Source organism: Gorilla gorilla, chromosome 9 (genome assembly GCF_029281585.2).
Source record: "Gorilla gorilla gorilla isolate KB3781 chromosome 9, NHGRI_mGorGor1-v2.1_pri, whole genome shotgun sequence".
In the NCBI taxonomy this organism is placed as follows: Eukaryota; Metazoa; Chordata; class Mammalia; order Primates; family Hominidae; genus Gorilla; species Gorilla gorilla.
This window is the reverse complement of record NC_073233.2, coordinates 103,647,812-103,791,990: the sequence shown is the minus strand read 5'-3', so window position 1 is coordinate 103,791,990 and position 144,179 is coordinate 103,647,812. Positions and strand designations below refer to the sequence as shown.

At 37.0% G+C, this 144,179-nt stretch overlaps 3 protein-coding genes across 17 annotated transcripts in view; 2 read left to right on the top strand and 1 right to left on the bottom strand.

Moving 5' to 3' along the window:
* Window positions 1–45,800, top strand: part of MTMR2 (myotubularin related protein 2) — a 90,626-nt gene extending 44,826 nt beyond the window's left edge. For all 5 annotated transcript variants that reach the window (XM_019036880.4, XM_019036884.4, XM_055356116.2 and 2 more), the window contains 13 exons: window positions 14,195–14,270; window positions 17,508–17,602; window positions 17,772–17,882; window positions 21,228–21,329; window positions 22,226–22,309; window positions 29,136–29,285; window positions 30,030–30,218; window positions 31,988–32,173; window positions 34,726–34,932; window positions 38,184–38,276; window positions 41,684–41,797; window positions 43,553–43,729; window positions 44,429–45,800. In XM_019036880.4, the coding sequence (XP_018892425.1) occupies window positions 14,195–14,270; window positions 17,508–17,602; window positions 17,772–17,882; window positions 21,228–21,329; window positions 22,226–22,309; window positions 29,136–29,285; window positions 30,030–30,218; window positions 31,988–32,173; window positions 34,726–34,932; window positions 38,184–38,276; window positions 41,684–41,797; window positions 43,553–43,729; window positions 44,429–44,590 (1,746 nt within the window). In that variant the 3' untranslated portion in view covers window positions 44,591–45,800. The remainder of the gene's footprint in view (window positions 1–14,194; window positions 14,271–17,507; window positions 17,603–17,771; window positions 17,883–21,227; window positions 21,330–22,225; window positions 22,310–29,135; window positions 29,286–30,029; window positions 30,219–31,987; window positions 32,174–34,725; window positions 34,933–38,183; window positions 38,277–41,683; window positions 41,798–43,552; window positions 43,730–44,428) is intronic.
* A 1,409-nt stretch (window positions 45,801–47,209) lies between these two features.
* CEP57 (centrosomal protein 57) lies at window positions 47,210–90,185 on the bottom strand. Of its 9 annotated transcripts, none has more exons than XM_019036886.4 (12): window positions 90,058–90,185; window positions 80,544–80,700; window positions 66,814–66,993; window positions 66,334–66,455; window positions 62,026–62,142; window positions 61,013–61,090; window positions 57,964–58,071; window positions 57,366–57,443; window positions 51,894–52,135; window positions 50,582–50,726; window positions 48,644–48,885; window positions 47,210–47,238 (listed from the first exon to the last, which is right to left on the bottom strand). In XM_019036886.4, exons 1-11 carry the CDS (start codon window positions 90,112–90,114, stop codon window positions 48,655–48,657), a joined length of 1,515 nt encoding a protein of 504 aa, XP_018892431.1. In that variant the 5' UTR covers window positions 90,115–90,185; the 3' UTR covers window positions 47,210–47,238; window positions 48,644–48,654. The 9 variants fall into 9 exon arrangements, with proteins under 9 accessions (XP_018892431.1, XP_055212093.1, XP_018892432.1 ...); XM_055356118.2 differs by lacking the exon at window positions 90,058–90,185 and adding an exon at window positions 89,284–89,856; XM_019036887.4 differs by lacking the exon at window positions 90,058–90,185 and adding an exon at window positions 89,885–90,007 and having other exon boundaries at window positions 47,210–48,885.
* A 337-nt stretch (window positions 90,186–90,522) lies between these two features.
* Window positions 90,523–111,107, top strand: FAM76B (family with sequence similarity 76 member B). Of its 3 annotated transcripts, none has more exons than XM_055356122.2 (10): window positions 90,523–90,637; window positions 91,471–91,535; window positions 92,357–92,411; window positions 93,762–93,917; window positions 96,801–97,000; window positions 100,158–100,205; window positions 100,397–100,477; window positions 101,130–101,262; window positions 104,036–104,137; window positions 108,411–111,107. In XM_055356122.2, the coding sequence occupies exons 1-10, from the start codon at window positions 90,551–90,553 to the stop codon at window positions 108,498–108,500; spliced, it is 1,017 nt and encodes a 338-aa protein (XP_055212097.1). In that variant the 5' UTR covers window positions 90,523–90,550; the 3' UTR covers window positions 108,501–111,107. The 3 variants fall into 3 exon arrangements, with proteins under 3 accessions (XP_055212097.1, XP_004052048.1, XP_018892435.3); XM_004052000.5 differs by having other exon boundaries at window positions 101,127–101,262; XM_019036890.4 differs by lacking the exon at window positions 90,523–90,637 and adding an exon at window positions 91,046–91,164 and having other exon boundaries at window positions 101,127–101,262.
* The last annotated feature ends 33,072 nt before the right edge of the window (window positions 111,108–144,179 follow it).

Below are 144,179 nucleotides of genomic sequence, written 5' to 3'. Positions count from 1 at the left end.
TGATTTGAACAGAAAAGCTCAGTATTTTTAAGATTTTAATTTTTGCTTATTCTATAAATAATATGGTTAAAATTTGACAAGATAATCCTGAAGTTTGTAATGACAAGTGTGGAGACAATATAAATGCCTTTCAGTGGGGAGGATGATTTTAAGATTATTTATATGTTTACTATTGAATATGTGCAGTCTGAAATGAATGGTGCATCTCCATTTGTTTTTCAAGATAGATTAAAAATCCAAGGACAGAAGAACATTGTGAATAATATGCTCCCATTTGTTGGCGATAGTAGGTGGAGTGATAGAAGAGGCTGTGGGTACATAAACAGGTGATACTAGTCAAGAGCAGGTCGAATGGAAAGAATGAAGACATGTTTGGAGGCTACTGGAATAATTCCAAGTAAAAGTTGCTAAAGGACATGTACTAGGATAATGACATAATACTTTGTAAAAAACAAATCTGAAAAAATTATAGGTGAATGTAATGTACACAAAGCTACCTGAACATTGCAGATTATGGGAAGAGAGGAGTCAAAGATGATGATTCCAGGTTTCAAATCTGGTGACAATATGTGGTTCATTTCTCATCTGCCCTCCCCTCCTATGTGTACTTTGCTGTTCCTTCTCTTATAAGTGGGGTAATGCTAAAGTTTTCTTCATCCCTTGCTTTCCCCACTCTCTTTCTTCCACATTCTCTTTCTTCTTCATGGTTTCAGCTGTCATCTCTTTTTGGATGACTCCCACATTTTTACCTCTGGTTCTGATCTCTTTCTCACCCTCTGGTCCTTCATATCCCTTGCTTGCTTGGGATGTTATCATGTTATGATCATGGTCTTAGTGTAATCAGACATCTGTTCAATTCCAGCCACTGTTGGGAGATATATGTCACCTTGGAAAAGTTCCTTAACTTCTATAAGGGTCAATGACCCCATTTATAAATGGGCATATGAATACTACTTATCTTTCAAGGGTGTTAAGAGCACTGAATGAATAATGATCTTCTAAAAACAGTACATAAACTGGGCTCATTCTCCTTGGTATGAGGTGAAATGAAAGAAATTTTGATAATATATCTATTCACCTATATTCTATCTTTCTTGTTTTTGGCATATAATCTATTATGAACCATCATTTATTGGAAAGGACTGTCTGAAGTATAGCTCAGAAGGACACATCAGAAGGTGTGCGGCTAGTCCTTATGGATGGAGAAGTGGGGCTATATTGGTGTGGGGAATGAAAGGATGAGACAGGACAAAATGTAGAAATAGATTAAATATGAGAGTCAAGGAAGCATTAAATTATGACTTAGCTGATGTATAGAATAATATGTTACCCTTTAGAGATACAGGATTTTTTGTAGAAGTTTTTGCAGAAAAGTGAAGGAATTGATATTTATTCCGTTGACTGTACCTTATGTGGTGCATTTGTTGCAACTGATGAAACGATACTGATACATTTTTATATTAATACTAAAATACATAGTTTGCATTAGGGTTCATACTTTATGGTGTACATTCTGTGGGTTTTGACGAAGGTATGGTGGCATATATTCATTGTTACTGTATCGTGTAGAATAGTTTTAGTGCCCTAAAAATCCCCTTTGCGTCACCTCTTTCATTTTCCCCTCTCCCTGAACACCAGGCAATCACTAATCTTTTTCTGTGTCCACATTTTTGCCTTTTCCAGAATGTCATGTAGTTAGAATCATCTAGTGTGCGGTCTTTTCAGAGTGGCTTCTTTCACTTAGTAATACCCTTTTAAGATTCCTCAAGTCTTTCCATGGCTTGATAGCTAATTTCTTTTTATTACTGAATGATATTCCTTTGTATGATGTACCACAATTCATTTATCCATTCTCCTACTGAAGGTCAGATTGCTTCTAAGTTTTCATAGTTATGAAAACTTGTATTTTAAGATTAAAATCTGGAAGTTTTTATTGATATTAGGCATTCGTTTCTTAGGGCTGCTATAATAACAGAGTACCACAAACTGGGTGGCTTAAAACAACAGAAATTTATTCTTCCATAGTTCTGGAGCCTAGACATCAGAAATCAAGGTGTTAGCAGGGTTGGCACCTGCCAACCAAGAGAGCTTTGAGGGAGAATCTATTCCATACCTTTCTCCTAGCTGCTCATGAGGGTTAGCCATCTTTGATGTTCCTTGGATTGTAAATGCATCAGTCCAATCTCTGCTTCCCTCTTCATGGGGCATTCTCCCTGTTTCTTCACATTGCTGTCTTCTTGTGAGGATACCAGTCATATTGAATTAGGGGCCCACCCTACACCAGTATGACCTCATCTTAACTAATTATATCTGCAACAACCCTATTTCCAAATTAGGTCACATTCTAAGGCACTGGTGGTTAGACTTCAACAATGTTATTAGAGGGCACAGTTCAACCCATAGCATGAAGTGATGCTTTCTAGACCATTCTTCTTTAGATAGTCATCCTTTTTGTTATTGTTGAATCATGGATGGTGATGTAACGTTTTCCAGCTTTGGCTAGTTGTGGTTTCAGCTGAAAAACCAAAATGTCCCTGACTGTGTTATTAAAAAAAAAAAAAAAAAAAAAAAAAAGGCTTCCCTGTGCTTGATCTTGAATGTACTTTGAAATGTGTAACCGGTAAGATCTATCCCAGATGCCAGTCTGTGGCTCTACCTTGTTAGAATTTTTGTTTGCATGGTTCATTTGGCCACTTCGTGGCTTGTCAGTCAAGTTGTAGAGAAAATAGAATAAAGTATAATTGATATAAACAGTTTTCTTTAGAAGGATTATCCAACAAAAAATAAGTTACTAAGAAAATCCTTTTTTTCTCTTCTGGGTTTTAGTACAGTATGTAAAAAGACTGTGGAGGATAGTTTATAACTGTATAGACTCATTTTTCCCTTTCAGGTGATTATTATTTAGTGTTTTGCAGATTTCAGACAAATTCTTTCCTATTTTTCTACCATCTAACCATTCCATGTGAAAACTGACTTAAACTTGCCAACTTCTAGATCCAGTTTATAGTAATTTTCTAATTGTGTGTGTGTGAGAGAGTGCGTTTTTGTGTTTGTGTGCCTGTGTGTGTGAGAAAGAGAGAGGGAGAGAAGAGAAAGGGAGGGAGTGAAAAAAGAAGTTAAAGTCACATGGAAAATTACTGGGCAGTTTGAAAATAATTTGATGAAGTGGGCATGGAAGAAAATCAGGGCTGGGAAGGGAGGAATACTAAACTGATTATGTAGTAGGAATAAAAAAATTATAAATTTGAATCTTGTGTGTTTTGAAGTAAGAGTTTTAATAAGATTATCAGACTTTTCTTGATAATAAAAGGATTAAATATTGTACTAAATGCTATCAAATAGCACATTTTATGGAATCTTACCTATTGATGTGGCCAGAGCTCCAGAGTCAGGCAGGGTTCTGATGCATCTCATAGAAAAGAGGTTGGCTAGCCAGTTAGTAACATTATTTTGACCCAATAAGAGAAAGTGCTTGATGTATTCTAGAGGATTTCTCCAGGAGTGAATTTTCTTCCCTCATATCTGAGGGTTATGTAACTTATTCTCCACTAAAGATATTTACATGTGAAGGCAGAAAAACCTAATGGACCAGAGTGGCTTTGCTCTCTTGGTTCCCAACCACCATTTTAAGAAGATAGGTTCGGAAGCTCAAACTGGGTGGAGCCCACCGCAGCTCAAGGAGGCCTGCCTGCCTCTGTAGACTCCACCTCTGGCGGCAGGGCATAGCCAAACAAAAGGCAGCAGAAACCTCTGCAGACTTAAATGTCCCTGTCTGACAGCTTTGAAGAGAGTAGTGGTTCTCCGAGCACGCAGCTGGAGATCTGAGAATGGACAGACTGCCTCCTCAAGTGGGTCTCTGACCCCAGAGTAGCCTAACTGGGAGGCATCCCCCAGTAGGGGCAGACTGACACCTCACATGGCCGGGTACTTCTCTGAGACAAAACTTCCAGAGGAACGATCAGGCAGCAACATTTGCTGTTCACCAATATCCACTGTTCTGCAGACTCTGCTGCTGATACCCAGGCAAAGAGGGTCTAGAGTGGACCTCCAACAAACTCCAACAGACCTGCAGCTGAGGGTCCTGACTGTTAGAAGGAAAACTAACAAACAGAAAGGACATCCACACCAAAACCCCATCTGTATGTCACCATCATCAAAGACCAAAGGTAGATAAAACCACAAAGATGGGGAAAAAACAGAGCAGAAAAACTGGAAACTCTAAAAGTCAGAGCACCTCTCCTCCTCCAGAGGAATGCAGCTCCTCACCAGCAACGGAACAAAGCTGGACAGAGAATGACTTTGACGAGTTGAGAGAAGAAGGCTTCAGACGATCAAACTACTCCAAGCTAAAGGAGGAAGTTCAAACCCATGGCAAAGAAGTTAAAAACCTTGAAAAAAAAATTAGACGAATGGCTAACTAGAATAACCATGCAGTGAAGTCCTGAAAGGACCTGATGGAGCTGAAAACCATGCCACGAGAACTACGTGACGAATGCACAAGCCTCAGTAGCTGATTCGATCAACTGGAATAAAGGGTATCAGCGATGGAAGATCAAATGAATGAAATGAAGCGAGAAGAGAAGTTTAGAGAAAAAAGAATAAAAAGAAATGAACAAAGCCTCCAAGAAATATGGGACTATGTGAAAAGACGAAATCTATGTCTGATTGGTGTACCTGAAAGTGACGGGGAGAATGGAACCAAGTTGGAAAACATTCTGCAGGATATTATCCAGGAGAACTTCCCCAATCTAGCAAGGCAGGCCAACATTTAAATTCAGGAAATACAGAGAATGCCACAAAGATACTCCTCGAGAAGAGCAACTCCAAGACACATAATTGTCAGATTCACCAAAGTTGAAATGAAGGAAAAAATGTTAAGGGCAGCCAGAGAGAAAGGTCAGGTTACCCACAAAGGGAAGCCCATCAGACTAACAGCTGATCTCTCAGCAGAAACTCTACAAGCCAGAAGAGAGTGGGGGCCAATATTCAACATTCTTAAAGAAAAGAATTTTCAACCCAGAATTTCATATCCAGCCAAACTAAGCTCCATAAGTGAAGGAGAAATAAAATCCTTTACAGACAAGCAAATGCTGAGAGATTTTGTCACCGCCAGGCCTGCCCTACAAGCACTCCTGAAGGAAACACTAAACAGGGAAAGGAACAACTGGTACCAGCCACTGCAAAAACATGCCAAATTGTAAAGACCATTGAGGCTAGGAAGAAACTGCATCAACTAACGAGCAAAATAACAAGCTAACATCATAATGACAGGATCAAATTCACACATAACAATATTAAGCTTAAATGTAAACAGGCTAAATGCTCCAGTTAAAAGACACAGACTGGCAAATTGGATAAAGAGTCAAGACCCATCAGTGTGCTGTATTCAGGAAACCCATCTCACGTGCAGAGACACACATAGGCTCAAAATAAAGGGATGGAGGAAGATCTTCCAAGCAAATGGAAAACAAAAAAAGGCAGGGGTTGCAATCCTAGTCTCTGATAAAACACACTTTAAACCAACAAAGATCAAAAGAGACAAAGAGGCCATTACATAATGGTAAAGGGATCAATTCAACAAGAAAGCTAACTATCCTAAATGTATATGCACCTAATACAGGAGCACCCAGATTCATAAAGCAAGTCCTTAGAGACCTACAAAGAGACTCAGACTCCCACACAATAATAATGGGAGACTTTAACACCCCACTGTCAATATTAGACAGATCAGTGAGACAGAAAGTTAACAAGGATATCCAGGAATTGAACTCAGCTCTGCACCAAGCAGACCTAATAGACATCTACAGAACTCTCCACCCCAAATCAACAGAATATACATTCTTTTCAGCACCACACCACACTTGTTCCAAAACTGACCACATAATTGGAAGTAAAGCACTCCTCAGCAAATGTAAAACAAGAGAAATTATAACAAACTGTCTCTCAGACCACAGTGCAATCAAACTAGAACTCAGGATTAAGAAACTCACTCAAAACCGCTCAACTACATGGAAACTGAACAGCCTGCTCCTGAATGACTATTGGGTACATAACAAAATGAAGGCAGAAATAAAGATGTTCTTTGAAACCAATGAGAACAAAGACACAACATACCAGAATCTCTGGGACACATTCAAAGCAGTGTGTAGAGGGAAATTTATAGCACTAAATGCCCACAAGAGAAAGCGGAAAGATCTAAAATTGACACCCTAACATCACAATTAAAAGAACTAGAGAAGCAAGAGCAAACACATTCAAAAGCTAGCAGAAGGCAAGAAATAACTAAGGTCAGAGCAGAACTGAAGGAGATAGAGACACAAAAAACCCTTCAAAAAATCAATGAATCCAGGAGCTGGTTTTTTGAAAAGATCAAAATTGGTAGACCGCTAGCAAGACTAATAAAGAAGAAAAGAGAGAAGAATCAAATAGGTGCAATAAAAAATGATAAAGGGAAGATCACCACCGATCCCACAGAAATACAAACTACCATCAGATAATACTATAAACACCTCTATGCAAATAAACTAGAAAATCTAGAAGAAATGGATAAATTCCTCAACACATACACTCTCCCAAGGCTAAACCAGGAAGAAGTTGAATCCCTGAATAGACCAATAACAGGCTCTGAAATTGAGGCAATAATTAATAGCTTACCAACCAAAAAGAGTCCAGGACCAGATGGATTCACAGCCCAGAAGTACAAGGAGGAACTGGTACCATTCCTTCTGAAACTATTCCAATCAATAGAAAAAGAGGGACTCCTCCCTAACTCATTTGATGAGGCCAGCATCATCCTGATACCAAAGCCTGGCAGAGACACAACAAAAAAAGAGAATTTTAGACCAGTATTCCCGATGAACATTGATGCAAAAATCCTCAATAAAATACTGGCAAACCGAATCCAGCAGCACATCAAAAAGCTTATCCACCATGATCAAGTGGGCTTCATCCCTGGGATGTAAGGCTGGTTCAACATAAGCAAATCAATAAACGTAATCCAGCATATAAACAGAATCAGTGACAAAAACCACATGATTATCTCAATGGATGCAGAAAAGGCCTTTGACAAAATTCAACAACGCTTCATGCTAAAAACTCTCAATACATTAGGTATTGATGGGACGTATCTCAAAATAATAAGAGCTATCTATGACAAACCCACAGCCAGTATCATACTGAATGGGCAAAAACTGGAAGCATTCCCTTTGAAAACTGGCACAAGACAGGGATGCCCTCTCTCACCACTCCTATTCAACATAGTGTTGGAAGTTCTGGCCAGGGCAATCAGGCAGGAGAAGGAAATAAAGTGTATTCAATTAGGAAAAGAGGAAGTCAAATTGTCCCTGTTTGCAGATGACATGATTGTATATCTAGAAAACCCCATCGTCTCAGCCCAAAATCTCCTTAAGCTGATAAGCAACTTCAGCAAAGTCTCAGGATACAAAATCAATGTACAAAAATCACAAGCATTCTTATACACCAATAACAGACAAACAGCCAAATCATGAACTCCCATTCACAATTGCTTGAAAGAGAATAAAATACCTAGGAATCCAACTTACAAGGGACGTGAAGGACCTCTTCAAGGAGAACTACAAACCACTGCTCAATGAAATAAAAGAGGATACAAACAAATGGAAGAACATTCCATGCTCATGGGTAGGAAGAATCAATATCGTGAAAATGGCCATACTACCCAAGGTAATTTATACATTCAATGTCATCCCCATCAAGCTACCGATGACTTTCTTCACAGAATTGGAAAAAACTACTTTAAAGTTCATATGGAACCAAAAAAGAGCCCGCATTGCCAAGTCAATCCTAAGCCAAAAGAACAAAGCTGGAGGCATCACGCATATCTACAACTATCTGATCTTTGACGAACCTGACAAAAACAAGAAATGGGGAAAGGATTCCCTATTTAATAAACGGTGCTGGGAAAACTGGCTAGCCATATGTAGAAAGCTGAAACTGGATCCCTTCCTTACACCTTATACAAAAATTAATTCAAGATGGATTAAAGACTTAAATGTTAGGCCTAAAACCATAAAAACCCTAGAAGAAAACCTAGGCAATACCATTCAGGACATAGGCATGGTCAAGGACTTCATGTCTAAAACAGCAAAAGCAATGGCAACAAAAGCCAAAATTGACAAATTGGATCTAATTAAACTAAAGAGCTTCTGCACAGCAAAAGAAACTACCATCAGAGTGAACAGGCAACCTGCAGAATGGGAGAAAATTTTTGCAATCTATTCATCTGACAAAGGCCTAATATCCAGAATCTACAATGAACTCAAACAAATTTACAAGAAAAAACAACCCCATCAAAAAGTGGGTGAAAGATATAAACAGATACTTCTCAAAAGGAGACATTTATGCAGCCAAAAGACACATGAAAAAATGCTCATCATCACTGGCCATCAGAGAAATGCAAATGAAAACCACAATGAGATACCATCTCACACCAGTTAGAATGGCGATCATTAAAAAGTCAGGAAACAACAGGTGCTGGAGAGGATGTGGAGAAATAGGAACACTTTTACACTGTTGGTGGGGACTGTAAACTAGTTCAACCATTGTAGAAGTCAGTGTGGCGATTCCTCAGGGATCTAGAACTAGAAATAACATTTGACCCAGCCATCCCATTACTGGGTATATACCCAAGGGATTATAAATCACGCTGCTATAAACACACATGCACACGTTATGTTTATTGTGGCACTATTCACAATAGCAAAGACTTGGAACCAACCCAAATGTCCAACAATGATAGACTGGATTCAGAAAATGTGGCACATATACACCATGGAATACTATGCAGCCATAAAAAATGATGAGTTTGTGTCCTTTGTAGGGGCATGGATGAAGCTGGAAACCATCATTCTCAGCAAACTATCACAAGGACAAAACACCAAACACCGCATGTTCTCACTCATAGGTGGGAATTGAACAATGAGAACACATGGACACAGGAAGGGGAGCATCACACACCGGGGCCTGTTGTGGGGTGGGGGAAGGGGGGAGGGATAGCATTAGGAGATATACCTAATGTTAAGTGATGAGTTAATGGGTGCAACACACTAACATGGCACATGTATACATATGTAACAAACCTGCACATTGTGCACATGTACCCTGAAACTTAAAGTATAATAAAAAAAAAAAGAAAAAAGAACCTTAAAAAAAAAAAAAAGAAGATAGGTTCCTTGTGTTTTTGAGTTGCCTCTCTTGTTTTGACCTCACTTCATTTATTCATTGAATCTGCTTTCTCTCTTCTCCCATTGCTGACATATCTGAGATGCAATTCCTCTCAAGTAAAAATCATCAAGTATTATTCATATAATTGCTTCTATTTGTTTTATAAGCCTAGGGTCAGATTTGATCACTTTTCCAATGTATCATATTCCTCTTTATTTCTATTACCATAGACTAATCCAGGATTCTATTTCTTTCCTAGGTTATCATCATTTCATCTTCTTCCTTTTCATTTCTTTGCCCTCCTTGACCATGCCATCTGCCCCTATCAAAGGCCTGCAGTGATTTTTTTTTTTTTACATGACTGGTCAAGTTTAAAGTCCTTAACTTCTCCCCAGTATTTTATTATAAAAATTTCTGAACACAAAATAAAGTTTACAAAGGACCCTGCTGTATCCACCATCAGAATTTTTCCATTAACGTTTTACCCTACTTCCTTGTTTTTATCTGACATCCATCATCTGTGTGTCCCTCTATCCATGTATTTATCTAGCTTACTTTTTGATGCATTTCAAAGTAAATTGCAGACATTAGTAGTTTTCCAACTAAATATGTCAGCATGCAAATAAATATATGTAGGTTTTCTTTTGATATAAAATTTATATCTATTGAAATACAGAAATCTTAAGTGTACATTCTGTGAGTTTAGAAAAATGCATACACCTGTACAACCCAAATCCCTGTCAAGATATAGAACTTGTCACCCCAGATACTTTCATCATGCCCCTTTTCAGTCCACACTCTCATTCTCATCCCCATAGCAACAACTGTTTTGAAGTTTTTGTACTATAGTTTAGTCTGTTGCAGAATTTCATATAAATGGACCCATACGATATGGACTCTCTTGCTGAAGGCATCTTTGAAACCCTTCACTAGGATACCCTAAACTTTTACTCCATTTTTATTTCTCAAGCCATCTCCTTTATTCTCTGAGGTAGACATTATTCCATTAATTTTCCTAAGTTGTGTCAGACTCTTTGGAATATTGCAGCTGTCTTCAGTCCTCATAAGAAATGAAAGAAAGGGAAAAGATTTGCTGCTTTCCTTACAACAGTGAGATGCTTACTATTCTGTAGCTAAATCTAGAATATAGTAGTTAGGAGTCAGGGAGAGATTGATTTATGGTTCCCTATATGACATGCTTTCTCAAATGTTAATCCCTTTGATGAGTATTAGAGAAAGTGTGTCATATAGGGAATCTCTAGAGCAGAGAAAAAAGCACCATGTCAATAGGCCATTTTGGTAAAAGGCGGTGAAAACCTCTGTTGATGCTTCTATTACGTGAATAATAAGTACAGATGCTCCTCGACCTATGATGGGGTTACATCCAGATAAACCCATTGTAAGTTGAAAATACCATAAGTTGAACCATTGTAAGTCAGGGACTGTCTGTATTTTTTTTTTTTTCATTTTCATGGTGTTTTGCAAATCTCTTTATGGTGCAGTTATCTTGATTTCATAGTTGCTAACTTTTAAGGTGGGTATTAATATCATGTTAATAACATGAATGGTGAAACTAAGACTCAGAGCTTACTATGGTGGTAGTGAATGTGGAGTTTTTTTAGGGGTTCTTAGGATATGAAACATAAGGTTTTGCAATACACCACAAATCCCTTGTATATTTTAATTTTGATTTTCCCTTTTTAGCTGAATCACAGTTTAAGATTTTTTTTCTTTTTCTTTTTTTCTAAAAAGTATTTCTGGGTTGTATTTTCTGAGACCTGGCTATCTGAGAATGACTTCCTGCTGCCATTAAATACTTTATGGGAGCATTTTCCTTCACAGCTTTGATCACATTTTGTTATTGTCTTGTAGAATATGGTATTATAGATAACCTTGAAGCTAACTTGATTTTGCTTTCTTCAAAGGTAATTTTTTTCCACCTATATTCTTATAGTTTATATTTTAATTCTTTTAGTTCAAAAAAATTTGCCAAGATGCAACTAGGTATGTCTCTGTTCATTGATTTTGGGTGGAACATGGTAAACTCTTCTGATCAACATCAATTATATATTGGACTTTTTGCTCCTCTTGATTATTTTTTTTTCCTTTAGAAAATACAATTCTTTTCTTGATTATTTTCCATGATGATTTTATCTTTTTTTCCTTCAAATTCTTACAGCACTTTTCAAGTTTGTCCTCAACATTAAATCTGTTTTCTGAATGACCAATGCAATTTGTTGCTAATTGCATACAGATTTTATTTCTGCTATTACATTTTTAAATGTCCTTGCAGTCATTCTCATTCATTTCTCTTGTTTCATTGTGTCTCTCTCCTTACGACTTTCTGTTTCTACTCTATTTCTTTATTTTCTTTCTTTTTTTTTTTTTTTTTTTTTAGCACAGGGTCTCACTCCCATTGCCTAGGCTGGAGTGCAGTGGAGTGCATCACAGCTCACTGAAGCCTTGACTTCTGGGGCTCAAGGTAATCCTCTCATCACAGCCTCCCAAGTAGCTGAGACTGTAGACCCGCGATGCCATGCCTGCCCAGCTGATTTTTTGCATTTATAGTAGACACAGGGTTTTGCCGTGTTGTCCAGGCTGGTCTTGAATTCCTGGTTTCAAGCAGTCCACTCGCCTTGGCCTCCTAGGATGCTGAGAGCATAGGCTGAGCCACTGCCCCTGGCCTTCTCTTTGTGTTTATTAGAAAATATGGCTTATTTCCTTTTGAGTGTGCCAAGTACCTTATACATGCTTTTACAAATGCCTATAGAGAATTATTTTCAGAAGACTGCTTTCTTTTTTAAAGTTTCGGGTTGATATTCTCTTTTCTTTGTAAGTCTTTTTTTTTTTTTCCCTAGGCCTTTTTTTTCCTAGTCTCTTTTCTCCTGTTTGATTAAGGATAGATTTGTCTAGAATCAGTGTTTGTCAACAAACACAGGGTCTAGATTGCCCCATCCCTGTTCTGTTCACTTGAGTGCTAGTTGGAGTTCCTTTTCCTATCTCCAGTGTAGAATTAGTTGTTTGTATACAACCTTTAGCATAAGCCTATTGTTAAAAGTCTGTCATCTAGAGCAGCTCTGCTGGACAAAGATAGGATCTTGTATTGCTTCTTTTCATTGCCTCGCTCTTTGACATTCTGGTCAGAGAGAATATAAGAAAGCCTATGTGTGGTTCTCAAAGTGTGCTGCTTGCATGAGTTTTCCTGTCTCTTTTCTCACTTTATGAAGCTTTAGGAGGATTGTATCTCCCATGTTTCTGTGTGCCTTTGCCAGAACTACCCTCTTCTCTTCTGTACATAACATAAATATTTTCCGGGGGTTGCTGGTCCTTTCTGAATGTAGAAATGTAGAGAAAGAGGAAGTCATGTGGAGCAGTGCTGTAGCAGCCACAAGAAGCTATACATATGCAATATGGGAACTACTGCCCAGCGTTATAAGTGACATAAACGTTGTATTTCTGAGTGAGGTGGTAGACCGGGGGAAGAATAAAGCATCTTCCTTTCTATAATCTTTCACGTGGTTGATTTTTTTCGGTATACTCTGATATTTGTTTTGCTATCTTTGGGTCTAATTTTGTTGCTTTCATAATTAGTAGAATTATTAGCAGATTCTGGCAATTAGTTGTTAGTTTGAACTTTTATTAACAGTAGACAACACTTATTACATACATCTTATGTGTTAACACTGATAAAAGTACTTTAAATGTATTAACCCATTTAATTTTCATAACAACCTATGTGTGGTACTATAATAGTTACCATTTTATAGATGCGGAAAATGAGGCATAGAGAAGTTGAAAACCTTGCCTAAGAGTACCAAGTTAGTATGTGGTGCAGTCAGGATGTGAACCCAAGTCTATATTTTTGTATATGGCAAGTTTTTGCCTTTTTAACCCCATCTTCATAGGCTGGTCCTCCTTTCCTCTCTTCTTTCCTTCTTCTCTTCTTTTATGACTACATAATACTATTTAGGGACTGGCAACTAGATAGCGTGTTTAAAATATGACCTTTAAAGACGACTTTTCTGAAGTTTAGATGTGGCACATAAAAATATATATGTGTGTATATACTATTTCTTTAGGTATTGCATTAAAGTTACTTTATGAAACAAATTGTTAAACTTTCAAAAGAATGAATTTGTTTAGATTGCAACTTTATTGAAAATAAGTTAATTTGTTCTTTGTAGTTCTTAGTTATTGGCCGCAGGTGAGCCAGATTGCGGACGATGGAGGAATTAATGGGTTTGGAGACAGAAATTTACTGTTTGATGAGGAGAGAGGTGGGAGGAGGTGAGGAAGGCTTTTGGTAGTTAATGGGGGATATATCTAGCATATGACAATTTGGGTGTGTCTGTGTGTTCTCTGGATTGTAACTCCTTTAGAGAACTGTTTCTGTATCCACATTCTTGGAATATAGTGTAGCATCCTTCACAAGGTAACTACCTGTCATATTTGTTGATCATGATTTTATTTAAACTCTTTTTCAACAAGATGATTTATCAACATCATTTCTAAATTCTCTAAACATTAAATCTACATAAGAACTTAATTTTGTCTGAGTTTAAATATACTGTGGCCCTTCGGCATGGCTTTGGAATCCATTCAACTGTAGTTCACATCTACACACTGGCACTTTAACTATGTGATCTCGAACTAATTACCACTTTCGGCTGCTTTTTTCCTCATCTGAGAAATGAGGGTATAATACCTCTTTTATTGTTAGGCTGTCTTAGGATGCAGTGCAAAAACATATACAATTTTTTATGTAACAAATGTAGAGTGCTTTGATATGATTTAAGCACTCAGTAAATGCTTTCTAGAAAAACATTAACTTCATATATTATACATGCCAACACTACAGTTTAACAAATTTGATTTAAAATAGTGTATGTGATATGATGTTATAACTTCAAGAGCAAGTATACTCAGTTGAAATATGAGTGAAAAAGTAGCCTTTGAATAAAAAAAGTTTCTTTTTTTGTCTTTCCCACCCCAGGTCCTGAGGGAGTCTAACAAGTTAGCAGAAATGGAAGAACCACCCTTGCTTCCAGGAGAAAATATTAAAGACATGGGTCCGTAATGGTATTTTTTGCTTAATGTCCTTCTCCGTTCTGACTGTGCAGAATGTTCAGTACTCTCAGCATACAGAGAATAAACTGGCTGTCAGAGACACCTCCTGTCTGGCAGAACTCTTTACCTGCAGTCTTCCCAGCATCTTAGTGTGTTCTACAAACGTAAGCCTAGACCCGCTGCTAGTGTTTGTGTTTGAACTCCTGGGAAACATGCAAATTGAATTATACTTTGCCTCTTCTCTGGTTTGTTTTACTTTCTTTAAAAGTAGGTGGATTTTTGCTAAAACTGTTGCTGAAGCCTGTGAAGGAAAATTTTATTATTTTGAATTACTATATTCAGATATTGAGTTGCCTAGATAAAAACATTGAATTGTCACCTTATACAAGTAATTTTTCTTAAAATATCTTCTCTTCTGTTTGCTTCCTTCATGTCTTTCTTCTCTGAATAAACTCAGGTTAATTTTTGGATGAAATACATCATCTCCATTGCATCTGTTTGTATGTAGATGGCCTTCTCTGCCCAGCCTAATACTTATAATATGGACTGGAAACTGAAAATGAGCTTATAAGCTGTGTTTTTTTTCCTCATGCTTCTGTTTTGTTTCATCTGTGTGATAATCTACAGATATCTACTCATAAACTCTGAGAAATAAAGTAATATGTTAGAAGAATGAAGTAAATGATTTCTTAGTTAATTAACTACCATCTTTCATTTTGTTACCAATCATAATTTTTAAAAAGGATTTTAAAAATGCTGAATTTTACTTGGCTAGGTGTCATTTCTATGTGTAAAAACAAGCCAAAGGGAGGACCTGTATTCTAAATGGATTATTATTTACTGAATTTAGCTTCCTAGTCCTTAGCATGCTATTTGTCCTTTCTTGCTCTTGGCTCTTGATTGAATAAAACTCTCAGTCTTTTTCTTTTCCCCAGTTAGCCTTATATATACACCAAGCTCTTGATCTGAACTACCTACTTACATTTTTTCAGAATTGGCTATTATATAATGATAGTAGTTATTATTATTGAGTGCTTACTATCTCAGTCATTCTCAGAGAGTATATTCTTGAGAATAACATCAACCCCATTTTATAGGTGAGGAAGGAAACTAAGGCATAGGAAGATAACCTAGCTAATAAGGTTATATCTAGCATTGTGACAATTTCTTTTTCTTATTCTGAACTTAATGCCGTAATTGCAGCTCCCATTATGAAATATGGCTTTATTAAAGACCTTCAAGTTACCACTCAGTCTCATTTGTTGGCTCTTCTTCCTTTAATAGCAACACGCCCTAGGACTTCATCCTTGACCCATTTCCCTTTTCCCTCCTGTATACTCTTTTCGGTTGACCATATCCAAATTTGTAACATCACTTGCCATATATTGGCTGATGACTCCAAAATTTGTATCTCCAGTGTGAACCCCTGTCCTAATGTAAGTAAACAAATGCCTCTATCTTAAACACACATCCTTGAATATCCCATAGGAACCTTATACCCAGCATCTCCAAAATGTAAATCATCACGTTTAACTCCAAACTTACTCTTTTTCTTGCATTCTCTCTCTCAGTTGACATCAATACCAGCTGTCCATTTACTCAAGTCAGAAATCTGGTTGTCGTACTAGACTGCTCTTTTTTTCTTTTCTGGACTCTTAACATCCAGTCAGTGTCTAAGAATTTCTTGTATTTATCTTCTTTTCTCCATTGTCATGATCTCTTGAGGAATGATAGAGGGTACAGAACAAAGCAAAGACTAATGATGATAATAGTAACATAGGTATAAACCCTTGAATTTTTGTATTGTACTTAGAACTTTAGAAGCACCTTTATATGTATATTATCTCATGATTTTAGAATAAAGGGGAAGATGTAACAGAAAAGCACTGGCCCGAGAATGACATTCCTGTGGTGGGATATAGGATAATAAGGCTGAGTTTTCTTACATGAGTAAGAAAATTGACTCTGGAAGGAATCCAGAAATGTTTTAGTAACCTTGAATAAAGCTTTTCTAGTTGAGGTAAAAATTCATAAGGGAAAAATATTATTTGTGCAAAGCAAGTTTGTGTATTTTTATGTAATGATGGGTTCATTTAATTTTAAAAGCTTCCCTCTAAATGAAATATGCTTTCGAAACAATGATTTAAAAAAGTACTTTATACTTAAAATGTTCCTAAGGGAACTATTTTGAAGGTTAGAAATGATTGTGAAAAGATCAGTCTCATTTCAAATTCCATACAAAGCAGCCAGTCCTTCGAAGTGTTGAATGAGAAGCAAAGTCAGGAGGTTGTAATACCTTATTAAATATATTCCATGGCCCCAAGTTTTCCCAGAAGCCCTTTGAAAGGGTCTTAGAAAGTTGTTGCTCCACAGAATTGTCCCTTACTTCCTTGGAATGATGAAGATACTCCTTTATCTGCTGATTTGGTGTAATAATGACATACTAGGAATTTATGAATATTTTAAGATATAAAAACCATGTATTGGAAATTATGAACTGTGGCATTTTAAATAATATTTTGAGATACTGATTCCTAAGTTATCCTGCATAATCAGTTAATGCATATTTTACAAAACATAATGCCATGTAGATCCATCGTTTATTTGATAAAACATTACTTGTGATTATTTCTTTACAAAGTCTGGCATTGGTTGGTCAGCAGTACAATATCCTCTTCTTATACTGTTATTTTTCTAAGAAATTATATTTTAAATGTGTGTCATTTCACCTGTAAAATTTTCCCCATAAGTATTAATCAGATCAGGAGTTTGTGGAATAACATATGTTTTGGACATTGCGTTTTTAGAAGAATGTTGACAAACTGGACAGGAAATTGGTGAGGTTACATAGAAACTGCAATGAGATGATGGCGACTGTGCCTTGACATGCTTATTGTTGATACCACCATTACCAGTATTCTTTCACCCGTCTCTGCTGCAGCTACCCACACCTGTTTTATCTAGCCAGGATAGTAGCCCCTTTGTTTACTTCCATTCTGTCTCATGGGATGAGAAGTCCCTCCACCTTTTCAGCCTATCCCATTTAATTCTGTGTTTCTTCCCCAGATTAGTGCAGGGATGGAAGCTTGGGTTGTAGGATTCTGAGGTCTCTGGAAATTACTGGTTCTGTTATTTTTCAGCATAAATTAGTCTAGGAATCATAACAATTTTATAAGATGAGATAGCAGGTTTTAATAGCACATAATGTATAGTAAACTGTGGACTTCTTGCTTTTTCAGCCAAAGATGTAACTTATATATGTCCATTCACTGGTGCTGTACGAGGAACTCTGACTGTCACGAATTATAGGTTATATTTCAAAAGCATGGAACGGGTAAGAGTCAGATTAGATTTTTGTATGTACATGAGTGTGTTGTTTGTAGCTAGTTTTGTTCATTTCTGATCATTTCTAATTAAAGCATTTCTGATTAAGATTTTGATCAGCTCTATAATTGGACAGTATTAATTGCTCAGTTTTAATTATTTTTTCTTTCCTTCTTTAGGATCCCCCATTTGTTTTAGATGCTTCCCTTGGCGTGATAAATAGAGTAGAAAAAATTGGTGGTGCTTCTAGTCGAGGTGAAAATTCTTATGGACTAGAAACTGTGTGTAAGGTAAATGTTATAATATGTATGTGATTTTCTTTGGTTTGAAAAGCTTTGTATTAAATAGAACCTCTGTTTCGAAATTGGTTTCTAAAATATAAAATGGATTTCCAATTAGAAATGTTATTTTAGTATGACATTGATAGAAGAAAACAAAATTTAGCAGTAATAGAAAAGGTGATTCATGAATTAGACTTAATTCTTTTGGGCCCAGTTCAGTCTACATATTTTGATGTATTCACAAATTCATAACAATGATCATCTTGGCCGGACGTGGTGGCTCACGCCTATAATCCCAACACTTTCAGAGACTGAGGCAGGCGGATCACATCAGGTCAAGGGTTCGAGATCAGTCTGGCCAACATGATGAAAACCCATCTCTACTAAAAATACAAAAATTAACCAGGCGTGGTGGTGGGCACCTGTAATCTCAGCTATTGGGGAGGCTGAGGCAGGAGAATTGCTTGAACCTGGGAGGCGGATGTTGCAGTGAGCCAAGATAGTGCCACTGCACTCCAGCTTGGGCAACAGAGTAAGACTCTGTCTGAAATAATAATAATAATAATAATAATAATGACCATCTTTAATGCACATAGTACAGATAGGATACCACATAGTTCCACGTTGATGATTTCACTTTGAGCCTTAGAAAAATCCTGTGAGGTAGGCACAATAGACATTACTACCTTTAATTTACAAATTAGCAACATAAGGCTCTGAGCAGTTCCACTACTTTGTAGTGGAAGAACTAAATAACTAAATATGTTATATTCATCATCACCTATCTTTTCTGTTTCTAGTTCTCATAATTTTTCTTTTTTTTTTTTTTTTTTGAGACGGAGTCTCGCTCTGTTGCCCAGGCTGGCACAATCTCAGCTCACTGCAAGCTCTGCCTCCTGGGTTCACGGGATTCTCCTGCCTCAGCCTCTCGAGTAGCTGGGACTACAGGCGCCCACCACCAGGCCCAGCTAATTTTTTTTTGTATTTTTAGTAGAGATGGGGTTTCACCATGTTAGCCAGGATGGTCCCAATCTCCTGACCTCGTGATCTGCCCATCTCGGCCTCTCAAAGTGCTGGGATTACAGGCGTGAGCCACCGTGCCCGGCCAATTTTTCTACTTCTAAAACAATAGTGGGGAAAAGTTGATATTGTAGACTTTTCTTATGTTCTTATTTACTGGCATTCTTTAAATGCATTGATACTTGAATGAAACATAGATTGTTACATTTTTACCATTAAGTCATAGGTATTTAATACTACGTACCACTTCTCCAGGTCCCTGTTATTAAGGCCTAATTAACTAACACCCATGCACATTGAGATTCTACATCACATTGTTCCTTTCTTTTTATTCTGCCAGTGCCAAAAGAAACAGCATGTGTATAATTCAAGATACTTTGTTATGCTAATCTTAGTAGTTTTGTGACTCTGGTATTAAAGCTAATGACTTAGTAATTATTTTTGTAGTTTTCTTTCTTTTTGAGACAAGAGTCTGGCTCTGTCACTTAGGCTGGAGTGCAGTGGCGTGATCTCGGCTTACTGCAGCCTCTGCCTCCTGGGGTCAAGTGATTCTCCTACCTCAGCCTCCTGAGTAGCTGGGATTACAGGCATATGCCACCATGCCTGGCTAATTTTTGTATTTTTGGTAGAGATGGGTTTCACCACGTTGGCCAGGTTGGTATCGAACTCCTGGCCTCAAGTGATCTGCCCTCCTCGGCCTCCCAAAGTGTTGAGATTACAGACGTGAGCCACTGTGCCTGGCCTGTGGTTTTCCATTATAGTCAGAAGGGCTCTGTGAGTGTAATCGCTGGCAACCATGTGTCAAGCACACTGTTTCCTGATCACTTTTCTGTAGTTTAAGAGTAAGTAGTGCATAGAATATAAGAGGATGTGAAAGAAGATAATTTTGAATCTTAATCATTTTAAATATAATTTTTTTCCATGGAACAGGATCATTATCAATAAACATGAATATTTGTAGGGCCCCTGACATGGTACTTTCAGAGAACTCTGTGGTTAACAGAATGATTCTGAGTATCTCACCTAGTTATAAAGATATTTACTGAGGGAAAACAAGATATCAGCTTAGGTTCCTGCACATGTTTATTTTAAAAGATAGTAAAGCCAGCATTCTAGTTTTGGATCATATACTGTCTTACTTATGTATTGTGGGTACATTGTAGTGGAGTGGCTTTGTGTGTGATTCTACAAAATGAGGCATAATAAAGCTATTTTGAATTCTGCCTAGGTAAAAACATTTAAATAAAATGATCAGTCTTAAAATTATTCTTTTCTTATAAATTTTTTTTTAAAAATTTTTTGTAGAGACAAGGTCTTGCTATGTTGCCCAGGCTGGCCTTGAACTTGTAACAATTTATGTTTCTTTCAAGTATCAATCAATGCATTTAAAGAATGTCGGTAGATAAGAACATAGGAAAAGTCTACAATACCAATTTTTCCCCACCACTGTTTTAGAAGTAGAACACCTCAAGTGTCCCTCTTGCTTTGTCCACCCAAAGTGTTGGAATAACAGGCATGAGCCACTGTGCCTGGCCCTTGAAATTATCTTAATCCCCAGTTTTTTTCTAAGTGCTGTTAAGATACCAGTAAACCAGAACATGAATAACTGCATTCAGTCTGAGCATAGAAAACTGCTTAGGGACAAATGGAAGGGAACCTTGGTCTTTAGACCTTACTGTAGAGCCTGGATAATATAAACTAAACTATTCAGAGTTTATGTGTCAGTAGATGGTGGAAGAATGTGGTTATGGAGTGAAGGAAGGAACACTTTCAGGCAGGGTTTAGTTCTATCAAGTCTACTAGTAGCAGGGGACTTAGGAAGAGAAGGTCCAATGCAAATGAACCCTGGGAAGGGATAGTTAGTAGGAAAATAATCACCAGATATAATGAACTGAAGACACGTATGAAATGTAACAACTACTAATCAGGTTTTATTAATAAAGAAATTTATGACAGAAAATGGGCTTTCACAGGGAAAGCACATATGCTGATAGTTTGTATCAGTCATGATATTAATCTTCAGATGTAATATCGTTAATCTCCAGTGGTTACATCAAATATTACCTCTTTCACTGGCCTATTTTGAGTCCATAAGCATAGGTAAATTTCCTGCCTGCTGAATTCTGCTTCATAGTAGAGTACCTTGTGTTTCTTTCAGTTTTTCCCAATAAACCATTATAATTTCCCTGTCTCCAGGAGCTGATGTCTGATTTATTTTTGTATCCCACATTCACAGATCTTAACATTTTACAAGATAGTTCCAAGTAACCTTATTTATTCTAAATTTAAGTAAGTAGTGAACAATTATTAACTTGGTTCCTAAATCTTTTCTAGGATATTAGGAATTTACGATTTGCTCATAAACCTGAGGGGCGGACAAGAAGATCCATATTTGAGAATCTAATGAAATATGCATTTCCTGTCTCTAATAACCTGGTAAAATGTTTCCTGTCTTTGGAAAATTTGTGCTATAATTATTGATGTCGTATAAAGAAACTTGTCTAGGCTGTCTAGAATCTCTACATTTACATCCCTGCTTTGACATTTAACCAGATGTATAGTGTAAGTGTAACTTAGTCTCTTGGATCAATTTCTTTAGGTATGAAATAAAGGAAGCTGGACTAGCTGATTTCTGAGGTCCATTCCAGCACTAACATTTTATGATTATATGATCTTGCTATTCAGGGTGTTTCCATGATGAAAAGTTACCTGTTGTCTTCATTAGGATTTGTAATCTCCTTTTTAATTGGGAGCCAGTTAACACTAGCAATTTGGGAGGAAGGTAAGGGTAGGCAAACCCTGAGTTCCCACTATGTGCTTTAGACAGTGTTAGACTCCCATGTTTATATCATTTCACTTCTATGTAGCCTATGGTGGTAGATATTATTTATCCCTGTTTAGCGATGAAAGCAACATCAGGTAGGCAGTTAACTCAAGGGCACAGTTAGTAGGAGTACCATTTGGAATCAACGTTGGTCTTATGACTCCAGTTCAAATTTTTTTCACATCATAGTTGTTTTTAAATGTAATGTCTTTATTTGAAAGTAAACCTACAAAGGCTACCAAGGATAATCTGAAGGAAATACAATGATATGTTGGTATTTGATAAGTTTTGTTGGCAAGTGTCTTTGCTTTTTTGTATGCTTAAAAATATGTAAAAAAAATAGATTTTCAAAATGATAAAACAAAAACTATAATACAAAAAAGGATGCTAATACATAAAATGTTCTTGCAGATAAATAAATGAAAACTTTGGATATATGGATACATTTCTGATTCATTACCTTTGTGAATATCTTTTTTAGCTCTTACCATTGTTTACTTTTTTGTAGCCTCTTTTTGCTTTTGAATACAAAGAAGTATTCCCTGAAAATGGGTGGAAGCTATATGACCCTCTTTTAGAGTATAGAAGGCAGGTATGTACTTTCTTCTCTTTCAATTTTAGTATTTTGTATTCTTTTCATTCCAAAGAAAACTGGGTGGAACCATGTACAAAAACCAGCATATCTCATACCACAGTAATTCACCACATTAAGAGATTAAAGCAGAATTCAATCTTGAAATCTGTTTTAGTATATCATTCTTCCTATTCTTCCTTCAGTATACCACTTCCCAAAGAGTCCCTATACTGCATTACTTAAGCCCCACCTAAAATAGTCTTTTCTTTATTTTTAACTTTCCTCCTGTCCACTATGCTTTCTTGAGAATTTAAGACATATTGATTATTTCTTGGTAATCATTAGATTTGTTATCTAGAATATTCTAGAATTCAAATATGAAAATTCTTGAGCTTTTACTTTTGTATTTAAATTTCAAACATAGCATTTTAATTATAACATTTCTAATTTATTGTGGTTTTGTTTCACAAAGCCAGGTAGAGGTAAAGAACCACCACCAGAGAGCTAAAGATATCTAAATGACTTGAAGTGGGGTTTGTTACCACACTTACATGTGGAAAGTGAAGTTGAAATTTCCTCATTCAGTTATAAAGTTATTTGGCAAAATATGAAATAGAATACAAAATAAGTGGGAATCAACTAAAAGCCAAGAGTATACATGAAACAGGAGATGCATGCTAACTCAAAAATCCAGTGTCAGAAGAAGATGACTAAGCAACCAAAAAGTCTAGCAGGTGTCTTTAGAAATTATAAAAATGAGGACTACTCTTTGAGAATCTGGGAAGAAATTGCTGTCCCAGGAGCATTCAGTGTAGAACTTTGGAAAGCAGATGAGGTAACTGTGTCTAAAGAAAAGAGGTAAATTATTACTGAAAAAAAATAAGTTGAAGTGTAAATGAACAACTATACCCATACAGAAAGAGAATTATGAGATTAGGAATTGTGGCAGTAAGAATAGAGCATTAGATTCTACATAAAATGGTATGGATGCTTTATGGTCTTTGACTTACTAGATGAATTTGTTGGCTTTTTTTTTTTTGGCAGCATGAGAAACTGTCTCTGAGTCAACTAAAAGGTCTAATGGAGAGGACACTGTATTTGTAGTTAGAAGCTGTAGTTTTAAGATTTTTTTCTTGGATATATTTTAAGTTTATTACAGAAGAAAATGAAGATGATCTCTTAAAATTAAGGACTAATGATAAGGCATCAGATTATTCACTTCCCCCCCTTTAAATAAAAAAAAAAAAAAAAAGGAAGTGGTAATACTTGCATTCTGTACAAAATTCAAAACGTCCAGCAGGGTATACTGAAAGGTAGGTTTTCCTTCCAGGACAACCCTGTGTCCCCCTAGCCATTCCAGTTCCCCTCCCTTTAGGAAATGATATTATTGGTTTCCTGAGTATTTTTTTCAAAGGTTTCATGTCTACAAAGCTTGTGTATATAGGTGTGGGTATTGTTTTTTTAAGCATATGGTAGCATGCCATGCACACTCTTCTGTGCTTTTCTTTCTTCATTAATATATTTTGGAGATGGTACCATCTTCAAACATATAGACCTTTCTTTTTTTTAAATTGAGATGTAACTCACATACCATAAAATTTACTGTTTTAAAGTATACAGTCCACTGCTTTTTAACATATTCACGAAATTGTGCAATTACCACCACACTCTAATTCTAGCACATTTACAAGACTTAGTTTTGAATTTTAGCTCTAGTTCTTACTCTCACACTCAGATGTAGGTTCTTGAATGAATCATTTATGGCACAGTGCCTTCATTTTTTACTTGGTGATAGATACCACGTTATGGGATGTTTGAAGGATTAGTGACGTATAGAAAGGCACTTTGTAAACTGTAAAAATCTATCCAAATGATGATTATTATATTTATTACATTGTGAGGCTCTGAAAAACAGATATCATGACTGGCTTTATTATGTGCTGCCACTAAAAAAATGAAAGCTACATTCATTCAATAGATCTACACTTAATAGTGTTAAAAGAAATTAGACTATATCTCTTCAAAAATGGGCAAAGGCTGGGCGCAGTGGCTCACACCTGTAATCCCAGCACTTTGGGAGGCCGAGGCAGGCAGATCGCTTGAGCCCAGGAGTTTGAGACCAGCGTGGGCAACATAGTGAAACACCATCTATACAAAAAAAATAAAAATTAGCCAGGTGTGGCATGCACCTGTAGTCCCAGCTACTTGGGAGGCTGAGGTGGGAAGGCCACCTGAGCCCGGGAGATCAAGGCTGTGGTGAGCTGTGAATGTGCCACTGCACTCAAGCTTGGGTAATAGTGAGATGCCATGTCTCAAAAAATAAGTAAATAAATAAAAATGGACAAAGCTATTAATAACCATTTAGGTTTGTCATATAGGAGAATGTTTCTTTAATTTACTCTTGAAGGACATATACAGTATGTAGTGATTATAGACAGGACTACGGAGTTTGTGGATAAGGCCAAGAAAAATCAAGTCATCTGGGCACAGTGGCTCACACCTGTAATCCCAGCACTTTGGGAGGCCAAGGCGGGAGGATTGCTCGAGCCCAGGAGTTCAAGACAAGCCTGGGCAACATGGTGAAACCCTGTCTCTACCAAAAATACAAAAATTAGCCAGGTGTGGTGACACATGCTTGTAGTCACAGCTATCCAGGGGGGTTGAGGCAGGAGGATTGATGGAGCCCTGGAGCTCGAGGCTGCAGTTAGCCCTGAGCATGCCACTGCACTCCAGCCTGGATGACAGAGTGAGACCCTGTCTCAAAAAAAAACAAAAAGGAAAAATATCAAGTCATGGGTAAAAATCTGTATAAAGATAATGAGCAGTCCAGTGCAGTGGTTCACACCTGTGACCCCAGCACTTTGAGAAGCCAAGGTGGGAGGATTGCTTGAGCTCAGGAGTTCGACACCAGCCTGGGCAACATAGTGAAACCCTATCTCTACAAAAAATAGAAAAATTAGCCAGGCATGGTGGTGCATGCCTGAAGTCATAACTACTCTGGAGGCGGATGTGGGAGGATTGCTTGAGCCCTGGAGGTTGAGGCTGCAGTGAGCTGTGATTGTACCACTGCAGTCCAGCCTGGTGAAGAGTGCAGAGACCTTATCTCATGAAACGAACAAAAAAGATAACGAGCACGGTCTCCTGCAGAAATACCCAACATAAGTTACATGCATTACTTAACAAACTTGGAAAACAGTTACTTCAGTCAAGGGAAAGAGAACTTATCCTTAGAACTGGAATGTAAGTAACTAAGAAAGCCATAGTCCTTTCAGTTTGTTTGTATAATAAACTTGACCCTGACAAGTGGATACTGAAGGGCAGTGATTTTGCTTGGAGAGTAGATATATACCAAAGATCAATAATTGTCAGTATATTTTTAGTAGTCTACAAAGAGAGTGTCTGAGGGCTAGCCAATTCCAGTTTTCTGCTTGAAAGGCAGTTTTTAGTGAAGATAGGTGTGTCGGCTTATCTAAGAATGAGGAGGACAATAGCCATGAAGGTAATCTAAGTCAGTGGTTCTCATTCCTACCCCACCCTGCTACTTACATGAATAATGTGACATTCCCCATGAGAACAGTGGTTCTCCTGGTAGTGTTTTTACAAGGATATGGGAAGTGGGGTGGGAGAGAGACAGGAGTACCTTTCTGGGTTGGGGGATGGTACAATTAGGCCCTCTGATGCTTCTCAAGTGATCTGACCTTTAGCTCTGACTCCATGTCTTCTAAGAAAACTTCAGAAACTAATTTTGCTTCATATGGAAACTTGCTATGGTTCACTGATTTATTCATTCATGCATTTATCAAATTCATATAATACCTTCTAAATACTAGTGGCTAAAATATGAAACAAAATGATAAAGTCCAGGTTCCCAAAGAGTTTGTGTTCAATGGAGCATTCAAACAAATAGATTAACAATTACAATATAATGTAATGAATAGTCTGATAGAGCAAGTACTGTAGGGAGAGAACATGAGGCCATCTGGGAGCTGAAAGACGTTTGATATAGACTAGACCAGAGCATACAGTGGCAAGGGAGAGATCTGGAGAAAGCAGGATTGTAGAGGGCTTTGCTAAGTCTGGTAAAGGACTTCATATTTTATATGAAAAGCAATAGGTAGCCATTGATTTTAAGCAGAGGAATGACATAATCCCTTTTGCATCTTAAAAGATTACTGTGGAGGCAGTGTAGAGAATGGATTATAGAGGGACAGGAGAGAAGTGATAATGGCCTGAATTAGGGAAGTGGTGGTAAGTATTGAAAAAAGTGAGCAAACTTCTGGTATTTCTGGAGGAAAAATCATAGAAATTGGTCACTGACTGGATGTAAGGGATAAGGGAGGGGGAGGAGTTAAAGATGATAACCAGGTTTCTTGGTTGAATACCATCTCTTTAAACTTGCCAATTCACTGTACTTTTTAGTACAGCATGTGAAAAAAATATATAAGTATATATATGATATATACATATATAAAAATATGAAATATATATATTTCACGTGCTATAATAAAAAGTACAGTGAACTGTGTATATATATATATTATATATATAAATTTTTAGAATCTCACCGTGTCACCCAGGCTGGAGTGCAGTGGCATGATCTTAGCTCACTGCAACCTTCACCTCCTGGGTTCAAGCAGTTCTCCTGTCTCAGCTTCCCAAGTAGCTGGGATTACAGGCATGAGTCACCATTTCTGGCTAAGTTTTGTATAATAGAAACGGGGTTTCATCCATGTTGGCCAGGCTGGTCTTGAACTCCTGACTTCTAGTGATCTGCCCACCTCTGCCTCCCAAAGTGCTGGGATTACAGGCGTGAGCCACCGTGCCCGGCCAGCACGTGAATATTTTGTTAAAAACCTCTAATTAAGACTTTAGTTCTGGAAATAAGTCATGGGTAAAAATCTGTATAAAGTTAATGAGCAGCCTGGTGCAGGGTTTAACTTTCATCTTGAAGTTGTCCAGAATATCTGAAGTCAACGAAATCAGGAGGGAGGGAAAGATGTAGACCACAGGGAGCAAGATGGGACCAGGCTAATTATATGGAGTAAACAGGATGTAAGGTACTAATGAAAGAACAGTTAGGGATAAATAGAAGCGCTATTGAGAGTGTTTGCTGGAAGGGAATCTTCTTTCTTAACATCCTTCGGGGTGTTTGGCAACAGCTTGAGAAATACTTCTTTAAAGGAGAGTACATTCTGCTCTTTGAGATTTTTACAACAATTTAGTGAATACGATAGTAAATTTTTCTTGAGGAATGATGTACTTTTATATAAAAAGGATAGACTTGGAATGCTCATGGAATTCTCTACTTCCTCCTAATGTATAGCTTTGGCCAAATTACAAACTGTGCCATAGTTTCTTTATCTATGAAATGAAGTTAATGAAACCTGAGTACAGTAAAATATACCTGTGTGTTTGGGTGTAAAGAGGCTGGCAAAGTGCCTACACATAGTAGATGCTCAGTAAATGTATTTTTCACTTTCAATTCCGTCTTTTTCTGTTTGATAAGAATTTTCAGAGATCATAAAATTTAAGATAGATTTTCTTAAGTCCAACCATTTAATATAATAGCTTAATTTTGTATACAGTGAAGGATGGAAAATTTCAGTTGTCTTATTAAGTAATCCTATATGTGAAGTAGTACACTATTTATAAAATAGCAGATATTGAAGGAGCACGAGAGCTCAATAGTTCATGTTTTTTAAAAATTGTTTCAAGCACTTTTCTTGCCTGTTGCCTGTTGTCATTTTGCCTTGCATTCCTCCCTTACGTTTCTAATATATTTTAGATTAGCAACATCCATTAGTACTATAATACCTCAGTGAAAAATGTACTTTACATATGTAAGTGATAGCTGTGCATGTAGCACTCTGGTGGACACTTGGTGCCTGACTTCTGATATTTATTTGTATAGATGAATGGCAACAAAGTCAATCATCCAGTCAAACTGAATGAGACCCTGCACTTTGGGAGGCTGAGGCAGGCGGATCACCTGAGGTCAGGAGTTCGCAACCAGCCTGACCAACATGGTGAAACCTTGTCTCTACTAAAAATACAAAATTAGCCGGGCATGGTGGCGCATGCCTGTAATCCCAGCTACTTGGGAGGCTGAGGCAGGAGAATCGCTTGAACCCGGGAGGCAGACAGAGGTTGCAGTGAGCCGAGATCGTGCCATTGCACTCCAGCCTGGGCAACAAGAGCGAAACTCTGTCTCCAAATAAATAAATAAATAAATAAAGAATAGGAACATTTGGCCAGGTGTGGTGGCTCATGCCTATAATCACAGCACTTTGGGAGGCCAAGGTAGGTGGATCACGAGGTCAGGAGATTGAAACCATCCTGGCCAACCCCGTCTCTACTAAAAAATACAAAAATTAGCCCAGCATGGTGGCGTACGGCTGTAGTCCCAGCTACTCAGGAGGTTGAGGCAGGAGATTCACTTGAACCCAGGAGGCGGAGGTTGCAGTGCGCTGAGATCGCACCATTGCACTCCAGCCTGGGCGACAGAGCGAGACTCTGTCTCAAAAAAAAAAAAAAAAAAGGAACATTTGAAGTCTTACTGTTTCCTTCCACCTCCTGAATATGCTTAGCACAGGCCCACACTCAATATTTAGTGAATTAATGTCTGTTATATTAACATCAAATTGGGTTCCACAAATGAATACGTATCCCTACATTAGAATATCTAATCCTGAAAGCCTGATGCCACAGGCTGACAACAACTATCCCAACACTTTAGGAGATGGATAGTAGAGGTCAGAGAGATTGAACAGGATGGCTTCTGTCCTGGTGTCGTTTAATATTTTAGTTATATAGTAATTTGTCTTATGTTTCATTTCACATGTAGGGAATTCCAAATGAAAGCTGGAGAATAACAAAGATAAATGAACGATATGAACTTTGTGATACATACCCTGCCCTCCTGGTTGTGCCAGCAAATATTCCTGATGAAGAATTAAAGAGAGTGGCATCCTTCAGATCAAGAGGCCGTATCCCAGTAAGTAGGAAGTTTGGATGAGCCTTTGCAAGTGCTTTTTTACTCAACATAATGCTGAGATTAATGAGTAGGAGAATGGATTCAGGATATAAATAGCTACAGCAGCAGGTCTTTCATGGGGATATTGGAGATTGATTTATTTAGTAAAGTTAAAACTGGAAGAAAGACTTAAAGAGGCTTCCAGAGAGTGTGATAAGGGTATTAGATAACTGCACAGAGTTGCATGATTCTTCACTGAAAAACAAAGTTTGCTCTGTGTATTAGTCACTATTTATTTATCTTGTTGTATATTCTTTAGTCATGATGATAAATGTTCTTTTTTTTTTTTAAGTCCTAGAAAGAACACCTTACAGATTTATAACTGGATCTTAGAAAGATGAGCTTAAATAATTTTAGGTACAAAATTCGTAGATTCTAAAGGCTTTTAGAACTGAGCAGTTTTACTAATATATTAAGTGGGGTTTACTTAGCCCTGTTTCACAGTATTTTTTTCAGGAGATAACATTTCCCAATAATCAAATACTTTCCTAAATCAGTATCTGACTAAAGAATTAGACCAAGTTTTCCGCATGCCAGAATTGGCTTGAAAGAAAGGTGATGATTTTTCTTAGCAGCCTCAGATGTCCTTTCATGGCCAGGCTTTGGATCCAATTAGAAAGCAGAGCTTTACTGAGTACTGTTTTTGAGAATTATAAACAGAGAAGTATGTAAAAGGTGTGTTACCATTTTTTCCTCTTAATTAAGGTTTTATCATGGATTCATCCTGAAAGTCAAGCCACAATCACTCGGTGTAGCCAGCCCATGGTTGGAGTGAGTGGAAAGCGAAGCAAAGAAGATGAAAAATACCTTCAAGCTATCATGGATTCCAATGCCCAGTCTCACAAAATCTTTATATTTGATGCCCGGCCAAGTGTTAATGCTGTTGCCAACAAGGTCAGATGGTCTCTTAGTAATTATAATTATGGTTTCATGAATCAGCTGAGTTTGGCAGCGCCACAGTGTAGTAAAAAGAGCTCAGGCTCTACAGTGGTAAACATATAGGTTCTTGTCTTGGCTCTTCAACTTGATGGTGTGATTTTGAGTTATTTAACCTCTTTAGACCTCAATTTGTTTATTGGTAAAAATGAGAATAATAATAGTTAACAGTGTTGTTTTGGGAGCAAAAATCATTTAATAAAAAATAATGCATAAACTTTTACTTACTTACATAATAACTAGGTGTTCAGTTATTCTTAGCTTCCCACTTCTCCAAAGTTGACAACTAACTGAGCTTATGACTCACTGAAGTCCCTGTATAGTACTGCTCTAGGAATAGCGAACTAGTGTTCTCGGTGACTAGTGGTGCCCTCTTCTGACCATCCTCCACCTGAACAAGTTATTCAGACTGAAGAACTGGCAGTTAGCTGTAGCTGATTGTTCCCGCAGAATAAATATTAGCATTGTGGAAATTGAAATTTTGGTTCAGTTGACCAAATCTATAGAAGGAGGGAAGGAGAGAGAAGACATAACTACAGCAGCAGGTACCATTACTGAAAAGCGCTCATCTTTTCAAGTGTACATTTCAGTGCTTTTAGTATATTCACAAAGTTGTACAACCATGCCACTACCTGAATCCAGGGCATTTTCATTCTATGTGTTTCTGTGACAGGTTCTGTATAGTTGTTACCACTGCTGTCTTTCTAGAATGTTGCAACAAATTTGAATTGAAAGTTCCTGTCTTATTCCCACTCTTCAGAAGTAATCCTTAACAGGTATCCATTGAAATACTGTTAATTCTATAATTGTGCCAAACGATTTTCCAGACTCTCAGTGTCAGAAAGGAAGCTGAACTTCTGTTCTTTCAGTAATTTGTTGCTGGTTATGAGTTGGTGGTTTTGTTGTTTCAAAGGTGTGGGTCATATGATCACTTAATTTTATATAATTTACTGCTCCAGTATTTTCCTAATTTGTTTCTATTAGGGCTCTAAGAAGTATGATTTTACACGAGTTAGGTAGGAGATAGAATATTTTATTCATGAAATATAAAAAGATTAAGTCCAGAAAAATAAGGTTCTTCTTTATAGTCATAGCTTATTTTGAACACCAAATATTTTCTCATTCTATTTTGTAGATGTAGATTTAAGTCTTTGAGAACATTGATGATGATAGCATTCTGTGCTTTTATCCTTGTTCTGTCTTTTTATTTAAAGAGAATTATGTGGTTAAAAAAGAAGCAGGTCATTTTGATTGCAAAGAGTTTATTTCTTAGATATGAAGATTAAAATGAGGTGAAGAGGCAGGGAGGTGAAGCAGCATAGGTGAACCAGACATGTGGTCTCAGCACATGAACTTACAGTCTGGTAATTTCAGTATATATGAAAGGAAGTCTTCTGTAAGAACTTATGTTTGGGTAGGACTTGGCATATGGGCTGGGAAAATTTAGTGCTTTACAGTGTTTAAATACCTTCCTATGTGTTTCATATTTAATTTTAATAATGGCCACATGAGCAAGTCAGAGTACGTATATATTCATTTTGTAAAGAAGAATATAAGAAAGCGAGTGGTTGTGCTAAATAAGTTGTCCTGAGCCATCCACATTTTCTTGTGGAGTTTTCCTTGTCTCCAGTAATATGTATCATCTTTTATGCTATTGTATATTTTATGTCACTTGTTTACAGATGTGCATTCATTTATGAGTTTCCATGATGTGTGCTTTTTTCCAGGCAAAGGGTGGAGGTTATGAAAGTGAAGATGCCTATCAAAATGCTGAACTAGTTTTCCTGGATATCCACAATATTCATGTTATGAGAGAATCATTACGAAAACTTAAGGAGATTGTGTACCCCAACATTGAGGAAACTCACTGGTTGTCTAACTTGGAATCTACTCATTGGCTAGAACATATTAAGGTGGGTGTGTGTTACTATATCCCAAACAAAGACTCTCTCTACCCCTTTGTTTATATTAGCTTTTTACTTATAATTGAAATCAACATGGAGCTACCTTTCTAAACAATGAAAAATGGGTAAATGCTTTGATACTTGGAACTACTAGTGAATTTTAATGTTTGAATGAATTGGTTTTTTATATTGTGCATTTGGTTATGTTGTACTTCTTTTGTTCCCCCTCCCATCCTATCTGAATTCGAACCATCCTTCAGATTCCAGTTCATATTTCATTTCTTCCATAAAGTCTTCCCAGATTGCATCCTTTTCCATTTTCTCTGAACTCTTTACCCTGTCTTTCCATCTAATCAGGAACTAGCGTGTGCTTTGTTTGCTTTTGTGTGTCAACCAATGTATATTGCTAATTTATGGAGACCAAGACTGGATAAATCCTACATATTTTTTTTGTCCTCTCAGGAGCTAGGGCAGCACTATCCGTGTGAATAGGTACCCAATAAATATTAGTTGATTTGTGAAGTTAAAACCATTCTGATCAGGGAAATGAGGTGGAGTGGTTGCGTGAGCCACACTGAGTGCTAAGTCATTCGCAGAGCACATGTCAGTGCTAATTTACCTAACATGCTAATTTAATCTAGTTATATTTTCAGATATGGTCTGTCAGTAACATAACTCACCAAAATGTAGACTTATGTAACCACATATATAAATATTATGAGGTAATGGGAAATGCAGTCTTTCACGTTAAGAAGGAGGATACTTCTGCTCACATTAAAATCTCTGAAGTTCAGACAGAATTGAAGAGAAAACCAAACTGAATAAGAATTTTAAATAGACCATTTTTACTATTGTTTCCCTTTGAGAAGCTTAGAAGCTTGAAAATCACAAAGTATAAACACTACTCAGAGAGCATGTTCATGTGGCCCATTCATCAAATTATGTGATGTGTAAATATACAGCCTTAGGCTTGATTTGGAACTAACATAAATCGCTGTGTTTGATTCTGAAAACTCCAGATATTTAATTTGCAGTTTCAACATGGTCTCTAAAAGGCTGGCTATAACAGAATCAAATTTCCCTAGAGGTATAAGACATATAGTTGGGCTAAACTACTTTATTCTCCCCCAATCCTTATCACACAAAGAAAGTTTATTTACTCAAGCACTCTCTTCTGGTCTCTGCTCAAATATCACCTTTCTGAGAGAGGCCTTTCCCAGCCTCTTTACAAAATAAGAGTTCTACCAGCATTCCCTATAACTTCTATGGAGCGTTTTCACTTATTGCCATCTGGTATACTGTATATTTCCTTGTTTATTTGTGACTAGTGGGCCTCACCCAAATAGAATGTAAACTTCAGTAAGCAGGAACTTTGTTCCCTGCTGTATGGCCCGTGCCTAGAGCAGTATCTACCTTCTAGTAAGGGACTCCATAAATGTTGATTTAATGAATGAATGAACACTTACTACTTTGGATAACTCTTCCTGATCAATCTTAACTAAGCCTTTGGGTTAGTGATTCTTAACTTTGTATATGCACTAGAATTATAGGTGGAATTTATTTAAGATACTGAATTAGGATCATTGGACAATGAGGTCTAGGCACTTCAGGCTTACAAATGACTCTTGATATATAGTCAAGATCATCATAGTACCCCATTTCCAGAATATGCTTATAGCTGTGATCAAGGGGAGGTTATCATATTTCCAAGCTTAATAATCTGTTTTCTTTCATTCTCATCTGTGTATGTAGAACTATACTGTTTTTCAAGTATAATACAATATGGCCATTGCAGAGAAGAATAGGGCTGTATTGTCCTTTTTTTGTTTTTTTTTTAAGATACCATACTTTTGTGTTTCTTTTTTGGTTATATCTAATTATGTTTAGTTTTAACTCAAGATTGATTTCAGAAAAGGTAAGTTATTTTGCAAAGGATTTCTGCATATTTAAAAAATAAGAGCTGAAGTTATTTTAAGTAACAGATTGACATATTCTGTGAATTTTCATGCATAGTGTTATAGAAAAGTAGCTCACTCTGAAGTTTATACTGTGCTTGCTGTATGCTCTGTGACATAAAAATCTTTAGTCAAAACAATACAATAAATGCTATAGAGTATTTTAAAAGAGATCCAGTATTATTGCTTTCAGGTACTTATGCCAATTTGGTTTAAGCATTGTTTTAAATCATAAAAAGGCTTCAATTGCCATATCAATTATTTTTATTTAAATAGATGATGGAATATTTGATTCTTAGAAACAGATCTCTTTAGAACTTTTCTAAGAAGAATCTTACACCATGATTTATGTAGCACCCAAAGGTACTTTTGATTTGGCTATTTCATTGGGCAAATTAATAGGAGTCAGCAATTATGAGGTTTTTCTAGTTTTAAAAGCAAAATTTATATATCTTCTACCATTTAAAAAAATTCTTCTTAGGAAGGGACAAATGTTTTTCCTCATGTTATTGAAATAATGATCCCTGATAAGCTGTATTAGTAAATTTTGAAGAAGGAAGTATTTACCTTGTTTAAAAACAATTTATTAAAAAATCTGTTTTCCAGCTTATTCTTGCAGGGGCTCTTAGGATTGCTGACAAGGTAGAGTCAGGGAAGACGTCTGTGGTAGTGCATTGCAGTGATGGTTGGGATCGCACAGCTCAGCTCACTTCCCTTGCCATGCTCATGTTGGATGGATACTATCGAACCATCCGAGGATTTGAAGTCCTTGTGGAGAAAGAATGGCTAAGTTTTGGACATCGATTTCAACTAGTAAGTAAGGAACCTTGACTTTTGATATATCACATGCATTCATGCCAAGGCATGTGAAAAAAATGTGTTTTTTAAAATAAGATATTCATCTGAAATTGATCATTTATCTAGTGGGGTAAACGTTTTTGCTTGTTTTGGAAAGCATTAAGATATCCCTAACATGACTAGTCTGGAGTCAGAGCTAGCTATTTGTCAAGTGTCTGACCCGGTCTTTTCTGTGATCTCCACTGGGAAACATCCGATATCATTCAGTGATGTCCACGGGTGTTTCTGGACAGGCGTTTTCCTAAATAATTGAAAAACTTTTAGAAGGGTCTTTACCCAGATGCTGTCTGTAATGTTTACCTTTAGTATCCAGTAGTTACCAGAGTATACTAGCAGTGTTTATACAGTTGTCCCTTGGTATATGTGGGGGCTTGGTTCCCAGATCCCATGAACAGGCCAAAATCCACACATATTCAAGTTCTGAAGCTGGCCCTGCTGGGACCATGTAAAGTTGGCCCTCTGTGTATGTGGGTTCCGCATCCTGCATTTGGCTGAAACAAATTTGCATATAAGTGGACCTGTGCAGTTCTAACCGTGTTGTTCAAGGGTTAACTGTAACTTGAAAGGAACAGACATTTAAAGTTAGTCTGCTCTTTTGAACTTGAACTGTTAAATAAAATTGGGTACCTGGAGTGTTTATTCAGATGGCTCACATTTTGCCGTTCTCTGCACAATGTACTTGTCATGAAACGGCCATTTAAAACAAACTCGTACTTCAAAGAATCAAGTTTTAGTCAGCCAAAGCTGCACATGTTTATATAAATGTGTTCAAAATCAAACATTTTGGGGTGTTCGAAGTTGCTATGGATTCCTAAATTGCTAACTCTGGTTACCTACTCCCCCCATTTTTTTTACCTAGTTATATTCTGAAAATAGAATTTTGACAATTAAAGGGCACCCAGTCAAGAGGATTTGTTCACAAGGTTAATGTAGAGTAATGATTCTCAAACTTTTTGGTTTCAGGACCCCCTTTACATTGTTAACAATTATGGATAGAACTTTTTTTTCCTAACTCCCCAAACTTGTTACCCAGAGAACTTTATGTGAGTTATATCTATCAATATTTGCCATACTGAAAATTAAATTTGAAAAAATTTAAAAATATTTCTTAATTTAGAAAATAAGCTTATTATATATTAACAGAAATATTTAAACTAAAAAAAATATTTTCCAAAACAAAAAGTTTAATGAAAAGACTGGCATTGTTTTACTTTTGCAAATTTAATGAGTTTGGCTTAATAGAAGATAGCTGAATTTTATATCCATTTTTACCTTCAATCTGTTATGTTTTGTTGGTTTTAGTATGTGAAGAAAATCTAACCATATACAGATATGTAAGTGGAAAAGGAGAAAGTATTTTAATAGCTTTTTCAGGGAATTGTAGATATTCTTCTTTGATACTACGCCAGAACTTGATAAATGGCAGTTTCTTAGAGGTTAGTTGTTATATGGAATCCAAAATCAAGTTAATGAATTTTTTTATCATTAAATTCCATTGGTCTCACTTCCATTTTGAATAGATCTTTTACCCATGTGTGGTTTTGTAACATCACATATTGGTTATTTGGAAAATACTGGCTTATTGAGTTATACAGATCTTCCAAATGTAAATGCATTTCATCATATAATACCATAAAATCACACTTGTTAATCATCACCATTGGTTTTGTCAGAAAAGCCTTCAAGTATTTTTAAGCTCATTATGGTGGGCAAAAGTTCACCAAAAATTGAGTTTTCACTCAAAAGCTTGAATTTTTTCATTGACAACAAATATTGTCAGCTGTTTTCCTTTCAGTGATAATTCACATTGTACCTTTTCAAAAAAAAAAGTCTTTAAGTCTTTCTAACCACAATGCATACATTAATTTTTCTTTCAAGTAAAAATGATGAGAAAGTGCTATCTCCTACCATACTACATGCAGTAGCAAAGAGTTAACACATATTTCCCGTTTTGTCACACAGGCCATTAAAAAAAAGTGTACTTAAGGGATGAGATTTAATAAAATCAGTAATTTTTACTGCCTTGTTAAGTACACTGGCATAAGAGAAATGGACTTTTTTTCTTTCTTTAATTTAACTGTGAGTGTCTGGTAGGGTAGAATACAGTGGGTACGAATGCAGTTTTAATTATAAGCATTGCCCTGCTTGATGCCTGCAAAGGCACCAGAATTTTTATCCTTCATAACTTCTGCATCATTAGTGCAAATGCCAACACACTGAAAAAGGTAAATAATGTCTTAATATTATAGAAATAGTTTTGACCTCACAGCCCTTGGATGTTTGTGGACCACACTTTTAGAATTCCTGCTTTGGGGTAAGGAGCAGGATTCTGTTGTCAGTTATCTGAGTCAAAGGTCCTCAGAGGAAATAACTGAGAAACTAGGTAGATGACTGCATGCTTGGAGAGTGGATGTCAAGCATTTTTGACAGGTTTTCTAAGATGTGTGCTAATATGGTTCCTCCTGATGAAGACACATCAGTGCTAAGATAGGAGGGGGTACCCTTCACTCAGTGGTCAAGATATGAACAGAGAATGGTGCTTTCTGAGGCCAGTGTCCATGTAACTTATTTCTCAGAGAAATTAAAATCTCCAGGACAAAAATCTGGCCTCTGAGTTCTGACTGCTTCCATCTTTTATTAGCAACCTTTTAGGATCTGAGTTTATTAAACAGAGTAGTAATTCATATTATAAGCACTTGTGTCAGAAAATATCTGAGCAGTTTGCACATCAAAATGTTAGATTTCTGCTTGGCAGGATAATGGATGATTTTTTACTTACTTTTCAATGCTCTTTAAAAGACTTTCTGAAAATTTTTATGTATTTGAGACAGGGCCTTGCTGTCATGCAGGCTGGAGTGCAGTGGTGCGACCGTAGTTCACTGTAGTCCTGTACTTTTGGGCGCAAGCCAGCCTCCCACCTTAGCCTCCTGAATAGCTAGGACTACAGGTGCATGCCACCATGCCTGGCTTTTAAAAATTTTTTGTAGAGATGGGGTCTTGCTATGTTGCCCAGACCCATCTCGAATTCCTGGCTCCAAGTGATCCTTCCACCACAGCCTCCCAAAGTGTTGGGATTACAGGTGTAAACCACAGCACCTGACTTTGAAAATTTTTAGACTATTGACCAATTATTTTTTTAAAAAATTATTTCCATCAAAAGATGAAAAATCCCCCTAAGTTCATATATTTCACTCTTTTTGCTTCAGAGAGTTGGCCATGGAGATAAGAACCATGCAGATGCAGACAGATCGCCTGTTTTTCTTCAATTTATTGACTGTGTCTGGCAGATGACAAGACAGGTAATTTATCTGGCCTATGCATTCTTACACATCTCCTTTCAGTTTTCCTGTCAGAGTGGGGAGATTTGGTCACTGATTAGCCTATAGATCATTAAATGGAAATTCTTGTAACATCTCCATGTCCATGTGAGAGCTATTTATTGTCACTTTATGAATCAGGTTAAAGATTAACACTTGAAAATTTGATTCTATTAGTATTTCAATGAGTAGCATTGATAATAACTCCCGAGAGGTTTTATCCTTTGTTTTGAACAAATAGTGTTAAATAGGCTCACCTAGAAACACATTTATATATTGCTAAGAGTGGAGAAAAAATAAGCTAGGTACCGCAAGCAAAATAAAATCTTTTAAGTAACTTTAACTGTTAATTTTTTTTTGAATTTCAATCTGCTTCTTCTGAAAATTTTTATTTTAAGGGAAAAATGTTTATATAGAAAGCATAACAAGGGAGGCACATACTACATCCAGTTCTTTTTATTTTTTGGCATAGAGAGAGCTATTATGGCTTTTAGAACTTCTAACAAATTTATTTGAAATATTAATATAAATGAATTTAATCTTTTGGAAAGAGCAGAGGGGACTGAGAAAACACCTGGTTTATTGTGAGATCACTTTATTAATGAGGCAACGGGTCATTGTCTTAAAAATATGATTTAATTCTGACTCAAACCATCTCGAAACCCTGTTGAGCTCATTGGGAGATAATTATTTACCCAAGGGTCTATTAGACCCCAAAACAACTGGAAGTCTGAATTGTTTTTATTTAGATTGCCATATGAATTTAAAGTAGGGCAAGTGCTGGCTCTGCCTGGCTTTGGATCATATTTATTTAGGAGCACATTTTTAGCTTCAATAAAATACTGTTTATTTCAATACAAGAAAATTAATGGTAATTGGGTGAAATAATCATCAATTATATATTTAATAGTCCCTTGCCTCCATAAGCATTTCTACTTGGGTGAATTATTTAGAAATTGTTGGGTTAAATGAAGCATTTTCGTAGCTATGACTATGATATGATGAGACTAGTATTTTAGCATATATACTGAAAAGGTGTATACAATTCAGTTTTGGTTTATAAATCAGACCTTTGGTGTGTTGGGAGGTAAGAGGAAGGAGAGGTGCAATGTTTAATACTTTCTTGGATTAGGTTTGACTTTTTCCTTTGGAATTGGCTTTCAGGCAGTATATCAACTACCTAAGTCCCTACAATCCTTTTTTGGATGTTTGACCCAAAACATTAGGACCCCAATTTTGACTGTTACCATATTCAGTTTTAAATAACCTTTGACTCTTGGCAGAAATAAAATTCACCATCAAAGGAGTAGGAAAGCTCTTTGAAACTGTGGTATTGTTGATGGTTGTGTGTACTGCTTTCCAAGGTGAATACCTTGAAGGAAACGATGTGTTTGAATGTATCAGTTCTGATATGTTTGCTAGAAAAAAAGCACATTTACCAGTTTCTTGCAAAGAAGAGTACACGTTAATCTATAGCCAACCACCCTGAATGCACCCATCTCATCTGATTTTGGAAGCTAAGCAGGGTCGGGCCTTGTTAGCACTTGGATGGGAGAAGAATACATCATAATACATTTCTTCCTTAGTAATTTTAATTTTGTTAACTTTATATATGCTGTATATCTAAAAGTAGTTTAATCCTAATTTTGAGCCTGGCACTAAATAAAAGAAAATCAGTTTAAATCTGTATTTTTGATAGAACCTAAAATACTTTATAGCCATCTTTATTTTATACACCTAGTGTTTTTCTGTATATTTTCTTCCTGAATATAAAGCATATTAACTAGTCATAATGTTTGTTAGCAATTATCAGTTTTATAAATACTTGAATACTAGTACAGACTTGAATAGCACATTTGTCAAAACAGAACCAACTATATTATGACAGCCAGATTCTATACCTCTCCTCCTATTTCCATCCTCATCTCTGTCACCTCAGCCCTGAGATCAGGAAGCAATTGTTGAAGGGCCTTTTAGATTTTAAACATGTAAAGAAAACAAAATAGTTCTCTTCTGCTGAGGGTTTTAAAAGCAATAGCTGCAGTTAATGCCCTGCTATTTTAGTTTCTTTGTGAGGAAATGCCTACTGATTACGCTGTCTTCTCATAACTGAGCTAACAGTTTTGCCAAGAAGATGAAATAACTAATCGCAGGCTTAGATCCTTGGGATTGCTATTTAGTGATTCAGGATGCATTCATATTTCGCTAATAATAGGGCTGTTAAGAGTGTGAAAAATATAGGAGGTGGGATTTATTTTTTAAAGGAATAAATGGGACTTGACAAAGTTTTTTACAATTGGTTTTGTTGTGGAAATGCTTGGTCATCTTCTGCTTGATCATCTGCTTCATTCAGCTTCACAGCCACAAAAATCAAGGCCTAGTAAGTGCCCTTTCTTGTTTAGGAAATCTGTCATGTTACCCTGTCTATACTTGCTAAAATGTAGGAAACTTTAAGGCAAAGTTGTTTTCATCCATGTTCCATTTACATGCTGTTTATACTATTTTCCTCCACTATAAAGGAAGGGATCTAAGATGTAAAAGCTTGGAAGCAATGTGTATTTTCACAGTCTGCAATCTAAATATTTATAATTTCTTATCACGTACAGCCCTATAATTGGTAGAATCTTACATAGAAGCTTCCAAATAATTCTGAAATATTAGATAGGATGGATTAAACGAAACCTTCTAACTTTCAGGGGTTCATAATTTTTCATTTGATTAGTCCCCTAAAATTGTGTTGTGTAAAACTAAGACATCCAGTGAAGCCCCTGGCTTGGGTTAGAGAGTGAATTTTCTTTTTGTTAGATGCTGCCAAAATACTGGCTTACAAGGGACTCTGGTTTGATGGGATGGATGTTCCCTGAAAAGTTTACGTTGGTGCAAAAGTAATTGCCATTTCAATGGCAAAAGCCGCAATTACTTTTGCACCATCTAAATATTTAATAGGTTGGTTGACTTGTAAATTGGGCCTTAGATATTTACTTTTGTGTATTGCTGACATTTTCTGGAGACACTATTGGCATTTTGTGTGTAATCCTTAAAAAAGAAAAACAACTATGTTCTTCAAAATTTAAAGAGTCTTAATGTTGTTTGTGGTCATTTTTGGCAGAGAATGCCTAGAGTTGCCAGAATTGCCTAAGTCAAAATTCAGCCTGCAAATTTAGGGTTAGCAGATATAGCAGATACAGAAAACATCATGATCAGAAAAGTGATGATAACACGATTTTTGAAAAGAAAACCATACGAATAATGCCATAATAGCTTGGAATAATGTAGATTTGAATGTTTAACTTCATTTTAAATACTACCTCAAAAGGATCTACCCATGACAGGGATGAATATGCTTGAAGAATGTCTTAATTTATGTGTTTGTGATGTTTGATTTGCAGTTTCCTACCGCATTTGAATTCAATGAGTATTTTCTCATTACCATTTTGGACCACCTATACAGCTGCTTATTCGGAACATTCCTCTGTAATAGTGAACAACAGAGAGGAAAAGAGGTAAAATATGAAACATGACCTTCCCCATACTATCTCTACTGTATACTTTTCCCTAAAAGAATGTACTCTGTGACAGATTTCAACTGAAGTCATTCTTTTGGGTCATACTTTATCTTACATGCTATAATATTGAGTGCTTCCTTCCATATATCTGGACTTGATATATTCTGAAGTATCTTTGTCACAAGGCTGAAGGTGCTAGCTAGCTGTCTGCTGAGTTCATGAGTGGGAAGTGGTTTCTGCTAAAGAGAACTGAAGTACGTGAAATCTAAGGAGCAACAGTGTACCAATTTTTCTATGTAGAATGGAAATCCTTTACAGCAGGTGCAGAAAAATTTAATTAGCAGAAAATGTATATTCGAGTGAATAGGCAGCTCAGATTCCCAAGTATATCCTACTTATTGAGACATTTTAGGTTAAGTTTTTGAGTTTTTTAAGTTGTAAAGTAATACCATAAAAAAATTCAAATACTGAAAAGATAGTATGTAGAAAGTTAAAGTTTTTCGTTATCCCTTTTCCCCAAAGGTATCAGTTAAGTGGGGTTGGTATTAAGAAGAAGTGGTGTAAGGATTACATTTCAAGTTTTACTTCTTTATCAAAACTTGTCTATCCTATGTATCAACATCTTAATCATCTTGATTGGTATCTCCCTCTGCATCAACTTTTATTCTAAAAAATGTGGTTACAAAGTATTTATGTTTTATTTTATAAAGCACAGTAGGAATAAGTACTTGCACTGAAGCCCAGTTGCTGGGTTCAAATCTTGAATCTATCACTTACTGTAACAGTTTGCTTGGGGAAGTTAATGTCTGCTTTTGTAAAATTATGAAGATTATTAAATAAGCGATACAAAATACCACAAGAACTGCTATGTAGTATTTCCTAGACTTCCTTAAAGGCAGGTATTATGTCTTCAGTGTCTAGCATGCAGTAAATATTTCTATGCATAGCAGGCACTCAACAACTTAAGGAATGTTCATTAGAAATAGCATAGCTAAGTTTCAAAGATAGTTTTATTTTTTGAGAGCCTTGGGTAGGAATCATTATTTTAAAAAAAACTTTTTAAATTGATAATAATATGCATACCATGAAATTCACTTTGATAGTGTATAGTTGACTGATTTTTAGTATATCTGAGTTGTACAGCGATCACCACATTTTCATTTCAGAACATTTCATCACCTCAGAAAACCTGTTAATAGTCACTTCCCATTCACCCCTGCCAAACACTAATGTTTTTGTCTCTAGATTTGCCTCTTCTGGACATTTCATATAAATGGAATCATTTAATATGTAAACCTTGTGTCTAGCTCCTTTCCTTTAATATGCTTTCAAGGTTCATACATTTTATGTCATTTCTTTTTATGGCTGAATAATATTCCATTGTGTGGATATATTTTACTTATCCATTCGTCAGTTGATGGACTTTTAGGTTGTTCCCACTTCTTGGCTGTTAATGAATAATGCTGCTTTGAACATCTATAAAAAAGTTTTTGTACAGACATGTCTTCCGTTTGCTGGATATGTACAAGAGTGGAATTGTTGGGTCATATGGTATCTCTTTGAGGAACTGCAGACTGTTTTCCAGTACCCTCTGATCTTAATATAAGTTGGTTTATCACTGAAGTCTCCAAGTCCACTTCCTCTAAAGTCTAAAGAGATTTTAATGACAACAAAGTACTTCTTCACAAATTTCATCTAAAGTGTAAATGGCTTATGTGGTGGAGAATCTTTACCTATTTTTCCTGCCTACAGAATCTTCCTAAAAGGACTGTGTCACTGTGGTCTTACATAAACAGCCAGCTGGAAGACTTCACTAATCCTCTCTATGGGAGCTATTCCAATCATGTCCTTTATCCAGTAGCCAGCATGCGCCACCTAGAGCTCTGGGTGGGATATTACATAAGGTGGAATCCACGGATGAAACCACAGGTATGTGCCTTACAATATACAATGGGAGTTTTCATTCATGCAGTGCAACTTTGTCTCCTTAAAAGCAGCTGGAAAGATTATCTGTGCATATTTAAAACTTTACTCCTTACCCATTGATAGTTACAATTGTATAGTAGAAAAATACTACACTGGGGCGGGGTAATCAGTATACCTGGTTCTTAGGACTGCTTGTATGACATTGGACAAATCACTGCTCTCTTTTCTTTCTTGCATCTTCCCTCCTCTGTCTGGATAACCTCTAGGGGGTCTTGTTTTAATAAGCTGAAGAAAGTAGCTTTAGGAAAGTTAAAAGCTGAACAAAATTCTGGTCTACTGTGAATATGTTTACGGAATATTAACTACTTAGAACTGTTTAAGACTAAAAACCTATAAATAATAGGGAATCTTCTGACTACTGTCTTTTAATTGTCTTGTTAATTATTTGTTGTATTTGGAAAAGTACCAGTTTCAGGAGCACCTACACAGCAGGTTATTCTTTGGAAATACTCAGGGGCACTGGGAAAGCCAGTGAAAAGATTAGTGGTGTCCATAGTCCCTGTATTTAATTTCAATGATGGGTTGGAAAGGTGCCATTGGTTCCAACAGCTGAAAAAACATACACTGCAACATTTAGGGAATGATTTGACCTGGCTTTGGTCAGGATTGCCTAGTTGAATATTTTATGTTTTGCTCTTGCAGGAACCTATTCACAACAGATACAAAGAACTTCTTGCTAAACGAGCAGAGCTTCAGAAAAAAGTAGAGGAACTACAGAGAGAGATTTCTAACCGATCAACCTCATCCTCAGAGAGAGCCAGCTCTCCTGCACAGTGTGTCACTCCTGTCCAAACTGTTGTATAAAGGACTGTAAGATCAGGGGCATCATTGTTATACACTCTTGATTACACTGGCAGCTCTATGAGTAGAAAGTCTTCGGAATTTAGAACCCATCTATGAGAGAAAGTTCAGTCACTTTATTTATTTTAAATCTCTCTAGGATGAGTTTAGAACTGTAGCAGTGCAGGTGGCTTAAGTGAAGTAACTCCATATGTAATTACATGATTATGATACTAATCTTTTAAGTATCCAAAGAATATTAATCCTGGATTCACAGTGGGAACAAGTTTCTATTAAAAGGCAAATGCTGTTACAAATTTTTGGCATCTGGTAATATTAAAACCATTTTAGAAATACACTCTGTGCTCACTGTGCAGACTCACTGTGCAGAGGAACATCAGTTTTCAGAGGAACATCAGTTTTCAAACCAACACTGAAATTCTGTGGCATCACATACATTGGGCCTTGATGTCATGACAGATCAAAATCATTTGATATCCTTTCTCCATTCTAGGTTTTTCTTTTTTGCAGTAACTGATTTACCTTGATCACTTTTCAACTTCCATATTCTTCATATAGTAAAAGGCAAAGTGTTGAAGATACTATGGTGTGGTAGTAGTTGAAAATTATTGCCGTCATTATTTACATACTTAAGACATATTAGCAAGTTGATCCAAAATGGGAGACCTTATAGATGTGCTTGGGGGAAAATGAAGGGGAGAAAGTAGCCATACAGGAGTTCAAAGAATTCCATGCCCTTCAGATTAGCCCAATTACCAGAAACATCATGAAAGATATTTTAAAAACTAATTATTTACTACAGTGTATTTCACTTGTCTTGTGTGTCTGAACACACAGAAGCTAATTAGCAAGTTTTTAAGAAGTATTCAAAAATCTTACTAGGATTGACATTTTTTCTGAAGTCTGTATAAATAGCTTATAGTGAGAAGTACTGTGCTCAAATTTTACATTTTTTTCCTTTGCAAATTCTGTAATTTCACTCAACGATTAAGTGTACCAAAGAACACACTGCATGTAAAAGATGTATTACAATCTCAAAGCCAGTAAAAGAAATCTTGCTTCACTGTTCACCTGCTACAAGTAAGAGTTTGGTGCTGGTAGAAACATTTGACTCTGATGTCTATTTTATTCTACATAAGAGCCATATGTAATGTACTGTAACAAAGGAGCTTCTTGTCCCCTTGGTCTTTTAATTAAAAGAAATTCCAACTGACTTTTAAACTTTGTTCTTGTCCAAAGTTGCCATTTCTTTTTTTTCCCCAGAAATATTTGGAAATTATTGGAGGAATATGCACCCCAGATGAAAATGTTCAATTTGTACCCATTTTTCCTTAACCAACACCCAAATCAAACAATTAAAATATACAGTGTTTTTCCACTCACTAACTCACTATACAGAGAGTCTGAACCTTAGCCTCCCTCTTGGTCTTGCAGTGAGGACGTTTCTATTAGTATATCCAATTTAGCAAAATTGGTACCAAAATGATTTCTTTGGTAATTGTGTGAAATATAAGCTTTTTAACAGGGCATTTAAGTGGCTAGCAAATCAGTAATTAAAAATTAAGCTTTCTACTCCAAGTATTTCACAAACGCATCTGCCATTTTCCTCATTTAAACCTTGGTTATCTTGGCCTGATACCACATAAAAGAATGTAGAATGGCTGAAGAGATCAAGAATTTAAAGCTTCTAGTCTTAACATACTTGCATCCACTTCAAATTCAAATCAAAAGCCAGGGAAATCTAAGTGCAACCCTACCACTTCTCTGCTGAGAACCTTCCAGCAGTGGTTCCCCTCACCTTCTGCAGAAGTCTCCAACATGGAGTACATGCACTTGGGCATTTAATATATACCACTGGTGTGTGTGGGAGGGAGGGAGGAGGAATACTAGCCCTTTTTATATATTTACACAAGCAAAACTTTTAAATATTTGAATTGACAGTTACATGTTTCATAACTTTGTATGTCTATTGATTGTGCAGGTGTAATTTTTTCCCTTTTTGATTAGGGTTACAAAATTTAGAGACCAGTATGATTAAGTTGAAGCTCCTTAGCCTCCTTCGACCTAGTCTCTGCATACCTCAACTTCTACGTACCAATGCTACTCTGCTGTTCACAATTGCCTCATGTAATCTGCAGATTCCTGCCTCCCCACTTTGGTTCAGTCTGTCTTGTGCACCTGGAACAACTGTTCTCCCTTGTGACTAATTCCTATTTTCTAGAGTTTAGGCATCATCTCTTCCTTTGGGAAGTTATCTGATTCACAACTGCCTTCTCTAACATCCCCACCTTCCTCTGTGCCCCCATAGCACTGTGTATACCGCTACTACCACTGCAATTCACATTATATTGCAATGAACAATTCACATGTCTACCACAAGTCTGTAAACATAACCTTATTTGAAATGAATTGCAATAAAGCTCTGTTACAACATAAGTGGATGGATGACACATTCCTCTACTGTAAACTTGCAGATAAGAAAATGGAAGCAGTATTTTTTCACTTCTCACCTGACAGTACAAAAAGCTGGAGTAGTTCAGTTTGAATCCTAGCTGAGAAATGGGGTGGGATTTAGCATCATTCAATCACCATTCTCCTAATTAGGACTCAGAGCCACTACAATTCAAATGATGGTTATACAATTTAATGACCTGAAATTCAAACAAGGAGATAACAGGAGTTTTTAATAGTTGAAATGGTGGTTGACACATATATTTATCATGTCACCAGAGCACTGTTTCTCACTTCCCTTGTGTCTATGGGCTCACAATTATTAATTCGATCAAGCTACGAACCTACTCATTAGAAAACTGGACACAGAAGCACAAGTTTATAATTTTAGGAGAGTCACAAATAATACCCCAAAATCTATTTAAGGATCCTAAATTAAAGCCTGTTACTGTAGTATCTTGTATCATGAGGAAATCTAATATTCTTGGGCTCTCTTTCTATGTAAGCATGAGTGTGGCAACTAAGTACTAGTTTTTTCTCTTCATCAATACATTGATGTCCTCCTATTTAGAAATGCATTTTTTGAGAGCTTATCACAAAGCCTTTATTAACAGGCTGTTAAGGAAAGTTGCAGTGTTTCCTTTAAAAAGGTGCTTTATTGACTTTAAATTTATAAAAGGTTAACATGTCTTGATCTAGTTGAAATTATGATTTATATCAACATGATAATTATGTGTACAGTTCATATTCCACTCATACTGTACACCAGTAAAAGCAAATATTCAAAGGGTTCTCTAAGTTTCAAGATTAAAAACCATAATGCCTTGACTGAATATCATGATTACAAAACAGGTATTAAGAACTGTGAAGGTATATGCTCACAACATATCCCTTCTCCCATTCTCACTTTATTCCAAAATCTCATTTATTTCACTGACAATTTGTTTATACTTTCAAAAATCCTTTTATAATTTTTATAGATATAACTCAAAATGACTGCTTGGGTCTTTAAAAAATTAACAGATTAAAAAGCAATACAAGTGCACTTAATACTGATCAAAGTCTGAAATGCCAAAAAGCAAAATAAAAATCCTCTGAAATATATATGTTTTTTTAAATATAGAAAAACTCCACCAATAGTAGAAACAAAGTATGTTTAATGGTTGCTTTGGAAAGGGGAAGTGGGCACTTCATGCCAGGGAGATTTAAAAATGAGACTTTTCAAGCAAGCACTGCCTATAGCATAGTCTCATATTTTGAAAATTTAAACCTAATTTTAATTATATATAAAGAACTACTTTAAAAAATCACACCCACAAGTAAAAAACTGGTAATCTGTTTACAAAGTGCAGTGTATCAGTACAGCAAACTCATCTCAACAAAACAAGATTATGTGTGGTTTCTCGGGCTTTAAAACTCCCCTGGTTTCCATTTAAATGCTTTAACATTGAGTCATCCTGCCTACATGAAAAGCCTGTGTAATGAAGCCTGGGTCCTTTAACACCTGCTATTAATTAATTCCAACATAAGTGAGTATGAGACCTGGGAAGTAAATTGTCATCATCTGATTGATGAGGTACAGATTATCTGAATAAAATTTCTGACCTGGTTATGAGTCAGTAATCCCAACACAAACTACTGCTTTGTAATGAATTCTGTATGCTTTGCATGTCCTTCAATAACTGAAGATTTTTTCTCCTTTTTTCTCCAGGTCTCAGTTTCATAAAATCTTTCTTATTTGTGGTCCCTGTGATTCCAGAACGGCTGCTGCTGTTTCCTTCTTCATCAAGAGTCTTTTTGGTAGCTTTTAATTCCTTCTTCTGCTTCTCTAACTTCTGTTTCTCCAGCTATACCAAATAACCAAGGCAGGAAGGAAAAGGAGAATTTAATGAAAATATTTTTTTCTGACAACAAAAAGTACAAGAGTACCTTTTTTTGGTTAACTCTCATGCTAACTGAAACTCAAATAATACATTCTAGGCTTTCTTTTAAAGACTTCAAAATCTACTGCACTAGTCGTTTAACACTTAAATATTAATATAAATAAACATGCTTATATATATATAAAACAATACACAAACAAGTAAACATGAGTAAACAAATTCTGGTTGTCCTAAATTAAGGCAATATTGCCAAAGTACAGAACAGGGCGAGTGAGAAACAAGGGGAGTTGAAGGAAAGACTCATGAAGGAGGCAAAAAATCAGACACAGAGAAAAGAAGAATGGGAAGGATTTTCACAAATGGGAGAAGATGAGAAAGACATTCTAGAAACTAGTCTGAGGAGGCAAAGAAGCAATTTCCAGATGGATGAACAGATGTAATTGGTAATGTATTAATACTATGAAAAGAATTTTATTTTTGTTCAATTATTTTTAGAATAATTTTAAATAGGGGAGCTTTATTTTTACTTTAGCCAAACTGATGCTGGCATGTTGGTGTTCCAATAGAATAAGTCTAATTAGTATAAGCAACAAATTAGACCATTACTCCTTACTCCTACAGGAATAATTTGCTTGTATTTCTTTTTCATACATGAACTTTGAAAAAACAGCCGAAGTTTTAGAGTTGAAAAGGCTAGTTTCATCCCAGCTCTGCCATTTCCCAGTAAGCTGGTACTTGGGCAAGTTATTTAATTTCACTGAGGATATATGCATACTTCCCAGAAAATGTGGCTTAGCATCTACCTCATCTATAATATGAGAATATACCCACCTCAGAAGCCTTTTGTGAAAATTAAATGAGAAGATATACTCAGAGCACTTGGCACTGTGTGTCTATCATATGGCTACCAATCAACAGTCAACAAACCTGTTCTGCTCTCTGAACTTCTCAGCTTTCTCCATTTTAGTCAGTGGAATCACCATCCTAACTCCCTCTCCTTCTACATGATACCCAGCAGCAAGTAACCCCAATATTTTTTTTACTTCCAAAACATACCTCAAATCTGTTTACCTCTGCCCAAACCCAACTACTGTCTTGCTGACCACCTCCGATACATCTATACTGATCTCTCAGCCTCTCTGCCTTGATCCCATTACCCTACCCCTAGTCACTACAGTAATCTCTTAAATATATGAATCATGTTTCTCTCTGGTTGAAAACCCTTGAGTGTGATGTCACCACTGCATCTGGTAGTACTACATTGTTGGCTGATATAAAATGATTAGCAACATAAATATATTTCACATATTTAATGTATGACTTATTCCTTTGGAAACAGAATTTCGCAGGTGCTTTTAAAAAAAACTTACTTGGATAAACTCCGATTTAAATTCATCAAAGAAGTTAAAGCTTATTCATAAAGAATATTAAATATATTCAGTATTTGAAAGATGTTTCTTAGATGAATATGCTAAGTGACTAAAAGTGTCTTCTTTCTTAATCCACTTACCAATTCTCAATGAACAAATGTCTTCAGTAAAGAAGTATCTCCTGTAGATATTTATCTATGATACACTTAGTGTCATCATTTAATATTTGAATTAAAGTGTATTTTTTTTTCTTAATCATTAGAAACTTGAGTGAAGGAAAACTGAGTTACCTGGGCTTGGTATTTTCGAACTTTAGTTATTTGGTTGGCTTTTGCTTCCATCCTTCCCACTAATGCCTCCAATTCACACTCCAACTTGTCTTTCAGTTCAACGGTTGGCGACTCCTGGATAAGTTTTGCAAGCTGCTGGTGATCACTATATACAAAGCAGAAGTAGAACATGGTTAAGTTTTCTGTGTTTCATGGTTAGGTCTATTATACCTTACTCATTATGGGTTACTGCTCCATGTGTTTAAAAAATGACTCCATTTTTTGAACAGAGCAAGAATTTTTTTTTTTTTTTTTGAGACGGAGTCTTGCTCTGTCGCCCAGGCTGGAGTGCAGTGACATGATCTCGGCTCACAGCAAGCTCCACCTCCCGGGTTCACGCCATTCTCCTGCTTCAGCCTCCCGAGTAGCTGGGACTACAGGCGCCTGCCACCATGCCTGGCCAATTTTTTGTATTTTTAGTACAGACAGGTTTTCACCCTGCTAGCCAGGATGTGATATGCCCACTTCAGCCTCCCAAAGTGCTGGGATTACAGGTGTTGAGCCACCATGCCTAGCCTAGATCAAGAAATTTTTAATTCAAAATATGAATTTAAAAGTTCAAGAAAGGCACTAGAGGGAAATGCAAGAGTTCTTAATTTCAAGGTTAATTCTTTATATTCTTATTTTCCCCAAAAGAGTATTGTATATGTAAAGTCTACAGATGAATCTTGCTCTTCAAACACTCATGTCTTATCAGTTAAGTTTAGCTAAAATGAATGTAATGTCAGGTGCCAGATGATGATGTAGTAAACAACAGACCACATATACAACAGTGGTCCCGTAAGACTTTAGTATCATATTTTTACTGTACCTAGATATGTTTATATACACAAATACTTACCATTGTGTTACAACTGCATATAGTATTTAGTAGTAGAGTAACATGCTGTATAGGTTTGTAGCCTAGGAGCAGTAAGCTATAAGCTTAGCACACTCTTATGTTAGCACAAGGAAAAGAAAATCGCCTAATGATGTATTTCTCAGAGCACATCTTTGTCATTCAGTGATGCATGACTGTATATCGTAAGTTCTCAAAGAAATAAAACTTAAATATAAACCTTGGTCTTCAAAACATTTAACAGTATTTAAAAAGAGAGAGATTTTACCCTTATTAGTTGTATTTGTTAAAGTCCCAGTAACTTGGTTGGTATAAGGATTGTGCTCAACCATACTTGCTCAACAAAGGAAAGTAAGATTAATAAAGTCAACAAGTTTTAAAAAAATGAGGTTTTAGAGCTAAACTGAATTTAAAAAAAAAAAAACAAAAACTCACAAGCTCATTTGCCCAAATTCATCCTGTAAAGTCTGTAAGACTTCTGACAACTCCTCATTAATACCGTTGGAGGAGGGAGGTGTTACTGACAACTTCTTACTTTTACCACCTCGTGAAGATACTTGCTTTGCCAAAGGAATACTGTTGATGACTCGATCATTGCACAAAGCTTTACTGTGTTGCTTCATTAGATGCAAGACAAGCTGAACATTGGCTACCACGGCATGGCTAGGGCTTGTGGACTAAAGGAAGAAAAATGATCAAAGAAGTAATTGAAGTTATATTCTCTACACCACTTTCTATTCCCTAAGCCTAGGTAAAAAGAACTCTCCACCCCCCAAAGTAGAGTATATAAATCCTAAAATTATTCTGATCATGATGTTCTTCTATTTGAAATCCTTTGATATAAATCCACTAACTATGTTTCAGAATGGAAAATAAGGCCCTACATACACATTATCAAGCTGCAACCTACATTTCCTAGCCTCATGTCCTATCATTCTCCCCTTCTCTCCATTTTGTGAACAAACCATATTTGCAGATGACATTTTTTTGGTGTATTAGCAACATTTATATCATTCTTTAAAACCCAGTTCAAATATATTATTTTTAAAGGCTTCCTTAAAACTGCCAGGTAATCAATCAGTCCATTCTCAGATCACCTATAACACTTTTTACATCTCTCTCATAGCATTTATCATATTTTAATTGCTTTTACATATCTATTTCACCTGTTAAACAGTGTACATCCAGGTGGTAGACACTATTGTTCATTTCTGTATCCTGGAATAATAGGAAGCACTAAATACATGTCTATCACGTGTGTAAGAAAAACCTGATAGACTTCTCAAAGATATTTTGCTTTTGTTTTAAACACTAAACCAACAATCTCAATGTACTATTCCACTTTATAAATAGATGGCTGGGCTTACTTGGCTCCATAAATATTATTAGAAAGCATATTTAAAATGCAGGTTCCTAGGCAGCACACCAAACTCACTGCAGAGTTAGGGTTTGGAAATTTGTGTTTTCAAGTCCTCCAGTTGATTTTGATTAGCCAGATTTGGAACCACCATGCTAAGCTAAACATATGCTTTCCTTCTAATCTTAGTTTCTATTGTTAGCTAGCAAAGTGAATGCAGCACTATTATATATCACATCCAAGTGGGAGTTTATTACATCAATGCAAGGCTGGTCCACTATTCAAAAATCAATCGATGTAACCACTATTTTGCTTGTAACTTGTAATATATATTTAGCATACTAATTGCCTATGAGTACACTTTCAATATGCAATAATTTAAAAAATTCTCGTTCTGTTATTTGTCTGATTATATTAATATGCACTTGACCCTTGAACAATGGAGGGGTTGGGGGCACCGACCACCCATGTAGTCAAAACTCTGCCATAATGAAACTTTTTTTTTCCTTCAACTTTTAAGTTCTGGGGTACATGCGCAGGTTTGTTATATAGGTAAATGTGTGCCATGGTGGTTTGCTGCACAGATCAACCCATCACCTAGGTATTAACCCCAGCATCCATTAGGTACTCTTCCTGATGCTCTCCCTCCCCGTTGACCAACTCCCCCACCAAACAGGCTCCAGTATATGTTGTTCCCCACTATGTGTCCATGTGTTCTGATCATTCAGCTCCCACTTATGTAACTGAGAACTATAATAAATTTTGCCCTAAAATGTAATAGCCTGCTGTTGACTGGAAGCATTTATGTTTTATATATTATAAACAATATTCTAAACGTAAAGTTAGAAGAAAATATTAAGAAAATCCTAAGGAAGAGAAAGTATATTTACTATTCATTAACTGGATCACCATACAGGCCTTCATCCCCATTATCTTCACTGTTGAGTAGACAGAAGGGTAGGGTTGGTCTTGCTGTCTCAGGAGTGGCAGAGGCAGAAGAGGTGGAGGGGCAGGCAGGAGAGGCTAGCACATTCTGTGTAACTTTACAGAAATACACTATAATTTGTCTTGACTTTTCTGCTTTTTCATTTCTCTAAAAATGTTTCTATGAGATACCAATTCTTCTTCCACCATTTGTTTTAGTTTCAGTGATGTATCATAGAAGGGTCGATGTCATAAAAGTCAACAGCAGGCTGGGTGCAGTGGCTCAGCCACTGGGATTACAGTGGGATTACAGAATCCCAGCACTTTGGGAGGCTGAGGCGGGTGGATCACCTAAGGTCAGGATTTCGAGACCAGCCTGGCCAACATGGAGAAACCCTGTCTTTACTAAAAAAATATAAAAATTAGCCAGGCATGGTGGTGCGTGCCTGTTGTCCAGGTACTTGGGGAGGCTGAGGTGGGAGAACTGCTTGAACCCAGGAGGCAGAGGTTGCAGTGAGCCGAGATCGTGCCACTGCACTCCAGCCTGAGTGACAGAGTGAGACTCCGTCTCAAAAAAAAAAAAAAAAAAAAAAAAAAAGTCAAAAGCAGTCTTGAATAATTAGAACCCTTCTGTCAGATTATCTAATGTCAACTTGTTTTCTGACATTACTTCTGTGTTGTCTTCTTCATCTTGTGGCACTGGTTTGAAAGCACTCTTATCCATCCCAGTCGTCTTGTTAATTCCTCTATCATGGTGTCTACTGACTCTTTAATTTCTCCAAGATTCGTATCTTGAAATCCTTCACCTCCAACCTTTTTTGCCATATCTACAATCTCTTTCATGATTGGCTCTGTCATAAATCCTGTGAAATCATGCATATCACCTGGAGAGTTTTCTCCAACAGGAATTTATTATTTCAGACTTGATGGCTTTCATGACTTTTTCTATAAAAATGATGGCATCATCTTCAACTGTAATCCTTCCAGACCCTCATAATGTTCTCTCTGAAGTTCTCTTCCACAGCATTAAGAACCCTTTTTATAGTGTATGTAATGTGCCTTAGAAGTCCTTATGCTCCCTGATCCAGAGGGTGAATTAGACACACTGTGTTTAGGGGCAAGTAGACTACTTCCATGCCTTTGGTGTTGAACTTCCATGCTCCTGGGTAGCTAGGAGCAATGCCTAGTATTAAAAAGACTTTAAAAGGCAGTCTCTTACTGGCAAATTACTTCCTGACTTCAGGGACAAAGGATTGATGGATCAATGTTTTTTCTAAATCCAGTTTAGAAAAAGGGTTCTCAAAGGGTCATTCTTGTTGTAAACCCAAAGACTGGCAGTTGGGTATATTTCCCCTTGAAGGCTCAGGGATTAGCAGCTTTATAGATAAGGGCAGTCCTGATTGTAAATCGGATTGTGTTTTCACAAAATAGTAGATTTAGCCTATCTCCTCTTTCCTTAAATCCTGGTGCTGACTTGTCCTCCTTACTTATAAATATCCTTCGTGGCATCATGTTTTTCCAGAATAGGGTACTTCTGTCTGCATTAAAAGCCTGTTCAGGAAGATACCCTTTCTCCTCAATGATTTTCTTAATGGTATCTTGGGATTCATCTGCTGCCTCTTGGTCAGCAGAAGCTGCTTCTCCTATCTTGACATTTTTAAAGCCAAACCTCTAAAATTATCAAGCCATCCTTTGCTGGAATTAAATTCTCCAGCTTTAGATACCTCACCTTCCTTTTAAGTTGTCATATAATGACTTTCCTTTTTCTCAAATCATATTAGAGTCTACAAGTATGCCTTTCTTATAGCAATCCTGCATCCACATAAAAGCTGCATTTTCAATGAGATAAAAAGCTATTTTGCAAAAAGCACAAGGTTTTGGCACCTGCTAGAGTAGCTGCAGTGATAGATTCACAAATTTCCTTTTTTTTTTTTTTTTTTTAAATTTTTTTAAGAGGATCTTACTCTGTTGCCTATGCTGGAGTACAGTGGTGCCATCATCGCTTACTACAGTCTCGAACTCCTGGGCTACAGTGATCCTCCTCTGTCAGCCTCCTGAGTAGCTGGGACTACAGGTGCACGCCAACATGCCGGGATCTTTTTTTTTTTTTTTTTTTTTTTTTTTTTTACAATAGGCCTTCAGCTGGATTCATTTATTTTGAAATGGTGGACAACCGCAGCTGCAGACCTCAATCTATGGTACATATCAAGCAATGCAACTTTTTCTAGTCATGTCATGACTTTTGTCTGCTTCTTGGGAGCACTTCCACCATCATTAGTAGCACTTGATATGGGTCCTATGATATTATTCAAATTATTTACTGTATTGTGCTAAACATGATGGAAAATATGGAACTGCTAGAGAACACTTTTTGCTGTGATACACAATTGACTGGAGAGATGAACTGCTCATTTGAAGATGATTAGCGTCACGTGGCATTTTAAGTGAATACTCCCAACCCTTGAGCTCATCACAATGGCAACAGAAGGTGGCTACAAAATTATCAGTCGTACAGTATGTACTACAGTTAATTTTATACAGTTATGATTTCATACTGCATCTTTATCTCTGTTTACATTTCTCTGGACTGTGAATGGCGTCACGTAGTCTGTGTGCAAATCGTTTTGATAAATTACAATTAAAAAAACACTTGTGTATATTTTATGGTAGTAAATGATAAAATGCACTAGTATTGACATAGTCAATTTTATGCATCTATGACATACCAACTTTTTCTTAACTTCTGATATTTCTAAGCTATAGTTTGCAAGTTTTTGCAAATTGCCAAAAATCTCCAAAAAATTTTCCAAGATACTTACTGAAAAAAAAAATCTGCCTGTAAGTAGACCCACACAGAGTTCAGACTCATGTTGTTCAAGGGTCAACTGTACCTTTTGCAAATGCTTGTCACCACTAATTTATTATATTCCCCATGATTTCACTGCGAATTTACTAGGGGTTTAAAATAAATAAATATAAACAAATACAAAATTCAGAAGAACATTTACTTCCCAAGATGCCAGAATAACAATCTAGTTGGAATCTAAATATAAAACCACCAGCAACACAAACAGCTTATAAAGTAGTGTCAACTAGCACAGTTTTAGGCACTTCACTCAGTACTTGATATATGACAATACAGCTTTACATTCAAGTGCTGAAGAAACTTAAGATTCAAGTGTACATATGACTGCTTCTTGGAGAATTAGTCCTAGAAATGATCTGGATGTGAGGACAAGCAGAATGTGCTACGTGCTTATTCGAATATCTACCTATATCTAAATGTAACTCAACAGGATTGATACTAAAAATCCAATGCTACAAACATACTATTTCTTATTTCCTTGACCCCTATCTGAAACAACACCTTCTTCAACTTAGGGTCTCTGCTTTTATCACTTCCTTTCCACATATACTTTATCTACTTTAAGGTATCCTCCCCATCTCTTCCTTGCTTCCCTAATCCCCAAAAACCTCCCTACATCTCATTTTCACATCACTGTGATCCACACACTGGTAAAGGGACAGAAAAATGTTCCTTCCATTTGTAGACATACTTGCAGATGCAGGGACTTAATTCAGGGATCAACATTGTATAAAAAGAATCCAGAGTTTGACCAACTCACCTTCCCAGCTACAAATGGCATATCACCCAAGCATAATCTATAATGTGGTTGTGCACCAAAATAGTTCCTAGAACTTTTCTGAATGAAAAGAAAAGGAAAACAATTTTATTTTATTCACATGATAATAAAAACTGACTATACATGACTAACTTGAAACTTCAGTTAACTACTAGGCTACTACTTGCCTTATCTATAGCTGGCATTATGATCACAAGCCAGCTCCTAATAGTACTTGTTAGCATATATCCTAGCCTAGGAAAGGCTGGGGGGAAAAAAGCACTTGACAAAACAACAGTTACATTCTAAGTAGAAAATCAGTATACATATACACAAAACATTGTAAGAGCACAAGATAATGCAGTACTAATAATGCTAATTTTGTATGGTGTTCTGTAGTTCCAAAATGCTTATATATTTTCTCACTATCAGGATAAAAATTTAGGAGTAGGTATTACTTATCTCCACCTTCTGAATGAAGAAATTGAGAATGAAAGATTTACTCTCTCAAGGTTGTAGTACACCACACAGTTTATGGGTGTTCTGACATAAACTATACCAAGTAATCAGCATTTTGCCTGATTTGGTTCTGTCTTCACACCTTTTCTGGTGGTTTTGACTTCTTTTTTTTAATTCTTCTTGCATTGGGAACACACGGAGTTGCCTTATCTTCAAAGATATGTCTATTTGTTTCTAGACCAGTCTGCAACTAGGAAAAATGAAAGCCTAAAGTTAATGCTGTAGAAATAAAAGCTATGACTCAGATTTCAGATGTGTCATGTAAAAAATCTGTAAAAACCAATGGTAGTATCTAACTGAAAAACATATTACAGCTGTATAACTATGTCTTGAACCAATCTATCAACGTTTGTCAAATATTTTAAATAAATACCAGTCTCTCATTTTATCTTGACTTTCTGTTATAATTTGTCCCTTCTTCAGCGTGGAACACATTATCTCCAGTATTTGTAGTTACTCCATAAATTCTATCTAACGAGTTAAATGCAATGTATCTAACCCCAAACCATTGCTTAAATATATTCTTTTCAAAAATGGCATCTACTACATTACCAGACACAAAACAGCCGAAAAGCAGAATACATTTCTTCCCTTTCTAAAAAGCCATGCACTTACTATATAAGAAAAAGGAATTGAAAACTTATATCCAAAAAAAATACCAAAAAACAAAAAACACTGGACGCTATCAGGCAAATGTTACCAAGCCCTTTTCTCTAGAAGCTGAGTAACTATACTAATTTAAAAATATCCTATCTTCATGGTAGAAATTCCACAAGCACTAAGAATTTCAAAAAAGGACTGCTCTTTCCACTAAGCCAACTTTCAACTTTCCTTTTTAAAAAAAAAAAAAAAAAAAAAAAAAAAACCTGTCTGGAATAGTGGTTGTTTCAAATCTGCCTATATGTACCAAAACTGTCTGCAGTTTATGAGGACAATTTGGATTGCCAGGTGCCTGTCCAGATCTCATGATTTTGGCCTTTCCAGATTGGGGAAATTCATATTTTAAAGTATTTTAAGAGTTCCCCAGGAAATTATAATGGAGCTAGAACAAATATTCAGAACCACTGGATTCCATAAAAACAGATACTAAGATTATTACTAATACTTCCCACATGAGTGCAGCTTTGGGGTAAAAAATCTATTCCATGACAAAGGAATACAGGAATCTCTACCCTCAGGAAGCATCTATACACTCCAAACACACCTAACATTGCTTTATATATAGTAAATTGACTAGACACAATTCAATGAACAGGAAATTACTACACTAGAAGACTTATGATGCCAATGAGTGTAAACAGTATACAAGAACTTTTTAGTATTTTAACTTCCAGTTTGTTTATTCTTCCCAGCAGTTGTATATTTCTGTGCTACAGTTTTAAAACATTTTAAAGCACTTTCATTATTTTTTATTCTCATTTGATCACACCAACACCAAGATGCAAAATGCAGAACACTGGTTTTTTTTTTTTTGCTCTTGTTGCCCAGGATGGAATGCAGTGGTGTGATCTCAACTCAGTGCAACTTCCACCTCCCAGGTTCAAGCGATTCTCCTGCCTCACCCTCCCAAGTAGCTAGGATTACAGGCATGCACCACCATACCCGGCCAATTTTGTATTTTTAGTAGACAGGGTTTCACCATGTTGGTCAGGCTGGTCTCAAACTCCTGACCTCAGCAGACCACTCTTTAACAATGATAAAAATCCACACTCTGAATAGTTATATAACTTGCCCAACACTAGACTTGGAACCACACATCTATCCCTCATTGTTCTTTCAGTACAATAATATTCACCATCAACTCAAAATATTTACTGGTAACATATTACCAGCAACATCTAATTTGGTCCCTACGTGTTGCCTGCTAAATGAAGGAGAAAATAGAAGTACCATAAATAATTTTAAAAATTCATTAAATAAGGAACTTACTAAATTTTGTATTTCATATATAATGTACTCAACACCACAATGCATATAAAGCACAACCCACAAGTTTGTTTGTTACAAGTATGGAAATGGAAACACAGTGAAGTGGCCAACCCTAAAGAGAAAATGGGCAAAGAAATTTTGTTGGTCTAAAATTAAGCCATGTGGCTATATAACTCAGAAAGCACACTGAGGGAAAACAACAACAACAAATCTACAAATTGATCAGAAGGTAAATATTTGAGAAGGAACTGTATCAGATTTAATACAAAATAAGTCAATAAATTTAGAGATGCACTAGAAGAAATAGACAACATAACAAAGATAACTTTTATATTCTTGTAATCACATATATGAAGTGAGCCCAAGACATTGTAGGCCTTTGGTCACAGATTGAACTGCAGAGGCTCTACTCCTTGGAATCGAGACCTGATTCTTGTGTTCTTACGAAAAAACATATGTGCAAATGTCATAAAAATAAAAGACCCTGGAAGGGGCAGGGGAGTATCTGGGAGGAATTTGAGCAAATAAGCTCATAACGAACTCTCGTTAAAAACATGAAAATTTTATTTTACTGAGTCTGTAAGTCAGACTTACTTCAGTAGTCTTGCTATATATCTCCTAGAAATGCAGTTCTGGTTGGTACATATAAACTCAATGCTTTTGTGAATCCACACTGCCTCACCTATTCTATCTGGTGGCCACTTCATGGGATAAAATCCAAAACTAGGAGAGAGTAGAGCTCATTTTCCTCATGTGGTGGCTTCTGTTAACTGGTCTGGGTCAATAGCTATTGGGGCATCCCACTACCTCAACTTCTATCCTGGCATCTTGAGGCCACCAAAGAGAAGTACCTATAAGTACGATACTGAAAGATAGCTTTTAAATATTACTGATAGTGGCCGTAAGAAGTTTTACATGATTACATACCTTCTTATGTGTGTAGTCTCTGATGTTTTTTAGTCTGTTATTTTTTAAAATGCTGATTGAAACTCTACAATTACAAACATGCTAAAAAACTGTTCAAATTTTACTGTCTATAACAATACTTGTTCATAATTTTCTACATTAACCTATATCTGAAAATTTGTATGTTGGACTATTCTAAAATATAAATAATGTAAGATACCTAAATGTAATTGTTTACTTGTACACAAAAAGCGGTAAGAAATATGAAGAGCCCACTTTCTCACATTTTAACTTACCTCAGCTGCCTTAGCTTGCATGCGTTTCCTTTCCTGTTCTTCTTCATGGAGTTTTGCTTCTAACTCTTGCATTTTTTTCTAGTGATAAAAATGTCAAAAGGGATAAAGGTGAAAAATCTTAAGTGTCTGTAAAATTTTAATATAGCAGCACTGGAACATGTAAATTTTATCCTACTCAATATAAGGTGGTTAGATCACTGTATCTAACCACTGTATCTAACGGCTGTGAGCTGGATGGCATCCATGATGCTCTCCTTTTGTGTTCAATTATTTATCATCTGTGAGGCAGCTGGACAGAATTATGGGTAAAATCTATGGCCAAAGAACACAGCACTGCATGAATGTAAATAGGGATAGGGAGGCTAAATCTGGAACTTTATTATCAGTGGTATTAAATATCTCCCAAATGAAATAATTAAAACTAAAATTAGCTCAGAGAGCAACTTAAACCAAGTGATGCAAGCCTTAAGGATACTCAAAAACATTTAATTTTTTTTTTTTTTTTGAGATGGAGTTTCGCTCTTGTTGCCCTGACTGGAGTGAAATGGCGTGATCTCGGCTCACAACAACCTCCGCCTCCTGGTTTCAAGTGATTCTCCTGTCTCAGCCTCCAAGCAGCTGCGATTACAGGCATGTGCCACGATGCCCGGCTAATTTTTGTATTTTTAGTAGAGACGGGGTTTCACCATGTTGGTCAGGCTGGTCTTGAACTCCTGACCTCAGGTGATCCACCCACCTTGGCCCCCCAAAGTGCTGGGATTACAGGCGTGAGCCACCACGCCTGGCCAAAAACATTTAATTTTTAAACAAACATTTTCATAAGAAAAAATGCCCACCAAGATTGTAAAATGTGAACATTCTCTCCAAATTTATATTTTCTTTTTAAAACTCCAATATATTTCTTCATTATAAGATCACTTTTAATGCTATAAATATCCAATGATACAAAATAATTAACATTAAAAAAAAACCACCCTGATATATGTTAACAATAAAAAGACACATGCACTGACTTCTGCAAGGGCCTGCATTGTGGTAAGTTTGTTATACTCCTGTTCAAGAAGATCCAATTTTTCAAGTTGGCTCTGAACATGTGTTTGATCATGTTGTCGTTCTCTTTCTAGGGAAACCTGAAAAACAATATGCAATACGGCTTGATAATTTGACAATCAAAAAAGAGAAAAACACTGAGCAGTGTTTTTCTATGCTGTTATTTGGCCCTTCACATAACTACTTCTAGGAAAACAACATTAAGATGAAACCATAGGGGACATCAATAAATGACTGATATAAGTGGATACTGTTCTTAACTCAGTTGCCTTGGCTTATAGCTATTTACCTAATATGTAGTTTTACATAGTGACATTATCTTTATGCTCTGGGATAGCAGGGATTTATTGGACATATAGGCTTCACACACAAATACTTTTAGTTTGGTCCTGTCAAGTAGTTAATCTCTTAATTAGGGTAAAAATTATGGTTTTGGTATCTATCTTTTCATATTTCCCTTGAATTCTATGTATAATATCCTTTTATACTTTTTTTATTTTTGAGATAGAGTCTCGCTCTGTCGCCCAGGCCAGAGTGCAGTGGCTGATCTCGGCTCACTGCAAGCTCCGCCTCCCAGGTTCATGCCATTCTCCTGCCTCAGCCTCCCCAGTAGCTGGGACTATAGGCGCCCGCCACCACGCCCGGCTAATTTTTTGTATTTTTAGTAGTGACGTAGTTTCATCGTGTTAGCCAGGATGGTCTCGCTCTCCTGACCCCGTAAGCCACCCGCCTCAGCCTCCCAAAGTGCTGAGATTACAGGCGTGAGCCACCGTACCTGGCCCTAAACTTTTTTTTTTGAAGTTTAGAGTCAAAGATTTATAAAGACTGCCTCCTATATAGACTTTGTTTTTTTTTTTAAGATGGGATCTTGCTCTGTCACCCAGGCTGGAGTGCGGTGGCATCATCTCAGCTCACTGCAACCTCTGCCTCCTGGGTTCAAGTAATTCTCCTGCCTGAGCCTCCTGAGTAGCTGGGATTATAGGGGCCTGCCACCACGCCCAGCTAATTTTTGTATTTTTAGTAGAGATGGGGTTTCACCATGTTGGCCAGGCTGCTCTCAAACCCGACCTCAAGTAATCCACCCGTAAACCATTATACTAGGATAACTTCAAATATACTAACTCAAGGTCTATTATTGGTAAAAAGTGCCTGAACTTGTAAACTGTGTCTTCAAAATAAGGCTACAGCAATAGGTACCATATTAATAGAAATTTGAATATGACAAATTAATATAAAGCAATAATTTAGGAATTTGTGTGAACTAATTCCCTTCTAGCCACATCCTAGTGGATATTAACAGCTCTTGACATCTATTACATATGCCTAATAGTTGTCTCCAAGACATATATTAGTCAAAACATCTTAAAGTTGTCTTATTAAACTGACCCCTTTCTCCAGCCCAAAAATCACAGAAATGTTAGATAAACACAGCAGACATAATAATAATATATGATTATTGATGTGGTCTACCTCTGTGTCTCCAACCAAATCTCATCTTTAATTGTAATCCAAATTGTAATCCCCACATTTTGGGGGAGGGATCTCATGGGAGGTGATTAGATCATCATGGTGGTTCCGCATGCTGTTCTCATCATAGTGAATTCTCATGAGATCTGATGGTTTTAATAGGGGCTTTTCCCCACCTTGCTCTGCACTTCCCTCTCTTGCCACCATGTGAAGAAGGACATGTATGCTTCCCCTTCCGCCATAAGTGTTAAGTTTCCAGAAGTCCCTCCAACAGACATACAGAACTGTGAGTCAATTAAACCTCTTTCTTTCATTAATTACCTAGTCTTGGGTGCTCTTTATAGCAGCGTGAGAATGGACTAATACAATTACACAGCAATTTTGAAAGCAAGAAAGGAAAATCTTCAGATACAAAAAAAAGAGAAAGGAACTCAAAAGCAAATGAAAGGATACTGAAGTCAAATATCACACAAGGCAATATTGGAGCCAGGGTACATAAAATGTGCAGGAATATAAAACTTTAGGCAATGTATAATCCACAATGATCAACAATATCAAGCCAATATAGTAACATAAATCTGGAACAGAACCAGTGATTTTATTTATTTATTGTTTGTAGAGACTGGGTCTCGCTCTATTGCCCTGGCTGGTCTCGAACTCCTGCAGTCAAGTGATCTGTCTGGCTTGGCCTCCTAAGTGCTGGCATTACAGGTGTAAGCCACCCTGCCCAGCCAGAACCAGTGAAAACCATCAAGCCTAACCAAAGGCAAATTCACAACTGGCTTACAAGGCTGCCCGCACAACTGAGGAATTTATTGTGGAATTACCACAATAAATGAAAAAATGAGACCACCATATAACTTTTCTTTATTAAGTTCCCATAAAAAAACAAGATACCATAAGGGAGAATCAATAAATAAAGCCAAACAAACGAGGATTAACACTTTGAAAACATCAAATAATTAAAAAAAATTGAGAATTGTTTATAGTGTTCAAAGAGATAAAAGGAAGGTATAAAAACCACAGAGTAACAGTACATTCAAAGAACAAAACTAAGTGGATGGAAAAAGACCCAAATGAAAATGAAAAATTATAACCACTGAAATAAGAGACCTATCACACACAAGAATTAATTACTGAGACATCTTCTCAAATACTGTTGTATGATTGCTCAAATATTTAAGTCTAATTCTCTCCAATGAGAACTGAAAGCTGACTGAGGGTAGAAAGCATACACTGTAAGCCCTCTGTATCTGTGTGTTTTGCATCCATGGATTTGATCAACTGTGGATTGAAAATATACGAGAAAAAACAAAAAAGGATGGTTGAATCTGTACTAAACAAACAGATTCTTACTCTTGACATTATTCTCCAAACAATATAGTATAGCAACTATTTACATAACATTTACATTGCATTAGGTGTTATAAGTAATCTAGAGATAATTTATAGTATATGAGATTGGGTGTAGGTTATACGCAAATACCACACCATTTTATAGGAGACTTGAGCATCCATGGATTTTACTATCCACAGGGGTCTCAGAACCAATTCACTCATGGATACTGAGGGACAACTGCCTAGTATTTTTTTTTTCCACTGCAAGGCATCTAGCATAATGTTAAGCATATAAACATTCCGATTTTGCATAATAGAGTTAAGATGTCTACAAAACTAATGAATGCAAACTCTAGATTCATAACAGAAAAAGGAGTAAGTTTTAAAAAATATACACAAGGCTGGCCGGGCATGGTGGCTCATGCCTGTAATTCCAGCACTCTGGGAGGCCAAGGCAGGCGGATCACATGAGGTTGGCAGTTCAAGACCAGCCTGACCAACATGGTGAAACCCTGTCTCTACTAAAAATACAAAATTAGCCGGGTGTGGTGGCACATGCCTGTAATCCCAGCTACTTGGGAGGCCGAGGCAGGAGAATCACTTGAACCCGGGAGGTGGAGGTTGCGGTGAGCTGAGATCACGCCGTTGCTCTCCAGCCTGGGCAATAAAAGGGAAACTCCGTCTCAAAAAAAAAAAAAAAAAATACACACAAGGCCAGGGACAGTGGCTCATGCCCGTAATCCCAGAACTTTGGGAGGCCGAGGCGGCCTGATCACTTGAGGCCAGGAGTTTGAGACCAGCCTGGCCACATCTATACTAAAAATACACACACACACAAAAGTTAGCTGGGCATCGTGGCATGCGCCTGTAATCCCAGCTACTCGGGAGGATGAGGCATGAGAATCACCTGAGCCTAGGAGGTAGAGGTTGCAGTGAACCGAGATCATGCCACTACACTCCAGCCTGGGTGACAGAGTGAGACCCTATTTCCAATCAATTGATCAATCAATATATTTGAGACTGATGTTGAGATATGTTCTCACAAATGTGCAGGTCACCTAAATACGAAGATCTCTGGTGTAAGAAAGCACAAAAATGCTATGCTAAGAAACAATTCCGAAGAGTTTTACAAAGTCATCTACTATCTCACTGGAGTCATTAAACAAATTTCAGAGATACAGAGGTATATGGTTACTTACACTTTTTATAATGTAGACTCAAAGAAGCTAACATAACTTTCAAACATCTCATAACTGTATTTTTACCATTTAAGTAAAACTCTACGAAACAACAATAACAACAAGAAAAAGCCAATCACATATTTAGATTTCATAACTGATGCCAAGAAATTTCAGTCCTGGGCTATAACAGCACCATTAATCCTCACCGAAAGAAAAAAAGTCTTCATTCAATTAGTTTTCCCCATAACTGTTCTTGAGTATCAGTCTGTGAGGTGCTTTACTTACTTGTTTCTCTAAGACAGATGTCCTCTCCATTTCGGCATGCTTTATCATATTTCGCATGTATTCCAATTGTTTTTCTAATAGATTGCATTTATTTTCTGCAGCTAACAACTGAGATGTCAGTTCTAAAAAGAATACATAAGAAAAGCAGAAATCAACTCACCCATAAAATAGTTTTAACAAGCTGTTAACATGAATTGAATCTATTGTGTATACAATAAAAACACCTTCCACAGACCTGGACGCCTTTTCAGATTACCTAAATCATTCTCTTTCTACGTGCTAGTCAAACTGGCCTTGCATTCAGTAAATAAATGCCATGTATGACAACAGCATTTGCTCCTCAAAATGCACCAGAATACAATGCAGTTTTGTAGTACTTGAAGATACCGCTACAAAATACTAATGTACTATTTCTTTTAGAATACTTAATACTGCACAACACTTATTTTGATAGAATTTTAATTTTCTTCATCAACAAACCTTGATTGTGCTTTGATTCCTCATTCTTTGAATTCTCCCTTTCTTGTATCTGTTCATCCAGTACTTTCTTATATTCAATTGTTTCTCTAGACAAGGTTTTCACACTTTCTTCTGCCTTAATCCTCTCAAGTTCCAAGCGTCGAATCTTATCTTGAAGATTCTTAAGAGCAGAAAATATGGCTGCCAAATACAAACACAAACGTGGATGCTGTAACAGCATATGCGGAGAAAGTATATTAAGAAAGAATAAACTCATCTAAATAAAAAATAAAATTGATGGATGAGTCCAGTGGAGGATCACTCTTTGGGAACAATAAAATGTTAATTATCTCATATTTGTTTTTTAAAAAATCAATTTAAAGACATTGAGTGGGCCGGGTGCGGTGGCTCACACCTGTAATCCCAGCACTTTGGGAGGCTGAGGTGGGTGGATCACCTGAGGTTAGGAGTTCGAGACCAGCCTAACACAGTGAAACCCTGTCACTACTAAAAATAAAAAAAATTAGGCGAGCATAGTGGCGGGCGCCTGTAATCCCAGCTACTCGGGAGGCTGAGGCAGGAGAATCGCTTGAACCCGGGTGGGGTGGGGAGTGTGGAGGGGTGGAGGTTGCAGTGAGCTGAGATCGCACCATTGTACTCCAGCCTGGGCGACAGTGAGATTCTGTCTCACAAAAAATAATAATAAATTTAAAAAAAGACATTGAGTGTTTGAAATGTGCTCAAGTAAAAACCCCATTACTATGGTAAAAAAATTTCAAAGACTTTTATAAAGTGGTAAAAAATTTAGCCAATCATACAAAGTTCACATAACAGTCCTAAAGTACATTACTGTCTTATTAATATATTACTTATTAATTAAAATATTAGTAAATGTATTAGTAACTATTACTTATTAATAGGAGCACATGTAGAAACCAACTATAGAGTTACAGTCAAGCACACAAAAATAATACTTTTAAAATCCGCATTTTAAGTACTTTCTAAAGTCCGCTTCAAGTTTGATTATAAAATTATGTTGACTGCAGTAAATGTAGAAGACTGAGAAAAAAACACACTGAAAAATAACCAATAATCCTATTACCCAAAGATAATGACTGTCATTTGGTTATTTAAATTTTTTCCTATATGTGTAAAATAAATTGAGACAAAACACATGTAGGTTTTTCCACTTTAGCATTATTAAATAGTGAGAATTCCCTCAGGCAATCAGTCTTAAAAGATTTTCTAATGATCAATAATTAAAAACTAAAAAGTTACTGGGTCAAAGAAGAATCATAGCCATTCTAATGAGAAAAATATACTACTTCTAGTTATTTTCCATTTCCATCAAAGTATAAATCTTTTCATATATGTTATTGGCTAATTTTCTCCCTTTCATGAATTTCCTTTGCCCATTTTTCTATGGGAAAAAGTTTTCTTCATTTTATTATCTGCCTTTAATTCTAGTTTTGATGTACAGATGTTTTGATTTTTCACAGAGGTATACCTAATTCTTTCCCATCACTTTTTTTTTTGTTTGTTTTAATTATACTTTAAGCTCTAGGGTACATGTGCTCAACATGCAGGTTTGTTACATACGTATACATGTGCCATGTTGCTGTGCTGCACCCATTAACTCATAATTTACATTAGGTATATTTCCTAATGCTATCCCTACCCCCTCCCCTCCAACCCACGACAGGCCCCGGTGTGTGATGTTCCCTACCCTGTGTCCAAGTGTTCTCATTGTTCAATTCCCACCTATGAGTGAGAACATGTGGTGTCTGGTTTTCTGTCCTTGCGATAGTTTGTTCAGAATGATGGTTTCCAGCTTCATCCATGTCCCTACAAAGGACATGAACTCAATCTTTTTTACAGCTGCATAGTATTCCATGGTGTATATGTGCCACATTTTCTTAATCCAGTCTTGATGGACAGTTAGGTTGGTTCCAAGTCTTTGCTATTGTGAACCGTGCCTCAATAAACATTCATGTGTATGTGTCTTTATAGCAGCATGATTTATAATCCTTTGGGTATATGCCCAGTAATGGGATGGCTGGGTCAAATGGTATTTCTAGTTCTAGATACTTGAGGAATCGCCACACTGTCTTCCACAATGGTTGAACTAGTTTACGATCCCACCAACAGTGTAAAAGTATTCCTATTTCTCCACATCCTCTCAAGCACCTGTTGTTTCCTGACTTTTTAATGATCGCTTTAATGGCTCAGGATCGTCTTGGTAATGTGGGCTCTTTTTTTAGTGCTGTATGAACTTTAAAGTAGTTTTTTCCAATTCTGTGACAGAAGTCATTGGTAGCTTGATGGGTATGGCATTGAATCTATAAATTACCTTGGGCAGTATGGCTATTTCCACGATATTGATTCTTCCTATCCATGAGTATGGAATGTTCTTCCATTTGTTTGTATCCTCTTTTATTTCATTGAGCAGTGGTTTGTAGTTCTCCTTGAAGGGGTCCTTCACATCCCTTGTAAGTTGGATTCCTAGGGATTTTATTGTCTTTGAAGCAATTGTGAATGAGAGTTCACTCATGATTTGGCTGTGTGTCTGTTATTGGTGTATAAGAATGCTTGTGATTTTTGCACATTGATTTTGTATCCTGAGACTTTGCTGAAGTTGCTTATCAACTTGAAGAGATTTTGGGCTGAGACGATAGGGTTTTCTAAATATACAACCATGTCATCTGCAAACAGGGACAATTTGACTTCCTCTTTTCCTAACTGAATACCCTTTACTTCTTTCTCCTGCCTGATTGCCCTGGCCAGAACTTCCAACACTATGTTCAATAGGAATGGTGAGAGACGGCATCCCTGTCTTGTGCCAGTTTTCAAAGGGAATGCTTCCAGTTCTTGCTCATTCAGTATGATATTGGCTGTGGGTTTGTCATAAATAACTCATATTGTTTTGAGATACGTCCCATCAATACCTAGTTTATTGAGAGTTTTTAGCATGAAGGGCTGCTGAATTTTGTTGAAGGCCTTCTCTGCATCTACTGAGATAATCATGTGGTTTCTGTCTTTGGTTCTGTTTATATGATGAATTACGTTTATTGATTTGTGTACGTTGAACCAGCCTTGCATCCCAGAGATGAAGCCAACTTGATCTTGGTGGATAAGCTTTTTGATGTGCTGCTGGATTCGGTTTGCCAGTATTTTATTGAGGATTTTTGCATCAATGATCGTCAGGGATACTGGTGTAAAATTCGCTTTTTCTGTTGTGTCTCTGCCAGGCTTTGGTATCAGGATGATGCTGGCTTCATAAAATGAGTTTGGGAGGATTACCTCTTTTTCCACTGATTGGAATTGTTTCAGAAGGAATGGTACCAGCTCCTCTTTGTGCCTCTGGTAGAATTCGGCTGTGAATCCGTCTGGTCCTGGACTTTTTTTGGTTGGCAGGCTATTAATTATTGCCTCAATTTCAGAGCCTGTTATTGGTCTATTCAGGGATTCAACTTCTTCCTGGTTTTGTCTTGGGAGGGTGTATGTGTCCAGTAATTTACCCATGTCTTCTAAATTTTCTAGTTTATTTGCGTAGAGATGTTTGTAGTATTCGCTGATGGTAGTCTGTATTTCTGTGGGCTTGGTAGTGATATCTCCTTCATCATTTTTTATTGCATCTATTTGATTCTTCTCGCTTTACTTCTTTATTAGTCTTGCTAGTAGTCTATCAATTTTGATCTTTTCAAAAAACCAGCTCCTGGATTCACTGATTTTTTGAAGGGTTTTTTGTGTCTCTATCTCCTTCAGTTCTGCTCTGATCTTAGTTATTTCTTGCCTTCTGCTAGCTTTTGAATGTGTTTGCTGTTGCTTCTCTAGTTCTTTTAATTGTGATGTTAGGGTGCCAATTTTAGATCTTTCCTGCTTTCTCTTGTGGGCATTTAGTGCTATAAATTTCCCTCTACACACTGCTTTGAATGTGTCCCAAAGAATCTGGTATGTTGTGTCTTTGTTCTCATTGGTTTCAAAGAACATCTTTATTTCTGCCTTCATTTCATTATTTACCCAGTAGTCATTCAGGAGCAGGCTGTTCAGTTTCCATGTATTTGAGTGGTTTTGAGTGAGTTTCTTAATCCTGAGTTCTAGTTTGATTGCACTGTGGTCTGAGAGACAGTCTGTTATAATTTGTTCTTTTACATTTGCTGAGGAGTGCTTTACTTCCAACTATGTGGTCAGTTTTGGAATAAGTGTGATGTGGTACTGAGAAAATGTATATTCTGTTGATTTGGGGTGGAGAGTTCTGTAGATGTCTATTAGGTTAGCTTGGTGCAGAACCGAGTTCAATTCCTGGATATCCTTGTTAACTTTCTGTCTCGCTGATCTGTCTAATGTTGACAGTGGGGTGTTAAAGTCTCCCATTATTATTGTGTGGGAGTCTGAGTCTCTTTGTAGGTCTGTAAGGACTTGCTTTATGAATCTGGGTGCTCCTGTATTGGGCGCATATATATTTAGGTTAGCTCTTCTTGTTGAATTGATCCCTTTACCATTATGTAATGGCCTTCTTTGTCTCTTTTGATCTAGTCTGTTTTATCAGAGACTAGGATTGCAACCCCTGCCTTTTTTTGTTTTCCATTTGCTTGGCAGATCTTCCTCCATCCCTTTATTTTGAGCCTATGTGTGCCCCAGCACGTGAGGTGGGTCTCCTGAATATAGCACACTGATGGGTCTTGACTCTTGGTATCCAATTTGCCAGTCTGTGTCTTTTAATTGGAGCATTTAGCCTGTTTACATTTAAGGTTAATATTGCTATGTGTGAATTTGATCCTATCATTATGATGTTAGCTGGTTATTTTGCTCGTTAGTTGATGCAGTTTCTTCCTAGTCTCGATGGTCTTTACAATTTGGCATGTTTTTGCAGTGGCTGGTACCGGTTGTTCCTTTCCATGTTTAGTCGTTCCTTCAGGAAATCTTGTAAGGCAGGCCTGGTGGTGACAAAATCTCTCAGCATTTGCTTGTCTGTAAAGGATTTTATTTCTCCTTCACTTACGAAGCTTAGTTTGGCTCGATATGAAATTCTGGGTTGAAAATTCTTTTCTTTAAGAATGTTGAATATTGGCCCCCACTCTCTTCTGGCTTGTAGTTTCTGCCGAGAGATCTGCTGTTAGTCTGATGGGCTTCCCTTTGCGGGTAACCTGACCTTTCTCTCTGGCTGCCCTTAATATTTTTTCCTTCATTTTAACTTTGGTGAATCTGACAATTATGTGTCTTGGAGTTGCTCTCCTTGAGGAGTATCTTTGTGGCATTCTCTGTATTTCCTGAATTTGAATGTTGGCCTGCCTTCCTAGATTGGGGAAGTTATCCTGGATAATATCCTGAAGAGTGTTTTCCAACTTGGTTCCATTCTCCCCGTCAGTTTCAGGTACACCAATCAGAGGTAGACTTGGTCTTTTCTCATAGTCCCATATTTCTTGGAGGCTTTGTTCATTTCTTTTTACTCTTTTTTGTCTAAACTTCTCTTCTCACTTCATTTCATTCATTTGATCTTCAATCACAGATACCCTTTCTTCCACTTGATTGAATCGGCTACTGAGTCTTGTGCATGCGTCATGTAGTTCTCATGGCATGGTTTTCAGCTCCATCAGGTCATTTAAGGTCTTCTCTACGCTGTTTATTCTAGTTAGCCATTCGTCTAATCTCTTTTCAAGGTTTTTAGCTTCTTTGCAATGGGTTCAAACATCTTCCTTTAGCTCAGAGAGGTTTGTTATTACCGATCGTTTGAAGCCTTCTTCTCTCAACTTGTCAAAGTCATTCTCCATCAAGCTTTGTTCTGTTGCTGGCAAGGAGCTGTGTTCCTTTGGAGGAGAAGAGGTGCTCTGATTTTTGGAATTTTCAGCTTTTCTGCCTTGGTTTCTCCACATCTTTGTCGTTTTATCTACCTTTGGTCTGATGATGGTGACATGCAGATGGGGTTTTGGTGTGGATGTCCTTTCTGTTAGTTTTCCTCCTAACAGTCAGGACCCTCAGCTGCAGGTCTGTTGGAGATTGCTGGAGGTCCATTCCAGACCGTTTGCCTGGGTATCACCAACGGAGGCTGCAGAAAAGCAAATATTGCAGAATGGCAAACGTTGCTGCCTGGTCCTTCCTCTGGAGCCTTAGTCTCAGAAGGGCACCTGGCTGTATGAGGTGTCAGTCGGCCCATACTGGGAGGTATCTCCCAGTTAGGCTACTTGGGGGTCAGGGACCCACTTGAGGAGGCAGTCTGTCCGTTCTCAGATCTCAAACTCCGTGCTGGGAGAACCACTACTCTCTTCAAAGCTGTCAGACAGGAATGTTTAAGTCTGCAGAAGTTTCTGCTGCCTTTTGTTCAGCTATGGCCTACCCGGAGAGGTTAGTCTACAGAGGCAGGCAGGCCTCTTTGAGCTACGGTGGGCTCCACCCAGTTCAAGCTTCCAGACCGCTGTTTACCTACTCAAGCTTCAGCAATTGTGGATGCCCCTCCCCCAGCCTCGCTGCAGCCTTGCAGTTGGATCTCAGACTGCTGTGCTAGCAGTGAGTGAGGCTCCATGGGCGTGGGACCCTCAGAGCCAGGCACAGGATATAATCTCCTGGTGTGCCATTTGCTAAGACCATTGGAAAAGCACAGTATTAGGGTGGGAGTGTCCTGATTTTCCAGGTACTGTGTGTCAAGGCTTCCCTCGGCTAGGAAAGGGAATGCCCCAACCCCTTGCGCTTCCCGGGTGAGACAACACCCTGCCCTGCTTCGGCTCATACTCCATGGACTGCACTCACTGTCTGACAAGCCCCAGTGAGATGAACCTGGTATCTCAGTTGGAAATGCAGAAATCACCCGTCTTCTGTGTCACTCACTCTGGGAGCTGTAGACTGGAGCTGTTCCTATTTGGCCATCTTGGAACTGGACCAAGTTGTTCTTTATTTCTCTATTAATTATACCCAGCTTACTTCCAAAAAGCACTTAAAGAAAATGAACATTAAGACTAGGATTTTTTCTCAAATATCTTACAGATTACAGGATGGTTCTTTTGAACTCTGAAAAGCAAGCTGGCTTTGTGGTCACTTTTATGATTGGGTCAGAAGTCATCAGTGCTTTAACAACACAGTCTTGGGTGTGGTGTTTCCTCCCATCATGTTTTCTTTCTTTATATACTTGGACAGTTCTTCCCAACCTCGAGATCAGATAAACTTTGTATTTTTTAAATTATATTTACAGTTTCATATGTTTACATTTGTTAAGTCATAGAAAAAGTGTTTTTGTATTGAAAGAAAAACTTTAAATGTCAAATTGATCACACACTAAATTCACACATATATATATATTAGATACTGTAACTCTTTGTTACATACACACCCTAAGACAGTTTCAGATCTTTCTTCTATTCTGGATTCCTTAATATTAGGGAATTAGTGCCAGTGTTTCAATTACTAAAATTTCATAAACATTGATTCTAACAGTAACCTATATTATATAAATCTTAAAATATTTCCAACTAATTATTTAGAATCATTTTGTCTAAACACTAATTTAAACTATACACTAGGTAGGGAGAGCTGCCGTCTTTTAAGAATTGAGTCCTCTTACTCAACCCAAAGTATTCTTGTCCATTTATTAACATAATTTATTCCTTCACCAAATTTTTCAGTGCCTAGGATATTACAGGTCTCAAATAGGAGACTAATACATTTTATTGAAGTCAGCTTATTCTTGCTGGTATGCAATGAGACTACAATATAACTAGAAAAAATGCAGACATGAAACAGACACACACACAGGTAGAAACCTGAAAAATCAACTGAAAAGACACTCAGAACTAAACAGAAGCCTAAATATAAGATTAATAATAAAGGGAACAATTCTTTTATATACCTGCAATAATCAGATAAGTACAATAGAAAAATAAAATTTTAAACGTCCTTTAATATCCATTGAGTTTTCTTAACCTCTTCTGAACCAGAGGCAAATTTACTAAAGACTTTGTAATATCAAACATTTTTTGCACTCCTTCATTAAATTATACCCAACAGTACACAATTTTGCTGATATTTTATTTCTGCACTTATTATTGAAACTGGCTGAACATTTCATTTTTGTTCTTTATGTCAGCAACTGTAGTATCACAAGGATATGCTGGGGTGTGCACTTCGTTTTATGTATTCTTGAATGGCTTACATATCCCTGTTTAAATGTGTAACGTTTTATTGTTTTCTTTTTCAAAAAATTACTGAATAAATGCAGAGGATAATTTAGAAAACACATGATTGAAAAGGAAAAAAATCACACCCATAATCTTACCATCTAGATGTAGTAATTATAAACATTTTATGGAAATTCTATAGATTTTAAAAATGCTTTTATATGTGAGATTGCCCTTTACTATGTCATATTTATTTATATATGAGCACACTTTAAATGCAATTTATAATATTAAGCATTTTCATTAACAATGTATAGCTCTCATTATGTATTCAAGTCTTCATGTATGCACCTCAGTAAGCACATAAAATTGGCTTGAGTTGACTTACCAGAGGTGACTTTTTTTATCCACAGTCTCTTCCTGAGACCACGGGCTGCAGTGTTCCAGTTCTGCTTTGACAACTCTCATCACGCCCAGCTTTTCAAAGTATTCCAGAAGTTGCCTCAGGGGCGCCTAGAGCTTTGTTCTCCAGTCGCTACCCACATTTAAAATTCCATCATCTCTGCTACTATACCCCAACATTTAAGGCTTATACCTAATGCCAAGACTCCTAATACTGTCCCTAAGGTTTTAGGCTTTAGTTCCATCCTTACTGTCCTGGCTTGAAACTCATTTTATTTCTGTACTTGGGTATTTCTCCTTCTCACTTTTAAACTAGGTATTATTTGTTTTTATTTAGTATTACATGAAGCTGCTATTTGCCTATACTAACTGTTTGACAGTAGTACTGCCATCCATCGTTTTTATTTGTATGGTAGTAAACACCTTTGTCAGCTATTTATTTTTTGTTTCATTTTATTTCAGGTTTTACTTAAAAAGCATATATTGGCTTTTGAGTTGACGTAATCACATTTGTCATACCTGATAAATGTCATATTTTTCATTATATTTTCTATTTCCTAATTTTGTTTCCTGAAATTTTTCTTTTATTTTGCTATATGAAGTACAGCACACATCTTTGGAACTGTTTCCCTGACTTACATACCTCTTTTTCTGGGCGTTTCCCCTTACCTCAACATGGCTATACCTACAACTTTACTATCCTTTGACAAATCTGGCTAACTGATCCACAAGGGACACACGCTGAAACCCAGATAATGCTTGCTTGTCTTCTTGGGACTTTTGTCCGAAACGTCAAAGCCAGAACTGGTTCAACTTAAAACTCAGTAATTTTTAGTAATGTTTCCTGCTAGGCAAAAAAAAAGCTCTTTTGTAGCTAGAAAAAATGAAGCTAGTTACAAGCTGAAAAAAAAAAAAGATGGAAAGTGCTAGCCATGTTTGAGTCCCTAATGTTCTTCAAGTCCACCTGGGTCTATTTATTGCTTGGGACATTTCTGTCATTAACATAAACACAGGTTTATGTTGTTGTAGATTAAGGGGCGGGGGGGGGGGCCAAACCTGTAATATGCATCTTTGATTTCTCTAATATTGCTGTCTTGGTAGTTCTCCACCTTTCTGACTTTTCCTACTTTTTAGTTTACTGTTTAAATGGTGGTATTTTCCAAAGCCCTTTTCTCCCTCTACTTTCTTTTTCTGGAGAAACCCCTCTATACTCATAGGCTTCATCCACTACTGTATCCTTGATGATGTCTGAGTTCATTAGTAGTGTTCTCTATTATACTTGACTTTTTAATTTTCATTTGCTTAGTATTCATCTCCATCTAATTCACAGGCATCTCAAATTTGATACAGCCAAAATTATATCAATTCCTCTAAGTATGCTTTTTTTGTGTCATCTGTCCTAATCATACCCCTAATCATCTACACTAGAAATCTTAGACTCAAAGATTTCTCCATCTTCCTCATTCCCCACAACAAAATATGCATAAATCTTTCCTTAATCAGTCTCCTGTTCTGTCTTGTTGCTTCAGTTTAGACTTACTTCTGATGTAAACCTCAGTCCCTCAAGCATATAGACCACATACAATGTGTGAAGCACTCTGCAAGGCGTGAAGACCGTCTTTGGCCTCAAGGAGCTATCATCTAGATTCTGGAACAAATGCTACTATCTACATTCTCCTCACACCTGGTAAAAAAGTATTTATGTGAACAAAATACTACTCTGGACATACTCATATCCTTGATTACAGTGGTTCTCAAAATATGGGGCATAGGCACATTGAGGGCAGAGCTCATGAGGCCTTTCCCAGGGCCTGTGAGGTCAACACTATTTTCATAATACTATTAATAGTAAGACTTCGCTTTTTGCACTGTGTTGAAGTTTGCCAATGATCATGCAAAAGCAATGTTGGGTAAAATTCCTAATTTTAGCTCAAATCAAGGTAGTAACACTAAACTACTATTTTAGGCATTGTATTCTTCACTGTCATAAATTCCCAGTAAGAAAAAACTAAGCCACAATGTCCTTGATGAAGCAATAAAAATCATGTCAGGTTTGCCGGGCACGGTGGCTCACACCTGTAATCCCAGCACTTTGGGAGGCTGAGGTGGGCGGATCACGAGGTCAAGAGATAGAGACCATCCTGGCCAACATGGTGAAACCCTGTCTCTACTAAAAATACAAAAATTAGCCAGGTGTGGTGGCATGTGTCTGTAATCCCAGCTACTCGGGAGGCTGAGGCAGGAGAATTGCTTGAACCTGGGAGGCAAAGGTTGTAGTGAGCCAAGATCATGCCACCGCACTCCAGCCTGGGTGACAGAGTGAGACTGTCTCAAAAAAAAAAAAAAAAAAAAAAGTCACGTTTATAAACCTTTCACATGCTGTACTCTTGTTGAACTTTTCTTCTTATAGAACTGTGCTCATTCTTTAAAACTCAGATTATCTATTATTTCGTTTTTCCTCTGAGAGGTTTTCCTCTCCTTTAACCTCCCCAACACACTTATCCCTATCCCCAACAAATGTCTTTTCTGAACTCTCTTGGTCTTTGTTCGTATCTCACAGCCTTTATTTTTTTTCTGGGTGAGAAGGGGATAGTGATTTCTGTGTCTTTCCTTCCCATTTGGAAAGTAAGTATCGTTGGATTAAAACACTATAAAAGGATAATGGATTGTAATGATTATCCTGGGACATTGCTTAAACGGTTCACCGCATCATGCTCTAAAGGCATAAAAGCTTAAAGGTTACTTTTTTATCTTGTTTATTTCTCCTCTCCATCTCCTCCCTGCTTGTCTCACTTCTCTTTTATTCCTTAAAACCACTGATGTTGCACTCAAGCAGAATTTAGCTCTATTAGTAACGTGCTGTGCTAAAATTTTTCTGATTCTCGGTGAATAAATCTGCCTTAATATTTCTTATTCTTTGCTAGTAATTTGTCATTTTTTTGAACTTTTTAAAAGTTTCCTTTCATGGGTGTAAAGATCAGAACTAGATACAATATTATAGTTGAAGGATTAATATCTAATTCTTAGATTTTGTGTTCCTGTTAGAACTTTGTAAATGGATATTTTGTTTTGTGCTTATTTTTGAATAAGAAACTTACTGCAGCTGATTTTTGCTCTACTGTGGGCTTCACTTTTTCTCTTTTTTTTGCTTTTTAAAATCTATGTTGTTTGAATGTCATGCAACTTAATTTTCTTAAATTGCCAACCTGCTATACTCTGATGTGTAGAACCTTATCAGTTGCTTTAACCATTAATTAAATTAACCATTAATTAAATTAAATGGTTAAATTAATTTAACCATTAATTAAAAATTAAGACACAGTATCTTATAATAAAGAGGCTTCTAGGTTCGTGATTATAGAGTACTAAAATTCTTAAAAGACATCACACTATTTAGTTACATTTATTTCAGTAAACACTTTTCAGCACCCATTATAGGTTAGGATTTAAGCTGGTATTTGGATATCATTACCTACTTGGTATTTTACTGTACAATCAGTCCAGTTTACAAAACAGGTTCATTCTGAGATTTTTAGGATACTTACAACATATATCCCAACTGAAACAAAAAAAGTTCCTCAACTAATTTACAAATGCCTGTTTAGCCTACGATGTCAAAAATATTTCTTTTACCTAGAGAATCATTAACACATAGAATTGTTGCAATATTAGTGATTAAACACAACTTTCAAAAAAAGGAAATGCCACAGCATCCCAAATAAAGCAAAGACATTTCATTTAAACTTCACACAAAGTATGAGGTAGGTGTATTTTAAAAGATACAGATGAAGAAACATCTAAAAGACGATTAACAAATTCAATATCAAAACCATCTTTTCATTATCTGAGTGGGCCCAATCTGATAACATAACCAGAAAATTTTCTCCCGCTGTGGTTAGAGAAATGTAACAGCAGAACTCAGAGAGATTTGAAACATAAGAGACTTGGCCAGGCGCGGTAGCTCATGCCTGTAATCCCAGCACTTTGGGAGGCCAAGGCGGGATCATGAGGTCCAGAGATTGAGACCATCCGGGCCAACATGGTGAAACCTCGTCCCTACTAAAAATACAAAAACTAGCTGGGCGTGTCTGTAGTCCCAGCTACTCAGGAGGCTGAGGCAAGAGAATAGCAATACCTTGAATCCAGGAGGCGGAGGTTGCAGTGAGCCGAGATCCCGCCACTGCACTCCAGCCTGGTGACAGAGTGAGACTCTGTCTCCAAAAAAACAATAAAAAATAAAAAAAAAAGAGAAACATGAGAGACTACCTACTGTTACCGTAGGAGACCATAAGAAAAACATGAAGGAAGGAGGACAGTTTCTAGGAGCAAAGACTGTCCTCAAGTAAAAGTCTGCAAGGCAACAGAATCTCAGTACTGCAATGACAAGGAACTGAATTTGGCTAAGAATCTTAATGAGCTTGGAAGCAGATCTTCCCCAGAGCCTCTAGTAAAGAACAGGGCCCCAAGCAAAGCCTTGATTTCAGCCTTGTAAGGCTCTAAACAGAGGACCCAGATGAATCTACACAGATTTCCGACCTACAGAAAACTGAGATAACAAATATTTAAAGCTAAGTTCACGGCAATTTGTTAAGGCAACAAGAAAACTAATACAGATGGCAGGTTCCAGGAACAAATGTATTTCAAAGTAGCCAGAGCAAAGGATGGGAAAGGAACAAACAGAAGACAAGTTAGGGATGAAGCTGGTGAGGCATATAGGGTCTAGGTTATGAAAAATTAAGAATTTATTATGTAAGCTATGAAGAGATGCTAAAACTTTAATTTTGTGGGAGAGATGATGGATAATGACAAATGAGAGAAATGTTGTTAACTGGGGATGAGGAGGAGAAAACAGGCAGGGAGATTAATGAGGAATGTACTATGAACATCTGGGCTACAGATGATGAAAGCCTGAACCAAAGCAATGAGAACATAAAAAGGCAGAAAAAACAGTATGCTTTTGGTATATTTCAGAAGCAAAAAAAGGTCTTCATTCCGGACTAATAGTGGGGATTACAGAGCAGTCACTGATGACTCAAAGTGTTTTAGCATCAGTAATTTGGTGGATGATGATGTTCAACAATCAATATAAGGAATACAAGAAAAGCATAATATTTTCTGGGGGCTAAAACTGGAAGCAAAGGGGAAATATATTTTCCTCTAATGGCAAAATAATGGAGGACAAAGTTAAGAATTTTAAAGCAGCAAGAAAACACAAATAACATTTATTTCGTTAGGCTCGATTACCTCTGCTGTTGCTTTCTGGATAGGCAAGTGTAGGCTTACTTGGGGAGCGTCGTAGATCACTATTAAGGAAAGGCTTATCCGAAGGATATACTACATATGGAGATGAAGAATGCCGAACCATGCTTCCATTAGACCTTGATGGCTCAGCAAAGCTGTTCTAAAAAATAAAGACACAAATTACCTTTCAAAAGTGTGAACCACAAATAGCAGATTTAAATCACAAATATTTATGACTGAGATTGACTGTCCATACAGACAACAGAAAAAATCCACTGACTAGAAACAATACAATTCAATCATTAAAGAAATACAACTTTTAAAGTGTTTCATATTAGTCTGAATATAGCCATATGCCAGACACAAGAAGAAAATAATGTTCATACAACTTGAATACAAATGCTGTGCAGAAATACTTAAATGATACAATGAATGTAAATACCGCAGTTAAAAATATATACTGTGAAATATACGTTCAGAAAAATAAAAACATTATTTTTACAGGACCAGAAACTGCTACAAATGACTGAATTACTCTATTCCCCATCAACAAACTACTACTTGAATATATATAGTATTCAAAACTCCAGAAAGAAAATAAGGCACTGTCCTTGCCTCAAATACTTTACATTTAATTAACAAAAAAGAAAATAATTAGAAAACATTAAGGCCCATCAAACACTCAAACATAAAACTTTATTTCCACAGTACACCATTCTGTCATGAATGAGATTCTGTTAAATTTAGGATTCCACATAATAATTTCAACCCAGGAGATGCTAACTGTGGAGTTTTATTTGTTGTAGGCGACTTCCTACTGACAGATGGTCCTAGACTGGGGGAAGTAACTAAGAAGCTGAGGGCTAAGGTGGACTGCCAGCTATTCAAAATGTTCAGTCATCCACTTTCCTTCCTCAAACGGCCACAGCAAACTATGTTTTTCAATTCTTACCTTTGAAGATTTACATTTACCAGAATAATCCGTGTTCATAAAAGTACAAGAGCACAATGAATATTTAAAACAGTAAACAATCTCCTGAAACAAAGGCTATCGAAATACCTGCACTGTATTTAAATCTTATTTAAAATTAAAGATTTTACTTCCATGTTAAAAATCATGCAAATTTCCAGGTGATTTAAGAAAACAAATATAAAACATTTTCTATTTATATAAATATAAAACACACTATGGCTATGACAATCAAAAGTGGGGACAAAGAGCTTAGGAGGGTAGGGCCAAGTCTTAAAAGTGGTACTCAAATAAGTAAGTGCTAAATCTACTATAGTATGTTCATATATAACAAAGACTAGTATTTGTCATTTTCCAAACTTAATGGCAAATTGGCATCTGGTTTTACAGGTAACTGGAAAATAGGATGAGTTTTCAATTCTTTATAATATTGTCAAAGGTCTTGCAAAGCATCCTCAATTACTGCATAGCTTAATTTTAAATGTCACAGAGAACCTCAAGTTTTCATTGGTTATTTACAACCCACCAGAATCCTATCATTTAATATTCAAAAATATTAAGTGACTTGCCGACCACCCTCTGCCCAGTCAGGGGAATCCCATTAACTATGTGATTAACTAACAAACTAGTTCCCCAAATGGAACTACCTCTGTTCTACATTTTGTATGTTAGTGGGCTTGCCCTTTACTATTTTATATCACTCCTCATGACATATACATTTTTATTATCTGTATGCCCTGTGGTAGAATAAAAAATATATTTAGTCTTTTGTCCTTGGTTTCAGATACAGATTCAAAAACTCCTAGAATTTCTTAAGTGATAGGGTATCCTTGTTAGGCTGATGAAGGGACTCAAGGTAGGGCGCCTAGATAGCTTCAGGTTTGAAGGCATCTTCTGGAAGCTGGTTGCCAGAAAAACTAACCACTAGATTATAAAGAGCTACAGATTTCAGCCAGGCATGGTGGCTCATGCCTGTAATCCCAGCACTTTGGGAGGCCGAGCTGGGCGGATCACTTGAGGTCAGGAGTTCGAGACCAGCCTGGCCAACATGGTGCAACTCTGTCTCTATCTAAAATACAAAAAAATTAGTCAAGTGTGGGGGTGTGCCCTGTAATCCCAACTACTCAGGAAGCCAAGGCAGGAGAATCACTTGAACCCAGGAGGTGGAGGTTGTGGTGAGCCAAGATTGGGCCACTGCACTACAGCCTAGGCAACAGAGTGAGACTCCGTCTGTGTGTGTGTGTGTGTGTTGGGAGGGGGGTGGGGTGGGGGGGAAGAGTCACAAATTTCAGCCCTAGGCCCTGACCTTAGGGGAGGTAAGGGACTGAGATTGAGCCCAGTGACCAGCGGACGATAATTTACTCAATTATGTATTTATGTAATGAAAGCTCAATGAAAACTCTTGAATAATGAGGTTTGGGGAGCTTCTAGATTGTTGAACATACTGATATGCTGGGAAGGTGCTACACCAGAGGATACAGAAGCCCTTTCACACCTTGCCCTATGTCTCCTCCATTTGGCTGTTTCTGAGTTGTGTCCTTTATAAAACTGAAATTGCTTAAGAACAGTCTTTCCTGAGTACTGTGAGCTGTTCTTGGAAAGCTGCAGGAATCCCTTAATTTGTAGTCAGCTGAGCAGAAATGCAGATGCTCTGCGAACTCTGACTGACTTGGGGGCAGGCAGTCTTGTGAAACGGAGCCCCTTAATGTATGGGGGTCTGAGCAACATCTGGGCAGTGTCAGAATTAAAATAATTGTAGGACACCCAGTTGGTGTAGAATTTTTGCTGGAGAAGTTAAGTTCTAATAAAGGAGTTTTATTATGTTCAATAAATCTGTTGAATATTAACTATACATTTCCTCCGCAAAACAGGAAACTGCACATTACTTATAAAAGATTATCCTTTTCAACAAAATTACTACAACCCTTTAAGAGATCACCAAAAGCTTTTGGGCTTCTTTATATTTAACAAATAGCACAAATATCATAGGAAGGCTGCGTAGAAAGGAGCCCAATTCTAACTCCCAATCCACTAATCTTTCCATGACCCTAAGCATTCAGTAAAAATTATTCCAACCAAAATATGATTGTAGGAGAAACTTTCAGGATTAAAGGCAAAATGTTTAACCTGATCACTAGCTTTTCCTGCAGCCTTTAGTTGTTAGGGCAAATATCTCATTTAGGAACACATAATTCAAATATTTATTGAACATCTTTTATGACACTGTGTGAAGTATGAAGCATAATTTAAAAATGCATATTACTTGCTTTATAAGTGGCACATGCAACACAGCTGCAAGATATTACCTAGCTAAAACTCAAATACAAAAGAGTAGGTGGGAACTGGTAAATTGGATGTAATAGAGACTAAGTGCAAATTAAATTCAGATGCATTCAACAGAACACTGCTTCAAAACAGTATGGTAAAGGAAGGTCTTTATTAGTGCTGAAATCGATACTGGGTCTTGTAGATTGACATGTATTCTGATAGGCAAGCTAGAAATGGATATGAAAGGCAATTATTTCCAGGTTAATGAATACATCAGTTTAGCTGAAAAAAAGTTTGTGTACACATGTTGAGGAAATAAAATTGGAGAAGTCAAGGTCCAATGGTGGAGGAACATGATGTAGAGCTCTGAGCAGTGCAATCAATGCAACAGTTCCAAACTAAACATCAATATGATCGTCAACAAATGTAGAAAAGCATTCAATAAAATTCAACATCCAGTCATTATTTTTTAAAAAACTTACTTCCTTATGATAATATGAAGTTTTACAAGAAAAGATGGCAAACATACTTAATGGTGGAAAATTTGAAATATTCCTTTTAAAATCAGGAGTAAGACAAAGACACCTACATCAATTCTAGTCAACATTGTACTTCATTTCCCTAGTCTGCACACTAAGAAAAAAAAAAAAGAATAACAGCTATTAAGACTGAAAAGGAAGAATCCCAATTTCGTATCATGACTGACTAAATAGAACAAAACAAAAAATCCTCAATTATGAGAATTAAGTCTGGAAGACCGCTGAGTAAAATAGATATGTAAGAGTCAGTAATTTTATATATTAGAAAATGCAACTTATGAAAATATATATCACACAATTAAAAACTAGAAATAAACTGAACAATATACAAGACATGAAATTATACAAGTACTGAAAAACGTTAAAGTTCTAAATAAATGGAGTAACATAACATTCAGACAGAAGGGTCAATATCCTAAACGTATCAGTTACACCCAATTAAGCTAGAAATTCAATAAAATCTAAATCAAAATTCCAACAGCAGGTTCCAGAATTTCTACTGAAGAAAAGCAAAGGACCAACAATAGCTAATATTTCTCTTGAGTAACAAGGAGGTAAATGACCCCCCACCTCCAAGTGGGTATATAAGTAGGAGAGACAAATACAACAAAGGGACAAAGAGCCAGGTAACACACCCATACACATATGGAAATGAACATATTGCAAACCATTGGGGATAGGATGAATTTTCAACAAGTAGTGTGGGGACAATTGTGTATTTTAAGTAAAACCATTACATTGGATCCCTATCTCACAGCATACAAACTAATTTCAAGTAAATTAAGGACATAAAAGGCTCCAACTTTAAAATAAGTAGGAAAAAAATATAGAAGAATACAACCAAGGCCTTGGAGAAAGGAAGAATTTCTTAAACAGAAATCACTAATTATAAAAAGACTAACAAATTTTACATTAAAAGTAACAACAACTATTAATCGAAAGATATCAAAGACCAGCCAAGATGTCTCTGGAACAGTCTTAACAGACTGATAATTAACATCCACTATATATATATATATATATATATATATATGCACACACATACATATATACAGGCAACCCAACTGAAAAACAGGCAAAGGACATGAACAGGTATTTCACAGAAGAACACACACACACACACACGACTAGTAAAGGTTCGAAAAAAACAGGGTGCATACTCACCAATGATAAGAGGTGCACAAATCAGAAAATAGGATACCATTTCACACACACAGCAAAAATTTACAAGTGGGACGATACCATCCATTTAAGAGGACATAAAATAAAGAGGGTTGTTGGTATAATCACTTGGTAAAACAATTTAGTATGACCGAGTAAAGCTGAAGACGCACATACTCTGTGAAACAGATAATTCATTCAGTTATATTTGCTGAACGATTTTCTCTCTCTTCTTTCTTGAAAATGATATGGGTTGAGTCACAGTACATAATCCATGACCCACTACTGAGCTGTAATCCAGAGCCCAGCCTCTGGTCTGAAAAAAAAAAAAAAAATCACTGCTCTAGAGTTGCCCCTTGCAAACTTTTTCTCTCAGGACCCCTTTACACTCTAAAAGATTTAATGAAAAGAATGGCACTATTTTACATTTCTGCAGATCTCTTTAATGTTTGCTTTAAAAAAAGAATGCTGGATTCTCTTATCTAGTTCTGCATTCGCTCTGTTGGATATGTTATTTTGTTTGACTTATTAAAGAAGATCTAGTCTACCACAAACGTGGTCATTACAGAAGGATCTTGTAGACTCTGAGAGGGTCTTGGAGATCTCCAAGGGTTGTGAGACCATACTTCGAGAACTGCACTCTAGAGAAACATTTGCCATGTACAGCATATAACAATGAATACAAGATTGTTTCTAATATCTGGCAAACAAATGAACAGCAAAACCCATTAAATCCAAAGCCCATTAAGATACTGTCATTTACCAGCTAGATAACTTTGACTCAACCTCTCTGTGCCTCATTTTGCTCATTTGAAAAAGGAAATATTAATGCCAATCTCAGAAGGTTATTGTGAGGATTAAATGAGTTAATGCATGAAAAGGGGCTTTAAGGATTATGCCTGCCAGACAGTCCTATATAAATACCATACATTATAATCTTAAAATACGTGGTAGTGGGTGGGTGTGGGAAGGAGAAAGAAGACACAAAGAGGAACATGAAGGTATTCATTTTATTATTCTTAAAAAGTAAATCTTATATTTAATATTATAAAATGTATGATAGCCATAAAACATTTTTAAGGGAAATTAATATGGAGCTACTGTGCAGCTTGGTCGAAGGACCTATCTAAAAAGTCAGAGGGACAAATCAAGAGATTAGGTCATTAATCACCAAGGTTATTGTGAAAATATTACAAGGCTGACATGAAAGACATTCTTGTGTATTTCAACACAATGCTGCCCATACTTCCATATGGAATTAATTTCATTATGCCCAATCATAGCTGCTTTCCTGCCTTTTCCACCAGTCGAAGTTTATCAATTCAAGAGCAATCACTCAATAAACGTTACCTAGACCTAACTGAAACCTATCGCCCTACTTCCATGCTGTTCACATTTGAGATTTACATGGTCACTGCTTCCCAAAGACGGTTATTTATGAATCTACTTGTTAAAAATCTTTGCCTGTAAAGCATCTCAATGTACTTATAACTAGCTCCGTATGGGTTTATCAATGTAGAAAACAGTTGAATATAACAGTTGTTAATCTTCATAACCGTGAAATCTGAATACGAGTTGTGTTCTCAGTTCATGGTATAGTTTTAACAAGTTTTTTTTTTTTTTAATGTTGCCTACTGTTAAGATTAGCTGCTTGATAAGCTAAGTGCTTTTCCAACGCTGTTGGAAATGGCAGCCTTATTTCTGATGGGACATCTAAGCAGGACATTTTCTTACGCACCAAGAAACCAACTAAATTTAGTCATTTTTGTTTTGAGAAACAGTAACTTCCAAAATAGACATTTTGATGTAGCAGATTGAGTTATGGTTGTTATACTTCGATTTGTGGAGGTTCCTAGATATTCTTAGTGTACCCTTGATATTTAGAATCCTACTAAAGCTGAGCTTAGCACAAAAAAAAATATGCTTTCCTAATGAACAGTCTTTGGTATTTCTGTCAAGGGTACCGTATAAGTACTAACAGCTGACTATATCCCAGTGCCAATGCTCACCTAGGTGTCCTTGGCATAGTGCAGCTCAATTAAACGTTTATTTAATATTTTATTTTACAGAGACAGGGTCGCTCTGTCGCCCAGGCTGGAGAGCAGTGTGGCACTATCATACCTCACTTCAGCCTCAGTGATCCTCCCGCCTCAGCCTCACTAGTAGCTGGTATTACAGGCATGAGCCACGCACCCAGACTCAATTCAACATTTGTAAGAGTATTCCTTGTTCGGTCTCCAAGTGCTTAACTTTTGAGAGCCGTGAAAAACCCTCTTCTCCCAAGTTTAATCACATCTCCTATAAAATCTCATCCATCTGCTGACACTTCCAATAGTTTTTTACTTTTTTCTTTTACTGACCTAATCCTGAATAACCTTAAATTGCTGCTTTCCTTACTTCTCCTTAACTTCCCCAGACCTCTCTGCAAACTTCTAATTCCCATTCGGCTGAAACACTGTAATACTTCTAGTTCCATTATTACAAATTCTAACAAGTCTCCAAAAGCTGAAACTGACTTCTCCAAGGTGACCAGACTTTCTTAGCGTTTCCAACTCTTTCCCCCTAGATCCTAGAAAATAACTTTACCCTGATACTCTTCTAGTTCCTTCCCTCACCATCCTTCTTTTTTCACGTTTTTACCTACGTTTCCAATTCGCCTCATCCAGCTCTACCTCCGTATTACTTCTTCTCATTCCGAACTATCTCAAGTTTCCTAAAAGCACCTCCTGTTCTAGCACATACTCCAAAATTCCCGCACTGCCTTTTTCTCCTTTCTCTACTCTTGGGACAAGCAATCACAATTCCTTCGACACGCAACTAGCGCCATCTTCCCTTCTAGGAAACCTTCTCTAGCCTACCCAAGCACTGTTAATCACTCCCCTCTAGATTATTCTACTACGGTAGCACTTCCTAAACTGTACTGCGCAGTAATCACCAATTACGTGTAGTTTCTCTTCAGTGTTTTTCTCCTTCAAAGCAGGGTTTCTATTCTATTCATTTGGACCCTAACAGTATGCCAGGCATCGAACATTTGCTAACTGGAGAAATAAGAGCTCCAACATTTACTTCCTATCAAAGCTTTCCAATGCCGCGGTTTTCAAAAACCTAAGCATTCGACACTCCAATTTGAGAAATACCAGTGAATACCAGTGACTAAACTGGATGGTGACATTTGATGAGGCAAAAACAATATTTAAAATCAATTCCCCCTGTCGCCTCTCCAAAAGGGCATTTCCACATTGAAGTTCCAGTAATTCTAGGTGACAGGAAGCGCGCGTTCTGGCTACGAGTATCACACAACGAAGTTAATGTGGATGGGAGTGGGAGGCACTGCCGGGATAGGAAACAGCATAAGCAACGACTAGTAAGCGCTCGAGAGACGGCGGACTACTATTCTGCAGCTGTCTCTTAAACACACTGGCGCGCCTCACCTGATCTGGCGAGTTTCCTAGAGGGGCCGCTGAACCCACGTGACCAGAAGAGCTACATTTTTGCAGGCCAGGGAGTGGGCAGTTATCCCAGCCGGCCCTTGGGAATGTTAGGCAACCGGGGTTGGTTGCTACGCCAAAAGGTGAATAAGGGCTAGGGAACAGAGGCGGCCAGCCCAGTTTCACTGGGAGCCAGACGGTGCAGCTTCGACACAGGAACAGTGAATGGAAGCTTGGGGAGCGCGGGGCAATCTAGGCGCTCCCACCGTCCTCCAGAATTGCGTCAGAACCTGGACTGACAGCGCCCTGAAACGTGAGGAAACTCAAAGAGGCCCTTAGGACCGACGTGGGGCCCACTCGCGCCAACTGCTTCTTACCGACAAGTGAGAACCAGAAGCCGCAGAGACAGACGCCGCCGCCATCTTTCAGCCTGCCCAGCGGGTCTCCGCACTTCGGGGGCGGTCTAGGTTCTCGTGCTCTTCTCCAAGACTCGGGAGCCGCCCACCAGGGGGGACCCTAGGCTGAACCCCTGATGGAAAAGGGCAAGGGTGCTGGTGCTGGGCTTGGAAACCCCTGCCACACACCCCCTCAGGGCCGCCTACGCTCACAGCTTACACAGAAAGGGCAACACGTCCTAACGGACGTCTTTCCTAGCCAATCAAAACAGCAGACGTCTTTCTGTAGTGGGAGAGAATCCGCCTCTTCCCTGGTGACGTCACAAGGTAGCGCGTAACGGGGCCAGCTGGGGCAGACAACGCCGGGGCTACAGGCCGGCTCTGCGGGGATTCTACGGAGGGGCGGGCCTCCTCCAGTAAGAAGCGTGGGCGAGTAGTGTTGTCGCCAGTGGCAACCGAAGGGAGTAATGGAGATAAAACAAAAGCGAAGGCGAAGTTAAAGCACTCCACGAGTTCCCTCGGATTAAACGCCGGAGAGAGCGTGAATTTGCCTCGGGGACGCCTCTCCAGGTGAAGTACTTACCTTTTGGCCAATAACAAATAGGATTAGGAGGGACTTAACGATTTAGTCCAATAGAAAGCAAGGGAAAAAAGTTAAGGCAGAGAACGAGCCTTTCGCGAACATTTGCCCAATTGGATTGGGGCGCTCTCAGCCAAACCTGGGACTGGCTGTTAGAAATAGCCGCGACCGCAGACCTTTGGGCGGGGCAGGTTCAAAGCGGATTTCGCGCGCTGAGAGCTCCGGGATGTCATTGGCCGGCGACATCCTCCCTTTGTGGGCACTTCCTGCGTCGCGGAAGTTGGGAGTTGGGAGGAGCCATCGAATGACGCGGTGGCCTTCGCAGCCAATCAGGGATGGGAAAGGGAGGCCGAGAAGGAAGCGGATCCGCGGCCGCGCAGCTAAACAGCAACCCCCTACCCGCTTCGTCTCCCTCCGCCGCTATCGGGGCCTAAGCGGGAGCGGCTGGCACGGCGTCACTGGGTGGGCTGGGGCGGAAGTGGAGGCGGAGGGAGACGGTGGCGTCGTCCGCGGGGCCCTGGGCTCTCGCGGCGAGGCCCTGGTGGGCGCGAGGCAGGGGGAGGGGGAGGAGGAGGAGCCCGCGGCCCGGGCGGCGGCGGCGGCTCTCGGGTTCTCCGTAGGGCCCCGCCTCGGAGCGGGCGGCGGCGGAGGAGGAGACTGAGGAGCAGGATGGCGGCCTCGGCCCTGTACGCCTGCACCAAGTGTACCCAGCGTTATCCCTTCGAGGAGCTCTCCCAGGGCCAGCAGCTCTGCAAGGTCCGTGGGCTCCGGGAGGCGGGCGGGATGGGTGTGCTCGGCCGTAGCCGGAGGGGGCCGGGTAGCCGCTGCACTGCAGCCCCTCTCTCTTCGCCGGCGCCTCAGGGGTTTGGGAGTCTGGAGCCCTCGCCTCCCCACTCGGGGACCCCTTTTTCTGGGGGCTTGAACATTAGCTGGGAACGGACCCTGAAAGGGAGGCAGAATCGTGCCCTTTTCCAGGCGGCCCAGGAGGGTGCCGGGCCCCGTCAGCGTCTGGGGGTCTCAGGGGTGGGGTTGAGTGAGGCAGCCACCTGTCTATGCCGCAGAGACCCAGGGGTGGAGATGTTTTCATCTCGGTTTTCTGCCTGGTCTGTCCTCTTCTTCCACCAGGAGGCAGGGGACGGTTTTTGCACTTTCTTGCTAGGAACCCGAAGCCGCAAAGCTGATGGCATCCTTCTTCCCTGTCCAGGAAAGCGAAGCGACTGGTTTGGGAACAGAATGCTCTGATTTGGAGCTCCTCCCATCCCATTAAAGCCTGGATGCTGTCTGTGAGCAACGGTGCAAAATAATAAGTAGTTTCACATTTAACCAATCCTTGAAATCGGCCCTGACAGCTTTCTTGATTTGTCTGTAATATACCCCCACGTCTACTAAAGACAAAGACACCTGTGCCTTCCCTAAGGAATTATATTGTGATTGGCCACTTATATGATAAAGCATCCAGTTCTTTACGTTGGGGCCAGGTTTTATAAATGTTTTAGACATTTCACTAGGTTGGGTAAACAGTTTTCTACCAGAAAAGTGAGATTTGGGACTTTCAGAAAGATACTGACTAATGTATTGTCTTATTACAGGAATGTCGGATTGCACATCCTATTGTAAAATGTACTTACTGCAGATCAGAATTTCAACAAGAGAGGTTTGTATACTGAACAGTTTTTGACTGTTAAAGACAAGTGTTGTCTGTATGGAATACTTGGGGGTTGTAATCCCATATTTTTATGAAAGTATTTTTAAAAAATGGTTTAGCACCAGAAATTTTAAGTTGTAAACCTTTTATACATGGTGAGAGAGAGAATGTTGCCAAAAAAACCAGTGGTGGTTAATTTACAGTTAGACTTTATATGAGAGAAAGAATAAATTACTACATGGAAAGTGTACAGCCTTGCTAATGAAAATGCAAATGTAAACAGTTACGTTAAACTAAAAAAAAATGGTAAAGCCTTAATGGACCTGAGGAAAGGTCTGTAGTGTTACCAACTGCCTTCCAAGGTGAAAATCTAATAATTTGTTACATGGAAGTGGAGTAGTATGTAACATTTTTAACAGTTCCACTCTGAGAGTATATACAGAAAGTAGCCTCAGAAAAGAACAAATAATTTCTTCATAAATAGGTGTGGGCATTATAATGTTGGACAGTAGCCAAGTGGAAGGTTAGGTAGGCACTGGTATTGTAATGCTGTGCAGTAATAGTGTCAAGTGTGAAGATTTTGGAGCTATATAGGAAACATTAAGATGTTTTATTTACAAAAAGAAATACACAATAAAAATGTATAAAAACATTTGTCATAAGTTAATTTGGGTTAAAAATTCTGAAAATATCCTTGTATATTTGAAAAAAATCCGTGGTCCATATTAAAGTTTTAAGTACTACAAATCTTTGACTCATTTTATTTTGACATTGTGCTAATTACTTTAGAAAGCTACATAAACATCATCTATATACAATTTATTTTTCAGCAAAACTAACACAATTTGTAAGAAGTGTGCTCAAAATGTGAAGCAATTTGGGACGGTAAGTATGTCTTATGTTTTCATGTCATTGTTACCAGTTAATATTTTTCATAAAGCTGGACCTTTTTAAAAAATACGTACTGCTGGCTGGGCGCAGTGGCTCACGCTTGTAATCCCAGCACTTTGGAAGGCCGAGGCGGGCAGATCACAAGATCAGGAGATGGAGACCATCCTGGCTAACACGGTGAAACCCCGTGTCTACTAAAAATACAAAAAAAAAAAAAAAAATGAGCCGGGCATGGTGGTGGGCGCCTGTAGTCCCAGCTACTCCAGAGGCTGAGGCAGGAGAATGGCGTGAACTCAGGAGGCAGAGTTTGCAGTGAGGTGAGATCCTGCCACTGCACTCCAGCCTGGGGGACAGAGCGAGACTGCGTCTCAAAAAAAAAAAAAGTACTGCTATGCTCTTAGATATTTAAACATACCATATTTTATGAAAGACATTTTCTATAGATATTTTGATGGAAAGGTGATAACATTTAAAAACAGTCAAATTATATACCTGTTTTACATGTATTGAATCCAGTGTGAAATTTGTGAAGCTATTCTTTAAAGATTCAACTATAGCAAATTCTTGGTTATGGAGAACTTATCCATAAAGTTTGCATCATCAGACTTTAGCCCACTTCAGAACAGCCTCCTCAGAACTATTTTTATAAAACAGCACAATTAAGATATTTATTCACAGAAGTCATGACCCAATCCTAGTACAAATTGTCTTATATATATACTACAATCATTATAGGTATATTATACCAATGTTATTTATTATTGGTCAAAAATGCTAACTTTAACGCCCTAAACTGTCCTGAATCATCTTTTGAATATCAAAGAAAATCAAGGTATGTTTTTATAGTTTATGTTGAATATGCTTGTTCCCATTTTTTTAAAGTTGAAAACTCACAGTATATATTCCTTATATGATTTGTACCTATATGTGATGAAAAGTTAACATTTTCTAAATAAATGATATGGTCATTAAGCTAACTAGGATATTAGTAGAAGGACATTTCCTCAAATTCTTGATTCATGAGACTTCTCTACATGTGTACCTTTATTTTCGCTCTTTAAAACCTTTTTTATGTGTAGTTTTTGTATTTAACAGACTATGCAAATCACAAATCTATTTCTCATGATCTTAGAGTAATAGTTACATAACTAGAAATAAATATTAGTTGAATGCATAGAAATATAGTATAAAAGTTATTGCATGTGACAGGGCAACAAACTTGACAGAAAACAAATTTTTTACCTGAGTTTTCTTAATTCCAGAAATATGTCTACAATACTGGGTATATGCTATGCAGCAAATATTTAATGTTTTTAAAAGTCTCAAAATGTGTATGTTTTTCAGCCCAAGCCTTGTCAGTACTGTAACATAATTGCAGCATTTATTGGTACCAAGTGTCAGCGTTGCACAAATTCAGAAAAAAAGTATGGACCACCTCAGACCTGTGAACAGTGCAAACAGCAATGTGCTTTTGATCGGAAGGAGGAAGGAAGAAGAAAGGTATGCTTTATTTATGTTATGACGTCTTCTGGAAATTAAATAAAATGCCAAACAAGTTGGAAATTATAATTAATACACTACTGAGACAGGATCTATTCTTTAGGTCCATGAAAGCAAGTAGTTAGATGAAAGTGCAGGAATAGTGAGTTTTCTCTTTGTTTGCATGATACATAGATTCATGTACTATACTTTAAAAAATATTCTATGGTGGCTATTCTGTACTAGTTGGCTATCCCACATTTGATTCAGGAGATTTAACTAATTGCTTAAATAACTCCTTTTACTTTACCCTTTTGCTGGTTACTTGATATCACTGGTGTGAAAAAAATACCTGATGGCACATTGGCACATAAAATTCAGTTACTCTTGTGCCTTTTGATAAAGGCTCATATTTGAAACTGTTGTTTGTTTTTGTCTACCTGCAGTGACTTAATGTAATAAGTATATGTGTTCATGTGCTAATTCCTTTGCCGATCAGCATTCACACAGGCCTCCTGTTGCCTATCAATTTTAGTTGATTTGGAGAATGACTACCTCTTTGAGGGGCTTCCTCAGGTCTCCCCACAGCAATGTACATACCCCATTATAAGACATGCTCTCCAGCATGTCTGGTACATAAACATCATGGAATACTATGGATGGAATACATGTGAACAAACAGAAGATAAAAACTTGGTTTTATTTTTAGAGGTTTAGTCAGTACTTTTGGAAAGTCTCTTCTTTGACACAGGTACGATTGATTCTCATTATTTGTGGTAGTTCTTTAAAGTTCCCACAGAACAGTGAATACGGTAGTACCCACCTTATCCATGGGAGATACCTTCTAAGACCAGTGGATGCCTGAAACTGGGGATAGTAATGAACCTTACTGTGTTTTCTCCTGTACATACGTGCCTATGATAAAGTGTAGTTTTTAAATTAGGTATAACGAGAGACTAATAAAAATAATAACAAAATAGAACAATTATATTAGCATACCCTAGTTACAGTTATGTGAATGTGGTCTTTATTCCTTAGAATAGTGTATCGTATGTAATATTTTTAGACTAAGGTTGACTATGGGTAACTAAAACTGTAGATAGGGGAGTACTGTATTGAAGCATTGCCCAAGAGAAATATAGGATTAAGTTCACATTTCCAGTAATAACATGTTGGTCAGTTGATCAATATATAACCTTATTTTGTTTGTGTTCCTGTTTGAAGATATCTCATTTAATGTATACTGTCGATTGGCCAGGCATGGTAGCTCATGCTTGTAATCCCAGCACTTTGGGAGGCTGAGGTGGGTGGATCATGAGGTTAGGAGATCGAGACCATCCTGGCTAACACGGTGAAACTCTGTTTCTACTAAAAATACAAAAAATTAGCTGGGCATGGTGGCAGGCGCCTATAGTCCCAGCTACTCAGGAGGCTGAGGCAGGAGAATGGCGTGAACCCGGGAGGCGGAGCTTGCAGTGAGCCAAGATTGCACCACTGCACTCCAGCCTGGGCGACAGAGACTCCGTCTCAAAAAAAAAAATAAAAAATATGTGTGTGCGTGTGTGTGTGTGTGTGTGTATAAATATATATATATACACACACACACACACAGATACTGTCGATTAATTGCACTCATGGCCAACAGCGCTAAGAGTGCCTGAACATAACTTATGTAACACACATATTTTCTCTTTAAGACGCATCACAGCCTTCGTAGCTTTCCTTTTTTTTTAAGTTCAGTGGTACATGTGCACATTTATTGTATAGGTAAACTTGTGTCATGGAGGTTTGTTGCACAGATTATTTCATCACCCAGGTATTAACCCTAATACCTATTAGTTATTTTTCCTGATCCTTTCCCTCTTCTACCCTCCACCATCTGATAGGCCCTAATGTGTGTTATTCCCCTCAGTGTGTCCATGTGTTTTCATCATTTAGTTCCTGCTCATAAGTAAGAACATGCAGGATTTGGTTTTCTGTTCTTTTGTCAGTTTGCTAAGGTTAATGGCCTCCAGCTCCATCCATATTCCTGGAAGGGACATGATCTTGTTCTTACCTATAGCTGCATAGTATTCCATGGTATATACGTACCATGTTTTCTTTATCCAGTCTACTAATGATGGGCATTTAGGTTGATTCCATGTCTTTGCCATTTCACATTACAACCTTCTTGAGCCTAGGAACACTATACAGCACTTTGGCAGTACTCTTTGGGACTATAAAAACTTCAAAAACATGGCACTAAATAGACTGTGAAAAGGATACTTGTCTGAGAGGTGAAATAAATGAGGCAGAGCATCACCTTGTTCCACTCAGCTGGGAATGTGTGCTATTGGGTGGCACAGATTTTTCACCACTCTTGTGTATGTGTGCAGTGGCCACAAAAGTGCTACAAGTCATGATTTTTGGGTTGCAGATATATTTTACTAGGTAGGCAAATACACGAATACGAAATGCAAGAATAATGAGAGGCAACTGTGTGTGTCATTAAGATGCTTCTGTTTTTCTGTAAATTTACAGTACTTACTGTAGTGAAAAATTATTAGTAATGACACAGCGATATAAGAATTCAGGCTATATTTCTTGGAAGTATATCAGTCAGTTTATGCTTATTTATTCTCCTGGAATAAGAAAAAAGGTAACATTTTCTTTTTCTTCAAATTAAAAATTCCTCAAAACTGATGTCATCCTCATCAGTTTTATAATTCTCCTAACGAGTATTTTCCCAAGTTTCAGAAAAGTCCAATTTTATTTCTGTTTTGCAGAAAATCCGTGAAATGTGCATACATGCATTTGCGCATGTTACATGTGGAATATAGGTGGAAGTTGAGTGGTTTATCTTACCTGGTTTCGTTTACAGCCAGTTTATATGGGTACATTTAATGTAACACATTTTCTTAAAAGGTTGATGGAAAGTTATTATGCTGGCTCTGTACTTTATCGTACAAAAGAGTTTTACAGAAGACGAAAGAACAAAGGAAGAGCCTGGGATCTTCACATTCAAATTCATCTTCTTCATCTCTTACTGAGAAAGACCAGCATCATCCAAAACATCATCACCACCATCATCACCATCACCATCGTCACAGCAGTAGCCATCACAAGTAAGTACTTTGAAATCATATTTTCTAAAACTCTTCCTTGCATTTTAATGCCGTTTATTGATGTTTACGTCTTGCAAATATTGACTGTGTGCTAGTCTAGTTTCCATTGTACACAGTAAGCATCTTGAGTGTCTAAGGCTGTGTCTCCATTTTATTCAGTGTGGAATGTTATATACATGAAGTATGTTTAGCTGTTTACCATAATACAGATAAGATATTTAGGAAAATCTATAAAATTATAACCATGTGAAGTCAAAATACAAGTACGTCAGTTAATTAACACTTAAATAACTTATCAAAAGCCTCAGTATTCTTTTTTTGTTTAAATAATTGTTAAGGTTTTATTTGAAAAATTATATTTATCTTAGTTGTCAATTTGTTTTAGTAAAAACAAATCGAAACAAACCAATGACTGGGTTTGGAGAACATATTTTAATACTATAATTTGTTACTATGATAGAAGCATTTCTGATCTTTGTGGTCCCCAAAATATAAGCAATATTTTTAACTAATGATACTTTGTGTTTTTTTCAAACATATATTTAGGAACTCTACTTAAATACAGACAACTGTAGTTTTCCCTCAGTATGCTTGAGGGATTGGTTCTAGAACCCCCTCATAGACCAAAATTTGCATATACTCCAGTTCTGCAATTGGCCCTGTGGAACCTGCCTATAGGAAAAGTTGGCCTTCTATATATGCAGGTTTCACATCCTCCAAATACCGTATTTTTGATCCGTATTTGGTTGGAAAAAAAAAATTCTCCTATAGGTGGTCCCATACATTTCAAACCTGGGTTGTTCAAGGGTCAGCTGTACTTGATTTTTAAAGTGACCTGTGGGGGGAGTTATGTAGTAGTAGTACCTTAACCCTTGATGTGTGTGGTATAAAGATTTTTTAAAATGCAATTTTAGTCTTCATGGAAAAGTCAAGAACATGAAAATACAAATTAAACTGATAAACACAAATTAAAATGGAAAAAATGGACATATGGCACGCCCATTTTCAGAAGAATTTATTGTTCTTAAATTTTTCTGTGAGTCTTTAAAGTTTCAGATAGTTATTTAAAACAGAATTTACAAAAAACTGATGCCCACCTCATTTTGGAACACATGCAGTATTTTTAGAATGTAATGTAGTTCTGTCTAATTAGTAAGATTTGTTCTAAACTGTATCCAATCACCTATTAGATTATGAGGTTACGTTGAGGTTAGTGATGTTTAATTCTACCATGTTGTTGTGTTTTCTAAATGTGGCAGTGGTAGACTACAATGCAGTGTCTTCTCTTCTGGCTGTTTTGAAGAAACCTTGTGATCTTTATATCAGAGTATTTCAAGAAGCAAAATAATATAAGTCTACCTTGTTTTTGCTTCTTGCTTTAAGAAAAAATATGACAAAATGACTATATACCATAATAGCATATGTCAGACCTACTTCTAAGACTCCCAAAATGTCTCCTTTCCCTATTCTTTACAGATAAATTTGTCTTAGCATGATGTAAAAGGACACAATCAGGTTATGTTTGTGAAGACTAAAGTATGTGACAGCAACTTAATTTTTTGAAAGAATGACAGGTTTCAAAAATAAAGGGAAAGAGAACAGTATTGAAAATGAAAGTCTTCAATTTTTTTACTTCTGGTTACTTATGAAATACAAACACTATTTTCTATTTGATGGCTGTTGACCATTTGATGAACAGTTACTTTGTAGGGTCCTATCTTAAGTTCAATAGATCAGAATGAAAATGAGGAGCATTCATATTGTGATAGATAGTGATCGGCAGGGGTAGGGGATGTGGTTGCCAGGTGGCACTAAGGTGGGTCTGAATCTAGGAATGGACAACCCTCAGAAAGCTAAGATGGGAATTCCAGGTGTTTCTGTCGGTCATATTAATGTGATTATTCTTAACTTTGAGATATGGTTAGTGCTATTAGTTCATGTATGGCTTGTTAGGCTTATAATGAAATTTGTGGGGAAAAAAAAAGGACAACTGCATTCCTCAATAGGATTTCCATTCATTCACAAGTAAGAATAACTCACTTGATGGTATTATTGCTATTAACATTTTTTTCCCAACTTGGTACTTGTTTACAGCTGAGTCTTAAGGTCTGTTTTTTTCTTTTGCTTAAAAAACTTCTACAGCTGAACCAATAGTAAATTTTAGACACAAGTAAACATGTATATATATATATATATAGATATAGATATATATATGTCTATTTTGTATATGCTAGCACTGTACTAAGTGCTTTTACATATATAACTCATTTAATGCTCATGTCAGTATAAGGTATGTATTACATATGAGGGAACCAAGGCTGGGGATGTTAAGTAATTTGCATAAGGTCACAGCTCAGGTATTCTAACATCTTCTAAATGGTATAAATACATGACATCTGGTTCATAGGAGATGCTCTTTACATGCTGAGTGAATAAGCTAGGGTTAGTGAAGCATTGACTGATATGCAAGTTTAGGAGGAAAAAAATGAAGGATTCATGATGATTATAAAGTGATTATTAGTATTAGGGTAAAATAGAAAAGGAGTATTACAGTATTAATTATGAGTAAAAGTGAAATAATTTGTTACTATGAAATTTCTCAATAGTTTCAGCGTAACTTCTCCAGAATACTAACTAAAGAGAGATCTACGGACTTTGGAGAGGATTCTTAAGAAAACTAGGAAAGAATCAAAGAAATCAATGTATTTCCCCATTTAAATTGATATACTATTCTGAGCAACTTGAGTTACTCCAAAAGAAGAATCTCTACTTCAGATTATTAGGAAAGCCTTAACTTTAAAGATACAAATTTTGTGTCTGAAATAGTAAGGGCAGCCAAAGTACAGTGATACCTAGACACAAGCACGAAAACTACTTGTGTAACCCACCCTTTGTATGATATTAAATTGAACTGTGGAGATCCTGATTAAAAAGAATTCTTGAAGAACTTGAGATGGTTAGTAGTCATTTTATTAAAATTATCTCATCAGAATGTGATTTATTCAATATGTATTAGCTTAGTCTGAAAACTTAAATATACCTTTCTCTGAAGAAAATATTATAAACATAAAATTTGTATCCATTGAGAAAGAATGTTAAATTTAGATGTATTAAATAAATAAATGTCATTATTAGATGTCATTTGTGTATTTTTCAGAATCAGCAATCTAAGTCCAGAACAAGAGCAGGGACTGTGGAAACAGAGGTAAATACATTGTTGTATTTTCTGAAGTATTTTGAAATGTATATTTATAAATGTGATATCCCTTCAACTTTGTTACTTAAGCCTTACCAAAATCAATATTTTCAGTAATATTTTAGGGGAAGATGAATAACTTATCATTTGGTTTCTCTGTCCTTTTTACTCTAACTATTCTTATTAATGTTTGGTTTCAGCCATAAATCCTCTGCAACAATTCAGAATGAAACTCCAAAGAAAAAGCCCAAATTGGAATCTAAGCCATCTAATGGAGATAGGTAAAAATGAATTCTTTTAGTGTTATGAAAATTCAACTTAGTTGAATAGTTATGGTTGAATACCAGTTATTACTAGATAAAAAAATAGAAACATGTATTTTCTACATTGACTTGAGTCACCTAGAAGAATAAACATAAATTAGTTTAAAATTTTTAGCTTAATTTTGGCAATAAGAAAGTGGCACTGAACTATGTTGTTCTATTTGGGAAATAAATTTGGGTTTTGAAGAAACAAGTTTGAATGGAGAACATTATTTTTATCTTTATTCTTCAGTGAAACACAAATCTAATTGTGATATTTTAAATTGACCTGCTTAGAAAATGTTTTTAGATTAAAAATATTATGAGCGTTACTTTGTTTTAGTTCATTAGCCAAAAGTTTGCTGATGTTACTGTACAAATTGGCTGCCTATTGCTTTACACTAGAAGTATTGACCCCCTTAAAGCTAATACTGAATTATATTTCTGCAGGTGTATGTAATGTGTGCCATTAGTAAGGTAATTTGCCAGTTGCATCCATTTCTGTCAGGTACATATTTTTTTGCATTAGCCTTAAGGATGTTTGTGGAATTGTCTAATTTATGCAATTTGAACACCTGCTAATTTTCCTTCTACTTCATTTAACTGTGTTTTACTTTTTTCTTTTTAGTAGCTCTATAAATCAGTCAGCAGATAGTGGGGGAACAGACAATTTTGTCCTTATAAGTCAACTGAAAGAAGAAGTGATGTCACTTAAGCGTCTCTTACAGCAGAGAGACCAGACCATTTTAGAAAAAGATAAAAAGGTAAGAACATGGTTCATTGAAGCCTGGTAAGAGTTATGTGTTGACTGTTGCTTGATAATCGCAAATTTTATTCGACTTCCTTTAATAATTTGGTAGTGTTTGTTGTGCATGATTTTTATAAGACAAATTACAAAAGCCCCCCCAAAGCCATCTAATGAAGATGGGTAAAAATGGTCTTTCGGAATTTTAGTTCTAAGAATTAACTGAGGCTTAATTAGGATAGTAATTTCCAAACTTTAATTTTCAGTAAGCATGTAATTTAAAAATAGGTCTAATACCTAATTAAAAATGAGATGTAAATGGAATATTTCATAAACTTTTTTAAGAACGTAGTTTGAACAGTCTTTGATATAACATTCATATATTTATATCAATCCAGATCAAAATACTGCTGAAAAGTAATGGTATGGGAATTTCCTGTAGTAGTCAGTAATTAGCAATAGATGTCTAAAAGCTCATTGTGTAGGAAGTAAGTGTACTTATTGGGACTTCTTCAGTTAAATGAAGAGGAATATTAAAATACGTTGTTCATTTAGTGAAAAGAGGAATATTAACAGAATTGTAGAAGGATTTAAGGTCTTGTGCTATGAAATCAGGATGGCATAATAGTGGACAGGCATGGAACAGGAAACAGTTTTGAAGTAATTTAGCCATACTTGGATTCAAATCCTAGTTCTAACATTTTCTGTGTGACCTAAAGCAGAATGTGTACTTCTTTGGACCTCAGTTTTCTCATTTAAATGAGAGCATTAATATTATCTGAAGTGATGGTTGTGATGATTAATGAAAATGCAAAGTATTTATTATAGCTCCTGGTATGTATAAGTGCCCATAGGGGCTATTACTGTTTGATCATCTTTTGTACTTGTTTTATGGTCCCAGACAATGTAGTTTGACCTGTATCAAATGTATTATACAGTAGGAGAACACTAAAATCATTTCTTTTAAAAGAATAAGACCTTAATATGAATACATATATGACTTATATCCATCTCTGAGTCTGTGCTGAGTTGGCTTTTACTTCTGGCATTCAATAATTTTTGATACATTTTGCCACACCTTGATGGTTAGTGGGCTTAATTTATTTTAATACATTTGTAGCTTACTTTAAGCAAATTTAGTATATGAAAATTAGGAGTGACATATAAAATAAAAATAGGATAGTTACGGGTGTCTTTGTCTTATGGTTCTTTTTGATTGACAGCATTTTTTAAATTAATGAGCCTTTATGGAAATTTGTCCTGTGTACAAAGTTTTAGAGACAGGCCAGGTATATCTGCATTAGCCTTGAGAAAAGTTGAATAAAATGCCAACTTTACTGCAAAATAGCAATGATTTCAAAACCAAGTAGTAATCAGTTATAGAATACTGACTGCTAGATTTTTCTTTCCTCTCTAGCATAAGAGGTACTGTCTTTGTATTGTGCAGTTAATTGAAGTTTTCTGCTTTTGTTAGTGTTCCTCTTTAAAAAAATCAAAACACTAATGGGGATTGAAATTAGCATTGTTGTAAGGAAAATCCTAATTGTAAACCTAAAATAACTATACATTTGCAACTTTTTCTTATAAATCTAAGACGACGAAGTTATTTTACTGAATTGATTTCACAAAGTTATTTAATGATTTCTAGAGCCAGACACTGAACTAGATCATGAGGATACAAAGATGAATAAATAAGACATAATTCTTATTTTCCAGAAGTTCATAGTGAGGAGGCAACTCACAGTGTAGTGAATAGAGTAATTGTCTTAGCTGATCTGGTGTAAGTTGGCATTTCAGAACAGAAAATCTTTTGTGAATAGAGAAAGTTAGAGAGAGAGAACTTAGTTATACTTTGAATTTGACAAAAGCAAGGGTTTTTTTTTTTTTTAATAAGACTATAAGACTCCATGATTTTCTCTGTTTTTGCTGTTGTATGTCTTTCAGTTTATTAGATACTGGGTAATTACAAAGGAGAATGTGTAAACCTTTAAAGCTGGCATAATGAAAAACATTAAAAAATAACCTGGAGTTGCCTCTGCATGGTTCTAATAGTGAAATTACATAATAACTTATTTAGTTTGAAGTCATGAGATATTATACTGTTAGGTATGTCATTTATGAAAAATTATCATGTAGCCTTCTTCCTCAAAGCACTGATTTTTTTCTTGTATTTGTCTAATTTAGCCCAAATTTTATAGTAACCTTTCCTTTCTCATTCTGTGTTAGTTGTATTTCTGTGCTTTGTTCTCTGTTTTTACCTCAAGTGTTAGGTGGTATTGTGTACATAATCCTGGACATAAATTAAAAAATGAAAACAGTGTAGCTTTTGGCTGAAAAGACCATTCCTTTTTATATTACCCAGTGTGAAATTTCTTTCTTTAAGCATTGAAAGATTATTTTACCCATAAGCTAGTTTAAATGTTTATGTTGTTTTTACTATTATTGAAGTACATTTTTAAATGAGGCATTTTCCCAGTTATTAGCCGTTAAGCTTTTTTCGTTGGCATACCAGTTGCCAAACTCTATTTCCAGTCGAGCCATGTTTAGGAAAAAAAGAAAACTGAGAAGTTTTACTGATGGTCAGGTATTAACATTAAAATTGTACTATTGTAAAGCAGATAGACTTCATCATTTCACAAAACAAATTTTAGATAGCTTGTACAATTCAGGAAAGTGCAGTTAACGTCTTCCACTTTTGTAATGAAATGTGAGTTTATTGTGAAAGTTATTTAAAATGGTGTGTGTGTGTATGTGTGCAAATATATACATATATTTTTTCTTTAATCTCTCAGTTAACTGAACTAAAGGCAGACTTTCAGTACCAAGAGTCAAATTTGAGAACAAAAATGAACAGTATGGAAAAAGCCCACAAAGAAACTGTGGAACAACTTCAGGTAACTACCATCATTTATGTAAAATGATAGGCAAGAACGGCTAAACTTGAGTAATAGCATTCATTGACTTAGATTGTTATTGGTAGCCCTATTTTGTACATAGTTGGTGCATTTCAGTTTTGATTTTGACTTTATAATCATTTTTAATCTTGATCTCATTAGAAGTTATTGTTTGAAATTACTTGAAAGGGGGATTCAGTACTTTAATCTTGAAAACTTTTGCCTAAACTTCAAATGGAGTTTTTGGAGGAGGGTATCATTGGAGTGTGTTCAATTAATTATTGGGCTTATAGCAAAAAATTAAAAATCAGATTAATGAAACTAAGGTGAAAAGCAGGTCTTCAGTAGCAATCATTCTTCACATTAATATTTCCTTCGAGATAATGGGAAAGGAGATGGGTGTATAAAACCAATTCTTAAGGACCTCGAGTAGCAAAAATGTATGCAAAGCAAGAGAGTTTACTTAACCTGTGTACAGTGGTTTGCAAAGTGCCAAATAGGGTTCTGCTAAATGCTAACAGGTAGTGATCCACCCAAACCTCAGAGTACTGCAAAGTAGCATTTTAAGTATACAGAACAACTGAATGGTGAAGTCAAGAGTCACCACAGTAATAATCTGATGTCTGGCATGCAGAGATGGTGAACATCCAACATGGATACGGAATGCTACCATATTAAGCTTCTTCTTATCTAGGTTTCATAAATTTAGAAATCAGACCACACTAAGTTAATTACATGTTCTCTTTGATTTATACAGTCTCACATTTGTAAACTTAATCTTTAGTAACAAAATTTTTAAGGTGTAAGAAGTTTTAAATGTTAGTGGAAGATGGCAGCACACAGACTTCAGACTTGGGAGAGTACAGCTTCAGAAGGAAAGAGTTAATACTGTCCTGTTTCATTTTGTTTTTTTTTTTTCACACTGTAACACCAAAGGATATTTGCTATTTCTTTTGGTTTCGTATTATTCATACTTCTTTGCAAGTAGCTTAAATTAGTAGGATTTAGGAACTTGCTCAAATTCGAGGTACAGATTGTCTGGTCTTAATCCCTATCATACTATTACAAAGACTGTTGAAAAAGGAACCTCATGTAGAACCTGGGACATAGTAGGCATTCAAATAATTTGTTGACTAAGTGGTGATTTATGGAAATGCCCATCAGCCCTCTGTTCTGAGAGATTGCCCATATCTTATATCAGATTCTTATATATTAGTCAATGTTTTTATCCACCAGCAAGTATTATTTTTAATTTTATGTTATTCCTGTTTTTCTTACTCAGTTATTAATGCTGAATGATTACCTGGAACAAAATCTTCCACCTGGTGATCTTTGATTTAATGTAATGTAACCAAAGCTCTGAAGTAAATCCAGAATGAGATAACAGAATAACTGCAATAGGTGCTTAGATATGTTTTAACTTAGTGCTCCCCACTGTTCAAAAGAGCAGTTTGTGTTTTGGTTTTTCTCTTTTAAAATCATAGTTGCAAATACATGGGGTCATCTTTGACTTAGCCTGATAGATATCTTAGGCCTACCTCCTCTTGGTAATTGAAGTTTCATGTAGTATAAAAGTAACTAATATTTAAATAGGACATTTTGACATGATTTTACATATGCTGTCTTACTTGTTGCAAAAACTGGGTTATGTGATATGCCCATTTTACAGAGGAAACTGCGATCACATAGTAAGCAGTGACATAGAAATCTCTGTCTTCTCACTCCAGTTTATCTATACTTTTCCCTGTTCTACACTAGTTCCCACCACTTCAGGTTCCTCAGGTTTTCTATTTCATCCTTCCTATCAGGCCACTTCCCTGATTTTTTTTGTGTTATGGCTAGAGACAATCTGTCATAGCTGAGTGCCATCTTTTTACCTCACTTCCTTTAGCAACCAGTGATACTAGTAGGATTCTTTCCTGAGGTGAGGAAACCGGTAATTTTTTTTTTAATCTTTATGTAATAAGGAATTGAATCCTGTGACACAAGATGGATCTTGCTCTAATAGCTAGTAAAATATTTTTAACTGCCAAACCTACGACAAAACACTGAACATCACATGAAAAAATTGTTCAAAATGTCACCCCAAAATACCCCAAATATTGAAAATACTAAGAATATCAAGTAAAAACTCTTATTCACTTAATTAGGTAAGTGGTTAAAAGGAAAAGGGACCTAACATTTGAGTGCCTTCTGTGTACCAGGAACTGTGTTAGGCTAAGTGTTTTATATATTTGATAAGTTCCTTCAACTCATTTTGAGTTCAGATTGTGGAGTGTGTGTTACAAATGAGAAAATATGCTCCAGGTTTTGTAGCTGGTAAGTAAGCCAGGATTTAAAGCAGGATCTATGTAATTCTTAATCCTGATATTCTTTCCTTTGCACCAACATGTCTAAACTGTAAAACTTAGCTTTCTTAAGAGTCTGTAAAGAATTTCATTGATTTTTTTTTTTTTTTTTTTTTTGGCTGGCTGCAAAATGAAGTAATTTTAGGATAAAACAATTTAAATGTACATATATTGAAATAATGGCATTATAAAATTCATTTTTAAAGTATTCAAATTAGAATAATTTGGACTTGTACTTAACAATTGTGTTATTTATTTACCATAAAGACTTTTCTCTTATGTAATTTATTAAGAAATATCTTTATTAGTGATATAAATATATTAAAAGCAAATTGGAAATTAGCTACTAAAGCATTAAATGGAAAAATTGCTTTGAAGACCTAATGTTCAAATTATTGTATTTTGTACTTAAAATATGAAAATTATAAACACTTTATTTCTTGATGATTGAGATAAGAACTTGGAGATTCACATTTTAACTATTTTGTATCAGTATAAACATTTTTACATAAATATAACTTACAGATCTAGTGGAGATCTTTTTGAGTCAAATTTGCAGACTCAAAATTTGAAATTGATACTGAATGTGAAATTGAAGTTTTTCGTTACCACCTTAGTTATTAATAACCACTGAATAGGAAAGTTCTTTTAATCATGCATCTGAACATAAAAAATTATTTGATTTGCACATATAAGATGGTACTGAGAATATTTGCATTTTAGAGGTCATGGGTGTTAATTAGCAAGAGTGATTGGAGAAGAAGGGTGGGGGAATGGAAGAATAAAGTTTGAAAAAGGTTATTTCATGAAACCACTTTAAGATGGCATACAGAGAAGGCAGAGTGTTATCTGCCCGTAAAAAGCTAAAATTAGAATAAAATATGAAGTACTGAGGTTAAAAAAGTCTGTCTATATAATAAAAATTCCTGGAACATGTGAAGGAAAATGGTGTTGAAACATAAGTCAGAGGATATCTTTTTTAAATGTGTTAATTTTAGGGCAGTGCTCTATTTTCATCACTTTCCCCATTTTGGCTCGAACTACAAAAATGCTTGATCATTAATGTATTTGTATATATAGGGATCCTTACTATCTAAGTTTCCACATTTAAGAGACTGAATAAGGTGACAAAGGCAGTCAAAATGTGAAAATATTCACTGTACTTACACATTCCTCTTCACTAAACTAGTGATGGATGGACATTTAATAATGAAATTCAAGTCAGATGATGAAATGAAATTTTGAATCTTTGTAAAAATTCAAGCTTTCATGAGATAGGAAATGATGATGTGGAACTGCTCAAACCACACTAAAATCAGTGTCAGATGACTGGTAATTAAAGGAACAACAAGATAATGAGTGGTTCTGATGGGTGCTTTAAAAAAAATTGAATATCATTGGGTGCATTTGGCAAAGTAACAAATTCTGAGTAGTTTTTGCAAAAATGACCTCTTATGCTTGTTCTACAAGAGAGTAAACATAGAAGAAAGACCTTATACAGCTTGCCAGGAAATATTCCTCCCAAATCTTGATTCATTCTTTGATTTTATTAATTGTAAATTACAACTTATTTTCATAGTTTTCATGTTTTTAAGATGAAGGGCCAAACACCTTTTCCCTATTAAAATTTGGACCTTCTTTTAAGTGGATTCACTTTGTTTCCTTTTTTGTAACCAATTGTGCATCTTTGGACACAATTATATTAATAATGACATATACAAAGGGGGCTGATGAGCCAATCTAGAATTTTCCTTCTGCATGTTCATCCTTAAAGAGATGAATGTAAAGGTGTCAACTCTTTCATTTAATGTTAGTGCTTTAGTTAAACATTTATTTAAATGAAAACAGTATTAAATAAGTAGTATTCTTCAGCATGACTTAATATTTCAAACATTTTTAATCTTGAATGTTTTTGTCTCCCACAGGCCAAAAACAGAGAACTACTCAAACAGGTCGCAGCATTATCAAAGGGTAAAAAATTTGACAAAAGTGGAAGCATACTAACATCTCCTTGAGAAAGTCATTTGTTTAGCATTTCTTCTTACAATGTAAATTTGGGGAAAAAAATTCTGTGAAGCCCTTAAATTCTGTGTAGTAGAAAAATATTTTTGCACACCAAATGAATTGGTGTGTTTCCTATTCACTTTTGTAATTGATATACAGCATTTTTTAAGTTGTAAAACATTCAAATAAAACTTCAACTGGTTTGAAGTAACTTTTTAATTATTTGATATCCAGGAACTTTTTTGCCAGCAATAGTATTAAACAGTTGTAAAGGAGTGCATGAGTAGTGCTCTTTATGAAACGCAACATGCAATAATAGAGTAGGTATGGTTTCAGAAGTCAGAGCAGCAGGGTTTTTTTGTTTTGTTTTTGTTTTACACTATGCTAATTTCAGACGAACAGTTTTCAATTTAGAAATACAAAAACTTTTAAACTCGAAAAATGGCAAACACTGGTTTTTTGGGAATTGTGTTTTTACTTTGCATCAACATGAATTTAGGAGAAAATCACGGTGCTTTTATTAAATGAACTTCAGATATATGTAAATTTGTTTTTTAAAGTTACATCATTAACATTAGTAACCTAGCATTTTCATTATTGGTATAGGAATTAATGTTTATTGTACAGTATCTAAGGTAAAATGTGTTTCTGTTTTGTAAAAACTACTGTAGATTTTTACTTACAAGTGCCTTTTTGCCACCTAATGTTTTTATTTATAGGAATGCTGATCTTTTGTACATACAGTTTGTTTTAAAATCATGTTTAATAAATGTTTGTATATAAATGCATATGTACAGAAGCCTATTTCAAAAGGAAATCAAAGTTGCTAGTAAAATGTTTGAGATTACATTTAGAACTAACTGATAATGCATATAGATTGTAGAAAATTTTGTGATTTGTTTCTGTGTGATAAGGGAAGCTGTTGGTCTTTGAATTCATTTAATTATGTCAAAATAGTTCCCCAAAGATTTAATTTTAAGTTGCTTCTTAAAGAGTAATTTTATTTTTTATGTCATGTGGCTTCATATTAGTATTGTGTGAGTTACATGTTTTGCTTTATATTTTATAAAATTTTTTAAAAATTTTAATGTTTCTGCAATGATCCATGTATCTGCTTTCCCTATGTGTGGTTATCTAAGTTAATATTTATGTACAATGTAATTTGTAAATTTAAAGCAAATCTGAAAAAAATTAAATAATCTTTTTAATCCAATCTGTGATAATCTTTGAATAAATTGGAATCTACTATAAGATTCAGGCATTATAAGTAAATTGTCCTAAAGTCTTTAAAATTGTGTATAAAAGGTTAAGGTAGGGTGGGATAGGTTATATGAAGTTATTGACTATATTCTGATCCAGCGGTTTTCAGCCTGAAATGGAATTTATCTCCTAGTTATTATCAGTTCAGAGTTTTAGTTTGATTTTAAAGTATTGCTAGATACACTGTATAGAGTGAGTTGCTTCTCTTAATAATTTATGGGCAAAGATAAATTTGCTTCATGTAAAACTGTTACTAAATTTATAAGTTTTAAAGGTTTTGTTTTTATACAAGCATTGATTGTGAATGTTATATCAAAGATTGACTTTCTTAAGAACACATGATTGAAACAATTTTTTTTTAACATGACGTGTTTCAATAGACTGTTCTCATAGTTCATTATAAAGTGAATACCAAATCTTTGTCCATTTTGAAAGCATAATATAGGGTAATTTTCAAGTGATAGAAAAAGATTCAGTTAGAATCTTGTAAACTAAACCAGTTTGTTTTTATGGGATCTTCATGTAATAATTTTCTTAAATTTAGTACTCTCAACCATGATAGATAATGCCTTAACGTGGATTTTAACGTTTGCAGGATTTGCTAAATTCATAAGATAGTTACTACCTTTCTTTGAAATTTGTAATGTTTTATATTCTTGTTTCATAGCCATTTGTCAGTCCACAGTGGTCGTTACGGTTTTACTTTTTGATAGTTCTTTACACCTTGTTGGAGAAACTACAAAAGAAAGTTGTCCTCGTCCTTCCCCTTAGCTAACATCAAAATTAAAAATAGTTTAATATTAATATTAGCTAACATTAAAATGGAAGGTAATTCAGTTTTAGTGTTAGCTAACATTAACAGTCTAACAATTTAGCTTTGTAAATTCCAAGGCTAAAACCCTTTCATGGGCTTCACAGTGTTTAGTCCTAATTAAATACCCTTCTTTATTCCATGACCTTATTTTATAACTTAAATTTTTTTGCAATTGTATAAATTAGTAATTCAGTCCCAGTCCTGGATCTCTGTAGTGTTTTGACATAATAAACTGATATTCTTTAAATGTGGACCTGTAAGGAGATACTATGGTGTGGTGTATTGTGCTTTTAGCCTGTTTTCCACTATTAATTAGCATTTACCAGTAAGGGTCATTTTGACTCAAGTTATTTATGTATTAATAGCCTGTGAATATTGCAGTCCTTTTTAGATTATATTGGTCTAAATATGCATTCTGCAGTGAACCTGTTAAGCTGTTCACATGTATAGACTATTGAAATACTGTACTTGTACACATCTGACTGTTGACATTTTGTACTTTTTTCTAGATCCAATATTTCACAATAAAAAACTTGTCAAAGGCTTTGTATTAGTTTTCAATGGCTGCTGTAACAAATTCCCACAAACTTAGTGCCTTAATACAACAAAAATTAATTCTTTTATGATTCTGGAGGCCAGAAGTCCAAAATCAGGTTTACTGGTCTAAAGTCAAGGTATCGGCAGGATTGCTTCTTTCTGGAGGCTGTAGGGGAAAATCTGTTTTCTTGCCTTTTCCAGCTTCTAGAGCTGCATTCCTTGCATTCTATGAGCTCATTGACCTTTATCTTCAAAGCCCAAATTGTAGCATCTCAAATCTCTCTCTGCTGCTGTCATCATACCTTCTCAGAGTGTCTCCCTCTGTTCCCTCTCATAAGGACCTTATGAGAACATTATTGGCTCCACCTGCACAAACAGCGTAGTTTTTCCATCTCGAGTTCTTAACCTAGTCACATCTGCAAAGTCCCTATTGTCATATAAGGTGATGTATTCACTGGTTCCAAGGGTTCGGGCATGGACATATTGGGGGACCATTATTGAGCCTACATAGCTTCATCTACATTTTGCCCCCTTTTTCCAGTATGAAACCCTGAAACAACAGATACATGAGAGAAGTTTAGGCCAAACATTAGAAACTATTTTCCTGTCTGTCCATTCAGACCGCTTTAGTGCAATAGTTATTTTTCCTGGAAGAAATAAATTTGCATCTAATTGAGCAAGTATTTCAAGCTATAGTTAAGTTTTTGAAAACTGGAACATGACTAGTACCATGCTAGGTTGTTTGATACGTTAAAAGTTGAAGGTGTGATTCTTTCATTTGTAGACTAGGTGGGCAGATATTGTGCTTGGGAAGAAATCTGGAACCTAACTTTGGTATTATAAAGTGTAGTAAAAGCTAACAGCTTTTAGCAAGGGCATTCCAAGACTTCAGGTGTAGTCACTTGTTTCTCAAACGTTAGTATACATCAGAGTTACCTGGAGGGCATGATAAACACATGTTGCTGGACCTTATCCCCAGTTTTCTGATTCAGTGGGTCTGGGATGGAGCCTAAGAATTTTCATTTCTCAGTTCTCAGGTAATGCTGCTTCTGGCCCAGAGCTCACATTTTGAGAACGATCATTTTAATATTCCCTGCATTTCCCATACAAACTATACCATTGGGTAGGTAAGTAGTAGATGGGGGGTAGTTTCTCTTTAAAACATTCTAATGAAAAAGGAAGGATGGAATTGCAACATCACTATTTTGCAACCTCTCATGGAGTTAAGGATTGATCATCAACAGCTGCTGACAATACACAAACACATTCTTAAGTGCTTTCTGATGGAGGAATACACTGCTACCTATAAAGTTTTGCCAAAAAGAATCAAACCTAAATCTGACGAAGCATCTACCAATTAACCAAAAATAGAAAGGATGGAAGATCATGTTGAGTGACACCAAAAGGATACAGTTGGCACAGTTGTTCAATAAGTTGCAAGCAGAGGGAATCAGTGGAGGGAGAACCTATAGAATATAAGGTACTTAATATAAACCAGTCACAATATGTGATCCTGATATGTATCTGGAATCAAGAAATTAAAAATTTTTAACATGTATGAGACCTGAAAATTTGAACACTGGTTATGGAATGATTTTAAGGAATTATGTACTGTTAACTTTTCAGATGTGATGATGGTGTTGCAGCTATCTTTTTAGAGTCCTAGAGACACCTACTAAAAATATTTATAATGAAATGGTATGATGATTGGTATTTGCTTCAAAATAGTATAGGGAGGGAGATACGAGCATATAAATGAAACAGGATTGGGTGTGAGTTGTTAATTTTTGAAACTGGGTGATAGTTATATGGTGGTTTATTATACTATATTCAACTTTTGTGTGAGTTTTTTCATAATAACAAGTAACACTACCACCATCACCCCTGCCTGCCAAGTTACGCTCAATTTAAACAATACATGCTTATTGAAAAAAAAAATGCACAGTACAAAAATCAGGAGAAAAAAGAAAAAACCACTCACAGTTCTCCCAGGTGACATATTTGTTTCTGTTTTATATGTTTTCTTGCAGCATTGTGAGTAATGGCTATGATCATGCCACAATGTAATTCTGGTTCCTGTTTCCATTCTTCCTTTCTCCCCCTACTTAACAAAAACAATTTCCACACTAAAACAACAGCGATTATTTGTTGTCATTTCATAGCTGTGCATGTGAGGCATTTAAGACCACTATTAAATATTTAAGACGACTTTTTAGTGTAATGTCAGGTTTCAAATCCCACTTTGCCATTTGCTAGCTAGGTGTCTTGGAGGTGTACTTAATATCTCTGAGTTTCAGTTTCCTCATCTGTGTAATTACAGAGTTATTAATGAACATTAAGGTAAAGTATTGATACACAAAGCACTTTACATAATATAATAATAGATTTATAATATGACTATTTTAATCAATTAAAAATAATACATAAGGTAATATAAAGGCTAACTACCTTTTCAACTTTGGAGCATGTCCCTTGATGCAGTTGATGAAAATTCTATTAGGGTTGATTAATGGCATCATAGTTTTCAGCCACGGAAACTTTTTTTTTTAAATAAAATCTTATCAAGAGTCCCAATATATAAAACAAAAGCTGATACACTGGTTGACGTCGAGGCAAGGATTGGTATCCCTTTCATAGTAGGATCAAACATGGCAGATGCTGGTACTGTGTCCTTGATCCTTGATGCTACATAATTTAAATGTCACAGTTATTTGAATTATATCTGAGTTTTTGCTAATTTTTAATTGAGAATCTCAATGAGTGGTATCTTACTGTATAGACATTTTCATTTCAGGGAGGTGAATTTCCTGTTAAATTTAATTATCAGTTGAACATGTGTTATGTGCTGCTATGCACCAGTCACTATGCTAATTACTAAAAAGATGCAAAGATAAATCTTATTCCCAGGAGCTCATAATCTAGAAGAGACAGCTAGGTAAATAAATTATTGCAGAAAGTATAATAAAGTATAGATATTCACAAATGTTTACATTAGGGAGGGACTTACTAAGATGAAACCATTTTGTGTAAAGAGAAAAAATGTCCAAAGGTTCATGACTTCTAGAACATCACATTTGCCTGTTTTGTTTGTTTGTTTGTTTGTTTTGTTTCGTTTTTTAACCCCTTACCTTTCTTGATGCTTTTCAGTTTCTTTTGTTGGTTCCTTCTCTTATCCCTTACATGGAATGGTTGGAATTGCTCAGGGCTCTTTTTTTGCTTTCTAGGTAAACTCATTAATATTACCTATAAGCCTAATGACTCCCAAACTTACAATAACGGCCTAGACCTCTCCCCCTAATTTCCAGACTTTATATTCAATGAAACTTGGTATCTCCATCTGGGTGTCTTACAAAGGCTCTCAAGTTTTACATGTCCAAAATGATGTACTCCTTATCTGCACTCCCCAGTCCAAACAACTACCAAGCCAGCCACTCTGCTATCTTCCCATCTCTGATAATGGCAACTCAATTTTAGTTGTTACAGGCCAAAATCCTTGATGTTATTGTTGACTCTTTTTCTCCCACTTCATAGCTGTTCTTTGAAAAGTTCTGCCAGCTCTAACTTCAAGATTTGACCTTTTTTTTTTTTTTTGTCATCTCCAATCCTAACTGGTATCTCTGTTGTCTGCAGTCTGTTCTCAACAAAGAGTGATCCTATTAAAAGATGTCATGTCATGTTATCCCTCTATTCCAGTGGTTCTCAACTGAGGGTGATTTTGCTCCCCTGGGGATATTTGGCAATGTCTGGAGACATTTTTGATTATCACACTGGTGGGGTTGGGGAGAGGTTGCTACTTGCATCAAGTGAGTGGATGCCAGGGATGCTGCTAAATATTCTGCAATGCACGAAACAGCCCTATGCAATAAAGAATTTGTTAACTGAAAATGTCAGTAGTCTCAGCCGAGGGTTGAGAACCCCTGCTTAGTTCATTGGCACTGATATAACATAACACCTTAGATTGGGTAGCTTATGAACATTAGAAATTTATATCTCATGGTTGCAGAGGCTGGGAAGTCCAAGATCGAGGAATTGGTAGATTCTGTGTGTGATAAGGACCCATTGCTCATAAACAACCTTCTTGCTGTGTCTTTACATGGTGGAAAGGGCAAGGCAGCTCTCTGGGGCCTCTTTTTTAAGGGCACTAATCCCATTCATTGGATCAGATTTCTCATGACATAATCATCTCCAAAAGGCCTCACTTTCTAATACCATCACCTTGGTGATTAAAATACAACATATAAATTTGGGAGGGAACGCAAACATTCAGACCATACCAGCTGCTCTACTCAAAACTCTAAAATTGTTTTACATCTCAGCTCTTATAATGGCCTAAAAGCCCTGTAAGAAAAGTCTTTATACCACACTACAGCTATTCTCCACCTCTTTTCTTTAATTCTGTAAATATTAAGAGGAAATAAAATGTATTTAAAAGTGTTTACCCTTTTTCTTAAAATTCCTACCTATTTCCACTAGGGGGAGGGCTTCACTACTAAATAATACAGTATTTTCACTCGCCACGTTGTTACAGGAGTCACTGTAATCAGAGCAAACATCCTCATACTCTTTGTAACAGAATGTTTTATTATGTACGGTAACCCATTTTCAGATGCAATTTATTTTTCACAATCCCAGTGTACATTTTTTTTCCATTCGATAAAAGTGAGTTTTAAAATATAATTTTGTCTTTGAATGGATTGTTTTTGAATTTGCAAATACTATTTTAAGGAGTTGCTTTAAAGATTTCCATACTGGATTTTTTTGTGCACATTTCTTTCCCTCTAAATCCAGTCCTACTGATGCACTAGGTGCAACATTTATTTGGTCCCTCCTTCATCTATCTGTGAGGAAGTTCCTGCACCCAGTATACCCAGGGGTAACATAATAGGTTAGGAAATCATCAATTCTAAATCAGAAGCCCACTATCTCCAACTAAGCCATTGTCTCCTAGAGAGACATGACATGGGCACTGCATTATTGAGCTTTTCATTGTCAATGCACCCCTGGAAGCCTGGAATTCTACAGTACACAACCTGTGCAGCCATGAATCCAAGCCTGAGGCTTGGATTACCCCTGGGCTAGAAATGTTAGGCTTTGAATCAAGCCATCGCATGTATTAAATGCCTCCTAAATGATCGTTCTTTGTAGATGTTGCTCATTTTTGCACATTCTATGTGACATGAATTTTTCTTCGAGAGGATTATTAGGCCTCCCCTATTATTCATGGAACAATGTCTACTGGGACATCAAGGGTTCATAAGGGCTGGACCACTCACCTTCTGTTGTGACCCCCTCTTTTATCAATGCAGCTAGAAAAACTGTACAGTTTAGAAAATACCTGAAAAGTGATGACTGAAACTGAAAACGATGAGGTGGAACAGCAGTGAGAAGGTAACCTGAGAAACCTGGAAAGTAGCTGAAAGGAAGGTGGGGCACTGGGAAAAGTGGAGTTCATACAAAAACCAAACACCAGCCGGGTGTGGTGGCTCACGCCTGTAATCCTAGCACTTTGGCAGGCTGAGGCGGGTGGATCACCTGAGGTCAGGAGTTTGAGACCAGCGTGACCAACATGGAGAAACTCCATCTCTACTAAAAATACAAAATTAGCTGGACATGGTGGCACATGCCGGTAATCCCAGCTACTCCGGAGGCTGAGGCAGGAGAATCGCTTGAACCCTGGAGGCGAAGGTTTCAGTGAGCCGAGATCGCACCGTTGCATTCCAGCCTGGGCAACAGGAGTGAAACTCCGTCTCAAAAAAATAAAAATAAAAGAAGTAAAACCAAACACCAAGCCAGCATAATTACTGCATCCAACTTTTGTTTATATTAAAATGACTTTTAATACAAGTGTGACTTAGTCTGGGGTCATGGCATAACCATTCTGTAGCTAGGTGCTTTTATAGTCAAACTAATAGTCAAAACTCATAACTAGCAAATATATATATAATATGTGTTTGTGTGTATATATATGCTAAATGAAGTCTGCATTCTTATTTTCAAATTGTCTTAAGTTCTTTTTGCAATATACATTTTATTCAAATGGAAGGTTTAAAAATGGCTGCAGGAATTCAGAGAATTTTAGAAATCATTTCCAAGTGCCTCTCAAATGGAATGAAATGTATTTAATATGGTGTTTTCCTTACATCACCTTCTGATTTCCTTCAGCATAGCAACTCTGAGCAATCAGAAGCCGCAATGCAGGCCTCTGATGTCATCAGCTGCCTGCTCCTATGGTTACCAAGATGGGCCCACAATTTCTGATCATCTATGTCAATGAAGTGGCCCGTTTCCTAGACTGTAAGTATGTGAGTAGTTTTATAGAGTGGAGGGATAAAAGGGCATTTGTCAGTATTTAATTTTTCCTTTGGGTAAAGAAGTAGGAGGATTTTGTAATATGACTTATTTTTAAAACAAAATGCACGTTTTCTGTTACCTCAATAGCTAGGCTTTCCATGTACTTATCTCAAAGTACTAGAGTAAGAAAAGCTTTAGGAGCATTTGAAAAGGAGTGAAAAACGAACATTTTATTTGGAAATAGGGCTGTGAATTCAGCTTGGGCATACAGATCACTTATCATAGGATATGAGATTAAAATTCATGATTGAGACACCAAGGTACCAATAGATACCAAAGTGAGGTTGGCCACACTCAGGAACTTGCAAAACGGAGGTAGCTGAAAACTCAGGACACAATTCTTATTCCTTCACCAGAACTGAGGGGCTAAAGAGGTTGAGAGTGGTACCCAGGAAAAGGTTTGGAGAGAGATGAGATGTAAGCCCTTCCTGTCTATCCAAGGAGGTAGGTTTGGGGTGTTTTCCCCATCAGAAGTAAAGATTTTCAATGAATTCACCTGAAGAACTTGTTAAATTCCATGTCTCTGGTGGGGGACAACATGGTCTGGTGTCCAACTGCCCCTGAAAAATCTAAAATCTGGCATAGCTGGCCAGCTTTTCTGATGGTACCAACAAAGAAAATGCCATCGCATTGAGATCGTCATCCATCCTCAGAGATTATTGAGTCAAGGATATATGAATATTGTGTCCAATTGGGAATATGATGTATCTGGCTTGGAGTTATTCTAAATTTTGCTGAAGATGATGGCTTTGGGTGGGTGGGAAGTGAGAAGTGAGGGAGTTCCAGCAGAAAGTCTTTAACTGAATAGTTGAGATAAAACCTGAGCTTTTAGGGGAGCGGTGAGCCACAGGAAAATGTCCATGCTATGGAAAGTACAATAAAATGTTCCCAGTGACTTGGAGGGAGATCTCAAAAGAACACATAAAAGCACCAATCCAGCTACCCATCCCATCACAAGAGAAGGAATCAGCTCCAAACATTTGCCAAATTCAGAGAGTGAAGCTATATTATAATAACACCATTTCAGTAAAAATTCCCACTTCTTTACTGCTCCAGCTTCCCCCTGCTTTGGCACTAGCTGGGCCAGAAATACAAGCTGGAGGAAGAGGACAAATGCCAAGTAGGGGAAGAGAATGACCAGGGCCTCTCTCCCCACCTACTGCAAATGGCTGGCATACAGCAGTCCTCAGTTACGGAAGAGAAGACATCTTAGCTTTAAAACTCAGATATGGTATGAATTACCAGCCCCCACAAATTTGCCCCACGAATCATGCCTTCCAGTATTCACACCATGTGTAGTTCCCTGCTGCATTGATCTAGGATGGCCCTGTGTCTCCCTTTAACCAGTATAATGCAAAGGAGGTGACACTGTGTCAGTTCTGTGCCTAAGCCTTGAAAGGGTCTGGCAGTTTCCAGTTTTGTGCTCTTGGGAGACCTTCATATATAAAGCCCAGCTGTGCTGCTAAAAAGACCACATGGAAAGACCACATGGAGTAGAAAAGTCTGAGGCTACATGGAGAGGGAAAGAAGACCAGCTGTCCTACCCAAGTTGAAGGTCAATTTGATTTCACCTGTATCCACACCCAGCTTCCCACAATTATCTCCAAGGAAATCCTAATCATCATATCATTTTCTTAATAAGTATTTAATATATGTTTCTAAACAAAAATATTATTTCTAAAAATATAATCTTAATTTCATTATCTCATATAATTTCTTAATATCAATTATCAGTGTTCAAACTTTCTTAAGAGACCATGTTTTAGTTTGTTAAATTAAGATCTGTATAAGATTCACCAGACATTTATTATGTCATATAAATATCTTTTCATCTCTAATTTCTCCTTCCACACCCCACATCTCGGGGATAAGAATCTTTTTTTTTTCCACAGGGGTGCCCGTCTGTCACCCAGGCTGGAGTGCAGTGGTGTAATCACGGCTCACTGCAGCCACAAACTCCTAGGCTAAAATGATCCTCCTGCCTCAGCTCCTGAGTAGCTAGAACTATAGGTGCACACAACCATGCCTGGCTAATTAAAAAAAAAAAATTCTGTAGAGACGGGGTCTTGCTTTGTTGCTCAAGCTGGTCTCAAACTCTTGGCCTCAAACAAGTAACACAAGCACAATCATCTAAAAATGCTGATGAACAGAAATGAGCATTTGAAAGGGAAAAAGTAAAAACTACTCAAAGAACTACACACATATAGGGAAAAAGAGACTTTCTATACCTAAAAAGGAGGACTTCTCCACCGAACATTTCAGTAAATGGAGAGAATAGTCATTGCTGAAATTGGAATAGTGGCCTGGAAAAATAATAACAAGAAATATAACACAAATGCAAAGCAGATGTGATGAGAAAATATACATACATATATATTTGTCAGATAGATCCAGGAGTCCAGACATGCAAAGTAATAATAATCTTAAAAGGAATTCTAAAAGAAAACATTAAAAAGGAGTAGAAGGATTGGAGGCATTAATTATAGTAGAAAACATCCCAAAGCTGATGAAAGGCTTGTCTGCATATTAGATGGACTCAATGTTTCTAATAGGATCGATTTTTTTTAAAACTCTAAAGCTTATGATAAAAATCTGATAAGCTTCCAGACAGAAAAAATCGGTTTCCTGTAAAGGAAAAGGAATCAGACTTCTCATCTGTAACGCCAGAAGTGGCAGTGAACTAACATCCCACAAACTACTTAGAGAAAAAGACCTGCCACCTCAGAATTCTACACCAGCGAAGTATCATTCTCCTGACAAGATAAAAGAACTTGAATTTTTGATATGGGTATAATCAGAGAATATATCACCCAAGTTGTCTATATGAAGAAAGTAATCTAGAAAGGACACCAAGCAAGGGAACTAGAAAAGAAAACTTCATTGTAGAGATGTAGTGGACAGGAAAAGTGGTGAACAACAAAGCTTCTAAGATATATTTATCTTTAAATCTAAACAGTGAGTATCAGCCTAGAATTGTTTAAGATCAGGAAGTGTTAAATATGGAGTCTTCAAAAAGGAGGGACATATCAATAGTTTTTAACGATCTCAGCCAAATCTGTTAGAGGTAAGAGAGTGGACTAGATTATTCCGTCCATGAAGTTTTGTGGTAGGGGGAAAGCAGCCCCCCACAAAACCATATTTTAAAGGTTTAAACTGACTGGGATGAGGAGAAAATAGAAGACTAGAACCCCTGAGGTGGGAGAAATAGATGGTATGATCTCTTCAAACGAAATAAGAAAACATGAATGTGATCATGAGGGCAGGAAAGGACAGGCAATCATTAATGGAATAAAAAGGGGCTAGAATATTCAAAATATCAGTGGAAAACTAGACTGGAAACTGTTTGATCAAACCAGCAAAAATCAGGAAGAGGAAACATGATTGAAAAATAACGACAGGAAGGGAGAAGTGGCAAGTAATGTAGAGTGTCTGGAGAGAAATGGAAGACAAAAACAAAGACTGAAGATGGTGCTGTAAGAATCTAGCAAGAGGCCAGGTGCGGTGGCTCACGTCTGTAATCCCAGCACTTTGGGACGCTGAGGTGGGTGGATCACCTGAGGTCAAGAGCTCGAGACAGCCTGGCTAACATATAGTGAAACCCTGTCTCTACTAAAAAAATACAAAAATTAGCTGGGCGTGGTGTCGGGCACCTGTAATCCCAGCTACTTGGGAAGCTGAGGCAGGAGAATAGCTTGAACCCGGGAGGCAGAGGTTGCAGTGAGCAGAGATGGAGCCACTGCACTCCAGCCTGGGCAACAGAGCAAGACTCTGTCTCTCAAAAAAAAAAAAAAAAGATTTTAGCAAGAATATAATCATATACACATGTAAAAGTTAGATGGGTGTGCATTTTTCAAAAGTACTGCTCAAGAGCTTTTTAGTTTTAGAAAAAAAACTTCACCTTATGTAAATAAAAATAAGTATACAATAATAATAAACTTTAATACAATAATAATAAACTTTAGCATGGATATACAAAGTAAAAGTATAATAACAACTGATGCATCCTGAATTGCAGAGAAAAGAGTAATTTCAGGAAGATCATTTCTTCTGATCACTAAAGTTTAATTAGAAGTAAAAAAATATAGACCTGCCGGGTGTGGTGGCTCACACCTATAATCCCAGCACTTTGGGAGGCTGAGGCAGGAGGATCGCTTGAGCCCAGGAGTTTGAGACCAGCCTGCGCAATATGGTAAAACTGCGTCTCTACAAAAAATACAAAAAAAAAAAAAATTAGCCAGCGGTGGTGGTGCACGCCTGTGGTCCCAGCAACTTGGGAGGGTGAGGTGGGAGGATTGCTTGAGCCCAAGTGGTTGAGGCTCCAATGAGCCAAGATGGCACAATTGCACTCCAACCTGGGTGGCAGAGCAAGACCCTGTCAAAAAAAAAAAAAAAAATTAAACCAGTTTTTGACAAAAAAAAGAAAAACTCGCCCCACAACCGCCAAAACAAACAAACAAAAAACCAAACTCAGAAAACACTTTCTGGCATTTTTAAGTGGTGGTTGCGGAAAAGAATTTAACTTTTCCTTAACTCAAGGACAAATACCTAACATGAGACTTAGGATAGTGTTGCATACAGAGGCCACAAAGTGTCATAGCTAAAAACTGATACTTCAAGTTAGATCCTGGTTCAAACTCAGACTTGGCCACTGTCTGGCTGTATAACACTGGGTAAGTTACTCAAGCCCTCTGAGCTTCAGTTTCCTCATTGCTAAAATGGAGGTATATCACATGACTGATGTCAAGTTTAAATAAGGCATGCAAAATGCTGATCTCATGGCTTAGCACATGGCAAGTGTTCAGTAAACGGGCCATTATTACTTTCTATAAAAGCAAATGTATGGGGGCTCCCCTGGGAGATGCTGGTATGCCCTGAAGGCCCCCCACAGTGGAGCACCCTGGACCTCTTAGCAGGAGAAGCCACTTGGAGGAAGCTCAGAGGGAAGGGAACACATGGCCCATGTTTGAGAATGCCAAGGGTGTCGGGAACATGGTGTTGAGGTTCCTAGGAGCCTTTTCCACCCCAGGCAGATGTACTTGAAAGGCAACACTCTCCCTACACAGGAGGATAAACTGAGGTGGGAAGTGGGCAGGGGGAGCCTTGGAAGGAGAGTCAGATCAGATAGGCTTCTGTTCCTCACCTCTATATGGCCTTCACGTGCCAGAGGCCCTCTATTGGACTTGGGCTCAGTGGATGGACAAGAAGCTGCTGGCCATGCTGGCCACCCAACCTGTTTGCTTCTGATGTCCCACCACCAGCAATTCTACTCTCTCCATTTCCTGGCTGAGGACCCACAAGGAGTTCCATGGAGAGCCTCATATCAGTGTATCCAGTTGCAGCACCAGCAATGGAGCCTGGTCATGGAGAGTATGGTGGAGAATAAGTTTGGCAGCATCCTGCAGACGTACACACTGGACATGCTGGATGAGGGCTACAGAGAGGGGCAGGCAGACGGGCAGCCTTCCAGTCCCCATCTGCCCCCACAGAGTGCTCTCCTCACTGACTAATTCTACATGCATGGCTGCTGCCCAGTCAGACAGTGGTGCCGGGCAGTGAAGTGGAGTCCCACTGCAAGGTGTACAGCAGCTTAGCACTTGGAGGTGAACAGCAGCAATGTGGACCCTGCTGGCATAACGTACCTCACCATGCTCAAGGTGGGTGCCACTGCTGGCTAAGTGCAAGGGGTGGGTGGGCTGGCGTGACACTTCACTGAAATCTACCAGCATTATAGAAGTTTTGGAATAGCCTATGAAAGAGAAACCATGGTACCAGCCAGTAGACAAAATCCTCTGCAGTGAGCAATTCTGGACAAGAACTTGCTGCTGGTTCGCAGCATCTGCCATGAACTGCAGTCTAAAATTAGATGCAGTTTCTCCTAAAGTAAGAATATGTGTGTCAGTCAATAAAAATGGGAATCACCCCTATGACTTCTGTCCCTCATAATCCTGCTTCTCCCTCTGCAACTTTGTGCTCTCTGAATTCCCATACTGAGTAAAGAACTCCTTGGTGAGCTTATCATCAACCTCACATATTTAACAAACATGATTTTATCTTAAGACCCACTGTAAAATTATGTGACAAAGTCTATGAATTATAATAGATGACAAATTAAAGAATTAGGACGGGCCATTATGGAAGTTGTAGAATTAGTTATATTTGTATCTATGAGTTTTCTATTGGCCTATATTCATTACTTGTAAAATATATCATGTTTCATTCTGCCAAGTTTAAACTGATATACTTTATAATAGAAGGTGTCCCAGCCAAGGCCCTGCTAGGTGACCACTGCTGCACCACAGGCTTCTGTCCCATCATCTGCAGAGACTCTGGTTTCTTCACAACAATTCTTGGGTGGCAGATGGGCAGCTGTGTACCTGGGACTGCATCACTGAACTTTTCAGGGATGTAGGATGTTCTAAGCTCCAACTTCCAGCTAGTCTACCTAACACTGTTTGAAATTCTTTGGTGTAGTATGAAGATGGAAATAAACAGCTCTGAATGCTGGGGGAAAACAAACAAACAAACAAATGTAGGACTAAATAGGAAAGGACACTGGAACTTGCTCCAGATATCAAAAGTTCCTTGATATCCACTTACTTTTAAATTATTTGCCTCTTTCAAATAAAGAGAAAGGATATCTATGCAGTTGCATGATTTCAGAGCTGAGCTTCCACTAAATTAATCACTGAATCAAAGTCTGTTGTGTTGGAGAAAAATAAATATGAGATGTGGAGTCAGAAGACCTTGAAAATACCTTTTCATTTTGTTTCCTCTTTTAATGGGTCATACTAATTCTGCTGTAAATATCAACCCTCAGAACTGTGAGGATCCAGTAACATTATGACAAATTGCCCTCAAATATTGTTATTATTACAGACCGTGCAGCAAATACTTCCTTGGCAGCTGAACTGACCGGAGCCCCTAGGGTACCTTAATCATGGCCCCGGTTTGAATTCTGCCGTGTGCTCGTTGGAGCTGCCGAAGTTAACAAGTTGCACGACCTTTCAGTGACCATCCCTCTAGATCACAGGTTCTCTGTAAGGAACAGAGATATCTAACGGGCTTCCTTCATGTCATAGAATCCTGTTGGTGCTCTTCACATAGCAGATTCTCTTCTTTGCCCGGTCACTTCTATCCTCCTGCTGTTTCCACCCCAGAATCTGTGTCAAAGCCAGCTCCACCTCGGATCTCTACCACCCGCTCTGCTTTTGGGTCTCCAGCATTTGCTACTCTCTGACTGTTCCTTTTTGCTCTTTCATTTTTCTTCCTTTTCTTGTTCTTTCTTCCTCGTACTTCTTGTTTTGTTTTGTTATTTTTGCTTCCTTACAAGTGCTTTAAAAGAATTTTTGCTATGCTAATAAGCAGCTTGAATTTCCTGGCTATGAGAGACCAATGAAAGTGGTTTTTTGTATTTTTAATGCCCCAACCTACCAGCCAGTAGACCCAACCTGATAAAGGTGACAAGATGACCATAAATATGACTGAAAAATCCAGATCAGGAGAAATCTACTATGCTCAAATTGTTTTGTGATTATTTTGTTGAGGCCTTGGGACCCTATGATACCCTGTAGAGGGGAAAGGATTTACTAGAAGGAAAGGAAGATTCCCACTGTTAACCACCTGCACATATGTGGTGGACCAAGGTCGAGGAGAGGAAAGGGCTTTGTCTCCTCTCTAGAGCTCTGAGTAAGTAGGAATGGGCTCTGAAGAGTGGGTAGGCCTGGAGAAGACCAAGGAGTAGAGCTGTACTAGTAACAAAGACAATGGGTAAGGAGAAACCAAGGAAAACAAATAACCACTCTCTCATGGGAGAGGCCTGAGCAGTGGCAACAGTAAGTTCAGAGGTTACAACCTCCAGAGCAGCAGGGAGAGTCTTTGGGTCTCAAGGCTCCTGTATGTATTCCACTCAGCCCAAAGCAACAAGATATAAGAAAACATCTCCAGAAAGACTAGATGTCTTGTTCGTCTGATCAAGTGAAAGCTTGGTTTTCATGTCTTGCCAATGGGGAGATGTTTGAAATTCAAGCTGGTCAAATTCTTCATTCCTGTTGTAGATTCTTCAGAAGCTTCAGACTAGAGGTTTTCATACTGTGCTCCACAGGAGCTGTAAGGGTCTGCAAGTATAATAAAAATTCATTTAAACATTTTTGACTACTTCAAAAACGAATGAGAAGTAAGAAACACGCTGGGCACCGTAATCACACCTGTAATCACAGCACTTTGGGAGGCCAAGGCAGGCAAATCACTTGAGGTCAGGAGATTGAGACTAGCCTGGCCAATATGGTGAAAACCCTGTCTCTACTAAAAATACAAAAATTAGCCAGGCGTTGTGGCGCTTACCTGTAATTCCAGCTACTCTCGGGAGGTTGAGGCAGGAGAATCGCTTGAACCTGGGAGGTGGAAGTTGCAGTGAGCAGAGATCATGTCACTGCACTCCAGCCTGGGTGAAAGAGCAAGACTCCATCTCAAAAAAAAAAAATTAAATTTAAAAAAATTAAAAAGAAGTAAGAAACAGACTCACAACACATATATAACAAACATACAACAGACGTATAACAAATGTTATATGTAACAAGCATTAATATATAGTAGGTTCTATACATTAGGATTATGATTTCAAGTAATAGAAATCAACCATAATGAGCTAAAACAAAAATGGAGATTTTTATCTGAAGGACTCCGGACTTTATCATACACCAAGGGCTAAAATGCAGCCAGATCTCAGGAAGCGATTGAAACCAGGTATCAAAGGACAATAGGAATCTATTGCTCACTTTTGTGTATTTCTTCATTCTTTCATCTGAAGACTTGCTTTCTATGCTCCTCAGGCCTTGTGGCCAAAAATATCACCATACCACACACCTTGAGTCCATATATCTGCAGAGTCCATATATCTGCAGAGACTGACTCAACTTTGAGTCCCTATACCAAATGCTCAAGAGAGGAAATCAAATTGGCTAACGAGCCAAGTATCACCTGCACAATCAATTAACTTGGCCACGGGCACTGATACGCAGTAAAACATGGCTTCCAGGATCCTATCTATGTTCATGGGAGAAGAGATGCGTGGGAACCAGCACTGGGGAATCCCTGAGATGTCTACTGTAAGGACCACAGGTTATGGGCTAACTTGTGATACCTTGTTTAATTTGCTTTTGAGTAAATTTTGGAATTTTTTTTCTTACAGATTTTGTATTTGTACTTTTAAAAAAAAGCAAATGTGTTATATAGGAGGTTTGTAGCTCTACCTCAGTGTTTTTTTTTTTTTTGAATTCAGATTGGTGCATGTGTTATCTCATAAAGTTGTATTAGCAAGTACATTATAACAACTCACAAATGCTGGGTTCAATTAAATGTTAGGTAGCATTCAGATGCTTCCACTGGGTGCATGGCATTTTTGTGGAGAAATAGCCAGTGTTAAGAAATATGTGAATGGGTAACATGTTGTGATCCAATTATATTACAGATAGTTTTAGCATTTGTGAATTTGTGATGCCGTCTGACTTTTAATAAGCTGAACAAGCTCAATTTTACAATTCAATCCTTTAGTATTTTCCAGTTTATAAATGCAGATAAATGTCAAGGATAAAAGTGAACCTTAAAGTTTAAAATCTACATGCAAAACAAAATAAATATAACCATTTGAAAACAGCCTCAGTATGGCAAAGCAATTATGAGATTCTAGATTTAAATTGCTTGAGTTCTACACGTAGCTTCTTGCCTTACTAGCTGTGAAACCTTAGATATACTACCCAACTTATCTGTGCCTCAGTTTGTTCAGCTATGAATTCAAGATAGTTTTATAAAATTGCTTTGAGCATTAAATGGGACAAAATCTAGTAAGGTGTTCAGAGCATTGTTTAGCATTTAATAAGTGCTCAATAAAACTCAGTTATGATTCATTATCAACTCATGACTTTGTTGGGCATCACTATTAAGTATAATCATGCCTCTGTCTCAGTCTCTTCAGTTCATGCTTAGAGCTGGCACTGCCTCCATTCTTCCTCATCCACTAGTATCCCATCATCTAGTCTCTATCTTATAGAAATTTACTAATGACTTTCATATGCTGATGTCCCCCATCCATTCTCAGCTCCTATAGGAATTTCTCCCATTTTTTGCTGATTATCATTTCAGTGGGTCTTCAGAAAGATGGGAAGGGAGTGTGTGCTCCATTTACTGTCTTGAATAGAAGTCATTCTGAGATTTAAATATACATTGTTAGGGATCTCATAATGATTCCGATTATGTACTGCTTTAAAAATTGTTCCATCGACTCACTCCAAACTGAATACTTACCAATGACAAAATGTGAACAATGTTAGATAATTGTTAGTAAGCCAAATTTGAATAAAAGGTATTTCTTACATCCTTCTTTCAAGATTTGGATCAATTATATTGTAGAGTATTACAAGACTGCCAGGCAATCTGTTAAAAACATTATTGTTTGCAACAAATTTTCTCTATGAATTAGAAATTTCTTAATACTCTGCAACCCTATAAAAATAAAGAAGTAAACTACAGACTGAGGGTGATATAATACAGCAACTGCTATGTATGATTTCCGTCAACCCTGATTTTTATCCAAGCAAAACCTTCTTTGCTCATTGGTGACTGTATAAATAAATATTGGCAATTTTTCTTAAACATGGTGTACTGACCACATAAGTTTATAACCATTTCAAGACCTCACTAAAACTAAAGAAAATTAAAAGGTGTAGACCCAGGAAGAAAATGAGAATACCAGTGGATGCAGGAGAGTGATAAATGACTTAGCAGGGTAGAAGAGATCATGACATGAGGAGTCTGCAAAAGAGGAAACTGACCAGCAACAAGCTAGTCCATCCCCATGGAAACTTTGTAAGGCTCAGGACTTGGAGGTATCAGGTACTGTGGAGGGTGGGAATGAGGGATAGGGCTGAAAACAAGAAGATTGTTTGAACATAGGCAATAAGCAAAACAAAGCTTGAACTCAGCAATAGCAGGCATTGTGTATGGCTAGAAGGAGAGGCAGGCCAGAAAGCAGGGACTGAGTGAAATTTCACATACGGAAAACAGGATCAGCCTCCAGCCACTTGCACTGTCCTGCTTCCAGAATGCCAGAAGCCTTGAGAGTAAATAAAACCAGGTACAAATATACAAGGACAGAGAAAAGGGAGTAAGAGGTTGCAGCAGATATGAGATGCCCATGAATATTTTAGAAGAGAAAAAGTTAATGGGTGGATGGTTCCAACTTAGCAGAGCGAATAAAGCTGAGATATACGTGTTCGCAGAGTAGGGTGCCAACAACAAGGCAATCTTTTGGCTTTGCCCAGCCCAGGAACTGGAGGCAGGGGTGAGGACGGACTGCATGAAGGAAGACTGATTGAAACACAGACTGTTTGAACTCCTCTGCTTTCCTCCACAAAGCTAAGCATCTGGAGGTTTATTCACCAAGGAAATGGAATCAAGACCCTCTGGACTTAGTGATGACAGACACAGCCTAGGCCCAGAGTGAGTTACTTTGTTAGAAATGAGTATTATTTTAAATTATTCACAATGAATGGTAAGGTCTTTCAGTCCCTTTCTTTAGCTGGATGCTGAAATCACGGACACTTAGCATGGTGAACTGAAGCAGGGGTTTGGGGGATTTAGCCCTCCAAGGAAATGGGCATGGCAAGAACTAGGGTATGTATGTATGTATGTATGTATGTATGTATGTATGTATTTCAACAGTCTTGCTGTGTTGCCCAGGCTCGAGTTCAGTGGCGTGATCTCAGCTCACTGCAACCTCTGCCTCCTGGGTTCAAGCAATTCTTGTGCCTCAGCCTTCTAAGAAGCTTGCATTACAGGCATATGCCACCATGCCTGGCTAATTTTTATATTTTTAGTGGAGACGGGGTTTCACTATGTTGGCCAGGCTGGTCTTGAACTCTTGGTCTCAAGTAATCTGCCTGCCTCAGCCTCCCAAAGCGCTGGGATTACAGGTGTGAGCCACCATGCCTGGCTTAGTGTCATTACTAATGTTGTATAGCAAACTACCACAAAATTTAGTGGCATAAAAATATAAATCATTTTATTATGCTGAAGGTTTTTATTGATCAGGATTTCAGAGAGTGTCCTCTCTAATAAAACTTAAGGATGGTTTTTCTCTGCTTTATAACAACTAGGGTCTCTATTGGGAAGACTCAAACATCTGGAATAACTCATATGCCAGGGACTGGAATCATCTGGAAACATTTTTACCCACAGTTATGGTGACTGGTGATATGCCATGAAGACTAAGCTTAATTGGGACTCTCAATTGGAATGCCTGTGTATGGCCTCTTCATGTGGTCTGGGCTTCTGGTGGACTGTTCCAGCAAAAAACATAGATGCTCCCTGATCACTCATGGCCCAGCCTTGTAAATCATTGTATCATTTCTAGTGTACTTTATTAGGTAAAGCAGTCAAAACTAATCTAGATTCAAGTAGGGTGCAGCCACCATTTCTTAATGGGAGGAACGTCAAAGAATTTGTAGGAAGGTTTTAAAGTCACCATATATAGTCATGAAAACAATAGTCAAATAGTCAGGAGCTCTTCAGAGAAATCAAGGCAGAAGCTGAAAGGAAAATCAGGCCGATCTCTGTTGATAAGGGTTTTGACAACAAAACTCATTCCTGGATCCAACTGCTGATGGCTGAGGCTGCTGCTATAATCTCTGGCATGTTACTTGCTGGCTTAGGAGCTGCAAAGGAAGAGTATTTAGGGCCCTAGATGGGAGAACCTGGAAAAGTTGGGATTGAGTTAACATCTGGAGCCCTAGCAACTAAAAGCTCAGTGTGAATCTTGTTTGGATCCTGCCTCAAGAAAATAACCAGGGAAATTTGAACACTGATGATGTTGAGGATTTACTTAATATTTCTGTGTAATGATGGTATTGTTGTTATGTTAAAAATGTTAATTTCATTTTGTTTCAAAATGAAATATTCCTTAATAGTTATTCCTTAATATTCCTTGAGGAATATAAATACCCTTAATAAATAATAAATAGGATATTCCTTAATAAATTCCTTAATTTCATTTTGAAACAAATGAAATTATTTATTAAGGAATTTTTATTTATTAAGGAATTATTAAGGAATATCCTTATTTATTAAGAAATATCCTAAACAATGTGTAGATAAAATAATATGATGTCTTGGATTTGCTTCAACATAACCCAGTGAGGGAAAGAGGAGGAGATCGGATTATAGGTGGACAAGATTGGATATATGTTGATATTATGGAAACCAATGAGAGGTACATGGGAGTTCTTTATACAATTTTATCTCCTTTTGTGTAAGCTTGAAAACTTTCACACTGAAAATTTTTTGGAAGTTTACACACACACACACACACACACACGGATAGGTATTAACCTCTAGAATGGATTTACCATATTTAAAAGAGTAATAAGGAACTTCCAATAAATTGTATTTGCATTTATTTAAGTCAATTGTTGCCTTGGTAGATAACAACTGTGTAGCACTTTTTATTTCATGAAACCCTTTGACCTTCACAATAATTCCACAAGGTAGGCAGATGATAAGTGTAAGCATAGAGGAATAAAAGGACATGTTCAAGGTCACACAACTAGAGCACGGAGGATGCAGGTCTCAAATTTGAGGCTTTTGGTTTTATAACTCATTGCCATTATATGATAAGTTACTATGCAGCAGTTCTTAATATTTAGGGGCTGTGTGACACTTTGATGACCTGATCAAAGCTATGGAACATTTTCCCAGAAAAATGCAAATGTGCGCACATCCAAAAATGTGAAGACAATTTCAGGGATGGGGAGGTTCCTTTCCTCCAATACATCTGAAGCCTACTCATGGATCTCAGGTTAGGCATTACTGCTGTATAAAGAACATGCTTCTTAGTCAATTCTATTTCTCCTTTGTTGGCTATCATAACTCAGCCTTCCAACAGAGTTCTGACTTGCTCCCTCATCCAATTAACTACATCACATCTGCTCTCTTGCCTTATTTCTTTGTCTCTGATAATGATCTGAGCATTGAGCATGAAGACATCCTCCCTTAGCCTTAAATCAGCAGTTCCTCACAGGCCCTACAGACACCCGTTTCATTTTGTAAAGTTTCATTCACTGTTCCTCATATCTCTTACAACATTACTAGTTTAAAACTATCTCAATGCTGAAAAACTCAGGTATATTGTCCATAATCTATTACTGAAACGGTACCCGGTCATGGGAAGCATGGAGAATTAATCTCTCTTCCGTGCTCATATAGCTCTCTAAGCATGTCTCTATCAAATGAGCTCACACTATGTTATAATGATCCTGTTATATGTTTTGCTCCTTCAAGAGGTTGTGAGCTCCTTGGTGACAGAAACCATATCAATTCATCATTAGGGAATGGCTAGCACAAGGCAGGTGAAACAAAGTAAGAGTGAAATAAACATTTCTTGCATTAATAAATAAATGAATCCAAACATTCCATTCAATGAAATACTTAAAATAGTAAAACAAAACAAAACAAAACAACCTGTACATCCTTGCCACGTACAACTGCATCAACCTCAGAGGTCAATTAGGTAGGAATTGTTTTGAATGCTTCCTTCTGTTGCTCTTCTAAATACTAGAAGGAGAGAGATATATATTAAAGGTTCTCCAGTTCTATTAACTGTCTTCCTGGAGACTTATTTTAAAGCCTCATCTGATTAAAATGTTTAGTCTCAATGACTGGCCAAGAGGAGTGATTATTGATTAGCTGTTTTCTTTTGGGTTAAACATGAAAGGCAGAACTATTGTCTCCGGAAGGCATTTGCTGAAAAGAACAGGTGTTACCTTGATAAAAAGCAATAAACCCTGAGCTAGTCTCCCCACCACTGCTGGAGCCCATCTACATAGTCCCTGAATGGGAAGTTGGAGGCTGAACAGATGGATAATTAGGCAAGAAATTCTGTAGAGAGATATTTTGAAAAAAGTAGGAGCAAAGTGTGCTACATGGGAGTCCCGAACCAAGGATGGAGGTGAGGAAAAGTGGTTAGGCAGGAGATTGCTGCTAAATGAAAAGGGTGGAGAAACTTTATTATGAAAACCTTGCCAAAACAACCGTCTTTGACCATTTGTTCTTTGCTCTTCCTCAAAGTCTGTTTGATGATAAAAAGAGATTATTATGGTCTTTGAAGGAGAAGGTTGCCTTTTGTAGATTAATGTGACTTTTACTTAAATCAGAAACCATTTTGCCTAGAGTATAATAGCAATCAAACCAGTGTTTGACTTCCATAAAGTAACTGAAATTGGACTTGGCCTCCTACCAGAAACACTAGAAAATTGTACAAAAATGTATTAAACAACTGTCTTCAGACTTTGGATGAAAGGTAGTACAGGGCTGTGATCCTTGAGAGAAGGTAAATCAGTAATGTGGGCCCTAAAATCATCTCAGCTTTCTGTACTTTATGGACAGCACATAGCAGGAGAACCCAAACAGAACTCAGTGGTCTTGTTGTGTTGAAGACATAGAAACTACAGATTGAAGAGGCTGAGGTAGCTGTAGTTTGTAGAGTAGGAAACTGGAGAGTAGGGAGCCATGCAGAGAAAGGGCACCAGAAATTTGCATATAGGTCCACTTGAGTCTGTTGCTGAAAACTAAGCTATGCGTGCTAAGGATGAAAACTTTATGCCAAGCAAGGAACCACTAGGGTGCTGCAAAATAAGCAATTTCCAGAGAACATACTTGACTGAAAGTTCCTTGAGTTCCAACCGGCCAAAGTGATGAGGCCTCATTAAACATTAAATACAGACCCTGGAAGACTTATACCTTAGTAGTAGGCTAGACTAACCCCAAGGTAAAAGCTACTCTAGACATTTTTAACAGTTTAAAAACAGGCTTCAAAAAGACTAGGTTGATCCACAAGTAATTTAATTGCCTTCCAAAAGAAACTTAAACACACTCTAATGGAAGACAACAAAATTTGGACACTCAGCAGTGTAACAATCACAATTCCCAGCATCCAATAAAAGTTTCTAGACACATGAAGAAGCGTATGGCCCATAACCAGGAAAAAGACAAGTCAGTAGAATCAAATTTAGAAGTGACAGAAGTGGAATTAACATACACTGGATTTAAATATTTGTTAAAATTGCTGCAACAAATATGCTCAAGAATTTTTTTAAAATGAAGTTAGTGAGGAAAGAAATAAATATTTAAAAATTGAAGCACATGGAACTCCCAGAGATGAAAAATCAATATAGAAAGTGAAAATATTGCAGGAGGGACATAACAGATTAAATACTGTAGAATAAAAGGTCAGTGAAATTGAAAATGTAGCAACAGAAACTATCCACATGGAAGCAGAAAAAGGAAAAAAAAGTAGCAAAATAAATAAACAGAGCCTCAGAAGTCTTTGGAATAATTTCAAGTGCTCTACATTTATGTAATTAAAATCCATGAAGAAAAAAGGTGGATTTTAGAAGTATTAGATTAAATAAAGAGAATTTCCAAATTGGATAAAAATCATAAAATCAATATAAAGAAAAAGAATTTCTGAATTGGATAAAAATCATAAAATTAATATACAATCATACAAACATCAGACAAAAAATCCACCAAGGCATATATTAATCAAATGTCTGAAAACCAATGATAAAGATCCTAGAAATGGCCAGAGGAAAAGAGAACTCTATACTATGTAAAAGGGAACAAAGATAAGAATGATATCAGACTTTTTTGTCAGAAATGGGACAAGCCAATACATAATAAAACAACAGATTTAAAGTACTGAAAGAAGACTAAAAAAGATAGGTTAACCCAGAATTTTATATTAAGCAAAATTATCCCTCAAAAATGGAGAGGGAAAATAGTTATCCAGACAAACATAAACAGCATGATCACAGATTTAAATCCAACTATATTAATAATTCATAAAATGTAAATGACCTAAAGTCCCTAAATAAAAATCAAAGATTGTCAGATTGGATTTTTTAAAAAGCAATATTCAATTTTCTGATACTGCAAGAAACTTAGGTTAAAAGTAAAGAATGAAAAAAAAAACCCTGAAAATGCCTAATTAAAAGAGTGATTGCATTAACATTTAAGTAGACTCAGAACAAAAAATATGATCAGAATAAATACATTATGATTTAAGCTTCTGTTTTAAGACAATGCATATTGTACACTATAAAGCAAATAAAACTCGAAATAAACAGATGGAAAACAATAATACAGAAAAGAACCGAAAATAATTAAATAGAAAGTGGAAAACAGAGAAAATTAATAAAACCACAAGATGATTATTTGAAAAGATTAATACAATGGATAATCCTCCAGCCAGAGTAATTAGGAAAAAAAAGATACAAATGAAATGACCAATATCAGGAATAAAAGAGAACCCATCACTAGAGACCCTGAAGCATAAAAAGGAAAATAGAAATATTATAAACAACTTTATGCCAAAAAAAAGATAATTTAGATGAAATAAACATTTCTTGAACAGTATAAATTACCAAAATTAACACACGTAAAAACAGAATATTTGAATAGTCCTATATTTATTTTAAAAATTGTATTAAAAAATTAAAAGATTTCCCACAAAACTACCAATTTTTTAGGTTGCTTCACTGGTGAATTTCATAAAATATTTGATGAATAATATGAGTCTTATACAAACTTATTTGGAAAACAGCAGCAGAAGAAACACTTCTTAACTTGCTTTATGAAGCCAACTGTCTTAGTCTGTTTTATGCTTCTGTAACAGAATACTTGACTGTAATTTATAAAGAACAGAAATTTATTTCTTACAATTCTGGAGTTTGGGAAATCCAAGATCAAGGTGCTGGAAGGTTCATCATCTGGTGAGGGTCTGGTTTCTCCTTCAAAGATGATGACTTCAACATTTCATCCTCCGAATAGGAAGAATGCTGTGTTCTCACATGGCAGAAGGTAGACGGGCAAAAAGGAATGAATTTTTGGTGAACAAGGCTAGGTTTGTCACGCTCTTTTATAAGGGCACCTAATCAATCACCTCCCAAAGGCCATGCCTTCCACTAATGTTGCATTGGGTATTAAATTTCAACACGAATTTTGAAAGGAACAAAAAGTTAAACCATAGCATCGGACTTATCTGATAACAAAACCAGACCTCTGTGTGTGAGTGTGGTGTTGAGTTTCCTTTGAACCCAGTCTTTTCCACAAATGACTTTGCACACATTACAAAAGAACTATAGACCCATGTCCCTCCGAACATTGACACAAAATTACTGTATGAATTATAAGCAAATGAAATCCAGCAGTACATTAAAGAAATGACATAGAATGGAGAAGATTTATCCCAGGAATGCAAAGTTGATTTACCTTAAATATCTAATTAATATCATTACCATTCACCAGATCAATAAAATAAAGAAGAAAAACTATATGAACATCATTAGATGCAGAAAAGGCATTAGACAAAATACAACACATATTCATGGTAAAATATCTCAGCACATTAGGGATAGAAGGAATCTTTTCAACCTGATAAAGGGCATCTACAACAAACAAACAAACAAACAAACAAAAGAACACAGCTAACATCCTACTTAATGATAAAAGATTCAATTTTAAGGCTGACAGTATAACAAGTATGTCTGTTTTTACCACTTCTATTTAACATTACAAGGGTCCTAGACCACGGTTCTAATTCATGCAAAAACCAACGCAAAGAATAAAAGGCATACAAATTAGAAAGGAAGAAGTGAAGCTGTCTGTATTCACATATGACATGATCATGTATCTACAAAACTCTAAGGCATTTAAAAGACAGCTACTAGAATTAACAAATGGATTTATCAAGGTCACGGGATACAAAGCAACAGACAAAAAAAGTATTTGTATGTACTAGCAATGAATCACTGAAAATGCAATAAAAGTGATTGCATTTAGCCTACCATAAAAGATAAAATAATTAGAGATAAATTTAACAAAAGGTATTAAGAATGTACACCGTAAAACCTTAAAACTACAAAACCTTGCTTAGAGAAATGAAAGAATGCCAAATAAATGGTAAGATATACCATGTTCACTGATTGGATCACTCCATATTGTTAAGATGTCAATTCCCCCTAACTTGATGTAGAGTTTTACCTCAGTTGCAGCATGATTTTTTTTTCTTAGAATTGTCAATTGATTCAAAAATTTATATGGAAATGCAAAGAACGTAGAATGACGAAAACAATTTTGAAAAACAAGAACAATATTGGAGGATTTATACTACCTTCTTTTAAAATTTATAAAAGCTAAAATAATAAACACAATGTAATATTCATGTAAGGATAGACAAATAAATAAATGAACAGAAGATTGTGTGTGTGTGCTTTTGTGTAGAATTGCCTTTCACGCAGTATTTTCCACAAATGATGCTAGAACAACTGGGTTATCCATTAAAAAAAATGAACACCACACAACACCTTACTTGGTACTCTTTTCACATAGTAATTTGACATGGCTTATAAGCCTAAACATAATGCTAAACCTATGACATTTTTTGAGGAAAAATATCAGAAAATATTTGTGACTTTCCGTTGGCATGGATGTCTTAGGCACATAGAAAGCATGGAATATGAAGAAAAAATGGAAAAATAGAACTTTATCATAATTAAAATATTCTGCTTATAAGACCATTAAGAGAATGAAAAGGCAAATACAAACTGGGAGAAAATATTTTCAAAGTATATCTGACAAAGGATTTGTATATAAACATAAAAGAACCTTAGAATTCAATGAGAAGATAAAAAAATCCCAAGTAGAAAATGGGCAAAAGATTTCAACAGATTCACCATGAAAGAAGATATACAAATGGCCAATAAGCACATGAAAAGATGCTGAACATCACTAATCATCAGGGAGTGCAAATTAAAACACAATGAGGGCCTGGCGCGGTGGCTCACGCCTGTAATCCCAGCACTTTGGGAGGCCGAGGCGGGCGGATCACGAGGTCAGGAGATCGAGAACATACTGGCTAACACGGTGAAACCCCGTCTCTACTAAAAATACAAAAAAATTAGCGGGGCGTGGTAGCGGGCGCCTGTAGTCCCAGCTACTCGGGAGGCTGAGGTGGGAGAATGGCGTGAACTCAGGAGGCGGAGCTTGCAGTGAGCCGAGATCGCGCCACTGCACTCCAGCCTGGGCGACAGAGCAAGACTCCGTCTCAAAAAAAAAAAAAAAAAAAAAAAAAACCACAATGAGATACAATCACGGATTCACTAGAATTACTAAAATTAAAGAGATTGACAATACGAAGTATTTACAAAATGTGGAGCTACTGTAACTCATAAATTAGTTATGAGAATATAAAATGATAGAACACTTTGGAAAACAGTCTGGCATATTCTTATAAAGTTAAAATACAATTACCATAGGACCAGCAACGCTGTTTAGGAATCTACACAGGAGAAAGAAAGCATATGTCCACATAAAAAATTTTACATGAATGTTCATAGCAGCTTTATTCATAACAGCCAAAAAAAAAAAAAGCAAACAACTCAAATGTCTATGACTAGGTTGATAAATAAACAAATTATAGTATGTTCACACACTGGATTACTACTTAGCAATAAAAAAGAGCAAAGTACTTAAACATGTAACAGCATAAATGACTCAAAAATAAACTGAATGAAAGAAAATACACAAAAGCAAACGTATGAAATTTTAGCAAAGACAAAACTCAACTAAAGTGACAGATAAGTGGTTGCTTGGGGACTAGGGTGGGGATAATTTGCTACCAAGGGGACAAGGGAACTTTTTGGGATGATGAAAATGTATTGATGACTGTGGTAGTTATAGAGGTTATACATTTGTCAAATCTCATTCACCTATAAATATAAGAAATAGGTGCACTTTATTGTGTATAATTCATACCTTAAGTTGATTTGAAAGACCACGACAATGCATGACTCCCTGACAGGACCGCTGGTCAGCTAGCAGCAACCATTTTACTAGTCATATAAGTTTATGTTACACTGATTCACTATTTAGGTTAGGAGGAGAATATAGCTCCTTTGGTACAGCGATGGGGGCTTTGCCTGGCTAGAATTTATCATGCCCTTTGAGCAGTGGGTGATGTGATGAGATATCCCCAGGATGAAGAAAAGGGAAGGCAAAAGTGCAAAAGTCTGTCATGTGGTAACTAATATTCTTGACCAGACAACCCTTCTATAGGTCCCAGAGAAATCTGAGTAGAGGGAAAGGCCAGACACATATATGCTATCCCTTATCAGGATTTTAGCTCCTCATGCTGCATTTACATTGTGAGAAGTGAGTTTTAAGAGATACCAAAAGGGAACAAAGCATTAAGAAAGAACAATTTAGGCTGGGTGCAGTGGCTCATGCCTGTAATCCCAGTACTTTGGGAGGCCGAGGCAGGCAGGTCACCTGAGGTCGCGAGTTCGAGACCAGCCTGAGCAACATGGTGAAACCCCATCTCTACTAAAAACACAAAAGTTAGCTGGGTGTGGTGGCGCATGCCTGTGGTCCCAGCTACTTGGGAGGCTGAGGCAGGAGAATCACTTGAACCTGGGAGGCAGAGGTTGCAGTGAGCTGAGATCATGCCATTGCACTCCAGCATGGGCAACAAAGGTGAAACTCTGTCTCAAAAAAAAAAAAAAAAAAAGAAAGAAAGAAAGAAAGAAAGAACAATTTACATGGGAGCAAGGGTGCATAAACTCCTTAGTGTTCTACTCCCAACCTTTCAACAGTAATAGCCCAGGCTTATATTGTGTTCATTGTGTACTACACATTTCTTTCATATATATATATATATGATGTATATGTCATATATAAAGACACATGCTGCATACAGATATTTGTGTGTGTGCACACACATATATATTTTATATATATAGTTATGCATCATTTAATGATGGAAATGTCCTTTGAGAAATGGATTATTAGGCACATTTATCATTATGTGAATATCACAGAGTATACTTACACAAACCTAGATAGTAATAGCCTACTGCACATCTAGGCTATATGATGGTCCAGCCTATTGTTGCTGCTTGGCTACAAACCTGTACAGCATGCTGCTAAACTGAATGCTGTAGGCAATTGTAACATAATGGTAAGCATTTGTGTATCTAGACATACCTAAACATAGAAAAAATACAGTAAAAATACAGCGCAAGAGATAAAATAATGGTACATCTGTATAGGGCAGCTCCATTATAATCTTATGGGACCATAATTGTATATGCAGTCTGTTGTCGGCAGAAGCATTGTTATGTGATGCATAGCTGCATATAATTTATTCCTATCTCATGACAACCTTGATTATCACTCCTATCTGACAGTTTGGTCATTGAGACACAGAAAGAATAACTAGCTTGCCCAAAGTCACACAGCTACTAAGAGACAGATCTAAGATTTAAACCTGTAGATTATGGTGCTTTCCACAATTCTGCCAGTTGTGCTCTTAAGGTATCAGCACTTCAGAACTATTCCCCTCACAGGTAGAATCAAGCAAAGAGAGACTTCACCTCCCACTTCAGATTGAGAAATATAAAAAAGAACCCCATCCTTTATGTATGTACATATGTATGGTGAGTGTATTTGCTGAAGGTAACTGCCTACTATCACTTATTTGATTTTTCATTTAACAAATATTTGTTAAATGTGTGACTTCCATGTATCTGATATTATGCCAATCATTGGGGATTCAGAAATAAATACATTGTAATCCCCAGTTTCAAAGGACTGGAAATTCCTCCAGGATGACTGTGAAAGGCACATAGTGCAGAGGAGAGTTAGAACACTGACCACACTAGCTATAGGCTGGATATTTGGGCCATACAATATCCATCTACATTCTCAGGAGACTGTCTGCACTTGACTCACTGAAGGTCACACCTGGGCATCCCTGGGGATCCTCTTATCTTTACCATTAAGCAATGTGAAGCCATAAAATGATTAGGGTTGGCAGGCTTTTAGAGGATTAATGTTCTAACAAATTGGGCGATTTTGCTCAGCTTAGCTATTGAGGATAACATATTGTGAATTTACTGAGCTCATCTGTGACCAGATTCCTCTGCAGGGTAATTGAAAGTGAGTGGAAATGGCTATTTATGTATTCTCAGCCATTAGATGTTGCTTTCATCTCTGATTTCTTTGGATGATGAGTCAAAATATATACTGAGACCATTGCCTGTGGGTGCCACTTTGCATGTTCGATTAACTAAGGCCTGTGCTTAGTACTGGACATTAAAAGACAGATGGTGAAGGGAAGCCGGACTCAGACTTCAGAAGTGACCCACCAGCCAAATGGGGGTATATTTCTGAATTGCATCTTCCTTTAGGGCTTGATGGCCACTAGGGGTGTGAGTTGCCCTCAGCTAAATTCACAGACCTGTGGTAGTGTGGCCCAAAGTGTTCGTCTTGATGTTAAGAATAATTTTAAAACCCCTTAAAAAAGAGCTTTTGGTGAAATTCATCTGAGAGGTTCTGCATTGAACAAGGTTGAATGCATTTCTGTAGTGCAGGATTTTTCAGCATCCTGGGCAGCCTTACATGTGTTGGTACTCTCTAAGAGAAGAAGGTAATAAAATTATCAATCTTATATAAGGGCACCAGCACTTATCAAGCACCTATATATTATTTATTACATTAAATACTTTATATAGATTGCTTTATATAATCTGCATAACTGTTCTAAGACATGTCTTTACTTTTTTGGAATGATGGCACTGAGGCCTGGAGTGCTTATATAGCTTTGCCAAAGCCACAATGAGCAAGTGACTTTGCTGAGATTTGAACCTAAGCACTTTGGTTATAGAACCCATACTCCTGAACACAATGCCCTATTTCTTCTTTTTCTATTTTTATTTTTTCCTAAGATGATCTTGCTCAAGTGGAGTTTACACTTTCAGAAGAAATTCCTAGGATAAAGATATCAAGTATTGCTGGGATGTACCCCAGCTCAGGTTACACACATGAATGGTATAGTGGAGACAGGAAACAAAGAGTCAATGTTAGACATTTTCAACTCACCCTCGCCTGATTCTATTCTCTAAAGTATCAAAGAAATTAATGACTCCTGGAGTTTTGGGATGAGAACTGACTCTACATTTTTTCAAGCATCGGAGTGACCTTGCCGTGATCTAGCTCATTCTTCACTTTTTCATTCAAGCATCACAAGGACTCTGATAATATCACTTCATTAAAGTCACCCATTTTTGAATGCATATTATGAGCCAGGCCGGCCCTGTGCTAGCTGTTGCATTCAAGAGTAGATGCAGGAATCTGACAGAGATGTAAAACAGCTTTTTTGGTAAGGTTGATTAGAGAATGTGGAAATAATTAAAACAAAACAAACAAACAACAAAACAGAAATAGGACATTGTGTTCAAGAGTTTGGGTTTATAATCAAGGTGCTTAGGTTCAAATCTAAGCAAAGTCACTTGCTCATTGTGACTCTGGCAAAGTTATATAAGCACTCCAGGCCTCAGTGCCATCATTCCAAAAATGGCATCCTCAATGGGCCACCTAAGACTTTACTACTGGATTAGGCAGACTCATCTACCCACCCACCTCTTCTAGGCCCTAGAAGAGCAGTACAACCCCTTCACTCTCCAGCCCCTTCCATACATTTACCCCATGATAGTTGCAGAGAATATGGGTGTCCTGCAGGCAGGCCAGGTCCAAAAGGAGAGGCAGATGTGATGAGCTGAGTATGACAGTTTCTTCTCCCACATTTTCCAATGAAGTAAGCCACTTGGAGCGGAGTGAGGCAGCACCTAGAGAGACATCACAAGCTCCTCTCATGCTTTTCTCTTTTGAGGAGGAGAATAGAAATTCCTGCTCCTGTCTGGCTGGAAACAAGTAGTGGGGAAATAAGTGTTCCCCCAACCCAAATATTAGTGACAGGAGATAAAACCGCTAAACATATCTAACATCTCAAGGATCCTAGAGTCCAGTGGCAGAGACAGGCAGACAAAAAGACAAACAGAGCACTGTGAAAGAAAAGGATGCATGAAGAGGGGGATGAAGCAGAAGGTCCTGGGAGAAATATGGTCCCAATACTATTTTCAACCAATTAAATACAAAATAGATATTGTTTCCTTCCCTCTGTCAGGATTACATATTCATATATTAATATTTCTCTTCCATTCATTCATCCATTAAATGTATATGTGTACTAACATGTATTAAGCCCTGGAGATAAAAAGCTGGCTAAGATGAAGCCAGAAACTCACTTCCCTGCTAAAAATAAAAAAATTCTCTTGTATTAATTAACTGTGTGCGAATTAATTATGATGAAACACTGTTTTTTTGGTTATACAGAAATTCCTCAAGGTAATGTCACCTATGGTATTAGCTTTGAGTAGGGGGGATATGCAGTGCAGGTCAGGGGACTACTTAAGCACTATCAAGAGGAAGGAAAGAGAAAGAAATTTCTGTAATAAATGAGCTAAGAGCCTCAGAAATGAATTGTGGAGCAGCTCCCTCCCCATTTTTACTTGCTTTACAGTTTTTCCCAGAGTCAGTATGTGTTTTATTAAGATAGGATTGTACCCATGGAAGTTCAAATGAGGTCCAGGGAATCAAATGAAAGTCTTACAACTGAATTGCTAAAACACAGAGAGTGGTTGCACTGTTCTGACGTCAAAGGACATGAGCTGGTAATTATCCTATTTGTGAAGGGAAGATGGAAAGATTGAGGACTTGGAGATAGAGAAGCTAAACTAGCCTTAATGAAATATAATGGATATAGAAACCAGGGTATCCTAATATGTAGTTCCACACAATCAGATCCGGAAATTAAAAGAGTAAAAATTGCTATGTAAAATTTCATTACTTGTTTGAATGGGAAAGAAACAAAGTCATTACTTGCCGGTATGAAACCTTGTTTCAGGAAAAGGGCTGTGTGCCTTCACAGAAATCTAACTCTTTGGAATGCTGACAGCTGGGAGGACACGAGGAACTTTTTACTTCTCTCACCAATGCCGCCGACTCAGCACTCCTGGAACTGCTCCGTGGTTCGTTGTTTTAAGCCATAATACTTATCACTTTCTAGCACACTGTACCATCTACTTCTTGTTTATGTTTCTTGTTCATTGTCTGTCTCCCTCACTAGAATATAAGCTCCATGAGGACAGAGACTTCCTCCGTTCCTTGGTGTGCCCAGAGTGCTTAGAAGGGTGCCTGCATGGCATGCTGTAGGCCTTCAACAAATATTTGTTGGAAGATAAATTCTTCACTAAATTCCTCCAAAGGGCTAACATGGAGGTAGTTTCATGGAAAAAAGAAAAAGTAGTTTTATGAATAAAAGGATTCTCTGGGAAGAAGAGTGGGTGGATTTGCAATAGATCATTCTCAGGGTCTGAACTAGAGAGGAAAACATAGCAACTCAACTAAAACCAGAACTGGGTGGAAAAACTGCCTGCCAGGAGGCATTTGAATAAGAAAACTGCGGCAAGAAACTACTTATAAAACTTATCTTTCCCCACCCCTTCTGTCAATTATTTTAAGGCGAAACTGTCCAGGTGATTTTCGTTTCTTCTTCTGATCATTTAGTCCACTGTTTTGTAGGAAATCATTGGTTAGCTCGTTTAAGGGCTCCCTAGACCCAGGTGAACCCCACGCATCTGGAATCCTTAGGGTTGTAAAGATGCAGTAACGCAGCTGGGTGCCATAAGTGAGTTTGATGGGTCTTCTTTCAGCTGCTGCATTTGAGATGGCATAGAAAATTGTCTGTGTTTTTCCTTCTCTAATCCTGTAATTGTTTTCACTT

What these genes read in the sequence shown, in the direction of transcription:
- FAM76B (XM_004052000.5), top strand. Translation starts at nt 90,551, where the DNA reads ATGGCGGCCTCGGCCCTGTACGCCTGCACCAAGTGTACCCAGCGTTAT. An exon ending in ATGTGAAGCAATTTGGGACG is followed by an intron (nt 92,412 to 93,761) that starts GTAAGTATGTCT and finishes TATGTTTTTCAG; the next exon opens with CCCAAGCCTTGTCAGTACTG. An exon ending in CACAGCAGTAGCCATCACAA is followed by an intron (nt 97,001 to 100,157) that starts GTAAGTACTTTG and finishes TGTATTTTTCAG; the next exon opens with AATCAGCAATCTAAGTCCAG.
- CEP57 (XM_019036886.4), bottom strand. Translation starts at nt 90,114, where the DNA reads ATGACATCCCGGAGCTCTCAGCGCGCGAAATCCGCTTTGAACCTGCCC. An exon ending in AGTCAAAACCACCAGAAAAG is followed by an intron (nt 57,444 to 57,963) that starts GTGTGAAGACAG and finishes CTTTTCATTCAG; the next exon opens with AAAAGTTCTAGGAACTATTT. An exon ending in TGCCATTTGTAGCTGGGAAG is followed by an intron (nt 52,136 to 57,365) that starts GTGAGTTGGTCA and finishes TTCTTCCTTTAG; the next exon opens with TCCACAAGCCCTAGCCATGC.